Genomic DNA, 144,179 nt, shown 5'->3' on the forward strand with positions numbered 1-144,179 from the left:
TGTGTGTAATAATAGTGAGCTGCAGAGTGGAAAGGGAAACAGTTTTCTCCCCTCTCTATGGTGCTGTTAAAGGGTCTCACAGCAACATCCTTAAATGCTACTTATGCTAAAAAAAAGAAAAAGAAAAAAAAAGAAAGAAAAGATGCAGAACCGCTTTCTTCAATCCCTTAGTTCATGTTGCTAAATCCAACCCACACGAGATTTTCTCTCTCTAAGATAAATTGTCTTTAGGCCTCAGCTCTCCTTTTATTGCAATTTGCTTCCATTGACTTCTTTATAATATATAGGTGCTTATACATGCTTGAAATTCAATAATTGACACTCTCCCAATTATGTCTCTAAAAAGTTTATCAATATCTGTAGAAATAAAATAAAATAGAACAAGTGTAAGTAGAAAGAAAGTTACTGGTCTCTGCCCATAGCTGTATTAGAAACTTAGTTTTGGCCAAGCTAGGATGCCCTATTACATTCTCAAAACCAACCAAACAAGTAAACAAACAAACAAACAAAACCCTAAAAGATTTTTTTGCTCGGTGACTTAAAACATATACAGGAAAACTACTAAAACTAAAATTCTAGAAATTTGGATTCTGGGCTTATCTTTGTTACTAGTTTTCTGTGCAATCTCATGCCATGAACATATTTCTTTTTTAAAAATCCTCACCCAAGGATATTTTTTCATTGATTTTTTTGTTTTTCCATTTTTCCATTTTTTGTTCAGGTAGAGTGGGAGGGAGAGAGAGAAACATTGATGTGAAAGGGACACATTGAGTGGCTGCCTCTCGCACGACCCAACCAGGTCAGAGACAAACTGCAACTGAGGTACGTGTCCTTAGTGGGAACTGAACCCGTGTCTCTCTGTACTGCAGACCAACGCTCTAACCACTGAGCTAAAACAGCCAGGGCTTTTCATTGATTTTTAAATAGAGTGGAGAAGAAAGAAAGAAATGGGGGGAGAGACTTCCGGTCAAGATGGCATCCTCCCACAACCACATCAAAGTTACAACTAAATTACAGAACAACCATCATTCAAAACCGCCTGAATCAAGCTGAATGGAAGTCCTACAACTACGGAATTAAAGCAGCAGCCACATCCAGACCGGTAGGAGGGGCAGAGGCACATCGGGCTGGTCCCACACCCACGTGTGGCAGATAAAAATCAGGAGGATACCTCGGCTAAGAAGGTCCTTCCTGAGGACTGAGGGGTCCCCGTCCCACACCAGGTGCCCTGCTGAGGGTTCCAGTGCCAGGAAGAGAAGTCTCCATAACTTCTGGCTGGAAAAACCAGCGGGAACTGAGGCTCAGGGAGGCTGGAGCAGCTGGAGCCCCAGGCAGCTCCCTAAAGGGCCCGCGCACGGACTTATCGGACTCTCTCCCTCTAAGCTTGGAGGGGAGACAGCTCGAGGGGCACCAGAGACACACAGGGAAGAACTGAGCTGTTTGGCATTGGAGCGAGGGCTGGAGAGGGGGCTTTCTCTTGGACAAACGTGCTGTAAGAGGCCTTTGTTCCTTTGGTGAGCCCTTCCCTGGGGCGGCAGACAGTCGCCATATCTGGGACTCCAGCAACCTGGCTCACACTGGTAGCCCCGCCCTGGTGACTCCCTGAGGCCCCACCCTGCTGCACCCAACTTTCAAGCCCACCCAAGCTGTTGCCACTTGCTTAACCATAGGATCAGCCTGTCTTGGATCCTGCTTCAAATTTTTCCTAAATTCTTTCAAACGAGCAGCATCGGGTCTCAGCGAGCCCCATACCTCTCATTAAGTAATACACTGAAACAAACACAGGGAGGCAGCCAAAATGAGGAGACAAAGAACCAGGTCCCAAATGAAAGAACAGAACAAAACCCCAATAAAAGAACTAAGCGAATTGGAGATAAGCAACCTAACAGATACTGAGTTCAAAATACTGCTTATAAGGATGCTCAATGAACTTATTGAGGACCTCAGTGAACTTAGTCAGGGCCTCAAGAGCATAAAAAAGGATCAGTCAGAAATCATGGATACACAGTTAGAATTGAAGGAGGCATTAACTGAAATAAAGAATAATTTACACAGTTTCAATAATAGAGTATGTAAGTCCAAGGAGCAAGCCATCGATTTGGAATATAAGGAAGCAAAAAATGCCCAATCAGAACAGCAAAAAAAAGAATCCAAAAAAAATGAGGATAGTGTAAGGAGCCTCTGGGACAACTTCAAGCGTACCAACATTCGCATCTTAGGGGTGCCAGAAGGAGAAGAGCGAGAACAAGAAATCGAAAACCTGTTTGAAACAATAATGGCAGAAAACTTTCCTAACTTGGTGAAGGAAGCAGACATACAAGTCCAGGAAGCACAGAGAGTCCCAAACAAGATGAACCCCAAGAGGGCCACACCAAGACACATCATCATCAAAATGCAAAAGGTTCAAGACAAAGAGAGAATCTTAAAAGCAGCAAGAGAAAGGCAGCTAGTTACCTACAAGGGAGATCCCATTAGGCTGTCAGCTGATTTCTCAAAAGAAACTTTGCAGGCCAGAAGGGAGTGGCAAGAAATATTCAGAGTGATGAAAAGCAAGAATCTACAACCAAGATTACTCTATCCTGCAAAGCTGTCATTTAAATGGATGGCCATATAAAGAGTTTCCCAGACAAGAAAAAGTTAAAGGAGTTCATCACCACCAAACCATTATTATATGAAATGATGAAGGGTCTTTTTGAAGAAAAAGATAAAATATATGAACAAACAAAATGGCAATGAATACATATCTATCGACAATGGAATCTACAAACAAAATGAACAGGTAGAACAGAAACATTCTCATAGATACAGAGAACATTTTGTTGGTTGCCAGTTGGGAGGGGGGTTGGGAGAATGGATGAAAAAGGTGAAGAGATTAAGAAGTACAAATTCATTGCTAGACTGACAAATCTCAAAGGGAAAGGGGATGGGTGGTGGGAAGAAATAAACCAAAGAACTTATATGCATAACCAATGGACACAGACAATAGTGCGGGAAAAGGTGGGAAGGGGTTGGGAGTGGGGAGGAGGGGGTCAATGGGGGGAAAAATGTGGAACATCTGTAATACATTTTACATCCAACAATAAAGATTTTTTAAAAAAGAAAAGAAATGGGGGGGAGAGAGAGAGCAAAATATCAACATAAGGGAGACACATCGATTGGTTGCCTCCTGAACAACCCTGACCAGGGCTGCAGATCAAACTTGCAACCGAGGTACCTGCCCTTGACCAAGAATCCAACCCAAGATCCTTCAATCTACAGGTCAACACTCTAACTGCTGAGCCAAACTGGCCAGGGCTTAGTGCATTATATTAAATATACTTTCATGAGGTGGTTTTGCATATCAAATGGGATGGTAGATGTGAATGTGCTTTAAAAATATTAAATGTACTGCCTGGCCATTGTAGCTCACTGGTTGAGCATCCACCCATGCACCAAGAGGTCACCGGTTCAATTCCTGGTCAAGGCACATGCCCAGGTTGTGGGCCCAATCCCCAGTGCAGGGCATACAGGAGGTGGCCAATTGATGTTCTCTCTCATCGATATCTCTCTCCCTCTCTCTTTCTCTCTCAAATCAATAAAGAAAAATTATTTTTAAAAAATAAAGAAAATAAAAGCTATGTGAGATCAATTATTTTAGAGGTTTGCCATAAAACTTTAGAGCTGGAAGGGACTATGGAGGTTACCTAGCTCAAATCCCTCACTTTTTTTTCAGATAAGGAAATTGAATCCCAAAGAAGGGTAGGTTATCGAGACTGTGGATGGTGTAAAAGGTCAGGAACCCAAGATCCTGATCCACACATAGTACTCATCTTACCACATCATGGAAGAGTCTTCTCAAGGATGTTACATCTTTCTTTTCAGAGATTATTCAACATGAACATTTGTCCACCAGGTTTATTCACACGACCTCCAAATAAGCTCTGTGATATTAATCCGCACCATTCCCTATTTCCAGAGCTTTTATGTACCAGTGCTCATAGACCCCAGTTTTTAGGAGACCAACAAAATTGCATTTATTGAGTTGTTTTTCTGTGCTAGGCACTGTTCAAGGCACTGAAAATATAGCATGTAACAAGATAGACACATCACTTCCTTAATAGAGCTTATATTCTACTAAAATGCTTGGCATAAAAGCCATGTATTTGTTAAAAGGAAAGTAACCTGTTCTCTCAAACTTACAGGACACACAGTTATTGCTCTCCTTGGCAGTGCATTTCTTTAGTTGGAAGGCTCTGTTGGAACATTTCTTGTCCATATTGGACCAATGTTCAAGTGTCAGTCTTCTTTGAGGTGGTTTCCAAGTTCTTAGGCCATGTAAGAATATATCTATGGAAGCCCACATGCAATATGAGAACCACCTTGTGTCTCATATATCTGCCTTGTTCTCAATGACAAATGTATTCTGCTAATACCCTGGGTTGCTTTTATTCCCTAAACACAGAGCGGCTCTTGGTTGAGCAGGAAGGAGCAAAGAGCCAGCTTTTAACATCTGTGTCTAGCCACTGTATTTTCCCTCCACATTTTGGAGCAGAAGGAATTCATTCAGCTATTCTATCCTCCTGAATTCTTTTCTTTCTTCTTCTTCTTCTTTTTGTTTTGTTAATCCTCACCTGAGGATATTTTTTCCAGTAATTGTTAAAGAGAATAGAAAGGAGGTAAGAAGGGAAGGGGAAAGAGAGAGAGAGAGAATCATCAATTGATTGTCTCCGAACATGCCCCAACCAGGCAGGGAATCGAACCTGCAACCCAGGTATGAGCTCTTGACCGGAAATCAAACCCATGACCTTTTGGTCCATGGGCCAGCGCTCTGACCACTGGGCAACACCAGCGAGGGCAATCCTCCCGAATTATTTTCCTTTATGCCAGCTGACAATGAACTGCTGTGCATATTCTTCTAGTTGAAGTGTGAGACGAAGGTATGCAAAGCTCTGAAAAATGAAGCCAGGATCCAGGAGCCAATGGACCATAGACAGAGCCCAGATGAACAACCAAAAGCTAGGCTGTTGACAACATATAGTTGAAATGTAGCCTGGTGGGGATGATACCAAGGAAAAGGTCAGAAATTAGAAGGTGGTCAGCCTCTTTATGGTAGTGTCATTTCTAATTACCTTTATTGAGGTATACTTTACATACAATAAAATAAACCCATTTTATGTGAGTTCAATGTGTTTTGAAATCTGTGTATACTTGTGTATCTGCCACCACACCATTATCATAGAGTTTTGGATTGTATGCCTGTTTTCCTACCACATAATCTTTTTTTTTTATCCTCACTCGAGGATACTTTTGCATTTATCCTCAGATAGAGGGGGAGTGAGAGAGGGAGGAAGAGAGAGAGAGAAACATTGACGTGAGAGAGACACATTGAGTGGCTGCCACCCATTCGACCCCAACCCGGGCTGGGGACAAACTGCAATCGAGGTACGTGCCCTTGGCAGAACCGAACCTGGGACTCTCTGGTCCGCAGGCCGATACTCTAACTGCTGAGCCAAACCAGCCAGGGCCCACCACGTAATCTTTTCAGCTATTTCCTTTTGCATGTCCTAGGATAGCCAAACTCTGGGATTTGTCTTTGCTCCACCAGAAAGAATCAGTGAAATATGAATAGCAACAAGACCTTAAGGTAAACTCCTGTCCCTGAAACTAATTGCCACAGATGCTAATAGGATCTGCAAAGGACTTGGAGGACATCGATGCAGCAAGGATCACAGAGGTTCTGCTGCCTGGTCATATGGGGAGTATAGAGGGAACAGTCAGTTCATAGATCCAGACACTTGCCTGTCCACATACAAAAACTTTTAACAACTCGCGGAATTGTCTTTCCTTTACCCCTCATAATCCCAGAAGAGTGGACAGGAAGAGGGTAGTGGAGGTGTGAGAGTCAAGACTAGAAGGTGTTGGTTGAAGTAATGATAGACAATGTCTGTAATTCCCAGGATTCACCCCAACCCTTGGCACGTAGTGCATGTTTAATATCACAAGCCCTGATAATAAGATAATACTGTGAGGCTTTGGCTTGCTTGGCATTGCCATGTAATTCACATGCACATAGGAGAGTAGCTAACCTGTCTTTGCAAGTCCAGGTATAATATTAATCAACTTCCTGTGTCTGGTTCTTCATAGACAAGTTCTGACATACATAATCAAAAGAGCCTTTAAAAGTTTTCCAATATAAGAGCCAAACAGCTAATGTTTTTGCATTAACTACAAAAAAAAATCAAAGAGAAAACATTATCCATCGAAAATTTGGAAATTATGAGTTGCCAGTGACTTAGTGCACATGGAAAGAAAACCAGGCGAGGATGAGTGAATGTTAAGCAACGTACGGAGCTTCTTTTCTTTTTGCTTTAATTTTTCTCTCACAGTTTTTCATTGTAAATGATTACTTTAAAATCCCTGAATAAGAAAAAAGACACAACTTGCAGTGAAAATTAACAGCTAGAGGAAAATACCTTTTAAATACCAGGTTCACTGGCATTTTTAGTGTTCTGATAGTGTTTTTGTTTGTTTGTTTGTTTGTTTTATCCTCACCCGAGGACATTTTTCCATTCTTTGTTCAGGTAGAGAGAGGACGAGAGAGAGAGAGAGAAACATCGATGTGAAAGGGACACATCGAGTGGCTGCCACCAGCACGACCAACCAGGGCCGGGGACAAACTGCAACCGAGGTACATGCCCTTAGCGGGAACTGAACCCGGGTCTCTCTGGACCGCAGGTCAGCGCTCTAACCGCTGAGCCAAACCGGCCAGGGCTGTTTTTCATTGATTCTAGAGAGAGGGGAAAAGAGAGAAACATTGATGTGAGACAGAAACACTGATCAGTTGTCTCCTGTATGTGCCCTGACCAGGGATTGAACCCGAAACCTGGTTATGAGTCCTGACCAGGAATCAAACCCACGACCCTTCAGTTCACTGGAGGATGCACCAGCCAAGTGAGTCACGCAGGCCAGAGCACAAGGCAGATTCTTTTTTTTCCCCTCACCCAAGGACATTTTCGCATTTATCTTCAGATAGAGCAGGAGGGAGAAAGGGAGGAAGAGAGAGAGAGAAACATCGACTCGAGAGAGACACATCAAGTGATTACCACCCACACAACCCCAGCCAGGGCTGGGGACAAACTGCAACTGACGTACGCGCCCTTAGTGGGAACCAAACCCGGGACTCTCCAGTCCACGGGCCGACACTCTAACTGCTGAGCCAAACTGGCCAGGGCAAGGCAGATTCTTAATAAACATCTTTCTTTGGTTCATTAATATACCAACTTACATGTATGTGAAAAAACAGATGTTGAAATCCCATAAATGTTTGGAACAGGAGGTAATATTACCATTAATTTTCAAAGATAAGAGAGTTCCCATATTTTCCCTGTCTCCCCCGCAATTTCCCCTATTATTGACATCTTGTATTGGTTTGGTACATTTGTTATAAATGATGAATCAATATTCATACATTATTATTAAATAAAGTCCATGGTTTAATTAGGGTTCATACTTTGTGTTGAAGAGTTCTGTGGGTTTTGCCCAATACATTATGTCATGTATCCACCATTCGAGTACCAGACAGAATAATTTCACTGCCTTAAAAATCCCCTGTGCTTCACCTATGCATTTCTCCCCTCCTCCCCGTAATCTTTGGCAACTACTGATCTTTTTACTGTCTCCATAGTTTTTCCTTTTCTAGAATGTCATACAATTAGAATCATACAATATGAAGCCTTTTAAAATTGGCCTTTTTTTCTTAGCAATATGCATTTAAGATCTTTCTTAAATATGTATTTAATGTCTTTTGGTGGCTTGATGGCTCATTTCTTTTTATAATATTCCATTGTCTAAATAATATTCCATTGTCGGTACCACAGTTTATCAACTTACCTATTGGTAAATCTTGCTCGCTTTCAATTCTTGGCAATTATGAATAAAGTTGCCATAAACATTCATGTGCAAGTTTTAGTGCAAACCTAAGTTTTCAACTCATCTGGTAAATACCTAGAAACCTGATTGCTGGATTGTATGGTAGACCATGTTTGGCTCTGTAATAAACTGACAAGCTGTCTTCCAGAGTAGCTGTACCATTTTGCACTCCTACCAACACTAAAGGAATGTTCCTATTGCTCCACATACTTGTCAGCATTTGGTGTTATAAATTTTAGCCATTTTAAATGTGTAGTCGTATTTCATTCTTATTTAAATTTGCAATTCCCTGATAACGTAATATGTTGAGAATATTTTTATATGCTTATTTGCCATCTGTGTATCTTCTTAGGTAAGTTGTCTGTTCAGATCTTTTGCCTACTTTTTATTTGACTTTTTTAATCCTCGCCTGAGGTATTTTTCTATTTATCTTCGGGTAGAGAGAAAGGGAGAAACAGGAAGAGAGAGAGAAACATCGACTTGAGAGGGACACATAGACTGGTTGCCTCCCACACAACCCCAACCAGGGCCGGGGATGAACTGCAACTGAGGTAAGTGCCCTTGGCTACATTCGAACTCAGGACTCACTGATCCGTGAGCCGATGCTCTACCACTGAGCCAAACTGGCCAGGGCTTTTTTGCCTCCTTTTTAATTGGGCCTTCTATTTTCTTATTGTTGAGTGCTTTATATATTTTGGACACAAGTTCTCTGTTAGATATGTGTTTACAAATATTTCTTTCCCAGTATGTGGTTTGTTTTTTTTAAATTTTCCAAGTAGTGTCTTTTGCAGAGTAGAAGATTTTAACTTAATGGAATCAAATTTAGCTGTCTTTTCGTTCATGGCTCATACTTTTGGTGTTAAAGCCAAGGTCACATAGGTTTTCTCCTATGTTATCATCAAGAAATTTTATAGTTTTGCATTTACATTTAGGTCTAGGACCTATTGTGAGTTAATTTTTTGAAAAGTGTGATAAGGTCAAAGTCTAGGTTCATTTTTTAATGTGAATATGCAGTTATTTCAGCATTTGTTGAAATGACTATTCTCCATTAAACTGTCTTTGCTCCTTTGTCAAAGATCATTTGGCTATTTTTATGTGGGTTTATTTCTAAGCTCTCTATTCTGTTCCATTGTTCTATTTGTCTTGTCTTTTCTTTTTTTCCCCTCATCCCAGACACATTCATTGATTTTTTAGAGAGAGGAAGAGAGAAAGAGAGTGCACTCGTGAGAAACATGGATGTGACAGAGAAACATCAGTCAGTTGTTTCCCTTACATGCCCCGACCTAGGGTGGAACCCGGAACCTAGGTGTGTGCCCCGACCGGGAATCAAACTCGTAACCTTTTGGTGTATGGGACAACACTCCAACCAACTGAGCCATCTCACCAGAGCTATTTGTCTATTCTTTTGCCTGTACCACACCAGCTTGATTACTTTAGCTCTATGGTAAATCTTGAAGTTAGGTAGTATCAGTAATCCTACTTCGTTCTTCTTCAATACTATGATAGCTATTCTGATCTTTTGCCTTTGCATATAAACTTTAGGATCAGTTTATCGATAAGTTGGTGGGGATTTGGATTACATTGAATCTATAGATCAACTGAGGAGCAGGATGACATCTCTAATAATACTAAGTTTTCCTATCCCTGTACATAAACTCTCTCCCCTTTTATTTAGATTTTCTTTGATTTCTTTTATGAGAGCTTTATAGTTTCCCTCCTATAGGTCTTATACACAGTAAGTTAGATTTATAGTATTTATTTTCTTTCTCTTTTTTTGGTGCTAATGTAAATGATGTTGTGTTCCGTCCCCCAGCTTTATTGAGATATAATTGATATGTAACATTGTATAAGCTTAAGGTGTACAATGTGATGATTTGATACACATATATAATGCAAAATGTTTACTACAATAATGTTAGTTAACACTTTCTTTATCTCACATAATTACCATTTTGTTGTTCTTGTTATGGTGAGAACATTAAACATTAAAGATCTACTCTCATAGCAACTTTCAAGTATACAATATGGTATTGTTAACTATAGTCAATGGCTGTGTTTTTAATTTAAATTCCAATTGCTCATTTCTGTATATAGGAAATCAATCAACTTTTGTATATTAAAGTTATGTCCTACAATCTTGCTATAATTGCTTATTCATTCCAGGAGTTTTCCGGTTTGTTTTGTTTTGTCAATCCTTTGGAATTCTGTCGCCCTTGTCCTTTGTTTCTTGTCTTCTACTGTTTTTCTGCCTTCTGTGGTTTAAAAAGAAGCATTGCATATGATTCATTCTGTATGATTACATTTTCTCTTCTCTCTTAGCATGTCAATTTTACCTTAAAACATTTTTAGTGGTTATCCTAGAGTTTGCAATATACATTTATGACCAATTAAAGTCTACTTTCAAATAACATTATACCGCTTCACCAGTAATGCAAATACCTTTTAAGAGAATTTCCCCAATTCCTCCCTCCTGTCCCTTTTTAACATTGCTGTCATTCATTTCATTTATTCATATGATATAATCATTGAATATATTTTACTATTATTTTTGTGAACAAACTGTTATTTGCTAGATCAACTAAGAATAAGAGAAACTTAAAATTTTTTACCTTCATTTATTCTTTCTATAGCACTCTTCTTTTTATTGTATAGATTCAAGAGTCTAACCTATAATATTTTTCTTCTCTCTGAAAGACTTCTTTTAACATTTCTTGCAAAACAACAAACTCCAATTTTATTTCTCCTTCACTTTTTTGAAAAATAAATTTGCTCTATGCAGAATTGCATTGTAGAAATAAATCATAATTGATTTTTTTAAAAGAATAATTTTTTTGCTGGATACAGAAATCTAGGTTGGAGTCTTATTTTTTTCTTTCAACATTGTAAATATTTTACTCCACTCTCTTCTTGCTTGCATGGTCCCTGAAGAAAAATCCAGTGTAATTCTTATCCTTCTTCCCATATAAATAAGGTATTTTCATCATCGCTCTTCTGAACCCACCCCATCCAGCTTCTTTTACGATTTTATTTTTGTCTTTTATTTTGGCAGTTTGAATATATGTCTTTTTTTTTTTTTTGTATTTATCCTGCTTGGTGTTCTCTGAGCTTCCTAGATATGTGGTTTGGTGTTTGTCATTAATTTTGGAAAAGTGTCAGCCACTATTTCTTTAAATAGTTCTTATGTTTCTCTCTGTCTCTAACTTTTCTGGTATTCCCATTACAGTTATAATTATCCTACAGTTCTTGGGTATTCGGTTGCATCTTTTTAATTAATTTATTTTTATTTTTAAAAAAAATATTGATTTGAGAGAGAGAGAAAGGGAGAAGGAGAGAAAGATAGAAATATCGATGAGAGAGAACATTAATTGGCCACCTCCTGCACACCCCCCACTGGTGATTGGGCCTACAACCTGGGTATGTGCCCTGACAGGGAATCAAACCAACGACTTCCTGGTACATGGGTCAACGCTCAACCACCGAGCCACACCACCCGGGATAATTAATATTTTTCTTTGCACTTTAGTTCTAGAAGTTGATATTGATGTAGCTTCAGGACCATTCTTTCTTTCCTTAACTATGTTCAGTCTCCTGATGAGCCCATCAAAAGCATTCTTCAGCCTGGCTGGAGTGGCTCAGTGTATTGAGCACTTCCCATGGACTGAGAGGTCCTGGTTCAATTCCTGGTCAGGGCACATGCCTGGGTTGCACTCGATCCCCAGTAGGGGGCATGCAGGAGGCAGCTGATCGATATCAATGTTTCTATCTCTCTCTCCCTTACTCTCTCTCTCTAAAAAAATCAATAAAATAGATTTTTAAAAAAGCATTCTTTATTTCTGTCACATTGATTTTAATGTTTAGCATTTTCTTTTAGTTATTCCTTAGTTTTCATATGTCTGCTCATATTACCCATCTGTTTTTAAATGTTCACTTTTTCCATTAGAGCCTTTAGCATATTAATCATTATTTTAAATTCCCGGTCTGATAATTCCAAAACCTTTGCCATATCTGAGTCTGATTCTGATGTTTGGTTTATCTCTTCACACTGTGTGTGTGTTTTGTTTTTTTGTTCTTAGCATTTCTTGTAATTGTTTTTTGTTCAAAGGCAAACATATTGTATTAGGTGATAGGAGCTTACTTAGGTAGATAGGCCTTTACTATAAAGTTTTATGTATATCTGGATAGGAGTTAGGTTGTGTTTTTGTTTGCTGTAGCCATGGTGTCTGAAGCTAAAATTTACTCTAGTGTTCTTGTTTTTGTTTCTCTTGTTGTCTTTGGATGTCCCTAGTGACTTTAAATAGGGTCTGAGGCTTGCAGTTCTTTTAGCTAGAATCCCGTTATTACACAAAAACCCTACTGTTGTGGTGTTATGGTAAGGTGTGGGAGGAGGGAAAGCATTCTATAGTCCTATGATTAGGTCTCAGTCTTTCAGTGAGCCCTACTTGAGTATTTCCCTCCTCCAATGTTGGAGGCTAGAGAGGGCTGGAATTGAATATTTTTCTTCCCTAATGCTGGTTAGGCTCTGATAAAATAGTTTCCCTTGAGGGCAGATCTTATCAAGAAGAACAGATAGCTATGGGAGTATTTCAAAAGGGTTAGTTTTCCCGGTCCCCTGAAAAGCAAGAGGAGGTTTTTCTCAGGTCTTCACAGTGAGAATCTGTTAGGGTTCCTGGAGGTAAAACCTGTGGGGCCCCTCTAAGGCTGAGCCCCCTTGGAGTTTTTAACTTAAGCTGGTCCACACAGAGCCTCCAGCAATTCCTCAATTACAGTGTAAAGTGTTCCTACTAATACTGGCTACAACTGTGACATCAGCTTCAGCTGCTGACTTTCCCTCCCTAGTAAATTGTGATCCTCCGGTAAACTGTGGATTCTCCATATCCCTGTCTGCAGTTTTTCAGGCCAGCAGTTTTCCCTGTCACCTGAATATTCTCTGATGGATCTAAGAAAAGTTGATTTTCAGTTAGTTCAGCTTTTTTCTTATTTTGAGGATGGGAGCTTCCAAACTCTTTACACGTTGGATCAAAAAACAAAAATCCCTTGGGAAAGCGCGTGTCAAATTTCCTGTCTATTCTTATTCTCCATAAACTCAAAGATACATATTTATTTTGTTTTGATCCTTTAAAAAGACGACTTAATGTCTGTTATCTTCTAAGCACTTTCCTTCCAAATGATAAACATTGTGTTGTTCTTGTACTGGAATGGGGCAAAGGGAGGGGAGTGAAAAGTAAGGGTAATAGTGAGCTAAGAATCTCTTATTGACCACTAGGTTTTCTTACATAGTTTGATACAACCTAAATTATCTGAATCTGAAGTGTTTCATTCTTTAAAAGGTCGAGTGTGCCCTGGCCGGTTTGGCTCAGCGGTTAGAGCGTCCGCCTGCGGTCCAGAGAGACCCGGGTTCGGTTCCCGCTAAGGGCATGTACCTCGGTTCCAGTTTGTCCCCGGCCCTGGTTGGTCGTGCGGGTGGCAGCCACTCGATGTGTCCCTTTCACATCGATGTTTCCCTCTCTCTCTCTTCCTCTCTCTCCCTCCCACTCTGTCTGTACAAAAAATGGAAAAATGTCCTCGGATGAGTATAAAAAAAAAAAAAAAAAAAAAAAAAAAAGGTCGAGTGTTCTATATCATGTAGTAATAATCCAAATTTCAAACTTAACTTGCCTTCTCCTGAATCACTGTCCAACTTCCTACTAAATATGGGTTAAGGGTCAATTGAGTCATCTGCCAGTAATCTTTCAGTCAACTTAGAAAGTTCTGCAACTTATTTGGAATAAACTCTGAACACTTACAAAGATTAGAAAGTGATTTAATAAGGCTGTTCATGAACTTTTATTTACATTATAATGACCTTAGTGCATTTATTAATAGTTGATTTAAAGAGGATTTACAATTTTTCCCACAGAAAATGTTGCCTTTTAGAATTTATTTTTTTGAACAGGATTGATTAAATTTGGGAACACTATTTGGCTCCTTTGTAATTATGTAAAAACAAGTTGGTTGAGTCAAGCCAGTGTGGCTCAGTGGTTGAGTGTCGACCCATGCACTAAGAGGTCGCTGGTTCGATTCCTGGTCAGGACACATACCCAGGTTGTGGGCCTGATCCCTGGTAGGGAACATGCAGGAGGCGGCCAATCGATGTTCTCTTTCATTGATGTTTCTATCTCTCTCTCCCTCTCACTTCCTCTTTTTGAAAGATCAATAAAGGAAAAAAATTAATAAATAATAAAAAAAAATGCTCTGGCCGGTTTGGCTCAGCAATTGGAGCGTTGGCCTGCAGACCAGAGAGTCCTGGGTTTGGTTCCCGCTAGGGGCACATACCAAAAAAAAAAAAAGTTGGTTGAATATTACTGCTTTTCATGTTCATATATATATATATGTATATATACACATAAAAACATACATGTGTATACCTATATACTTAACTACCATATTTTATACATTTTTTAAAAGGAAAAATTGGCCCTGGCCGGTTTGGCTCAGCGGTTAGAGTGTCCACCTGCGGTCCGGAGAGACCTGGGTTCGGTTCCCGCTAAGGGCATGTACCTCGGTTGCAGTTTGTCCCCAGCCCTGGTTGGTCGTGTGGGTAGCAGCCACTCGATGTGTCCCTTTCACATCGATGTTTCCCTCTCTCTCTCTCTTCCTCTCTCTCCCTCCCACTCTGTCTGTACAAAAAATGGAAAAATGTCCTCGGGTGAGGATAAAAAAAAAGGAAAAATTGAATTCTGAGGCAAAATTAATGAATGTTCAAAAATATCTTCTGCTGATTGGACTATTCTGGTTTAAACTTTTGAAATGCTTAAAAAAAATTTTAATGACAGATTTGCTATTACATAATGCTCAGTTTTTACTTGTTTTTGTTAATGTACCAAATATTATATACTTTAGCTATACTCAGTGGCCAGAGAGAATTGGCTTACGAGAATAATAAGAAAGAAAATGAGCCTTAGCTGGTTTGGCTCAGCGGTTGGAGTGTCGGCCTGTGGACCAAAGAGTCTCAGGTTCAATTCCAGTCAAAAGCATGTACCTCAGGCTGTGGTTCGATCCCCAGCCTTGGTTGGGGTTGTGTGGGAGGCAACCAATTGATGTGTCCCTCTCACATTGATGTTTCTCTATCTCTTTCTCTCTCTCCCTCCCACTATCTGTAAATAAATGGAAAAATATCCTCAGATGAGGATTTTTTAAAAAAGAAAATGATTAAATATCTCTGCCACCATGCTTATATATGAAGGTAGGAATACTATGGGCAGTTCCAAAGTTGAAAATAGAGAATATATGTGGATTTATATTACCATAATTGGAATTATTGATAGTTAAAACTGGCTGAACTCGGGCAGAAGTTCAATTACTGCTAGCAGAGGCACAAATTTGGAGTAATAGCAATGATAATAATAATAAAAACAAGACCACCACCAATACTAATGGCTAACATTTATTGACTGCTTACTATGTTCCAGGTATTGTTCTAAGTGCTTTACATGTATTATCTCATTTAATCATCCCATAATTCTGTAGCACAGACACAAATGAGAAAACTGAGGCATAGAGAGATACGTGTCAGAGACTGTATTCAAGCTCACTCTTGACTGGGACACCAGAGTTCTTAATACCAAATTTTCAGAATGCTAAAAGGTTTGTAGCTTACAGTTGTTCTTTCTACAATTAAAACAGAAAAATGACTAGTTATTTTCGGTCCTTTTCTCTTTTCAGCATTTCCCACAATACTTTTCAAAAAGATGTATCACTCAGTGCAGTAGACCTGGAAAAAAAAAGAAAAAAGGATATTAAGATCAATATTTAACCATTATCCTTATGGGTCTATTGACCAGTTAAAAAGAGGTGCTATGTGAATCGGCTATTGTTTTACCAGAACTTAATGCTTTGTTATATAGGCCATTATTACACACCAATATAATTGAAACCCATTACAGATATTCACATTCATGGATAACCCAAAGCTAGTCTGTAACAATATTACTAATAAGGCAACGGTGAGAAGTAAAATAACCTAGTGTTAAGTGGAGATACACACACAATACTTCTTTTTTCCTTTAAAAGACTGACAGGCTTGAAATGTGTGCTTCCAAAGCCAAAAAGTGATTAAGTCTTATCCAGTAACTTGCAAAGTCATGTTAGAAAACAGGTCATACTGGCCTTCAGCGTATCCAGTTCACTCCGGTTCAGAGGTTCCCTGCTAAGTAAGGATTTGGTGGGGGTATGGAGAATCTTCCTCTTTCCAGTCCACACAATGAACTCAATTTCAGGTGGTAAGTCCCAAACTAGGGGTCGTCTCCCCCGCCCCCCCCCTTAAAATCCATCTAAGATTATTTTTTGGCTTGTTTGAAAGCAACAAGTAAAATAAAAGTTTACCTAAAGCCATTTCTCCTCCTCTGTCCCTGAAATTCAGATTTATGTTCTTCAGTTAAACCACTTATACCTATTTGTAACTGCTTAAGATAATTTAAGATTTTCCTACTACCTTAACTACTTCCTTTGAGAGGTTTACAGCAAAAGGAATTTGTTTTATATTTTTGCTTGCCATTTACTCAGTAATCAAACTTCATCACAAAAGTTTAGTGGACAAAGAAAGTACCCTGGTGTTCTCTGGCAAAAACTGTGGTCGGTGACATGGCCCGTGGTCAGGTAATCTGGCAAGAAAGACTCCACTGTAACACATCTGAGCAAAGAGACCAAAGGGTTTGCTGCCACAACTCGAAAATTCTGCTGTTTTGAACGGGGATTCAGTCGAGCTGGCGGCAAACCTGCACAGCACAGCCGCTGAGAAAGAGGGCGGGAGACTTGCTGTACCGAGAGCAGGAAATGTGATGCAGACTTGGGACCCACAAGCTGAAATCCCTTCTCAGCAGCGCCCCCCAAAGTCAGCCACTGCTTTCCCTAGGAGAAGGCTTGGGGTCCCCACACCAAGCTGGCCGCACCCCAGATCCTTTCTCTTGACTCCGCAGCAGCACACAGACGAGCACGTGAGCGCGGCAGCGCGTCCCAGCTGTGCCTCAGCTGACCGACTCTTGATTGGCTGGAACAGACGTGGGCTGGGGTGGGGTCTGGCCGCCTGCGTCGCTCGCCATTGGCTCTCAGGGAACCCACCTCCCCCTCAGGTGAGGCGGGTTTGCGGGAGCGCGAGCCGGGCTCCGCGGGCGGGCGCGCCCCCGACACTCTCCTTCCCGCCCCCCGCGCGCCCCCGCGCGCGTCTCCGCCCTTGCCCGCCCCCTGCCGCTGCATCAGCTCCACAGTGCACAGAGCCGCCTCGTCTGAGGGGACGCGAGGATCGCCCTCGTCGCCGCCTGAGCCAGTGGTCCGGCCCGGCCTTGACAAGCCGCCGCAGGGGAGGCTCTCCTGAGCCCGCCGTGGAGTCCTGCGATTGCCGCCTGCTCATCCCGCCTCTGATCTCCCGAGGGGTTTCGCACCTCTGGACGTGCCTCTCCTCTCCCCGCGTGTGGAGGGAGCGAGCTTAGGCCGGAGCGAGCCTGGGGGGCGCTGGCCGTGAAGGCATCGCGGGGGCCGATTCGCCATGGAGGGCGCCGGCGGCGCGAACGACAAGAAAAAGTAAGCCCGGGCTCGGCCCGCCGCGTTCTCCGCCGACGCCCGCCCGCCCGCCGGCCGTCGGGCTCGCGGCCGCCTCGGCGTTCCGGGGGCGCCTTTTTGTTTCTGCCTCTTCTCCCCTCCCCTCTCTCCCAGCCTCGCGGGCCGGGCTCCCCCTCTGTCCACGTCGCCATCTTGGCGTGGGGGGCGGGAGACGCATCGAAAGTGCTTTCTGGGGCTGGGGGCTGGGCCAGCTCGCCCTCCTTCCCGGCCGCCGGGGCCTCGCCCCGCCGTCCGTGCCGCCTTGCCCCGGGCCCCGCTCGGTGGGCTTGCGCTGGCCGGAGAGCCCGGGAGAGGAGCGAGCCGCAGCTCGGTGGCCGCGGGAGTCCCGGAGCTTCCGCTCCTTCCCCCCGTCCTCTCCGCTTCCACGGAAGACTCGGCCCCGGAGCGCACCCTGCTCGCGGGTCCTGGCCCCCCAGGGGGCTCGGTGTCCAGCCGCGGCGGCTGTCTGCCTTTGTGCCCTGAGCGAGGGGCCGCGATGGCCTGGAGGTGCTAACTTTTTCAGTTTGCACGTGCAGGTTTGGTTTGGCTTTAATCGCCTTGAAAAAGTTGCCTGGACTGAGAGTCGTAGTGATGGGGATTAAAGAAATAACAGCATTTCCGAGAGAACCTCAGACTTGGTCACTTATGTTTCTTCCACCTGTCAAGGGAGCCCAGACGTTACGAATGAATGTGTGCCTAATTAATTCTTGGAAGGATGGGAGTGAAAACGTAGCGGCTGTCTCTGTTTAGGCAAACGATTTTAATGAGATTGAAAAAACTGTGTGATCAGAGCAAATGAAATGGCATCACTAACATTTTTAGAACTGTCCTGTTTTCCTGAAATTAAAGTATCTTAAAGGAAAACCTTCCAAATATATCCGAAGTAAATAATCATTCTGTTAGAACTTAATGCAAGTTTTAAAAATGTCTTGAAGTTTGAGTCTAGGTGGTATAGTACAGGATTAAGAATTGTTAGCTGAACTGGCGGAATTAAGAGTGACACCCCTTCCCCGCGCGCGCGCGCGCGCGCGCACACACAGTTTGATCCACTTTATTTTAGCCTTTGAGAAAATCGTTTTAAGGAATTGAAGATTTATAGTAAGAGTTATGGTTAGTAGATTGTCTTTACTGTTAAGTCCTTCCACTCTTCAAGGAGAGATTAATTTCCCTAATCAGTATCAGCAGAAGATAAACTTGTTTATGTTCATGCTGTGTTGTAGGTCCTTTTTTGGTCCTTATTCAGTAAAAAGATAAATTATCAGTTTGTGTACACCAGAGAAAGCACGTATAAAATTCAAAAAGTGACTAAACAGGTCTAGACTTAATTCCAAGAGTTGCCAGGAATAAATTGCAATTAATTTTGCAGAAGTGATTACAGTGTTTTTGATGAAATGATGTGCCTGCTATATTGTAAACCTAAGGCAGATTACCTATGTGTAATGCCAATTTTCTGTCCGTTTTATATGCTGAATCATACTTAATACTGTGCATCAAGTTATGCACCAATCACTTCCTTTTCATAGGCAATATTATACTTATTTCTCCTTTGCAATTCATCAGTTGAGAATATTATAAGCAGCTTTTCAGTTTTTCCCTTTTCTAACTAATAATTTTTAAACTTCTGAAACGATAACTGAGAGATTGAGGGGCAGGGATTTTCTCCTTACAATTTTTCCATTTTAAATGAGTCTCCAGTATCTGGGTGAGGGAGACAAATTTGTGTTTTTAAAAGAATGTCTAGGAAACTCATAGCTGAAGGATTGAAAGAAATCAGAACAGAGGATGGGTATGGTTACAATAGATTTAACATAAGGCCTTTAATGTTGATTCCTTAGGGGTAGAAGCTGGCTTTATTTAATAGCACATTGATACAGATTTTTAGATTTCAAAGGAATGTCAAAAGGTTCGTCGTTCAGTTTCAGGTTTCCAACCAGACTCCTTTAAAGTTTTCCAAAAGAGTTAGTGGATCATTAAAGTAAAATCTCTGAGAATGAACATTCCTTAACTCCCTCTTTAACTTAGGTTATTAAAAATCAAGAAGCTCTCTACTTTATTAATAACTTATTTCTTGTTACAATTTTACTTTGATTTTCCGCTTGTTTGAAGACATGTCTAGTGGTTAAGAACATAGGATCTTGAGCCAAACACCTCTGAGTTAGAGTCCAGCCTTTTCACTTTGTTAGCTCTGTGAGCTTGGACAAATTACTGAATGCGTCTTAGCCTATGTCCTCCTTTTGAAATGATGACAATAATTGAAGCCAAATTAGAAGTTATTGTGAAGATTAAATGAGATAATGCGCAGTGCCTGGTTGTTGGGGAGTCTTGATGACACTAAGTACTTGAAAATTTTCCACACACTTAAAAATTCTTTTTGCAAGTCCTTCCAAATATTTGTTTTAGTTCCTATTCTCATCACCTCATACATCTTTTCTATGCCTTCTAAAAATGAAAAGACAAACATTAGATCCAGAGCTTTAAAAGGGGGCCCAACTGGTGTGGCTTAGTGGATTGAGCAGAATCCCATGGACTGAGAGGTCTGGATTCAGGCACATGCTGGGTTGCGGGCTCCATCCCCAGTGGGGGCCGATCATTGTTTCTCTCTCACTCACATCGATGTTTCTCTCTCTCTCTCTCTCTCTCTTTCTCCCTTCCTCTCTCTAAAAAAAAAAATTAGAAAGGGGAGGGGTGTTCTTTCTGGTTAAAACTGTACGTTCCTAAGTTATGTTGGCATCTAGCATCCAGTATTTTTTTTTTGAGCATCTGATCTACTGTCTATTCTAGGCCCCCTTCTTTACAATTTCTTACACATTGTTTCCTCCCAGTAAGTTACTTTGAATTTACTCTGGACTTCAGAGACTAGGTCATAAACACATTCTAGTCATATAGATCTTTTCAGCAAGGTGTGCAAGGCACTGCAGTCTTAGAAATGGCAGTAACTTAAAACATTTTAGTTTTGATGCTACAGTTTAGACAAATTTTTAAATATTAATCTTTGCTAAACATGAGTTAATAAAGTATTTCCAATAAAGCATATAAACCTCTGTGGTAGAACTGTCCTTTGCTTATGAATTTCTGCAGAGTTAAGACCATTGGCTTCCATCTCAAGGCAAAGCTTCAAGCATGTATTGTTAGTCTGATTTTTGTGGCTTGATTTGTATGAAATTTATATTAGTGCACTTTTCCACATGTGTGTGTTGTTTTAGACTGATGAAGTGTGGTTAGTTCATTGCTATGTTCCACAGTAAAGCATTTTGTGCAGTTTGGAGAATGCCTAATCTTCCCATCTTTCTACATGTTGACTTCATTGTCTTTGTATCTCTGTTGGTGTTTAGGCTTAAGGTTAAGATTTTTGTGGTTACATTTTATTGTATGTTAAGAGGAGTGCTAGGAAACATAGGGGGATTACTCTCTTGACTGACTTTTTTTTTTTTTTTTTTAAGAGTTTGTAAGAATTTGTTGTTGGTGAAATTTAAAACTTATGCATAGATGTTAAGAAGTTGGGTTAGATTAGTGTGCTTCTTCATAGATGTGTCTTAAAATGTAATTTTTTAAAAATTTAGGTACGTATTTAAAAAGGTTAAAATCTTATCTAAGCCCGGCCAGTGTGGCTTAGTGGTTGAGCACATCAACCCATGCACCAAGAGGTCTCTGCTTTGATTCCTGGTCAGGGCACATGCCCAGATAGATTGTGGGCCAAATCCCCAGCAGGGGGCATGCAGGAAGCAGCCAACTGATGTTCTCTCTCATCGATGTTTCTATCTCTCTCTCCCTCTCCCTTCCTCTTTCTCTGAAATCAAAAAAAGGAAAAAAATTAAAATAAATAAATTCATATCTAAGATTGTTAACATGTCTATTTCTGAACTAGAAAAAAAATGTAAATGTGTTGTTGGATTCATTTTCTATTAAGAAGTAGAGATCTTGCCCTGGCCGGTTTGGCTCAGCGGTTAGAGCGTCGGCCTGCGGTCCCAAGAGACCCAGGTTCGGTTCCCGCTAAGGGCATGTACCTCGGTTGCAGTTTGTCCCCGGCCCTGGTTGGTTGTGCGGGTGGCAACCACTTGATGTGTGTGTCCCTTTCACATCGATGTTTCTCTCTCTCTCTCTGTTCCTCTCTCTCCCTCCCACTCTACCTGAACAAAAAAAGTGGAAAAATGTCCTCGGGTGAGGATAAAAAAAAAAAAGAAAGAAGTAGAGATCTTAATTCATAAAAAGAACATTCTATTTTTTGTTTCTTTTTTATATAATGTTGGAACTAATTATCCAATTGATGGATTTTACCCAGCCTTCTTCTACTTGTATATGTGTTGTGTATGCTTTCTGCTTAACCTAGAGGGTTAGAAAAACAATTTGAAACTAAGATAAGCCAATCTTGTTCAGTATTTTTGGTAAAGTGTGATGAGAAGTTTTAAGTTGACTATAGGTCATGGAATTTTAAAAATAATTGTATCTGCCTACATCTCCTAGAGCATGAAGAATGAACTCTTTTTTTTTTTTTTGTAAGTGCATTGGGTTTTATATAAAAATTTGTGTTTTCTGCACTAAAAATAAACCCATATCTATTTGCTAGACATGACCTTTTTAGAAAAATATAATATGTAATACCCAAATTTATGTAACATGTAAAACCTAAATTTAATTGTGGTTAAAAAAAACATGAAATTTTCCCTTTCAATCATTTCTTAGTGTACAGTTCAGTAGTGTTAAGTATATTCACAATGAAGTGTAACCAATCTCTAGAACTTTTTCATCTTGTAAAACGAATTCTATAACCATGAAAGACCTACGCTCAATTTCCCCCTCCTCTTTGTCCCTGACAACCATCATTCACTCTCTCTCTTATGAATTTGACTACTAAATATACTACCTATAAGTGAAATTTTACAGTTTTTGTGTTTTCTGACTGGTTTATTTCACTTAGCATAATGTCCTCAAGATTAATCTATGTTGTAGCAAGTGTGAGAATTTCCTTCCTTATTAAGACCGAATACAGTTGTATACCACATTTTGTTTATGCATTCATCTTTCCATAAATACTTAAGTTGCTTCCACCTGTTGGCTGTTGTGAATAGTGCTGCTGTGAACATGAGTTTATAAACACATCTCTTCAGGATCTTGATTTTAATTGTTTTGGATATATCCCCAACAGTGGGATTGCTGGATTATATGGTAACTGTAGTTTTAATTTTTAATTTTATTTTTATTTATTTTTTTTGGTGGGCAAGAACATTTTATTGAAGCGTTTGGGGAGAGGTTCACTGGTCCATGTGGCATGGGCCAGGGAAGTAGTGCTGCTACTTTCTCCCAGGGAAGATTTATAGGGATGTTAGAGACCTGGTGGGGTGATTAGGTGTGGCATCAGGTGACTGGCTAGCTGCTGGGGAGATTCGGGTGTGGCATATGTTGATTGGCTGGGAAGGGTAGTGGGACATGACCAGGAGTGTTGCCTCAGCCGCATCCAGGCAAGGCAGAGCGTCTTGAATTAGGTTTCAATTTTTCCTCTGGCCATCCATTTCCGGGTCGTGTGACTCCCCAGAGCCCGCCAGCCTTACATTCTGACGTTTTGTGTTAGATAGGGGTTCCGCTTTCTCTCTGGCTGCTTCCTGCTGTAGGGGCATTGTGGGTGGGGGAGGTCGGTGGCCAGCGGCTCAGTTGGGAGTCGCATGTAGGGGTGAAGCAACATCTGGTTCACAGCGACTGGAGAAACCTCGCGGATGCGGTTCTGCAAAAATCACACGGTGTGCCGAACTGGGTGGAAGGTTGGTGGTCCTTGGTTTTCCTTGGGAGGGAGGGAGAGGAGCGGCCCAGGCAGGATCAAGTTCCTCCCGGGTTTGGGCATCAAATGTAAAGTATCTCGTTGAGGAAGAAAGAAACAGTCGCAAAAGTGGGCAAGAACATTTTATTGGAGCGTTCCCTGGTGAGGTTCACTGGTCCACATGGTGAGGGCCAGGAAAGTCCCCTGTAGTTTTAATTTTTAAAAAAATTTATTGTTTAAAGTATCATAGATGTCCCCCTTCCCCCCCCTTTGACCTCCTCCTTCCTGCTCGTCCTCCTTTTCCCCCCCTTTGACCTCCTCCTTCCTGCTCCTGCCCCACCCTCCTGCATTCTCCATACTATTGTCTGTGTCCATTGGTTATGCCTATATGCATATAAGTTCTTTGGTTTATCTCTTCCCAGCCCTCCTCCTCCCTTCCCTCTGGGATTCATCAGTATAACAATCAATTTATACTTCTTAATCCCTTCACCTTTTTCACCCATTCTCCTAACCACACTCCCATCTGGCAACCAACAAAAAGTTCTCTGTATCTATGAGTCTGTTTCTGTTCTGCTTGTTCATTTTGTTTGTGGATTCAGTCATTAATAGCTATGTATTTATTGCCATTTTATTGTTCATATTTTCTTCTTCAAGAAGACCCTTCAATATTTCATATAATACTGGTTTGGTGGTGATGAACTCCTTTAGCTTTTTCTTTTCCTTTTTTTTTTTTTTTAAATCCTCACCTGTGGACACTTTCCTGCGTTTATTTTCAGATAGAGCGGGAGGGAGAGAGGGAGGAAGAGAGAGAAACATTGATGTGAGAGAGACACATCGAGTGGCTGCCACCCATGTGACCCAACTGGGCCAGGGACAAACTGCAACTGGGGTACGCACCCTTAGTGGGAACCGAACCCAGGCCTCTCTTGTCTGAGAAGCTCTCTTATATGTCCATTAATTCTTTGCAGAACAGAGTAATCTTGGTTGTAGGTCCTTGCTTTTTATCACTTTGAGTATTTCTTGCCACTCCCTTCTGGCCTGCAAAGTTTCTTTTGAGAAGTCAGGTGACAGTCTTATGGGAGCTCCCTTGTAGGTAACTAACTGCTTTTCTCTTGTTGCTTTTAAGATTCTCTTTGCCTTTAACCTTTTGCATTATAATTATGATGTGCTTAGGTGTGGGCCTCTTTGGGTCCATCTTGTTTGGGACACTGTGTGGTTCCTGGACTTGTATGTCTGTAACCTTCACCAAGTTAGGGAAGTTTTCTGTTATTTTTTTATTTTTATTTTTTTATTTTTTGGTACGTGCCCCTAGCAGGAACCGAACCTGGGACTCTCTGGTCCACAGGCTGATGCTCCAACCACTGAGCCAGACCGGCCAGGGCTGTTATTTTTTTTAAATAAGTTTTCAATTTATTGTTATCTCTCTTTTCCTTGTGGCATCCCCATGATGTGAATGTTGGTATGCTTATTCTTTTTTTCTTTTTGCTGTTCTGATTGGGTGTTTTTTGCTTCCTTATATTGCAATTGATGGTTTTCTTCTCAGCTTCACCTACTCTGCTATTGACTCCTTGTAAATTATTTTTTATTTTAGTTAGTGCATCCTTCATTTCTGACTGGTCTTTTATTATGCTCTTGAGGTCCAAGTTCTTGAGCATCCTTATAACAGGGTTTTGAATTCTGTATCTATCTCCATTTTGTTTAGTTCTTTTCCTGTAGTTTTGTTCTTTCATTTGGGACATGTTTCTTTGTCTCCTCATTTTGGCTGCCTCCCTGTGTTTGTTTCTATGTATTAGGTAGAGCTGCTATGTCTCTAGGCTTGGTAAGGTGGCCTGTTGTAGTCAGTTTCTTCCACAGCCTTTTTGATCACCCCAGCTGGACACTAGAGGTGCACCGCCCCCCCCCCCCCCCATGTGGACTGTACAACCTTCAGTTGTAATTGAGTCTTGATTGCTGTTGGCATGTCAGTGGGAGGGATTTTCTCAGGCTAATCAGTTGCAAGGGCTGGTTGTGACCTCTGATTGCTGACCTCTGACCACCTTGGAGGATCAGCTGTGCAGGGCCCCACCATACAGAGCAAGACTTACTTCCACAGGGCTCTGGTACCCACTGAGCCCACCCCTTGAGTGTGTGTGTCACTTTTGGAGGTTGAGTGGTGGTGCTTCAATGTGGTCTGAAGCTGTCTACTTGGAGGCACAGGCCAGGGTCAGCCACTGCTTGTGATCTATCCAGGGCCACCAAGCATAAGCTATAAAGCTATCTGCAGGTGGCTGCTTGTGCTGAGTGTGAAGGTGCCCAGGCAAGGCCAGTCTGTGAACCAAGACTAGCTGCTGTTAGTGTCAGATCCGGGGCCTCTTAGTGAGAAGTAGAAGCTCACTGAGGCCAGATGCTGCTTGTTAGAGAGATTTTAGGAGAATCTGAAGCATGAGCCCAGACAGCCATTCCTATGGTAAAGCCTCAGGGAAAAGCTTGGGTGGGGCAGGGCCTCAAATAGTGTGAGCCAGGTTAATGGAGTGCCATATATGGCGACCATCTGCCTGCCCTGTGGGGGAAGGGCTCTCCAAAGGAACAACAGCCTCCACCAGTGTGTCTGCCTGGGAGAAAGCTGCCTCTCTAGCTCTCACCCCATGCCAAACAACTCAGTTCTTCCCAGTGTGTCTGGTGCCTTGCAAGGAGCCTGAAGGGAGGGAGTGAGTCTGAGTTAAGTCTGTGCATGGGCTCTTTAAAAGGAACTGCCAGGGACTCAGCCACTGCCTCCCTCAGCCTCAATTTTTGCTGGTTTTTACAGCCAGAAGTTATGGGGACTTCTCTTCCTGGCACTGGAACCCAGACCTGGGGTGCCTGGTGTGGGATTAGGACCCCTTGCTCCTCGGGGAGGACCTGTACTGCCAAGGTTCCCTCCTGGTTTTTATCCACCACACATGGGTGTGGGACCAACCCTTCCTTGCTCCGCTCCTCCTACCAGTCTCAACGTGGCTGCTTCTTTAATTTCCTAGTTGTAGGACTTCCATTCAGCTCAATTTCAGGCAGTCTGAATGATGGCTGTTCTGTAGTTTAGTTGTAATTTTGATGTGGTTGTGGGGGAGGAGGTGAGTACCATATTTACCTATGCCGCCATCTTGATCGGAAGTTTCTGTAGTTTTACTTTTTGAAGGAACTGCCATACTGAGTGGCTACAGCATTTTACTTTTCCATCAACAGTGCACAATGGTTCCTATTTGCCCATTCCCTTCTCATTGCTTATCATTATTTTCTGAGGTGTTTTATTTTTTTAATTGTAGTCATCCTAATAGATGTGTTGAAGTGATTGTTTTTAAAGGTTTGTTAACTAACCTAAAGTTAACAGAGAACAGTTGCCAGTGGGAACTTTATCAGAAGAAAAGTTAAGCACCCCTAAAGTAAGAATTAAGTTTTCCTAGTGACTTAGAAAGATTTGGTTTGCCAGTACTTTTTCAGAAAAATACTGTGTAAAGTGTTCTATATCTGTTGCCAGTCAAGTCCTATTTAACCTAATAGCTTTGTTTTAAAAGATTTATATAATAATTGAAATTTCTTATTTTTATGACACCTGTCCCCTGTATGTTACCTTTTAGTTCAGGTGATCTCAACTGTCATTTATGAGTGTGTCTTCATTTTATTTTATTTTATTTTATTTTATTTTTAAAATTTCACTGGTTATAATTATTAAACGTGAAGATTATTTCAAAGTATGATTTTAGCCCTGGCCGATTTGGCTCAGCAGTTAGAGCGTTGGCTGGCAGACCAGAGAGTCCCAGGTTCGGTTTCCGCTAAGGGCACATACCTCTGTTGCAGTTTGTCCCCGGTCCCCGTTGGGGTCGTGTGGGTGGCAACCACTCCATATGTCTCTCTCACATCGATGTTTCTCTCTCTGCTCCTCCCTGCCTCCCTCCCACTCTATCTAAAGATAAATGCAAAAATGTCCTCAGGTGAGGATAAAAAAAAACAAAGTATGGTTCTAAAAATTTATTGTTTTATAAATGTGAAAAAAATCTGGTGATGGAACATACTGCAGTTCTTCACCCAATTCTTTCTTTTTTTTTCTTTATTGATTTCTAGAGAGAGAGGAAGGGAAAGGGAGAGATAGAAACATTGATTGGCCACCTCCTGCATGCCCCCCACTGGGGATTGGGCCCACAACCTAGGCATGTGCTCTGACCCGGAATTGAACCTGTGACCTCTTGATGCATGGGTCGATGCTTAACCAATGACCCACACTGGCCGTGCTCACCGAATTATTTTCAAATGACCCACACTGGCCGTGCTTACCGAATTATTTTCAAAGTCATAATATATTTAAGCAAATTTGAAGTGTTAATGTTGCAATTTTCACCCATTGGTGACAGTTCCCCCTGTGCTTCTCCCCTTTTCCTATTTGTGAGAATTTGTTTTTTTAACTGAAAAATTTTATGGTAAAAATAAACAGAAAAGTTTAAAGGTAGAAAAGTTTTAAGTTTTTAAGAATTAGGATTTATATGTATCTGTTCTTACAGGCTTTTTCTCATAAATTCAAATGTTAAGTACATTTCTTTAAAGTGACCCCTTCCCCCTTTTAATTATAAAATTAAAACCTGTTTCAGTAAGCAAGATCACAAATAAACTGAATTTGAAGCTTGTGATATAAAGTGAATACTGCCCTGGCCAATTTGGCTCAGCGGTAGAGCATCGGCCTGAGGATCAGTGAATCTCGAGTTCGATTATGGGCAAGGGCACATACCTTGGTTCCTGTTCATCCCCAGCCCTGGTTGAGGTCATGCGGGAGGCAATGAGTCTATGTGTCCCTCTCACGTTGATGTTTCTCTCTGTCTCCCTCCCACTCTCTCTGAAGATAAATAAAAAAAATATCCTCGGGTGAGGATTAAAAATAAATAAAAATGAATACTAGCACACAGTGAGCTCCTAATTCAGGTAGTATTTGAACAAACAAATGCAGCAATGAAAGAATAATGGAATGAACAAAGAGTAAGGTTTTAATATTTTTAAAAGGTTTTTGGAAAGTCATTGTCCTTCCTTCTATGTCCGACTTTTCATAGGAATTTTTCTTATGTTTGGGAAACCCTTATGCTACTTTAGAACTTTCTTGAATCTTGAACTTTAATTTTTTGTAGTTTAAAAATATTTATAGTATTTGTTAGAGCCAGGCTAGTAAACACTTTGTTAATATATTCAGCTGTGTAACATGTACTTGGCCTTGAAATGAACTCAGTGCCCTACTTTACGGTATGTTAAAGGTTAGTGCCTGCCAGTCTATCCAGAACACTGAGTAAAAAAAGAAGTTTGCTAAAAGAGGCCTATGACTATGACTGCAGAAAGTCAGCTAGGTAAATGCATGGAAAGTATTTTTACCCTTAATTTTATCTTTAGCAAACATTTCTTAAGTCTACTGTAAACTTTCAGAAAGCTTGGTCCACTTTATACTCTAGTAGTATATGAGAATGCCATTTTCTTGTAGTTGGTCATTGTTAAATTTTGTTTTTAATTTGAAACACTGGCAGTTTGAGCCCTGGCCAGTTTAGCTCAGTGGTTGGAGCGTCTGCCTGCGGACCAGAGAATCCCAGGTTCGGTTCCTGCTAGGGGCATGTACAAAATGAAAAAAGAAACAATGGCAGTTTGATAGGTATACTGGTACTCTTTTTATTTCAAGTAATGAAGCACCCTGGCCAGTTTGGCTTAGTGGTTAGAGAATCAGCCCAGGCACCGAGGGGTCTCAGTTTGACTCCTGGCCCTGGTTGGTGTTTCTCCCTCTCTTCTCCCTCTCTTCTCCCTCCCTTCTCCCTCCCTTCTTCTCGCTCCTTCCTTCTCTGAGGATCAGTGGGAAAATATCCTCTGATGAGGATTAACAACAAAAGTGATGAAGCACAACTTAAACTAGTTTAAGTGGGGAAGTAAGGATGTTATTGACTAGCTTTGGTTTAAGGGATAATTAGATCCAAAGTCTCAAGTGCTGTCCTCAGAGTATTATCCCTCACTTTCTCTTGAATATTACTTGGTTTATATGCCTTTGCTCTATTTGCATGTTGGCCTCATTCTGCCACTAACAGGCTCTCTATATGATAGGAAAGATGGCCACCAGCATTTCTGTGCCTGTATCCGTAGTTTGTGATGATAAAAACCAAAAGAAACTTTCTCTCACTTCTAGTATCCATATATCAGTTTTCTGGATGAATGCCAGTTTGCCCTGCTTGGCTGTTTATTTTTTTACCATGCCAGTGGGGTTCCCTGATTACATGAGTCAAATGTCTTGTAGATTATTTGATTGTCTTGATGTAGATTAATTATCTTCATACACAGTACTCTTGATCATTGCTGGTATTGTAATAAATGGGCTATAGGTTTTTGTTGCAAATCACTAGAATTTGTCTTCTACAGTTTTCTATCAAGCATAGTCATTCTGCAAATGTTCTTGCTGTGTGTTTTGGGAAGCTTAGATTCTCTTCTGCCATGGATGACTAAGGGTTTCATTTCATTTCCTTAACAGGTAGTAATGACCAGTGGCTAAAAGTTTAGGCTCTAGAGATTGGCTGCTTAGATTGCCATTTACTAACTGATCTTGCACAAGATGCTTTACCTCTTTCTACATCTCACTTTCTTCATTTATAAATTAGGATAAGAATAATTCCCTTGGGTCTGGCTGGTATGGGTCAGTGGTTGAACAGCTGACCCATGCACCAAGAGGTCACCAGTTTGATTCCTAGCCATGCCACATATCCAGGTGGTGGGCCCAGTCCTCAGTGTGGGGCATGCAGGAGGAAACCATAGATGTTCTCTCTCATCAATGTTTCTGTCTCTCTCTCCCTCTCCCTCCCTCTGTCTCTAAAATCAATAGAAAAAATATATTTAAAAAAAAAAGTAGTTGCCTTGGGGTTGGGAATGGGGAGGAAGATGTCAATGGGGGGAAAGGAGGGACATCTAACAAAAATAAATTAATAAAAAAAAATAATTGCCTTATTATAGGATTGTTGTGAAAATAAGAGATATTAACCCATGTGGAACACTCAGAACATTTCTTGCCACAAAGTAAAGGCTTACTGAATTAGGAATTGTTATTATATTCATGTTATTAGAATAGTTATTAAGTTGTTTTCGGAGGAGTTTCACTCCCTTGAAGTCTCAAGATATTGCGCAGAATCATTCGAACCTTCTTTGATTCATTCTGACAAAGGTTAATGTAGTTCTTTGGTCCAAACTATCAGTGAACGTACAATAGTGGTAGAATAGTTAGTGCTGCTTTTCCTCTATTTTGGTACTTTTCCTTATGAATATCTGGTCTTTACAAATTAAATGAAGTTTTTTGTTGTTGTTTTGTACATACATGTAATTCTAAAATCATTTTCCATATTGATAATAGTAAAGGAAGAAATATATTCTCAAGGGTGTTTATTTGACTGTCAAAGGATGGGATATTAAGAAAGCCTATTCTTCCATGCTCTTTTGGTACCAATTTATTAAATGCCTTTTATTAAGCCTGTGGCAGAAAAGATTTGGAAATTGCCTGTCTCTGCAGAGAACACAGTTAAAATGTTTAAATGGGTTATATGTCAAAACAGTAGTCAGAGCATTCACTGTGAATGGAGGAAGGGGTATTTCTTGGATAATATGAATAATTTGATTTATTTCAATTGTTCAAAAAATTATTTCTCAACCCTTGACCACTACTCTAGCACCTAACCACTCTAACTTATAATGGATTATTGTGCATTCATTTATTCAAGAGATATTGTGCATCTGATTTGGCAGGCAAAGCATTGAATTGCTGATGGCATAGGCCACAGTTGAATATTCAGTTTATTTTTTTTTTAGTGCATTGTGGTTTCAAGTTAGAGGGTCTTGCAAAATATTGACTTTAGGATTTAAGTTTTGTTACTTTAATAACAAAATAATTCTATTTTAAACCATCACAGGAACATCTTCTATAGTTGTGTTCACTAATTTGGCCAGTCTGCTGTAAGAATTTTCCTAGACACACAAACACCCTTACAGGACAGTCTATTTTTGTCAACTTTAAATGTTAGAAAGTTCTTTATTCCACTACTTCTCGACTCTGACTAACGTTTAGATCTCTTTCAGAGCATAGTAATCTCTCTAATCTTTTTTGAGATGTGCCCGGTGACCTCAATCTGAGTATACCACAAAAAATGCCACCCTGCCCATTTAGTACCAACGTGATTATAAATAAATGCAACATTAAACCCAGAAGGCTTGTAGCAAGAATATAGACCTATATAGAGATCATTTAGATGACCCAGAATATGCCTTTTCTTTTTACATGGCCAACAGAATGGTAACAGTTTTTAAATTCTTATAAAGTTTACGTTCAACACTGATTTAACTCTTAAGCAAAACCCTGCCATGTTGTAATTCCCACTTACTCATCGCTGGAATTGCGTAAATCATCAAATCTATCTTCCATACGACATCCCTTTAAAATATCTGAAGGTAGTTATCATGTCTCTTCCTTTTATTCCTAAGTAAAAACATCCCAAAATTGTCTTAAATCTTTACATTTAAAAGTTATATATTGAACATCTGATTTGTGGAAAGGCATGGGCTGTGTTAAATACAGGAACTTCAGTCTCACGTGGAATCTGAGACCTACCACTTACTGATAGTGTTACTTATCCCCTTTTTATAGACAAGGAAACAGGATCAAAGGGTTTTTGGGAAAATTTATTTGGTGGCTTTGGCTAGGATAGATTAGTATAGGTAGAGAACCAAGACATTTGCCTTAGGAGAGCTTCTCCTTTGTCAGTTGTTTCCAGAATCTTAATCATGGTCAGAGTTTTAAACTAAATAGGAAAATTTTTCAGGGTATGATTTCTCTGTGTATACCTTTATTCAGATATATATATATATATATATATATATAGATAGATTTTTTTGTTATATAAGTACTTTATTATAACTTATGTGTCTTCTATTATATTTAAATAAGGACTCATTTTTCTCAATACACATAACAAACATGCACAAATTTTAGTGTCACTGACCTCTTAAGTTCCAGTCTCACTTCTGTTGCTATCAGAAAGCCCAGTAGTCTGTGGTTTAAGAATCCCTCCAGGTGATTGTGATGCAAACTAAATGTTGAGAACTTCCATCTTAGAGGAAAAGTTTCGCATACACATTTTTTTATTTTATTTATCTAGTACTTGACATAGTAAGGGATCCGAGATTTTTTTGAGAGGCTCAATACCAATTCTGAACCAGGAGAGAGTTGATTGAAATCACTATTTAGGAATAATCTAAAAAACAAATGCATATTTTTTAATAAACAGAACATAAATACACATTAATGTAAATAGTTGGAAATCTATTAGCTAATTAATCAGTTTAATTAATATATAAATAGAACATTTACCTATTAATGCTACCTCAGATGTGACAGATTTCATTTTCAGAATGTACCCTCTAATTTAAAACAGTGATTCTTTTTCCCTATTTATTTTATTATAACATTAAAATATCAAGGATTTAAACTAAGCATTTTTGTGAGATTATTGGAAGGTAAACAGTCCATCTTTTCTCTAATTGTGGGTATATAAAAGATATTTCCATACTGGTAAGATAATGATCACCTCAAGCAAGAAATTTAAGTTGCTTTCAACAATAAAATAAGTGTAGCCCTGCTTGTGTGGCTCAATGGATTGAGCATCATCCCATGGACTTAGAGGTCCTGGTTCTATTCCTGGTCAGGACACATGCCTGGTGTTTGGGCTTGATCCCCAGTAGGGGGCGTGCAGGAGGTAGCTGATTGATGTTTTTCTCTCCTCCTTTCCTGTATCTGAAAAATCAATAAACACATTTAAAAATTAAAATGTCTGTGTGTGTGTGTGTATTCTGGAAAATCTATTTCACCTACATTTTGGAATTTCAAGTTAGGAAATGCCAAATTTTCAAAACCTGAAAATTAGATTAGAATGAAAAATTGAAAATATTAAATAATATTGCTTACTCAGTCTTTACTTTCTACTTCCTGAATCATAAGTTTAAAAGTTAGGTGACCACTTCTTTCTGATTTTTCTGACAATTGCAGGTACACTAATAGTGTCAGTTTCTTAAAACACTAAACCTGTATTTCTGTCATCTTGAAACTGGCTATTAATATTTTGTAAACTTTGCACAGATAAAACCAGAAAGATACAACATGTTAGCATGTATAAAGTGTGTGTGTATGTGTGTTTCTACATGTGGACTCATGCTCAAATTTTATTGTATAACATGCTCTTTGCACATAGTACTATACTGGAACATTTCCCATAAGCACAGATTAATTTTTGTAGAATTTGCCTTGTCTCCTAAAATGTTATGTTACTTGATTTTATGGAAAGATAATCAGTTAAGGATTGACCCTGGTAACTGCTATTAAATAAAGACAAAAAACATAAAGATATATTTGTCCTAGAATGTACCCTCCATGAGGGTAGGAACTTGGTCTATTTTGTTCATTGAACTATAACAGTGTCTGGCTCATAGGAGATAATCAAGAAATATTTGTTGACTAAAGGAACATTCTCTAACATGAGTATACCAAAATTTTTGTTTTAAGTTTATTGATAATGACTAGAACTCAGAAGACATTTTCCTGGAGAAAATAATTATGAATAATAGATAGCTGTCCTGAAAATGTAATTTATATTTAATTTGAAATGTCAGATTTTTGCTGTTGTTTTTTGTGTTTTTTTTTTTTTTAATTAAGTACAAATTGCTTAGAATTAAAATCTGAAGTATTCTGGTTTTGCATCATTTATCAGATAGAAAGTATAACAATCTTAATACTCCTAATAATAAATATAAAATACTTGTCTAAGAGTAACCCAGCTTGGGAAAGCTACTAGGATTAGAAATCAACTTAAAACTTTCATGTCTGAATGAAAATTCCAACACTTTTCTTGATAAAGACTATAGAAAACAAAATGAGTCAACACTTGTGTTTCCAGCTGGGCTAGGAAGACATTTAAAAAAGTGATAAAGGTGTTGATTGTAAATTGGTTAACAACATTAACTACAACTGATGTATTTTCTTGACCACATTAACTTTGGACAAAACAGTAAAAGACATTGTAGATCATAATGATGAGGGAAATGCTCTTAAACCTCGAACCTCTTTTCAGCAAATTGGTAATCCTGTGTTCTCAGCTCTCTCCCTGTGCCTCTAAATCTCTTCTCTGGCCAGATCCCATACTCTCCTTGGTGAAGGTATTGGTGCTGTTCACTTTACACTGCTTGGTGGATCTTTCTTTTCTTTTTGTTAATCCTTACCCAATGGTATTTTTCCATTGATTTTTAGATACAGTGGGAGGGAGGGAGGGAGGGAGGGAGAGAGAGAGAGAGAGAGAGAGAGAGAGAGAGAGAGAGAGAGAGAGAGAGAGAGATTGATGTGAGAGACACATCAGTTGGCTGCAACCCAGGTACGTGCCCTTGACTGGAAATTGAATCCTAGACCCTTCACTTCAGTGGCTGAAGCTCTAACCGCTGAGCCAAACCGGCCAGGGCTAGATTTTTCTTTTCACTTACATCTGTTTACCTGTATTTGTAAGTGCTTATCCAGATAATCACAGTAAATCCAAATAGTATGCCTTGTTCATAGTTCTGACATTGTTATGTTGTTAATTATGACTGTAATTTATAGGCTTACAGGAGCACTGATGAAGCACAGATTCAGAGATCCCAAAAAGAATGTTCAAAGGACAGTCAACCTTCCATGGGTTGAAGCCAAGGTCAAATAGCAGATTTGTGCCAATACTAAAGCCAAGTATAACTTATGCACATCCCTACTAAGAAGACAAGGATAAATGAGTCAGTTTCCTGACTTCAGGAAGCTTTAGGATTGTAGAGGAAGATAAAAGATCAAAATAACCAAAGTGCTCAGATCTAGGGGAGAGGAGTAGGTTTACAAGACAGAACAGAGACAAAATGATGCTAGAGTTAAAACTTGAAAGTTTCGCCTTGGCCAGTTTGGCTCAGCAGTTAGAGCATCGGCCCACAGATCTAAGAGTCGTGGGTTTGGGTCCAGTCAAGGGCATGTACCTCAGTTGCGGTTTGGTCTCTGGCCCTGGTCAGGGTGGTACAGGAGGCAACTGGTCAATGTGTATCTGTCTCTCTCACGTCAATGGTTCTCTCCCCCTCTCTCACTTTATCTTAAGATAAACAGAAAAAATATCTTCTGGTGAGGATGAAAAAGAAAACAAAAACTTGAAAGTTTCTTACATAAATTTACCAGGTTACATATTCAAAAGAGTACTCCAGGCAGAGAAGAGTGGGCTGAGTGAGCCCTAATCTGGATTTTAAAAAACTCCAAAGGTGCAGGTGCATATGATACACAGTGGGATTTGGGAACCACTGACTGAATTCATCCTTCTGGCTCACTCAGTGGTTCCCAAATCCCACTGTGTATCATATGCACCTGCACCTTTGGAGTTTTTTAAAATCCAGATTAGAGGACCCTGCTTCAGATATACTGTTGATCAGTGTCCCTAAGTGATTTTCATGCAACAAACCTGCATTTGTGGACATAGCTATTTCAGTACTTAAGTGGGAGGCTGTTTAAGCATCATCAGGGCTGTTCTGCTTATCAATATATTCCTAGTACCTAGCACAGGTCATGGTTTTTGATAGATGCTTAGTAAACATTTACCGAATAAATATTTCTTGAATGGAGGAGGTTATTCTGAGGTTCAGGAAGGCCACTTCCCATCTCTTGTTTTCTCTCTAGAGTTATGATCATTAAATGAGCTAATGCATGAAAGCACTTAACACAGTGCCTGGCACATAGTAAGTGCTCAATAGATGTTAGAAGGAGAGAATTCTCTTCAACTTTTCTCTAATGATACTTTGTATGATTGGCAGTTGGCTTATGCCTAACAAGATCTCTTGAAATAAGTACGCAGATTGCTTTTAGTTGGGGATCCAGATATTGAGCAAACACAACACCAACACTAGTCAGCTAAGATGTTCAAATAGTTTCTCTGTACAAATTAAAAAATAAAGTATAGTGGGAGTATATGAGGTAGACCAACCTCTGATTCTGTCCCCTTTGTGGTTGGCAGTACTCGTTAAAGTTTGCCTTGCTTTGAAGAACTAGTAGGCAGTGAAGCAGAGAGCATTGCCATTGTAGATGCCTTTGATTTAGGATTTTGGATTACTAGCAGGCTCCAGGAAAGAGCCTGGCCATGAGTTCCTCCAAATAGCTTGGGGTCAAGTCCTAAATTTAAAGCCAACCCCTATACCTTTTTAATGTCTTTGGAGATATGAAAAACACATTTTGAACTTTATAATAATGACTTATGAATACTTATCTTGGTAATTAGAATAAGTTTCTGAAAGGCAGCATAGACTTGTTAATAGCATGGTTTCAGAGCCAGATAGATTGCTTGGATCTGAATATAGACTCTACCATTTCTGCCCCCCCCCCCCAAATAAGAGTCATTTATTAGCCGGCCGACGTCTAATTCTGAACACCCCTGTGACAGTCTTCAGAATCAGCCGGCTCTGCCATTAACTCTGTAATCTTGGGTAAGCTGTTTAACCAGGTTCCTATTTATAACATGGTTATGATAATAAAGGTTAGCTAAGTTAATAGTTGAAAAATGTTTAGGATACCACTGTGTACATACTATACACCATGTAGAAATGTTTGAATTTAAAGCTGCAGGCTAAAATGCCAACTAAGGAACATGAAAATTTCCTTTGGCCTGAAACTTGAAGTAGTGCAGTCAGTTAAAGCAATAAGGTAATTTTCACTTCTCAGCTTGGCAAAAATTAAAAAGATATAGAGGATCCATAATATATATTACTGCAGAGTACATGGGGACATGAATACACACATTTATGGATTGGCAGAGACAAAAATGGGTATAGATATTTTTGGAAAGGAATTGTTAAATGCCACATCCTTTAGATCATGGAACTTCACTTCACAATGTCTGTCCTGTAGAAGTACTGGTGCAAGAAGTGCAGAACACAATGTACAGCTTCATGGACCAGAAAGAGTTTTAAAATCACCAAGTAAAGGAATTCAGATTTTTAAAAATTTATATATTAACTTTATTAGAAATAACTGATAAACTGTTAACATTTTGAATGATGGTTATCTAACTTCACTTCTTAAGGTCATATATTTACAATCAGGAACACTTAACAGGCTTTTCTTATACAATTAGTAGGCAACACAGATAGATGACTTAAAATATCTGCGATTATTTTGTTAATCTAAAGAAGAATAGGCATTCTCTGTCAAATGGCTATTGCTTATTCATGAACTCTGTACACAATAAGTTTAATAAGACAGTGTCTTCCTAAATTGTCTTCCTAAATACATTTCCTATACAAAGTAATCTTAAGATATAATTACTAGTTTCTTATCCAGTACTATGTGTTAAATAATACAATTATAAGTGTGTGACTGCCATGAAGATTGTGCTATTTTTCTATTTCTAGGACAGTCATGGAATTGAGTAAGCAAACTAAAAGACAAAATCTTTACTGTACTCTTAACTGATTTCCAGTATGTCGAGCAGTCTGTGAATTAGCACCTTATACAGATACTTAAGTACCAGAAACTTACTTGATCTGTACTTAATGATCTATACAACATAGATGGAATTGACAATTTTGAGTAATACAGAGAGTTTTTTGCATGCTGAAAAATCTGCCAGTTTCCATCTGGTCTGCAAACCTTTTACTGTGCAATCTAAATTAGTAAGTAAATAACTAGTACAGGATTCATCTCTTCATTCACCACATGGTCTAACAGAAATAATTCTTGGTCAGTACAGTAATTCTTTGGGGTATAACCTGATAAAAAGAGCCTTCCTGTGAGTAGACAAGAAGCTGGGCAGTGCAGGTGCTGAGACTCATAAGAACTTTGGAAGCTTTAAGCTTAGAAATGTTTTAAGGACTCCCATAGTCACACGATGAATATCAGATAAATTTCTTCATTAAATTTTATTACAGGTTTCTTAATTGCTTTATGTCTAGATTGATTATGTAATATTGGACATACTGATTTTCATCACCTTCATCTAATTTAGTGTCAACTCTTGAAGTATCATATTACTTGTTTCATTGAGGCTTGTTTTTCTTTCAAAACTCTGGCACATGTTCAAATTCTTATTCTTACAGTCTTCACTAGTTTAAATATGTTGTCCTTTAAATGTTTTATCTGATCTCACGTTTCTAATTAATTTATCTCAGAAATTTAGTTTGCCATGTCTTGGACAATCAATCTTCAAAGTTCTAGACAATATAAGTATTAAGTATTTCCAAAGGTATGGAGATAATCCATCACCATGGTTAGCTTGATCAGATACAGGTAATAAAAGGATTTACATTTTTCACAAAGTTTTATTCGAGTAGTAATTTGTTGGTAGCTTGGATTTGGTTGAGTAATTAAGAGAAAGGGATACTAAGTCTGAAAGTTGCTGATAAAATTCTCATCATCTAGCCCTGGCCAGTTTTGCTCAGTGGTTAGAGCATCAGCCCATGGACCAGAGTCCTGGATTCGGTTCCTGCTAAGGGCACGTACCTCCATTACAGTTTGTCCTAGGCCCTGGTTAGGGTCATGTGGGTGGCAACCAGTAGATATGTCTCTCTCACATCGATGTCGTCGCCCCCCCCCCCCCCCGCTCTATTTAAAAAAAAAGAAAAAAAATTCTCATCATCTAGACCAGTGGTTTTCAACCTTCCTAATGCTGCGACCCTTTAATACAGTTCCTCGGGTTGTGGTGACGCCCAACCATAAAGTTATTTTCACTGCTACTTCATAACTGTAATTTTGCTACTGTTATGTTTTAGGTGACCCCTGTGAAAGGGTTGTTCAACTCCCAAAGGGGTCGCGACCCATAGGTTGAGAACCGCTGATCTAGACTAATTGTGGCATTCAGATATGAACTAATATTCGTGTTTATCATGAGATCATTGATTAAGCCCTCTTTTGATGGTTCTTGAACCAGATAGGAATCTTTCCCACTGCCATTGCTGCCTCACACCTGCCAATTCAAGAGAGGAAAGACGTGAGGGAATCAGTATCCCAGATGCTCCGGGACACACTGGATCTACCTCCATCCCACCCCCCCACCCCCAGGAACTCTAGTATATGTTTAAAATAGATTTTTAATACTTTTAATAGACTTTCAATGGTTTAAAATGTAAAAGTCAAGTAAGCATATGAACTTGAGTAAATGCTAAAAACTATATTATCACTATTGTCACAGTATAACTGTTAGGTATTCATTTGTTACAAAGCATAACAGGAGCATGTGCTGAGAACCCTGCCTGTTTCTTGAGAATGTTGCTTTTATGATTGAGCCTTGCAGCTCTGCAGATCATTTGGAGGGAGGAGAGAGTTGAGGTGAAGACAGTTATGTACTTTGTTCATAGGACATAAGGAGGATTAAGTGAAATGTGACTGGCAAAGTCCTTAGCATACTACTAAGTGCAGAGTAAATGGTAATGACTATTTTCAATATTTAATAAATAATTGACAATAGGATTAAGTTGAGGGTCATAGAATAGCTGAGTGAGATGGAAGCAGCATTCTCCATTAAGAAGATAAAACATTGTGGAAAAACAAAGACTTTGGAGTAAAACAAAACACTTGGGTTCAAATCCTATCTGCTACATAATGGCTATTTTTAACCAACTACATCCCCATTTCATCATCTGTAAAATAGGGATAATATTTAACCTATTGGCACAAAGTAGGTAGATAGCTATAAAGGAAGAAGCTAAGGTCAGAACTCGGTTTAGCCTTGTTGCTAAGCAGTTAAGCAAAAAAAGTCAACTCTGCTTGGTCTAATTTATGAAAATCTTTTTGGCTGTCTTTATTCTTGGAAGAATTCCTCAAAGATACATTATTGACACCTTTATTAACCTTTGTTAACTCATTCCTTTAAATTCTTAGTATTAAACATCTTTGTTTTTCTTCTATGATCCCACATTTATTTAGTGCCTGTTGTGCTAGTGATAGATAAGAGGTTGTTAAGGGAGTAAGCAATCTGAAAACAGTAGCTTATTATAGCTGCTAGTATAAATTCCTGTAACTTATAGTCATTATTGCTCACTTGGTGAAGTGGAGGGTGGGAGAGTATTGGAGTCAAAAGAAACTAGTCAAAAATATATTTGGAGCTATTACTGTTCTGCTTGCTTAAAAACACCTATTTTCAAGTTACTATGCACAGATTTTATTTTTCTAGACTTAATTATGATTGCTCTCTATATTGAGACTTTTTGAATGGCTATGAAGGTGCAGCTTTCATATACAGGATATTTTTCAGATTTGGGCTAAAACAAAAACATCCTCTTCAATTTGACATGCCAGGGAGGAAACACCTATTTCAGACAGGTTTAAAGTTTCAGCTTGGACTTCTTGAGAATTCTTATGTCTGCCAGTAATCCAAAAATTTCCATAGCTTTCTAATACTTTCAGGCAGTAGACAAATCTCTATATAATTTAATTATGTAGTATCTTCTAATCTTTTTATGATAAGCAGAATGTAAAATTAGATTTATTTAAGCAAAGGCATACTAACATATACATTTTCTGTCTGTTTTCTTCCTCTCCCATTCTTTTTTGTTATACAGGATAAGTTCTGAACGCCGAAAAGAAAAGTCTAGAGATGCAGCCAGATCTCGGCGAAGTAAAGAGTCTGAAGTTTTTTATGAGCTTGCTCATCAGTTGCCACTTCCCCATAACGTGAGTTCACATCTTGATAAGGCTTCTGTCATGAGGCTTACCATCAGCTATTTGCGTGTGAGGAAACTTCTGGATGCTGGTGAGTTGTTTTACAAGGGCATAATAGGCCTAAAAATTATAGAAATTAAAAGTAATTAGAAATTATATTTACAGGATGACCATACTCTCAATTCTTTCTTAATATGATTGCCTTTTTATTATGTGCTTTTAAAGTTTCAGGCCTTTTGCTCCTCTTTATTGTGTGTGTTTTGTTTTGTTTTTTAATCCTCACCCGAGGATATGTTTACTGATTTGAGAGAGAGAGAAAGAAACATCTATGTGAGAGAGAAACATCAGTCAGTTGCCTCCTGCACATTCCCGGACCAGGGATTGAACCCAGAACCCAGGCATATGTCCTGACCAGGAATCGAACCCAAAACCTTTGGGCGTATAGGACAACACTCCAACCAACTGAGCCACCTGGCCAGGGCCCTACCTACCTATCTTTTAATAATAACATGACTCTTTTTCTTTTCATTGGTTTGCCTTGCCTCGCTATATTACTTTAAATAATTGTTCAAAGCAGCTGGCAAATCTAATTTTAGTCTCCCTGTTCTTTGGTCTTGACTGTTCTATGTTAAAAAGAGAGTGATGGCGGTGGGGGTGGGGGAGTTAATATGCAGAAAAAAATATATGCTGTGTATATTAAATAAATGGGGAAAACAATTAAAAATCTAAATATCATTCAAGTATAACTTTCAAACTAAATCTTTTCCTCTTTTTGGGTCTCTTTAGGTGATTTGGATATTGAAGATGAAATGAAGGCACAAATGAACTGCTTTTATTTGAAAGCCCTGGATGGTTTTGTTATGGTTCTCACAGACGATGGTGACATGATTTACATTTCTGATAATGTGAACAAGTACATGGGATTAACTCAGGTAAAATACCCATATATTAAGAGTTCCTTTTTATGTTTTTATGATTTTATGATGTAGATCTAATTTTTTAAAATGTGTTTACAGTTTGAACTAACTGGACACAGTGTGTTTGATTTTACTCATCCGTGTGACCATGAGGAAATGAGAGAAATGCTTACGCACAGAAATGGTAAGAAGAACAGTCTGTTGTTTGATTTAATGTGACGTGATTTTACCTGATCAGATTCTGTTACTAATTTTTTAATTTTGTACTAATCTAAGGCTGAACATCATTTCATGTTTAATAAAATTTTACTGTTCTTTGTTAAGTCCATTCAGTTTTTAAGAACTTTCATTAAAATGTGTAAAAACAAATTTAAAGACCACCTAATTCCATACATATATAGATATAAGAATAGATAAAATAAAATGGAAAAATAAAAATCAGGACCAAGGAAGTTACAAATTAAAATACAACTTTAAGACAAGGAGAAATCATAATATAAATGGCAGATAATAAGATTTTAGACAGTTAACTAAAGTTGAGGTGCTGGTTTGGATTCGATTCAGGCTTTCTAAGGGCCCAAGAAAAAGAAAAGAGAAGGTTCACCAGATTTTAAAGGACATGCTTATTTGACCTCTCATGATGTTTGCAATGACTTGAGGGTATGTAGTTTGATTATAGATATTACATTATGACTGCCCCCACATTAACAACAACAAAAAAGACCTGTTCAGACTCTACCTCTTAGGAATGGATTATTTAATCAAATGTTCCAAGATTTTAGGAAGGGACACCCCCCCTTCACAATTTAAAACATGAATTGTTGCCCTGGCCGGTTTGGCTCAGCGGTTAGAGCGTCGGCCTGCGGTCCGGAGAGACCCGGGTTCGGTTCCCGCTAAGGGCACGTACCTTGGTTGCAGTTTGTCCCCAGCCCTGTTTGGGTCGTGTGGGTGGCAACCACTCGATGTGTCGCTTTCACGTCGATGTTTCTCTCTCTCTCTCCCCCTCTCACTCTATCTGAACAAAATATCGAAAAATGTCCTCGGGTGAGGATAAAAAAAAAAAAAAAAAACATGAATTGTTTATTTCTGGAATTTTCCATTTAATATTTTTGGTCCCAAGGTTAACTGTGGATAACTGAAACCACAGAAAGCAAACCGCCAGATAGGGAGGTGACTACTATACTCAGAGAATCCTCTGTCACTGCCCTACTACTTATTCTACAGCCTATCAGGAATTGTCACTTAAAAACTTAAAGTCTTTTCATCCTTGTGCCCTCTTTAATTGAGTATCCTGATCATAATTTGTAAATTTTCTCAGTATGTCTTTATTTTTTCTTTTTTTTTTATCCTCACCTGAGGACAGTTTTGCATTTATCTTCAGATAGAGCGGGAGGGAGAGAAGGAGGAAGAGAGAGAGGGGAACATTGATGTGAGAGACATACATCGACTGGTTGCCACCCACACGTCCCCAACCAGGGCAGGGGACAAACTGCAACCGAGGTTTGTGCCCTTAGCAGGAACCGAACCCATGACTAATCTGGTCCACGGGCCAGTGCTCTAACCACTGAGCAAAACTGGCCAGGGCTCAGTATATCTTTCATGACTGAAAGATATATTTGTCATTGTGTTCTGTAGTTGGTCTTTGCAGCTCTCTAATTTAAGTGTATATTTGTTTGCTTCTGTATTAAAAATTATAATACTTTTTGGATAGTTTATGGTTTCTTTTTCATCTCTCATTTATAATAATAGTTGAGCTCTATTGAGAGATTACACTGTGCCAGGAAAATGTTCTCTGAATTTATGTGCTTTAACTCCTTCATTCCCCACAACAACCCTGTGAAGTTACTGTTATTATTTCCATTTTACTGAGGAAATGGGCACAGTTACTGGATTAAATGCGGGTGGGCTGGCTCCAGAGTCCACAGTCATTAGCGCTTTAGAGCTCTTATCATGTTCACAGTCTCTCACTATATCCTACTGCCATTTTTTTTTTTTTACCCTCACCCGAGGACACTTTTAAATTTTTTGTTCAGATAGAGCGGGAGGGAGAGAGAGGAAGAGAGAGAGAGAGAAACATCGATGTGAAGGGACACATCGAGTGGCTGCCACCCGCACGACCAACCAGGGCCGGGGACAAACTGCAACCGAGGTACGTGCCCTTAGCGGGAACCGAACCCGGGTCTCTCTGTACCGCAGGCCGACGCTCCAACCGCTGAGCCAAACCGGCCAGGGCCCTACTGCCATTTTTACATTGTCAACAGGAACCATCTCCCTTTTTCTGTTGTTGTTGTTGTTGGTTAATCCTCACTGGAGCCCTGGCCAGTTTTTCTCAGTGGTTAGAGTGTCGGCCCTCAGACCAATGAGTTGCAGGTTTGATTCCGGTCAAGGGCACATACCTCAGTTGTGATTCGACCCTGGCCCTGGTTGGGGTCGTACAGGAGGCAGCCACTCAATGTGTCCCTTTCACATCGATGTTTCTCTCTCTCTCTCTCTCTCTCTCTCTCTCTCTCTCTCTCTCCCCCGTCCCCCTCCCCACCCCCACCCACCCCTCACACTCTCTCTGAACAAAATGGAAAAATGTCCTTGGGTGAGGATAAAAATAAAATCCTCACTGGAAGCTATTTTTTCCATAGATTTTTTTTTTTAGAGTGGAAGGGAGAGAGGGAGGGAGGGAATGAGGGAGACAGAGAGAGAAACATCAATGTGAGAGAGACACATCGATTGGTTGCCTCCTGCACGTGCCCTTCACTGGGAATCGAACCCATGACCCTTTGGTGTGTGGGCGACTCTTGAACCATTGAGCCACACTGGCCAGGGCAGCCATCTCCTGTTTTTAAATTTTGTACAGTGTGTTTTTTTGTGAACTTGGAAAGCAAATGCATACTTTTTAGAATTCTGTATAAAGGAGGAGCAAATACATTCTGAGCAAGGACCTAAGTGGGTTGTCAATGAGTTTAATATATGAATTCAAGTGGTTAGACTTGAGAATTTGTACTGGCTGCTCAGTGCTTCCATTAGACTAGACTACTGTAAGTGGGAAAATATCAGGAAATCTTGTTTTGATTTGGTAGTGATGTTAATATGTTAGTCTAAATCAGATATAGTCTGCTTAAAGCACATGACATTTTTTGAAATCAGTCCTAATGCAGCTAATGAATTTTTCATGTTTTATTGAGAAACAAAAATGGAGATTTTCACTTTTAGGAAAGGGGCTACTACAGTGCATCACATTTTAATGATACGTTAAGAACCAATGGTGTATTTACACGACATAGGGTGGAGAGAGAAACATCGATTTGTTGTTTCATTTTTGCATTCATTGGTTGATTCTTGTATGTGCCCTGACTGGGGATTGAACCCACAACCTTGGTGTATTGGGACAGTACTCTAATCAATTGAGCTACCTGGCCAGGGCCAGCCCTGTTATTCTTTCATTTAAATGGTAAAAAGATTATTTAAATTTAATACATTATTATAAAATATGATTTATTTCTAGTATTTCATTAGGAAAATACTAGAACTTTTCCATGACCTTGGTATTAAAACTTATCTTTATGTCCCAGTTCAATGGTTTTGGGTTTCCAAAGGTCAGTCCAGTTCAAGCTTAGATTATGAAGGACTGAAAATACCCCAAAGAGTCTACATGTGGATCACTTGCCACCACCATCACTACCAACCCCCCCCACACACACACACACACACACACACGTGTGCGCCTTATACCATCACCAAGACCAGTATGGTTGTGTGGCATTTTTTTAAAATCAACTCTCAAATACTTCTAAGAAGGACCAATTCAGTCTTTTAGGTAAACCCAAATTCTTTGTATCACCACCAATACTGCCCTAACATGCCTAGTTCCATTATTATAAGTCTGACTATAACTCCTTTTCTTCAAGAGTCTAGCATTTCTAGCTAATCAGGCCTAAATTTGAATTTAAGTTATTTCTTTTCTACTTGACACTTTTTTTTTCAATATACTAGTCTTAAAAATCTTCAGATCTTAAAATGTCTCTGCTGCCTTATTTCCATCGATTTTTAAGTTTCTAGGTTCTACCTCTTCATTTATCTTTTGTTATCCTTTTTCTGCTACTGTTCAGCCCTTCATTATCATCATGTATTCTACTTCACCCAGGAATCCTGTATTTTGTGGCTCCATGTTGCATATTTAAGTCTGAACAACTCATTGTAGCCCACCATACTTATAGCTCTAACCTTCTCTTCTAACTTTGTCTCATTACTCTTCTGCATGTATTTTATATTTTAGCCAAACTGAACTGTCTAATCCTGGCCCCCAAATGTGCTATTTTTCCCACCTATGTGCTTTTTTCCCCCTTCCTTCTGCTTGGAATACCCTTCTAACTCATCTATACTTATTGAAATTCTAATGTTTCTTTTTCTAAGAACTACCTTATTTCCCCTGGACTAGAAGTTATCTTCTAAACTCTATACGTCTTCAAAGTGTTCTTGTAAGTCTCGGGCGCTTAGACTCTGCATTGTATTGTTGTCATAGCCTTCCCTGCATCTACTAAACGTTTAACTTCTTCAGGACAGGCAGTGTTATCTTATTCATCTTTGTATTGCCTGCAATACCTAGTCCAATTCCTGAATAATGAATACTGAATCAGACTGATCAATGAAGATCAGAAATCAAGTTGCTGTTTGCTTGGTCACCTGAGTGTTGTAGTCTCATTTTTTTAGTTATATGAGGTTTGGAATATGAGTAAATAGATCTGAATTGATTTAATTCCAACTTTGCTTTGAAAAGTCATTTACGCCCTGGCCGGTTTGGCTCAGCAGTTAGAGCGTCAGCCTGCAGTCCAGAGAGACCCAGGTTCTGTTCCCGCTAAGGGCACATACCTTGGTTGCAGTTTGTTCTTGGCCCTGGTTGGGTCATGCGGGTGGCAACCACTCAATGTGTCCCTTTCACATCAATATCTATCTCTCTCTCTCTCTCTCTCTCTCTCTCTCTCTCTCCCTCTCCCTCCTGCTCTATCTGAACAAAAAATGTCCTCAGGTGAGGATGAAAAAACAAGAAAAGTCATTTACTTTTTTTCCCCCCCTAGTAACAAAATAAAAATATTACCTACCTGCTTTATAGGAAAATTTAAGGAAAAATCAGATATATAAAAATGTTTATTTGTTACTAAAGAAATTTTCTATTTTAAAAGTTCTATAAATAATGGAATGTGTATTATAAATTGAACTAACATATTTAGTAAAAGTTTGGAAGAGTTTGCAGAAGTTTCTTTTTGGGGGGTATGCTTATACACTGATAGCACAGTTAACTTCATACCAAATGTATATTTCTTTGCAATTTGACCTACTTGATTGGCTTTCATGTGAATGATTAATTGTTACTCAATTATGGATTCTCCTACCAACTCAGGGAATCACTGCTGTTATAAACCTGATACTGGTTGCTGAATGTGTCAATGTGAGCAAAGCTAGTGTGAATCTCTTTGTTTTTGCTGGGATGTTTAATTGAACAGCTCCTAGGAGCTGGGTACTGTACTGGTCTTACTGTAACAAATTTGCACATTTAACTAAATTTTTAAACTTTATTTCATGCTTTCCTTAGGCCTTGTGAAAAAGGGTAAAGAGCAAAATACACAGCGAAGCTTTTTTCTCAGAATGAAGTGTACCCTAACTAGCCGGGGAAGAACTATGAACATCAAGTCTGCAACATGGAAGGTAAGTAAAAATGATTTGTGAGTGGTGATATACTTGATTTATAGATAACTTCATACATCTTAACATTGCTAGTATTAAGGTAGCTTTAGAACTGTGAAGGAAAACTTAGAGTGTACTGATCTAACTTAATCAGTTGGCTTTGCCAATCATCCAGTTTGAATTTTGATAGAACTTAATTTTTTATTTATTGTTGTATCTTTTTTTGCTCAATGTTAAACAGTCTTTAAAGCAAGAAATAACCATCAAATAGCTACAATGACCAGATGAATGAAAAATCAGCCCAGGTGTGTATGAAGGAGGTTTTTTAAAAGAGTAATTTAGCCCTGGCCAGTTGCACAGTGGTTAGAGTGTTGACCTGCTGACCGAAGGGCCTTGGGTTTGATATCTGGTCAAGGGCACATACTTGGGTTGCAGGTTTGATCCCTGGCCCCTAGTCAGTTCATTTGGGAGGCAACCAGTCAATATGTCTCTCTCGCATCAATGACTCACTCTCTCTCTCTCTCTCTCCCCCCCCCCCTTCTGCTCTATCTAAAAAAAATCAATGAAAAAACCTCGGTTGAAGATTAAAAAAAAAAAAAGTAACCTATGGTGCCTGCGAAGTAGGTCATGGGTGTTGTAGGGAAAACATTGATTTTTCAGAAATATAGTTAATCTACTAATGGCAGTAGATTTTATCAAAGCTTACTTGCCATATCAGACTCAACTACTTATCTCTGCATTTTGGTTTTGTTCTAGCATTGCATATTTTTTTTAAACTGCTTTTTCTTCATGCACAGGTACTTCACTGCACAGGACATATTCATGTGTACGATACCAACAGTAACCAGTCTCAGTGTGGGTATAAGAAACCACCTATGACGTGCTTGGTGCTGATTTGTGAACCCATTCCTCATCCATCAAATATTGAAATTCCATTAGATAGCAAGACTTTTCTCAGTCGTCACAGTCTGGATATGAAATTTTCTTATTGTGATGAAAGGTTAGTGAAATATAAAATATGTAACTTGAAATTTTTAATTAGTCCAAAATTTTTTAAAAACTATTTGTATATAGTAAAGACTTCTTCTAAGCTGAATATCATGATACATCCTAGAACTCAGTTATATTATATTAATTTTGTAGATTAGGCACACTGAATACTCTACCAGGTGCTTTTCAAAAATTATTAAGATGAGGTCTTTTCCTTTAGGGACTCATTTGTTTTTCAGATACATACAATACATAATTTAAAGAAGGATGGATTACTTTAGATATGGATTACTTTAGTTTATGGACTAGAGAGAAAAATCTTTGGTCCTCTCCTCACCCTGTGTTTTTTCCTTTCCCTTGGTTTCTATTGCCATTTCCAAATTTATATTCCTATCTGTATTTAATTGCCAGTTTAATATTTTTTAATGGGTATTCTTCTGTATTGTAAACTAAATCTTCCAACTGAACTGCACCACTACTGCCCCAAATAATAACTTCAGAAACTGGCTTTCCTCCTATAATGCTTATCATGGTTAAACATACCACTATAGACACATGACTCCAGAAAAAATTTGGAAGTCATGCTTAACTTTTCTTTACAGTCATTATCTACACTTAATTGGTCTCTAAATCATATAGATGTACTATCTATTTTTATCTCTTGATCCATTCCCTCCTTCCCACCCTTGTTCTTCTGCCATTGAATTCTTCAGCTCGTTATTACCTTTGGCTTGAACTGTGGCCATGGTCTCTTAAGCTATCTCCCTACTAACAGACTTGTGCCTTATACTCTCTCATTCAGGTTTCTTTTTTTTTTTTTTTTTAATTGTGTTAATCCTCATCCAAGGATATTTTTTTCATTGATTTCTAGGGAGTGGAAGAGAGGGGGAAAGAGAGAAACATCAAATGGTTTGCCTCCCACATCAAAAGAAGATAAACATTTGTGAAAGCTGAAAGAATTAAAGTAGCATGCCAGGCAAGGATATTTACGATCTGGTCCCTGCCTACTTCTTCAGATTAATCAGTAGGAGCAGGAGACCCCTTCTGAGGTGTCTCTAACCAGAGCGCTGCACATGCTGACTTGTTGACTTAGTGCCCTGCACATACTTTACCATTCTGCGGTGAGGCTTTCTACAACTCCTAACTCATACCTACCTTCCAGGGGCCACCTCCTGCATCCGTTCCTTTGTGGCGTTTGCCATATTCCTTAAAATTAAACTCTTTATAACTCTGTCATAGCATTTATTCTACTGTTGTGATTATTTGCCTGCCGTTCCCCCCCCCCCCTTTTTTTTGCACTATAAGGCTGTATAACACAGTGGCTAGAGGCATAGATTCTGTAGTCAGACTACTAAGTCCTGACTTTGCTGCCTTTTTTTGGAATGATCTTAGACTCAGTTCTACTCTTTGAATATCAGTTTATTTTCATCTTTGGTGACACCTACTTTATTTGGGTCATCTTGAAGGTTGTATGAGAAAATCAATCGTAAGCACTTAGTCATAACATAGATAAGAATGCCCCACTTCATAGGACAAGGAAATGTCAGAGTGCTGGCTTTGGAGCCACATCATCCTAGATTCTGCCCTGCTCTGCACCTCTGGTACTAACAGTATGGCCTTGGTCTTAGAACTTAACTGTTCCAAATCTCATGTTCCTTATCTAAAATAAGGTTCATATTTCAAAAGGCTGTTGCCAGGATCATAAGAGTTTGTTGAGTGCCTAGTACATGTAGTGAATGCTTCACCTCTGATGTCAGCTTTAAGAAAAATGAAGATAGAAAAGCTAAGAAGGGCATGTTCTGCCTTCTGGGAGAGGACTGTGTCTCCCCCCCGTCCTTTCCCCATAGGCATGTATCCTAAACTAAGGGACCCCAGGAGACTTAACAACCAGGGAAGCAGTGGGCAGTGCAGTTCATCCCAGGCAAACCCCTGAACCTGTCCCCATGGCCCTTTTTCTCTGACTCCTTAGTGAGCCACACCAGCCAGCCTAGGATCATTTCCCAACCTTGTCCCTCTCCTGTTATCCTAGGCCCTTCCTTGTTTCACTGTCCCTAGCTTTTTTTTTTTTTATCCTTACCCGAGTATATTTTTTCATTTATCTTCAGATAGAGAGGGCGGGAGAGGGAGAGAAAGAAACATCAGTGTGAGAGAGACACATCGATTGGTTACCTCCTGCAGGACTCTGACCAGGGCTGTGGACGAACCACACAACCCAGGTATGTGCCCTTGACCAGAATCGAACCCACGACTCATTGGTCCATAGGCTTAGGCTCTAACCACTGAGCAAAACCAGCCAGGGCTCACTGTTCCTAGCTTTAATAAATACTCTCTAAAATTTAAAAAGAAAAAAGAAAAGAAAAGCTAATAAGTATTTTATGGCATTGACTTCCAGTGGCCATGTGAATGTGTGATAGAACAGAAATGCCCATTCTTTTTTTGAGGAATTATTTTTATTTTTTGAACTTAAAGTATAGGGGCAGGCTGAGGAGAAAGGAAAGTGGTGGAGCTAGAAAGAGAAAGGTTATATCAGAAAATTGGCAAAATGATCATTACAGAGGAGTAAAGACAGCTAGCATGGAGATCAGTGAAGTAAGCCTTTAAGTTTGACCAGTTAGTTTTCTGGTTAGAGCTCTTTCTAGGAATCTTTTTACATCTATAACTCCTAAGAACAAAGATACAGAACAAATTTTGCCAAATTTTAAGAAAATCTAACATATCAAACTTACAACATCTAAAATATTCCATCAACAGCTATTATTTACTATACTAATTTCTACTTAAAATCAATCATTCAACACATTTATTTGAGCACCTACTATGTGCACGGCACTGTAACTGGCACTAAAGTAGAAATGAAGATTAACAGTTCCTGCCCTCAAGACCCTTGTAGTGAATGAATGGTACACTGCATAGTTGTTTTAAATCACAGCTTTCCTAGTCCATTAAAAATACTTTTTGATCAAATTTTCTGGATCACTCTTCCTCTTTTTGGTACAGAATATAAAGTATGTAATTCTCTAAAGTTAAATGAATTTTTCACCCTTCTTCCTTCAATAGGAATAAAATTGACCTCCTGGGAAAATATGTGCTATTTATATTTTGACATCTTGCATCCCTTAGTGGTAGCTGTACCTCAACTCAGATTGAGAAGCACTGATTAACATCTAATTAAATCAGAGCTTAACATGATATGCAAGATCCTCATTAATCTGATTCTCCTGACTACTTTTCTGGCCTCATCTCTTTCTGCTTGCCCCCACTAACCACATTAGTCTTTGTTGCCCGTACAATGTCAAGCATTTTCTCACCTCTGTCTTTGCTTGTGGTGTACCTTCTTCCAGAATTGGTTTTGCTCTCTTCTATATGCAACTCATAAATCTCCTATAGAAAGCTGTCCTTTATCCCACCATTCCTTCTAATGGGTGTGGTGCCTCTGATTTCTGCAGCAAGTTCTTATCACTGTACTTACCACATTATTTCCTAAGTAATGTGGTAAGTATACCAGAAGATCATCCACGTGTTGAGTTTTTCCTCTCCATTTCACACCCAGAACAGTGCCAGGCATACGTGGGCATATAAAGGTTAATGATAAAAATCAATTCCATAGGAATATTATTTAAACATATACCCACATACGACCAATTAAAATTATTTTTAAAGCATAATTTAAAGAAAGAAGGCTGGGTTGTTTTGTGTTTTTTTAAAACAATAGTTTCGCCCTGGCCGGTTTGGCTCAGCGGTTAGAGTGTCCACCTGCGGTCCGGAGAGACCCGGGTTCGGTTCCCGCTAAGGGCATGTACCTCGGTTGCAGTTTGTCCCCGGCCCTGGTTGGTCGTGCGGGTGGCAGCCACTCGATGTGTCCCTTTCACATCGATGTTTCCCTCTCTCTCTCTTCCTCTCTCTCCCTCTCACTCTGTCTGTACAAAAAATGGAAAAATGTCCTCGGGTGAGGATAAAAAAAAAAAAAAAAATTAAAAAAAACCAATAGTTTCCTTTGAAATGCTGCCACCTAGTGTAAATGTGGTTTAGGGGGATCCCTTTATAAAGAATTTTGGATTTGACTTGATTTGGTTTAATTTTTGTTTTTTGTTGCAAATCAACTTTCTGTTTATCTATTTATTTATTTTGGAATAAACTATGGCAGATCTTTCCTTAAAGCGTGACAGCACAACAGTGTTATTTGTATACATTTCTTAGGAGAAGGATATCTTCCCTTTATGCTTTCTGTAATTGATGGGGGTGTGATTTTTTTTTTAACGCAGTAATAATTGTTACATAACTTTTGCTTGCACCTCAGAAAGCCCTTTGAAATCTATAGTTTGAGAAATCAAAAGCTTAACTCATGTTTTGCTTTCAGAAAAGAACATTTCTCTTCTAAGATAGTGCTAAGAAAACAGCCTTCTCTTTCCCATGAAAAGGGTTCCATTTCAGACTGTGGTTACAGAGAATAGTAAGATTTAGTCTCTGTCCTAAAGGAACTGCCAGAAAATCAGAAGGAGTAACTGGATTAATTTCTAGTGCATTCTCAATTTGATATCATTGTTTTCATTGAAAATAATTCCTGTAATTTGATGTGATTAATTTGAAAAATGAAGTATAAGAGCATCTTCCAAAATCAACATAATAGGTATTCCTTTATTCCCATTTAGTGTGGATACTCTTTGGTTAATGATATGAAAATTTTATAGTGGATATTGATCCTACAAAGTGAAGCTTTGCCTAGGAACTTGTTATATAAAGAATATGGTTTTGTGTACACACACACACACACACACACACACACACACACAAAGGAATCTGGTTTTATGATAATGTTACAGATATAATCTGGCTATATTTTAAATTAAATGTCAGTGACTACTTTTATAACATTTATCATTTAATTTAGCAGTACTTCATATCTACTTATTCATACCCTGTCTTGTTACCAAAAGTGTGGACTCTGAAATGTGATAAAAAATAGGTAACAAGTTTGAATAAAGGGGATTTTAAAGGGTCAGATAACACGATAAATCCAGAGGACTTAGAGAAACGGTTGGTGCCATATTTAGTAACTGTAGAGTTACTAAAGGTGAGATGTAAAATTATATTCAGCAAAGAAAATGTTCTTTATTTTTGAAAATTCTTCATAAAAAACTTGTTCATAAGATTAATGTATATTCATTACTCTAAAGAAGCAAAGTTTTTCATTATTAGTTGCTCTTTTTTCTTATTACATTTCTTTACTTAACAGAATTACTGAATTGATGGGATATGAACCAGAAGAACTTTTGGGCCGCTCAATTTATGAATATTATCATGCTTTGGACTCGGATCATCTGACTAAAACCCATCATGATAGTAAGTACAGTGGAGGATCTCATAGAACTGAAAGGTATTGTGTTTGACTCTTGCAGTCTCGTTGCTTTTTGGTCATACATCTAACTTTTTGGTTAATATTAACCAGTCTTTCTAGCCTAAATATCTTAAACTCTTCATAAGGGATCTTGACCATTAAATCTATGTTTTATATTTGTACAAGCAATACCCATTAAAGCAGAATCACTTGATATCTAAAATGTCCCTGGTATTTTAAATACAAAGATTGAAAAAATACAGCATAGGATATTATAGCATCATTTTCAGAATTCATACTTAAGTATTCAGAACAGATGTTTGAATTGGAAGCATTCAGAAAATAATTGTTCAATGAAGTGAGTTGTTTAGTGAAGTGAAAGTGATCAACAGCATGCCTAGTGATAACAAGTACCCTGGACATAAGATAGGTTTCTCAGTTTTGCTCAATGTTATTTAAAGATCCCATGGTAAATAAAACTTTGGAATTTCTCACTTGCCTGTTGAATCTGTACCTAAAGGGAACTTCCCAATGTGACTGGGGATGCCTGAATGTCACTGAGTTAGGGTGACTAGCCCTGAACTACAGAATGGGCACCAATACTCATGATAATATCATCTTTACTATTTCTATAGTACTTTCTCCCAAGTCAGTAATTAGATTGCCTAAAGTGCCAAAGACTTAAGCATGATATCAGTTGAGATTCAAATATGCTAGCACAGCTCTTTGAAGCATCTTTGGTTATCGGAAACTACAGCAGGAATTTAAGAAAAAGATAGCAGGCCCTGGCTGGTTTGGCTTAGCGGTTGGAGCGTCGGCCTGCGGACCAGAGAATCCTGGGTTCGGTTCCCGCTAGGGGCACGTACCAAAAAAGAAAAAAAGAAAAGAAAATGATAGCACTACTTCTTTCTTGAATGTTCTCTGTGGAATCAAGATTGTTCATTCTCTAGTCTTTTTTTTTTTTTGGTGGTGCGTGCCCCTAGCAGGAACCGAGCCCAGGACTCTCTGGTCCGCAGGCCGACGCTCAACCGCTGCGCCAAACTGGTCAGGGCTCATTCTCTAGTCTTTCTGATGCTTTTCAACAGTAAGTCAGTAAAGGAATTTTAGTCACTGTTGTCCCTCATTCCTGGCTTTCATTTTATTTAAAGTGAAAATTGGCAAGACAGGAGTTTATTTTGGGAGTTAGAAGAATGAATTTGGGTACATTTTCAGCTGTGCTGGGGCTTTTTCTCTCACTTTCAATTTAAACAATTACAACTGATTCCATGAATATAAATATCTCTCATTTTCTAAAACAATCAACATTTATCATCCATTCATTTGCTTGACAATTCAGTTATTTTCTCTGCATGAGTCTTTCTCCATTTTACTCCTAGTGTTTACTAAAGGACAAGTCACCACAGGACAGTACAGGATGCTTGCCAAAAGAGGTGGATATGTCTGGGTTGAAACTCAAGCAACTGTCATATATAACACTAAGAACTCTCAACCACAATGCATTGTCTGTGTAAATTTTGTTGTGAGGTAAGTTTGGAAAATAAATATTTTGGGGGAACAAGTAATAACCCTTTTTGGATACTCTGTTCTTTTAAAGGAAGAAGAGATTATAAACATTAACTGAATTTTATTTTATTTTCTCATTTCTATCTAATTATGGTTTTCAGTACTGTAATCTGTTTCCAGGCCAGCTGTTCTACAGTGATTCCACTAACTACTACCAGCAACTGTCTGTCCCCAGTCTTTTCACTCCTGTTTGCTTTTTTGTTTGTTTGTTTGTTTTTTTAATCCTCGCCTGAGCACACTTTTTGCATTCATAAGAGCGAGAGGTACATGCCCTTAGCGGGAACCGAACCTGGGTCTCTCCAGACCACAGGCTGATGCTCCAGCTGCTAAGCCAAACCGGCCAGGGCTCACTCCTTTTTTTAAAAGACCTTGAAAAAAATCTATGGATTAGTTTATTCTAGTCAACAGTTGTCAGCATGTATTACCTCACAGCAACTATGTTATTTTTGTAGAAACAGTACTGGCCTTGGGATAGTTAAGTTTGTATTATAATTCTGTCATTTCTCCATAACCTTGGGGAGGTCTCATTTCTCAATTTCATCCATATTGGAGAGATGATGATACTTAACTCAAAAGGTTATAATGAAAATTAAATGAATTTCCTTGTGAGATTACTATAAAAGGCTATATAATGTGATACATGGTTCTTGAGTATTCTTGAATTCTTCCCTTAGCTCATGGGTTTGAGAATATTATGGGTATCATAAACTAATCTTTCATTTGATCAATTTCTGTAGGCGAATACGCACTTCTAGTCCATCTCACATCTTACCACCAGGCTGATTTTTCTTGCATGGATACCTGCTCATCTCATTCTCTTTAGAATTGTTTTAAAGATCCCTGTGTCACTTCATGATAAAGCCTCACCTACTTGCAGAGTATCATTTCTTGTCATTATCTTCTATACTCCCACACTTTCATAAATGTAGCCCTTTTTCTAAAGTCTGTGTGACTGCCCAGCCAGTGTGGCTCAGTGGATTGAGTTTCGTCCCATGGACTGAGAAGGTCCTGGTTCAGTTCCCGGTCAGGGCACATGCCCAGGTTGTGGGCTCGATCCCTAGTGGGGGGCATGCAGGAGGCAACCAGTTGATGTTTCTCTCTCACATCGATGTTTCTATCCCTCTCTCCCTTTCTCTCTCTCTAAAAAAAATCAAAAAACATATTTGAAAATCTATGGCCACCTCTTCTAGGAAGACTTTGACTTTTTTTTTTTTCCTGTCAATTCTGACACCATCCATTAATGTTTTAATATTAGTGTCAAAGAGTTCTTTGCTGACTTTCCCATTTTATAATAATCAGTTACTTGCAGTGCCCTTTACCCTTCACCCCAATCTACCTAACAAATACTACTTGAGTCCAAGTTTCCGCTTGTAGGTCCCTCTCTGAAGCTAGCCTTTTCCATTTCAGCAGTTATCACTTTGTATTTTAATTGTCTACACATTTACTTAAACACTGGGCTATAAACTTAAGGGGAAGGATTAGATATTTTAATTTTTGTATCTGTTTATTTCACATAGTAAACACTTGTTGATTAAAAGAGCAAAACAATTTATGTTTAAGCCAAATGAATATGGAGCTGTTAATAATCCCTTTCAATTTTATCCCTGCAGGTGATATCACCATATCATTTTCCTACCACCTACAAAAATATAGCACTCCTCTTAGAAAGACCTCGGTCATTTACCTATATACCTTTATGTTCTGGGACCATGCTTAGTGCCAAAGAGTTTTTTCTGGCCCAATTTCATTATATGTGAATTAGCACAAAAATTGGGAAGGTCTAATTTATGTCTTTCATGTACTTGACTGTTACATCTCTTTGTCACCACCACTCTTCCCAAAGGGATAGCTGAAGTTTCTTAATTGAAATTAGTCAAATCTTTGAATTATCTTATACTGTGAATTTTAATAGGTTTTCACTTAATATTGGTATTTCAAACCTGGAATAAAAGAGAGATTAGGTCAAAGCATCTTAAAATGTTCCTTTTCATACAGTTGAATTTTTTTTTTTTTTTTTTAGGGGGTAAGGTCTTTTCAGAGTCCCTTTCCCCTTTTGTGTCAAGTGCTCATTCAAGAATTACCGATCTCTTTTTTGACAGTGGTATTATTCAGCACGACTTGATCTTCTCCCTTCAACAAACAGAATGTGTCCTCAAACCAGTTGAATCTTCAGATATGAAAATGACTCAGCTATTCACCAAAGTTGAATCAGAAGATACAAGTAGCCTCTTTGATAAACTTAAGAAGGAACCTGATGCTTTAACTTTGCTGGCCCCAGCTGCTGGAGACACAATCATATCTTTAGATTTTGGCACCAATGGTGGGTCTTTGGTTATTTTGTTAATTGCCTACACTGTGTCTGCTGATGCAAGCCCATTTTAACTGAACTTGAGGCTGACATTTTTTGTTGGTAATCATTTGGACATCATGGTTTTGTTTGTTTGTTTTATGGTTTTGTTAATCCTCACCCAGGGATATTTTTACCATTGATTTTTTTTTTTTAAATTAGAGGGGTAGGGGGAGAGAAAAATCAACATTGCCCCAACTGGGGCCGGAAATCGAACCCTTGACCTTTCAGTGTGCAGGCGGCTGCTCTAACTACTGAGCACACTGGCCAGGGCTGGGCATTGTGGTCTTCTATATTTTGTTTTTCATAGTCTTCTTGAAATTATTTGCTTAAATATTTTGCCTCTGTAATTTCTCAGCATTCCTGCTTTTGTCACATTGTTGGATATTGTGCTTCAGAGTATCCTTAAGGTATTTCTTCTTCCCACTTTAATTTTTCTCAGCTACTCTGCTATTTCTGTGTCCTACTGTCATATTTTCTCCTCAATTTAGTAAAGTTATATTGTAATAGGTATAGTTGCATTAAAGGATAAATAAGCAGTCATGCCAATATCAAACATTAAGAATGCAAACTATAGCCCTGGCTGCTGTGGCTCAGTTGGTTAGGCATCATCCTGTGACCAAAAGGTCACCTGTTGGGTTTTTTTTTTTGGTTTTGGGTTTTTTTGGGTTTTTTTTCATTCCTCACCTGAGGATATTTTTCAATTTATCATCAGACAGAGTGAGAGGGAGGAAGAGGAGAGAGACAAAGATAGAACCACATCGACTGGTTGCCTCCCACACAACCCAACCAGGGCCAGGGACAAACCGCAACTGAGGTACCTGCCCTTGACTGGAATCGAACCCATGACTCGTCGGTCTGCGGGCTAACACTAACCGCAGAGCCAGGCCAGCCAGGGCTTTTTTTTTTTTTTGTAACATTTTGTTGTTTGAGCGAACTTGACAAACCTTTAGTAAAAGGGGACAAATTTCTGTATATGTTAAATTCTAGATATTCTTTAAATTGACTAATTTTTTCCCAACAGACACAGAAACTGATGACCAGCAACTTGAGGAAGTTCCCTTATATAATGATGTAATGCTCCCCTCATCTAATGAAAAATTAGAGAATATAAATTTGGCAATGTCTCCATTACCTGCCTCTGAAACTCCAGAGCCGCTTCGAAGTAGTGCCGACCCTGCACTCAATCAAGAAGTTGCATTAAAATTAGAACCAAATCCAGAGACGCTGGAACTTTCTTTTACCATGCCCCAGATTCAAGATCAGCCAGCTAGTCCTTCTGATGGAAGCACTAGACAAAGTTCACCTGAGGTAGGTGTCATGATACAGTAAGGAAAGGATATTTAAGATTTTAATGTTCGGGAAAGGGTGTATTTGTAGACTTGATTCAAACTTTAATTTTGCTTACATGTTACGGTTTTGTTTGTGTGCATTTTAGCACTTTCAAATTACTACAGTAATTGTTAAGCACTTAACTTGGATCTCAGTGCATGTTTTAGTCAAAGACAGAAACACAGGAAGGAACTGGCTTAACAAAAATCAAAAGAAAAACTTATGTTGCTCCTGTATATATTTATATCAAGACAAAAAAAAGTCTTGAATTTACACACCTACAGAGAAGACACTATGTGCCTATGATAGCTCTAAGCCCATACATGCTACCCTTTGAGTTGGAGAATTGTCTAGTGGCAAAGACTCAAAAAGAGAAGGGATGCTAAGCTCTGCCCAGTTTAGCCCAGTCTCCATGACTATTTTGAAATTCTGGATAAGTATAACATGAAAATACCAAATCTTACACAGAGTAAATATTAATAGCTGTTTTTATGTGAGTTCTGTCTTGATATTAGTTTTCCTATAAACACAGTAAAAATCCTCTTTAAGGGCTAGGCTAGGCTAAGATTAAAGGTATTACATAGGGCTCCATGTCTAAATCTAAAGATCTTTAATTTCAGAGTTTCCTGCATCTAAAAAATATGCTCAAGAGTTGGGTAACTGAGATCTGAATATGATGACTTGATAAATGAGGCACAAATAAGCCTTTATAGGTGGTAAATAATTTTATATTAAATATTTATGGATCCAAACGGGCAAGCTAAAAGTAGGAGATTTGACATTTTGTAGCCCTCTAGAGAAGACATCCTATACTCTGGTGGTTCAGTTTGCCTACCTAACACAAAATGTTTTTTATTCATTTTTTTTTTATACTTAGCAAAAGTTTATACTTAGAATACATAGCAGTAATTTTTTGGTTAGAATTCTTGCTCAGAACTTTGTTGTTTGTTTTTTTTTTAATTTTTTTTTATCCTCACCCGAGGACATTTCCACATTTTGTTCAGATAGAGTGGGAGGTAGAGAGAGAGAGAAACATCGATGTGAAAGGGACACATCGAGTGATTGCCACCCGCACGACCCAACCAGGGCCGGGGACAAACTGCAACCGAGGTACATGCCCTTAGCGGGAACCGAACCCGGGTCTCTCTGGACTGCAGGCCGACGCTCTAACCGCTGAGCCAAACCGCCCAGGGCAGAACTTTGTTTTTTTAAATATGTTTTTATTGATTCTAGAGTGAGAGAAAGGAAGAGACAGAGAAACATCGATCAGTTGCCTTATGCATGCACCCTGACCAGGAATCAAATAGGCAACTTTTCAGTGCACGGGATGACACTCAACCAACTGAGCCACAATAGCCAGGGTCTCTTGCTTAGAACTTCTAAAAGAATAGTACATTCATTAAGGTGAATACAACTAAAAGAACTTAAGTCTCCACACTTATCCCCCTGAGTTACTTGTAAGGTTTTTAGGTAGATCACCACAGGAATGTGCCCTCTCAGTACACATGTAGATTCCAGTGAGTATACATCTAGTTGTTTGCCATTTGGGTACCATGTGGGAGTTGAATTATAAATGAGTTTCATTCTTTAGGATAAACAGATAAATGCATCCTTTAATCTTAATTTTATTAATGATGTTATATTACATTTAGTCAGAAATGTGTATACAGTAGTTCCCCCTTGTCCATGGGGGGGGGGGCACATTCCAAGATCCCCAGTGGATGCCTGAAACTGGATAGTAATAAACCCTAATCAACTTCCTCAGCTCTGCTGGAAATGGGGCAGCAGCTTCTTCATTGGTAGATGCAGGCTCTTCAGTAATTGTTATATTTTTCTTTCTTTTTTTTTATCCTCACCTGAGGACATTTTTCCACTTTTTCAGATAGGGAGGGAGGGAGGGAGAGAGAGAGAAAGAAACATCAACGTGAAGGGGACACATCGAGTGACTGCCACCCGCACAACCCAACCAGGGCTGGGGACAAACTGCAACTGAGGTACGTGCCCTTAGCAGAAACTGAGCCTAGGTCTCTCTGGACCGCAGGCCGGCGCTCTAACCACTGAGCAAAACTGGCCAGGGCTAATTGTTATTTGTTATTTTTCATTCCTTACAGTAAATGGCTTAGTGTCACTCATGTCAGGTGATCCCTTGCTGCAGTCTTCATATGGGCTCAGTGCTTTCTGGCACACACATTGCCGTTGGCTGGAACATGTTTTCTGTTCGTGCCTTCCACCCACATATTAATGCCTTTCCCATCTTAACTAAGTGCTTACCATCACTGTGACTAACTGTTGAGTTTAAGATGCAAAACTAGCACTAATTTCTTTCCCTTCACAATTTCATGGGCATGAGATTTATTCTTACTGTGTATCTTAGCAACCTTGGCATACGAGTTTTTTTTTTTCTTATTAAGTCTAGAACTTTCACATTTTCATTTAAAGGAAGTATTTGACAGCTTCTCTTTGGCATATCTGAATCGCAAGCATCACTACTCTTGCACTTTAGGCCATTATTAAGTTAAAAAGAGTTACTTTGAGCATAAGCACTGCAATACTTTGATAATTGATCTGATAACCAAGGCAGCTACTAAGTGACTAATAGGTGGGTAGTATATACAGTATGGATGAGTATACTGGACAAGGATGATTCATGTCCGTGGCAGGATGTGGGACAGTGCGAGATTTCATCCCACTACTCAGAACCGTGTGAAATGTAAAACTTACCAATTGCTTAGTTCTGGAATTTCCTTTTTAATAGTTTCAGACCTCGGTTGACCGTGGGTAACTGAAACTGCAGAACATGAAACCCCAGATACGGGGGAACTACTGTAATGGCAAAATTAGTTAAAAGTGTAAGCTCAAAATTTAACTTCTCACTATTTAGATAAAATTTGATACTACAGATGGACTTTGTTGTGTGTTCTCTGAGATCTGGTTTGAGAATTCTAACAACTAGCAAAACACACAGGCTTCTTCTGGGAAAGTAAACACGTTTAATTCCTTTTACAGCCTACCAGTCCCAGTGAATATTGTTTTGATGTGGATAGTGATATGGTCAATGAATTCAAGTTGGAATTGGTTGAGAAACTTTTTGCTGAAGACACAGAAGCAAAGAATCCATTTTCCACTCAAGTATATAAATTCATTTATTATTTTTTATATTTAACTTTTGTAAGATGTGGCCATTGTAAAAATACACATTTGTTGTTTTATAGGACACGGATTTAGACTTGGAGATGTTAGCTCCTTATATCCCAATGGATGATGACTTCCAGTTACGTTCCTTCGATCAGTTGTCACCATTGGAAAGCAGTTCTACAAGCCCTCAAAGTGCGAGCACAATTATAGTAGTCCAGCCAACTCAAATGCAAGAACCAGCTATTACTGCCACCACTGATGATTTAAAAACGCTCACAAAAGATGGTATGGAAGACATTAAAATATTGATTGCATCTCCATCTCCTACCCACGTACCTAAAGAAACTACTAGTACCACAACATCACCATATAGTGATACTCAGAGTCGGGCAGCCTCACCAAACAGAGCAGGAAAAGGAGTTATAGAACAAACAGAAAAATCTCATCCAAGAAGCCCTAACGTGTTATCTATCACTTTGAGTCAAAGGTATTTATTTATATGTAACATTAAAGTTATAGTTCTATTTTTTAGAAAATGTGTGTGATGGTAAATTATTTCTAAACATAGCAATCTTCCTTATGTGTGTGTTTTAAGGAACATGAACTTGATATACAAATTCTGAACTTAAAACAAGCACTCCAGGAACTGTTCTAAATTAGCTTATGTATTTATTTTCTCTAAAATAATCATATCACCTATCTGAATGTAGGAGGGTCTTCTAGTACCTCTAAAAATAAAATCTAGCCAATAGTTCTGTAAATGTACAAAAACGGGCCCAGTTTCTTATGGTTGTTTAAATCGGGCTAGTTAATTATCCTCACTACTTCCATTTCATTGAGCTCTTGTTAAACTAATCCGAACAAAAGCCCTTCCAACATAAGGGTATTTCCAATTCCACATTGAGCCTGATGGTCGTTAGTGCTCAGTATTCAATATGGATATTTACAAGACTTCTTTTTAAATTGTATGTATAGTTATGTTACAATTGCTTTTATTTTTTATTACATATTTATAGAACATCATATATTATAGGTTAAATAGGGTTTTAAGAGCTGCAGTAGGAATCTAAACCTGATTTTATGTCACTGCTTCTGTGGAGCAAATTTGAGCAAATAATTGGATACCAACCAGATTTTAAATTATAATTTCTGTATATAATTTGCAATGGGATTAACATTTTATTTTATTTATTCTTATTTCATAACTTCTTTATTAGGCACAAGGTAAAAATATATATTCATGGAGTCCAAAACCTATAGTGCTGATGTGGAATTCTGGACCCCAAGTGTCCCCAGAACTGGGCTTAGGACTTTCCAGGAGGATTTAACATTTTAAATTTGCGGCTATAGTCAGAGGAAATAACTTTTAGCTGGTCAGTGGTGGGGGCAATGTGTGGAGGAGGGAAATGATTCATTTTCTACTGTCCCTAGACTGATCCAGATATCAGTAGCAGCAGGAAAAAGCACTGCCATAGCCAGAGTTCATGGCTTATTTCTCTGGCCTTTCATCACTACTTTGACCTAGAATGCTGGGAGAGGCCTTTTCCTAGAGCTAAGAAAAGATCTTGGAGCTTTAGATGAACAAAGAAGCATTTTACATTACTTGATAAATTAATGTCACCAACTTAACTAGACTCTTAGGGGCAATGACAGTGTCTTGGACATTTTAATGGTATTAATACTAATCTCAGTATCTAATGTGTAGTAGTTGCTCAATAAATGGTTATTGGATGGGCAGGTGAATGTATATAGTAATATAAATAATGATAACGATGACCTGTAATTTACAGTTTAGTCATAGCCTCAGGAGACTATGGGATATCCATTTTTCTGAACAACTATATTTGTCAAACCAAAGTCTTAATATCTGATCATATTAGCAATTTTTTTTTACATTAGTGTCACTACAGTATACACTAAATACTTTTAAGAGATGAATTTTAAGAACTATATGGAGACTTTTCACTACTGTTTTTATAGGTAATTATTTGCAGAGTCAAAGTGCCGTACTAAACCAGGCAACTTATAGCTTTATAGCAAAGATTAAAATAACCATTAGAAATACTACTACTACCCTGGCCAGTGTAGCTCAGTTGGTTGGAGCATTGTTCCATACACTGAAAAGTGGCAATTGATACACTGAGTCATATTTCATGAAGATAATATAGTTATATAAGGATTTTAAAACCTGCCCGTCTGTATATTGGAAGTTTTACAAAAGTAGGAAGGTAGTTAAGAGTAATATATTACCTATCCATATGCATTCTCAGCTATGTGGAACAGAGCAAGGAGGCATTTATGATTATGTATTGATGAGAGAGTTCTTGAAAAGACAAAGTAGCTATGATGTAATTGGTGTATTTGACCCAAAAAAACAGTTATTCACTATTTAATATTTTAGATACAGGTTTGATAACAGGATCAATACTGAAGGCAAAATGGCTTTAGGAAGATCACTGAGAGGGTACATGGGTATCAAGTACTTTCATATTTGCAACTAATTAGCAATGGGACTTCAAGATAGTTACCTAACAGGTTTCAGGTTTCTCGTTTATAAAATAGATATTATATATGTGTGTTACTGTCTTTGGGATTGGAGTGAAATAAAAATGAACAAATGAACATGAAATGTTTTATGAACTGAAAATGCTATATAAATGTGAAAGTAATCTTTTATCACAGTAGTCCTAAGAATATCTGAATTATATTAGGTGGAATGAAAAGCCAGTATTTAAGTTTTTGACTTACAAAAATAACAATCTAGTTCTGTTCATTTCTGTTTTATTAGGGAAATGCAGATTTTAGGATATTTTGTTTTAAAAATTGAGATTTGGCTTTTGAAGTGATAAACTTTAGTCCTGGTCAGTTTGTCTCAGTGGTTTTAGAGCATCAGCCCAAGGACCGAAGGGTCTCCGGTTTGATTCCCTGATAAGGGCGCATCATCCTGGGTTGCAGGTTCAACCTCTGGCCCTGGTCAGCGTCATATGGGAGGCAGCCAATTGATGTGTTTCTTTCTCGTTAATGCCCCCCCCCCCTTCCACTCTAGCTAAAAGAAATGAGTAGAAAAATATCCTCAGGTGAGGATTAACAATAATAAAAAAGGTGATAAACTACAGGAAAAGTTCTCATATGTAACAATATTCCTTAATTGGAAAGCAGATGTATATTTTGTTGAAAAAAGCTAGAATACTTCTTTAAAATAATAAGACAACCATATTTTTATTTTATTTTTTTTCCAGAACAACTGTTCCTGAGGAAGAACTAAATCCAAAGATATTAGCTTTGCAGAATGCTCAAAGAAAACGAAAAATAGAACATGATGGTTCACTTTTTCAAGCAGTAGGAATTGTAAGTGTGAGAATATGTGTTTGCTTTTGTAGTCCAGCTAATGTGCTCTTTATAAGTTATATATTTAAGCAATTCCTTTTTTCTTCCAAATACTAATGTTGTATTTTTAGAATTTCTACATTGATTTTTTTCACTTTGTACACACTTTCTTAAAAACAAAGACTTAATAAATACATCATCTGTGTAAAAATTTCAGATAATACAGAGTATTTTGAGTAAAAAGTGACGTTGCTCTCCCCTTCCCTTATTCCACCCAACATCACCACCAGTCTTGTTCTCTTCCCTTTGTTACTTTCTCCTTCTTACTCACAAAACACAATTATGTTAAGGCCACGTTTATATAACCCATACTGATACTCTCATTAAATGGAAAGAATTTACAGATGTTAGCAATAATGTGTGGCAAATAAATGTCTTTATCATAGTAGTGGTAAGAGAAAGAAAAACAATTTGGGTCAGTATTTGATTTAAGAAACCTGCTTATTCCATGTTATCAAAAGTTCTTTATTTAAAAAAAAAAACTAAACATAGTAAAATTGAAATAATTTTACTCTTTTTAGGGAACATTATTACAGCAGCCAGATGATCATGCAACTACTACATCACTTTCTTGGAAACGTGTTAAAGGATGCAGATCTAGTGAGCAGAATGGAATGGAGCAAAAGACTATTATTTTAATACCTTCTGGTTAGTTTATTGTTTTGCCCTGAATATCAAAAGGAGAATTATATGATTTTTTACAAATATGTTTTTATTGATTTTTCTAGAGAGAAAGGGAGAGACAGATAGAAACATTGATGTGAGAGAAAAACCTCTATCGGCTGCCTCCTACAGGCCTCCCACTGGGGATCTAGCCCACAACTCAGCCATGTGCCCTGACTGGGAATCAACCAGGACCTCTCAGTCCATGGACGACTCAGTCCACTGAGCCACACCAGCTGTGGGCTATGTGACTTTTTATTTAGGAGCTTTGCTCCAAGTGAGAGTGGCTTTCATTCCTTAGCAAGATTAAAAAGTAAAGTAGCATTTTAGCCACTGTCTGTAACACAGAAATAGCTATTTCAAGATGGAACTTTAAATTTTTTAGTAATTGTCTTTGGTATGTCTATGTACTACTAATATTAAATAGATGCTGAACCTTGATACTTTTATGCTATTTTCTAAATTGATTTATCACTCCTTTGTGCCTTCATTGTATTTTGTAAACATTTCTGACATAGCACCATTAACACTTGATTGCACTTACTTGTTTACATAGCTGTGGTTTTGCACCATAGACTAAAAGCCCTTCCAGAAAGAGCTTATTTTCCCAATACCTAGCATACAGTAGTGTTTAATAATCATTGACTAAGATGAATGAATACTTAGGTATCTCTTTGTTTTCCAGATTTAGCTTGTAGACTGCTGGGGCAATCAATGGATGAAAGTGGATTACCACAGCTGACCAGTTACGATTGTGAAGTTAATGCTCCTGTACAAGGCAGCAGAAACCTACTGCAGGGTGAAGAATTACTCAGAGCATTGGATCAAGTTAACTGAGCTTTTTCATAATCTCATTCCTTTTTTTGGACACTGGTGACTCATTACCTAAAGCAGTCTATTTATATTTTCTATATCTATCTAATTTTAGAAGCCTGGCTACAATACTGCACACACTCTGTTAGTTCAGTTTTGATCCCCTTTTTACTTAATTCACGTTAATACCAGATCACAGACAACACATTTTCACAGTTCTTTGGTATTTAACCATTGCATCGCAGTAGCATCATTTTTTAAATGCACCTTTTTATTTATTTATTTTGGGCTAGGGAGTTTGTCCCTTATCGGATTATTTTTAATAAGATGCCAATATAATCTTTTTAAGAAGGCAGTAACCTTTCATCATGATCAGTTTGAAAAAAAGTTTTTCTCATTTTTTTTCACATTTTGCATAGACAGTAATGATTTGCCAGCAGTACATGGTAGCCACAATTGCACAATATATTTTCTTAAAAAATACCAGCAGTTACTCATGCAATATATTCTGCATTTATAAAACTAGTTTTTAAGAAGAACTTTTTTTTGGCCTATGAAATTGTTAAACCTGGAACATGACATTGTTAATCATATAATGATTCTTAAATGCTTGTATGGTTTATTATTAAATGGGTAAAGCCATTTACATGATATAGAAAGATGCATATATCTGGAAGGTATGTGGCATTTATTTGGATAAAATTCTCAATTCAGAGAAATGAACTTAATGTTTCTATAGTCACTTTGCCAGCTCACAAGAAAACAATACCCTAGCTGTAGTTGTAAAATTTATGCTAATATTGTGTAATTGATATTAAACCCAGATGTTCTGCCCACCCTGTTGGTATAAATACATTTTGAGCAAATTGTGAACAAAAATCATGCTTTGTTAGCAGAATTGCCTAGTATGTTAATTTGCTCAAATTTTTATGTTTGGTTTTATGCACTTTGTCGCGATTAACATCCTTCTGTTTTCATATAGATTTCAATAATTGAGTGATTTTAGAAGTATTATTTTAGAAATATATAGTTGCCACAGTAAATAATATCTTGTTTTTCTATGTGCATTGTACAAATTTTTCATTCCTTTTGCTCTTTGTGGTTGGATCTAACACTAACTGTATTGTATTGTTTTGTTACTTCAAATAAACATCTGTGGACCATGCCCCCTCTTGATCAGCTTATATGTTCATGTTTATTTCAGTACCTCAAACTCCTAAAATTGTTTGCCAGCAATTGAAGTATTTTATGAAAATTTATTGGCATCCCATTGGTTGTTTTTCCATTTTGCTATCACCTGAATGTATATTGTGTCACTAAATGTCATTTTAAATAATAACAAACCATAATGTTCCACTGTAAAGAGTATTCTTTTAGAAGAGAAAGTTGCTTTTAAGTTTATGAACCTATTAAAGTAAAACAGTTTTAATATGAATGGGATGAATGAAACAAATCCTGAACATTATACTCACATAATGTTAGAGGGCTAGAAGATCCTCTGTAGATTTCTACCCCTGGCGGGGTAGCTTAGAATGTTGTGCCCATACACCAAGATTGAGGGTTGAATCCCTGGTCAGGGCACATATAAGAATCAATCAATGAATACATAAATAAGTGGAACAACAAACCAGCTTCTCTCTGTCCCTTCCTCTCTCTCAAATCAATACATTAAAAATTATTTTTAAATAATAAAGGTCTCTAAATTTACTCCCATTCAAAGATGAAAATTTTGGATCTCAAATAATAAACAGGTTGTCTAAGCCCTAAAAGTAATAAATGCCAGACTAGAAATTTAAACTCTAATATGAAACAAAATTTTGTTTTGTTGTAATGATGCTGTGTATATAAATTTTAAAAATAGCTTTATTTGTTTTCTCCCGTGTATTTTTGTGAAAAAGATAAAAAAGAAACAAAAATCACTGAATCCCCCTGTACCTAGAGGTAACTGCAAATTATTTTTATGGACAAATTATATAGGTTGTGCTAGATCTTAGGTACTATAGCCTGAGCTTACAGGAACAAAATACCCTGAATAAAATAAACAGCCATGGATCTTGGGGCTGTTTTTATCTTAAAATGAAGAAAATGTGATTCCAGTTACATGAAAATTTGGAAACAAAAGTTTGTAATACTAGAAAACAATACAAGACTCTGGGGCATGCTTCACTATAAATACTGTGATTCAACGTTCTTGTGTATTTAACTAATTACAGATAGTACTAGAGGTGGTATTTTAGAATAAACTAATTTAATATTCCTAGGTCAAAATATCAAAAATCCTGCTTATTCTGACTAGCAAATTACCTTGAGTTGAAAACTAGAAGTTTATGTACAGTTGTCATATTAGTAAGTGGTCAGATTATGAAATGACCAGGAAAGCTGAGAAAATGACTTATGAGAGCAATGATTTAGAAGAGAGATCCACTTTAAAGGACAGTAGAGCTGGAAGAAGTACCCACCTCTGGGTCATTCAAAAAGCAAACCCCCTGGAGTGCTTGAAGCTGAAATAGCAGAACCTGCTCTTCCTTCCAGCATTGTGCTCTCTCTCTGACACTGTCACAGACTTTTTAAAAGTATTGTCTTTATCCAGATGGAAGTATAACCCTACCCTAACACCTAGAATTCTATAATAGCTCTTCCCTTAATAATCCTGTCCCCTCCCTATGCATGTCTACTTCCCCGTTGCTGCTACTATGAGTGAATGACCATTGTATTATTTTCACACTTGAAGAGTATGGTAAAGGAGTTTAGTGTATTTTGCTCATTTGTTCTAAGCCTCACGATTAACCTGGGAACTGGAACTAGGTCGCCAAACAGCCTAGCACAGCTGGGTGAAGTGACACAAAAATTAGGAATTAAAATGAATCTAACATCTCAAATATTATATGCTAGACTTTGTGCTAAGCATTTTGCATGTTGTCACACAATCTTAAAAAATAACCCTATGAATTAGTACTTGTATCTTGTTTTATAGATAAGAAAATAGTCTTGGAGAGATGGCCCGAGTTCAGAGGATTTGAGCAGGCCATCAGTAACTCCATAACCACTTGGCAGTTCTATCCAGTCCAGCAAACCATACCCTTTTCCCCATTAACTGTTTAAATAGAAAACAGGAGAAGCAGTGGGGGTGTAGGGAACTGAGTGAGGGTTGTGTGTCTCTTGAGTAGTAATAAAATAATAAAGGACTTTGAAGGGATGTCCAACGAGGAATGACAAGACATAAATGGAAATAAAAGTGGTGTTTGAAGTGCTATTCAGCTGGGTTTTAGTTTGAACTACAGATTCAGGTGTTTGGTTTTGGAGACATCAGGTAAATGAAATAATATATGAAAAGAACAATAATAAACTAAAGGACTATAGGAATATATGGTATGATTCTTCCATACCATATTGTGCGGTTTGATTTCGTAGCACAAGACATGCTTCTTTTCTATTTGTTTAACCTCACAATTATTGCAGTTCTTTTATGTTTGTTTCATTGCAAATTTTGATTCCCCCCTATAACTTCTAAAACACAGAAAAGATTAACTTAAAGTTACTGGCTTTGGCAGAATCTAAAAAATTCTAAAAGTTCAAATTTCCATTGTAGCAACATCAAAAACAAGTTGCAAAAAATATGGAATCCTTTTTTTTTAAACAATTGAGCTGGTTAAATAAAACCTTTGCAAAGATACTGCTAGCTGGAACCAACAAAATGTAAAGAGCCTGTCCAGTGTGGCTCAGTGTTTGAACGTCGACCCATGCACCAAGAGGTCGCAGGTTCGATTCCTGGTCAGGGCACACGCCCAGGTTGTGGGCCAAATCCCCAGTGGGGGGCATGCTGGAGGCGGCCAATCGATGTTCTCTCTCATGTTCTTGTGGATGTTTCTATCTCCCCCTCTCCCTTCCTCTCTCAGATCAATAAAGAAAAAAATTTTTAAATAAAAGTGTAAAGAAAACATTTTAAACAAAAGTGTAAAGAAAACATTTTAAACATTTTTTTTAATTCGGGTGTGTTTTTAAGTTTGCCACTTACCACTTAGCTCATATTTCATCCCTTTAAATAGCGCCGAACCTGTTGTCCCTAGATCATTTTACAGAGAATTAGTTCAACCTATAGAATTGATACGAAATAATCCACTTATATAAGATAAAAGCTACACCTCACCACAAATTTGAATGCCTTCAGTAGCTTTGTTGTGTTCACACCCCTCAGAGGTTTGGACATAATTTTTATTCTTACCTGTGGTGGACGATTTTACCCAAGACGCTGCTCAGACACCCGATCTCCTTGTATTACTTTATTTCCTTTATTCCATTGTGTTGGCTCCATTCCGGGACGGAGAGGAAACGCAGGTGCCTGAGAGCGCCAGTGATCAGAGCCTCAGCGGGAAAAATACCAAGGATACAGAAGGGACCTGGCATCCCTTTAGTCCCTGGTGCCGCAAGTTCTACAGAAGGATGCGAAACTGGAGCCGCGGGCAGAAACTTACCCCTGCCCCGCCCACCTCACTGCAGGCCACGCCCCGGTACGTGCTGGGCCGCAGAACCGCAGCCCGGCCCCGCCCACAGCCCCGCTTCCCTGGGGCGTGAGGCCGGCGCGAGTCCTGGGCGTCTGCTCCCGGCTCCGGTCTACGTGTGAGCGCGCATGTTGGGAGGCCGGCCCCTCCCGGCCTTTGCACGGCCGGCGGGGCAGAGGAGGTCAGAACTGCCCTTTGTCTTCGGTGACTTGTTCAGTTCTGGTGCTTAGCCCTTCCCCCCAAACTTTCTATTTAGATTGGGGGCGTCGAGGCGGAATGAAACGTGTGTCGTTGCAGAACCGTCTCCGGAATTCCCAGTCCGCTGCTTTGGGGTGTGAAGCTTGCTTTGTAGAAGAGAAAAACACCTGAGGTCCTAACGTTGGACCTTGGTTACCGCTGTAACAAGGTTTTATTTAAATGTCATCTACTAGTTTGATCAAAAATAGAGGTTTGTTTGTTTAAATATATTCTCCTTAAGGCACTCAAAGACAGTTTATTTTAAATAAAGCAGAGGTGTCCCAGATTAGGCAAATGGAAACGTGAGCTGCCCCAGGTGTTTTTGGAATTCGTTGTGTGCCTGCACCTTATTGAGCTCAGCTACTGAGAGTTCTTCGGGAAAAGATAACCATGATGGACAAAAGGGAGCTGAGTTTACTGAATACAGAAAAGCTTGGGGCTCTAAATTTAATCTGCTGTAATTAGTATGTTAGGATTGCACAGTTCCTTGTAAAGTACGAAGGTTAGAATAAAGAACCTCGCCCCTGCAGAGCCACAGCTGACTACAATTTACATTTTATAGTAAATTACTTTCTTCAGGAGACTTCGCTGTTTATATTTCAAACAGAATTTTCTGGAAAGTAATAGTCTTTTTTTTTTTTTAAGCGATCAAGGTGCTTTAAATACATATTTACTAATAAAAACGGATCGGTAGGCTCAATCATGGTTTGTGTTTAATTAGAAAGGTGCTACAACTCTTGGTTTTATGGATGCTTAATCATTATGAACTGGTGACTCTCCCCAGAGAACAGACTGGGATGTGTGGTGGGGGAGGTGTGTACAGTGTTTATCACAAAGGGGAATGGGATGCATTTTAAAACATTGAGAAAACATCATATATAGCCTGGCAAGTAAACTAGACTCTGAAGTCGAGTCTATTTTTTAGAGATTTTTGAAATAGTAAAACATTAAGAAACACTATTTTATGTAGAGATCCTTTCCAAATATTTCTGGATAATATTTGGTCCTTGAAACAGATTTCAATGTTTCTACACACAACTGCAACGACAAACGCTTTAACAGGAGCACTGAGCAGCTGTGGGGTGAGCCAGTATAAACTGTTGGCCTCGCTGCCCTGTCAGCTGGTAGAATATTTAAAGCAAAAACCTAACCAAACTGAACTACTGACCTGCAAATTAGAGGGGATCCAGCTTGTCAAATTTGCCTCTTTCTGGGCAAATTCAACTGCAAGTACTTGCTACCCCTGAGGACCTCCATGTCACTTCACCTTCAGGTTTCTTACTTTACTGCTCACTTTTTTTACCTTCTCTGATCATTTATGTACGTCTTATCTCCCTACTAAACTCAGCTCCTTCGGAGCATGTTTCCCATCTGATCGATCGTTGATTATTACTAACGCCATCTCCTCTGTTTGCACAAGGATAGCTCACACATGATTAAGGTGGGAGAGGAATTCATGTTTCATGGGGGACCTGAGAAGAATTGTGATCCAAGTTGAAGAATGGGGAAAACAGTTCAATACTTTTGTGGAAAAAAGAGTTTATTGAGCCACATTCGCGCCAGAAAAAGGACCATGTCCTAGGACGTACAGTCGAAACCACCAGCAGCAGGGCCAGATGGAGGAGACAGCGTGTTGCCATCCTGGAGCTGATGGTACTCTTCTGTACAGTGAGTCTGGGGGAAAGGAGGTAAGTTGTTTGGAAAGAATTTACATTGATTGTAGGTAAGGGGGGCAGGGGTGGGTGAGAAAAGGTGAAGCAGGGCAGTTCCTGGATAGGTGTCTAGTCCATTAGGAAGACATTTACCACTGCTTGATTAGTTGTGGGCAAGAGTCCCAAGAAAAGTTCACGCATAAAGCAGGATGTAGTGGTGTCTGGTTGGGTCGAACTTGCAACAAACATTCAGGAATGTGAATAGTGTTTTTTCTTAGTTTTGGCCCACGGATGTTCACTGAGTGCTTCAGTTGTCCCTTTCCCACTCTCCAGCCCACTGTGGTTTAATTTACAACTGTCTAGCTTTTCCAATGAAATTCATTCAGTCATTGAACAACTACTGAGGGTTGAGTGAGTCCAAGATGTTTGCTCTGTTCTGAATGTTTGTGTTCCCTCCAATTTATATGTTGAAACCTAAGCTCCAAGATGATGAGTATTAGGTGGGGGCCTTTGGGAGGTGATTAGGTCATGAGGATGGAGCCCTCGTGAATGGGATTCATACCCTTACAAACGAGGCCCCGGAAAGTTCCACCGCCCCTTTGGCCATGTGAAGATACAGTGAGAAGCCAGCAATCTGTAATCTGGAAGAGGGCTCTCATTACATGCTAACACTCTGATCTTGGACTTCCAGCTTCCAGAACTCTGAGGAATAAACTTTTATTGTTTATAAGCTACCCGGTTTATGGCAATTAGTGCTATTTTGTTACAGCAGCTTGAACAGACTACAACAACGTTATTCTAAGACATAACATGTGATATAAATATTCTAGAATATGACCAATGAGAGCCTGGTTAATTCCCACTCTGTGAGGCACTCACACATTCATTGTGCAAATAATTGAAGTCTACAAATAACTTTTAAAATATTTTTAATTGAATTTTAGAGAGAGAGGAAAGGAGAGGGAGAGAGAGAGAGAGAGGGGAAGAAATATCGATGTGAGAATAAAACATTGATCAGCTGCCTCCTGCACACCCCCTACCGGGGATCAGGCCTGCAGCCCGAAAACCAAAACCCAAGCATGTGCCCTGACCAGAATCAAACTGGCAACCTTTCAGTGCACAGGACAATGCCCAACCAACTGAGCCGCAACAGCCAGGGCTACAAAGAATTTTTATTGGCCATTTAAGATGTTCTGAAGTCACCATTGCCCCTCCTTTTCTGATCGTCTCTACCTTGATCATCTATGTCCAGGCCACACTGCTCCCCTTAGGCACCTCACATTTGGCCTCTAAATGACTAGCTCCTCACATGTCCTCCAAATGGCCCCCCCTCCTGCATCGTTAATGGCGCCACCCAGTCTCCAAAACCAGACCTCTAGCAGTCGCTTGTAATACCTTTATCCATCACATCGAGTCTGACTCAGTTCTTTTCTTTCCTTAATGTTTTATTATGGAAACTTTTGAACATATGCAAATGTAAAGAAAATAGTGTACTGATGCCAACGCATCTGCAGTTCGGTTCCCTGGGGAGAGGCTCTGAGCTGAAGGCCGCAGGTGATTTAGTAGCGAGTGCCTAGTGCCTTAGGGAACAGCACACGTGAAAGGGAAAAGCAGAAGCGGCCCTGCAGCCGCCACATGGGGCGCCTCTGGACTCGGGGAGCCCTTGAGGGTTGTCCCAAGTTACAGGGAGGGCGGGGCCTTTACACCCCCACACTGATCATTCCCTGGCTGTGGGCTGCTTCCCAAGAAGGACATGACCTAAAGTAAGATAGTTTGCTCCAGCGGAGAGAATCCCTAAAGAGGACTGAGCTGAGGACCATCTTCTGTGAGTGAGCCTTTCGTTCCGAGACATCTGGATATCTGAGCACAGCATCAGCCACAGTCAGTAGCAGCTTCAGCCATCATCCACGTGGCTTTTTTCATCTACACCTTTGCACACTCTTTCCCTCCCCATCATTATTTTTACAATCTTTTCAGACATCATATAATTTAATTTGTAAATAATTCAGTATGTATCTCTAAAGGTTACGTTTTTTTTGACATAACCATAATACTATTATTACATCTAAAAATTTAACAACAGTGCTTTAGTAGCATCAAATCAGTGATTCAAAGTTCTGTCCATGGAAGAAACATCAAACCTGTAGAGAGTTTTTATGAGTTTATTTGAGCCAAACATAAAGTCAGGAAGCAAAGTCTCAACGAATTGAGAAAATGCTCCAGAGAATGGCAATTTTGCAGCTTATTTTATAAATTAGAATCAAAGGAGGAGCTGTAAGGAGGATGAAATCCATTAGTGGTATACTAAGGGGACCAGAGAAAGCAAGCTGGGAAGTCTCTGGGATTGGATAAAGAGTAAAACAGAAAGTCACACACTTCTTTTACATTGGCGGGTACAGGGTAGCTAACAATGAACATTTACAGCTGCTTCTGTCCTAAGCCCTTCCTTGTTTCGCTGTCACCAGCTTTAATAAATGTACTCTCATAGTCACCTGGATAGTTTGTGAAATCTCTCCTGCATGAAGTCAAGAAGCCACATACTACTGGCCTGCCTGAGGCAGACCTGCTCCGGGCCAGTCCCCTTTCTGGTAACACCACGTGATTGCTTTCAGTCTCTGAGTCTGTAAGGTCACCATGCAGGCCTCTGAGCTTGTCAGGTTTAGTATGTGGTCTCTTTCAACTACAGTTCTTTTGTTTTTTATTTGTTTTTAATCCTCACCCAAGGATATTTTTCCATTGATTTTCAGATAAAGTGGGAGGGAGAGAGAAAGAGGGGGAGGGGAACACATCAATGTGAGAGGGAGACATCGATTGGTTGCCTCCTGCACAACCCCAACCAGGACTGGGGATCAAAGTGCAACTGAGGTACATGCCCTTGCCTGGAATTGAACGTGCGACCCTTCAGTCTGTGGGCTGACACTCTAACCGCTGAGGCAAACCAGCCAGGGTTTGTTTTTGGTCTCTAGATGTTCTTTAAACATCCCCTTCTCTACATGTCCACTGGCACTGCCTCATCAGTTCTTGCCCGAGTTTTCTCTACCTCCTCCCTTACCCGTCCCATCCCTACCACATTGTCCTGTTGCCAAAATGACCTTTCTAAAACAAAATTGTCATTATGTTTTTTCCATACTTAACAATTCCCTCAGTGGAATAGTATAATGAATGTTCTTAGAAAACGAAATTTAATCGAGTAAGTTGAAAGATCTAATTGGCTGTATTAAGTGATTTATGAATTGGGCAACACCTGATGTAGCCACTAGAGGATTCTCCGAGCGGTTGTACAAGATGGAAGGTTTTTATCGGGACAAAGAGGGTGGGACTGAGGAGTTAAGAGTGGATTATTTGAGGCAAGGACACCATCCATTAGGGGAAGGCAGGGCCTCTTAGCAGGCAGGTTACCTCACCAGAGTGGATCAGACAATTCCAAAGTGATCGGTTTAAAAGTCCACTCCGGGGAGAGAGGCTGAATCTGCAATTAGGTGAGGTAGTAAATCTAGGTTTGGCATCATGGGCTTTTAGCGCAGATGATGCCATTTGGGGCCTGTGGTTTTTTTTTTTTTTTTAACAATGTAAATCAGTGACTGTCCTTGGGGAGTGCCAAAGGCCTTTCATTTCCTACAGAACTCATTTCTGTATCTTTGTAATATTTTATAAGGAATATGATTACTTTTGTTAATAAAACATTTTTTAAAATTAGGAGCTATTGATTGTTTTTAGATGAGAGTTTAAATGCTTTTCATATTTGATGCTGAGTCCAAAACTGTGAAGGGCCTGAGATTTCTGTATTTATGCACACTGACAGAAACACCAGACCTCCGGAATGAGAACAGACCATCTCGTGCTCACAGAGCATATTAATGCTGGCCCCCTGCCCCAGTTCCCCAGAGGCTGCACAGTGAGGGCCAGATATTCACCTGTAGGTGCAGCAGGGTTTGTACTGTAGGAGATGAAACCCCAAATTATGAGATTTGGAGCTTTTGTTTAGGAGCTGGCACACCTATCCATCCTCCCCAGGGAACATTGCTAGGAAATGTAAACAAATCTGCTCTGGGGAGGGGGGAGGGAAGGTCTTCATCTTTCCTTCATCACCCTGCAATGGCTGCAGGGAAGAGAAGTCTCTAAATGGCTTCTGTGTTCTATCTTTAGGACTTATATTCAGGCAGGTCCATGGCTTACCAGAGAAACAGCCAGGGAAAGGCAATGAGAGAGCCCTCTTGGGATCAGAACAAACCTCAAGACTGGACTCAAAGACCATTTCTGTAAAGGATCGTGTTACCGGGACCCCAACCTTTTTCTTGAATTCGTCTGTCTGGTGCACTGGCCCAAAGAAATGCACAGAGTTTGCAGTATAGAAAGAAAGGACAGTTTAATACTGAATTGGCCAATATGAAGGCAAGGAATTTACGCTCTGAAGACCTGACTCTCCAGTGGTTTGTAGGTGACAGATTATATGGGGGGAATTGACAGGCATCATGGGTTAGGGGGAGTTGAGGTTGTGCTGGGAGCTGATTGGTCAGAGGTGAGGTAACAGTAATAAATTAGTTCTTCAGGTGTTGAGGTTTGTTCCCATGTCCCTCCGTCTGTCGCATGGGAAAATAGCCAGGGGAGTTTTTCCATTTTGGGGCACAAAAACATAAGTTAGGTCATGATGTTATCTTTAGCATGCTAGAGGGCCCGACCTTGTGGCCATTATTCAGGTCCAAGCCACAGTCTTCTGCAGCCTCTGTGAGATATATATATATATAGTTTTGAGAACTAGAATTTAAAACAATTTAATCAAAGTGCCCTTGGTTTCCATCCTAAATGTAATTGAATTAGACTAAAGCAATTCATGCCCCTGAATATTGTGAAAGCAATAGAGCAATCTGCTAGCAATTAGTGGAGCCTAGTAGCTAGGTGTGATACCAATAGAGGCAGACAGCTTAACCGAGAGATCAGGAAAGAGGTAGCCAAAGGGAGCCCTGCTGAAAGCACTGGCATCCAGGAGACTGTGGTGTAGCCAGGGCTGTGCTTTCTGAGAGCTACTGAATAGGCAGCACACTCTGGGGGAAATGGACGTCACTAAAATAGTCCAGCACGTCATTAAACAAATAAACAAAGAGCAACAAGCCCCAATAGAAAGGGGGGACATCAACATTCAAAATTGTACAATAAATTATTTAAAGTGTCCAGTTGTTTTTTTTTTTTAATTCTCACCCAAGGACATTTTTCCATTTTTATTCAGATAGAGTGGGAGGGAGAGAGAGGAAGAGAGAGAGAGAGAGAAACATTGATGTGAAAGGGACACATTGAGTGGCTGCCACCCGCACAACCCCAACCAGGGCCGGGGACAAACTGCAACCAAGGTACGTGCCCTTAGTGGGAACCAAACCCGGGTCTCTGTGGACCGCAGGCTAACAACGCTCCAACCGCTGAGCCAAACCGGCCAGGGCTAAAGTGTCCAGTTTTTAACAAAAAATATTATGAGCCATGGAAAGAAACAGGAGTTTTAGTCCATACACAGGAAAAACACAGACAACAGAAATGACATATCAGACAGTCCAGATGGCAGATGGCAGACTTAATAGAAAAATACTTAAAGCAGCTATTAAAAATCTGTCCGAAGCACCAAAGGAAACCATTCTTAAAGACGTAAAGAACTGTAGGATGACAATGGCTGATCAAATACAGAATATAAACATAGAAATTAATAAATAGCCAGAAGAATTCTAGAATTGAAAAGTAAAGTGAAATGAGAAAGTCAGTATGTTGCGGGGAGAGGGGGTGTGTGGAGGTGGAAGAGGGTATAGGGGCTATAAATGGTGATGGAAAATAAAATTGAATAAAGAAAACAAAATAAGAAAGATATTAATTACATTATAATAAAGTAATTTAAGAAATGTATAAAAAATGTCACTAAACTTTTCACTGAGCATCTACTATGAACACTTTTGGGTGCTGGTAGTATAGTAGGAAATAGACACATACCTATGTTCCTATATTTATATTTCACATAGTATAAGAGGTCTTAGTGAGGGAATTGAAGTAACAGGAGGAAAAGAAACAAAGGAATAAGGGTTATAAAGAAAAAAAGCAAACTATCATTATTCATAGCTGCTAATATCATCTCTATAAAATGTATACAAATCTATAGAGAAACTATGATCGTTAATAAGAATTTAGGAAGGGCATTGGATCTTAGATCAACATATACAATTCAATTACATTTTAATACATTGTAATCAGCTAGAAAATATAAGGATGTGACAGATACCAAATAGAATAGCTACAGAAAAACAAAGTATATAGGAATAAGTCCAACAAAAGACATGTAAAAAGTTCATGGAGAAAAATTCCAAAAATTTTACTGAAGATGCTAAAGATGACTTAAACGTATGGATAGGAAGACTCAGTATAATAAAGATGCTATTCCATCTCAAATTGACTCATTGATTGAATGTAATCAATCAAAATCCAAGTGATACTATTAGAGACATTTGACAAGTTGATTTTAAAATTTCTATGAAAAAGCAAAAGTCCAAGAATAGTCAAGATACTCTTGAAGAAAAAGAAGATAAGAGGACTTTCTTTCCTAGATAAGATTTTCTTTTTAAAACAGCCATGGTAATTAGAGTACAGCACTAGTGTAGTAAAATCTAAATTAATCTTTGGAAGTAGATGTCCGTAACCCCAGATCAGACTGAAGCTGGAGTGGGTACTGGAGGTCTTTTCCCGTGCCAGACTTAACCATTTCACTTTTGGATCGTGGGGAGGTTAGGGGATTCCAGGAGAGGGGCCTGGGTGGCCCAAGTGATGGTTTGAGGGTAGTAAGGAAACTTAGGTAAGTACCTATTTACTAACAGTTTTGGAAATATTAAAAAAAAATTTTTTTTCTTTATTGATTTTTAGAGAGAGCTGAAGGGAGAGAGAGAGAGAGAGAGAGAGAAACATTGATGAGAGAAAACATCAATTAGCTACCTCCTGCATGCCCCCCACTGGGGATTTGGCCCACAACCTGGGCATGTGCCCTAACTGAGAATCGAACTGGTGACCTCTTGGTGCACGGGTCAATGTTCAACCATTGAGCCACAGCAGTTGAGCAGAAATATTTTGGTATTTTAACAACAGGTACAAGTCATACAGTTGTGTACTGGCTTCAATTAGTCCTGCATACTTGATGTGACAGAAGTGATCACTGGGGTAAGGATGGATTATGCAATCACAGATGCTGGGGAATTATACATATAGAAAATACACATACATACATATATATGGTTTACACATGCAAAAAAGTGAAATTGGATCCTTAACTCATACCATTCATATAAGTCAATTTTAGATGGATACAGTGGATTAAAAGTGAAAGGTAGTACTTTAAGACTCTTGGAATAAAATTGTGGTAGTGATGTTAGCAGTTCAACAAAGATTGTGTACCTTTTTCATAGATTAGAGTTGTTGGGATCAGGTTCCCCAGATAGGGACTACATTTCCCAGGATTCTTTGCCTTTAAATGGGGCCACATGAATGGGTTTTGGACAATGGAATGTGGACTGACATAGTGTACACCATCTCAAACCATCTGTGGTAATATACCATTTCTTCCCAATTTATCATGGATCAGTACTTTTTTTTTTTTTCAGATTTCTTTTTTTATTTTTATTTTTTAAAATTAATTTATTTACTTTTGTTACAGATGTTTCTCCTTTCCCCCCCACTGATTCGGACCTGGATCAGTACTTTTGTAAACAAAAATAAAAATAACCAAAAAATTAAAATAAAACAATTCACACCAAATACAAGCTCATTTTTTTTATTATTAGACTCAACAAACATAAAATCACTTTGTCAAGTTGCTATTAAAAATTTACAAACACTTATTCTCAATTTCTATACTACTGGGTGATGGAGAGGTAATAAACAGTTTGCAGACCAGCAGAAGTCAGTGGATCACCCTTTGGGTGTATGTCATTTCCTGACATGGCCCAAAAAAATCTCTCACCCAGTCTTTCACATTCTCTTTCCTCCCATGTCTACAGGCGAAATGTCTATAATTTGGCTGTCCTGGAAAGCCAATGGCTGAAGATTGTAAGTCTTCACTTGCCTGAATCCCCAGGTGACTTCTTGGAGCAGAACCCTTCCCACCCCATTTTGCCACTAATTGAACCTGAGGTGAAAGAAAAATAAAATTAATTTGTGTTAAGCCACTGAGCAGTCAAAGTTTATTAGTTATACTATTGGTATTAGCTTAACGAATAATGTAATATAGGAAAAATATTTTTGGCCCTAATATACTGAAGTCCTTATCAGAAAGAATTTTAAAACTGACCACACTAAAAATAAGATTTTCTGTACATCAAAAATCACCATAAACATAGTAACTAAAAACAAGTCACAAACGGGGAAAAGACATTTATAATACATAAAACAAACATCAATTTAGTTTTCAGAGTATATAAGGTGATTTTACAAATCAACATGAAAAAGCCGAACAACCCAATTGAAAAATGAACAAAATATATAAGCAAGTGTTTCACAGTAGAGGAAATATGAATAAAAATTAGAACTTGAGAAGATATACAACCATATTAATAACAGAGAAATGCAAATTAAGACCACCATTAGGTACCAAGGGTCTGAAATGATAGAGCTGAATTGGAAACTCTCATTCACTGACAATGAAAGCAAGTCAGTTCAACCACTCTAGAAAAACAATTTAACATTATCTTTCACTGATAGGTATATACAATCTAGACTGCTGTTACATGGTAGTAGAATTACCATGTTTAGCAAACAAAAATGAAGGGTAAGGTTAAACTGTATTTAAGATAAATAATATTTTTAATTCAAATTTTATTGGGCCTCATATGCTTTATCTGGAATCCTCTAAATAAGTGGAGGTATGTACAAAAGTGTTTATAGCATTGTTTATAATAGCAAAATCTGGAAACCACCTACATTTGCCTTCAGGAAATAATGGATATTCACACAATGGAGTGAGTATTAGGCAGCAGTGAAAATGAATGAACTACAGCCATGAGTAATAACATGAATGAATCTTAGAAACATTACTAAATTTAAAAAGCAACTCAGCCCTGGCTGGTTTGGCTCAGCGGTTAAAGCGTTGGCCTGTGGTCCAGAGAGACCTGGGTTCGGTTCCCGCTAGGGTCCTGTACCTCGGTTGCAGTTTGTCCCCGGCCCTGATTGGGTCATGTGGTGGCAGCCAATCGATGTGTCCCTTTCACATCGATATTTCTCTCTCTCTCTCTCTCTCTTCCTCTCTCTCTCTCCCACTCTATCTGAACAAAAAATGTCCTCAGGTGAGGATAAAAATAAATAAATAAAAAGCAACTCAAAAAATGTACATCACAATACCATTTTCATACAACTCAAAACCATTCACAACTGAACAATATGCTGTACACATGTGATAAAGTATATACAAGTTTATGTGGAACAAATTAAAGTAGTTGTGCCCTGGCCAGTTTGGCTCAGCGGTTGGAGCATTGGCCTTCGAACCAGAGAGTCCTGGGTTTGGTTCCGGATAGGGGCTCAAACAAATAAAATAAAATAAAAACAAGAATAATAAAGTAGTTGGTAGTGGTAGAGGCAGGGGCATGCATAGTTTAAAGGAGGTATTCACAGATTAATGTGCAGTGTTGGTAATGTTCTGGTTCACACACAGGAAGAATGCACACATATGTTCATTTTTCTGCTGTGCTTTTTATCTCACACATAACGTGTTATTCTGTATACATAAAATATTACGTAACATTAAAAAAACAGATGATCAGGAAAGTTGAGTTGAACCTCCATCTACAGACAGAAATCCTCATGCTTTTCTATTATCCTAGGATACCTATCCTAAAACATAAAAACAATATGCCCTGCAATCAGAGAAATAGTTAAAAGAACAGAATACAACTCCTTATCTTGTTCCAGGGGTAAGCTAAGAGACGGCGTGTACACAGAAAGCTAGTGTAGCCAAATAATCAGTAAGTAATATATTATAGTGTAGGGGTGGGCGGGTGGGGGCAGATGTTTACAAAACGGCTTCTCAAGAGTGATTGTTGCAGAGATTGCTAGGGCTACAAGGAGAGAGCCACACAGTAAGCTCCCTATTATGTGGGTCCACACTGTCAGTCAGTCAGTCCAGTCCATTTTCTAGTAAACCCTCTTTAGATCCTCTTTCCAAGGTGGGTTGAGGCTCCGACTGTTCTCCCCTAGCTATAAAGGTTGACTTTTGTCACTCTGCCAATTTAGAGAGAGAAAGTAAGGGTAAAGCTCATTTTCATAAGCTAGCCTAACTAGTGTTGACCTAAATTCCTTCTTGGCCTCCTAGGACACCGCTGATCTAAACCTCTTCAAGAAATTGATAGGATTGATCTCAGTCCTGGGATTAACGGAGAGCGGAGCGCTATGCGCAGGTCCGGCTGGAGGTGGAGCTAAAGGGGCCGGATAAAACGTAAAGGAGCGCGTGCGCGTCACGTCGTAGGAGGCGGGGCTTCCGGGCTGGGTTTCCTCGGCGACGGCTGGGGGCCGCACCGCTTGAGGTGTGCGCAAGCTTTGCAAGCATGGCGACCCCGCCAGGCCTGCAGGCCGACTGCGAGGCGCTGCTCAGCCGCTTCCAGGAGATGGACAGCGTGCGCTTCGAGGACTTCACGGAGCTCTGGAGGAACATGAAGTTCGGGGCCATCTTCTGGTGGGTGTTTCTCGTCCGCTACCCACCTCTCTCCCCGCGTCTGCTCAGAGCGGCGTAGGAAGTTGCATACTTTCTCCCCCACCCTATCCCCGCCCCCCATCGCCCTCCTGTGTCGGGCTTAGAAAAATGGCAGTCTCTGAAGGCTACCTCCATCTCTCCTGGGCCCTTTTCTGTGTTCAGGCTACGCGCTTTCCCTGGGCGATTTCTTAGGCTTCAGTAGCATCCTTTTGCGGCCCCTTCCCGAATCTGTATTTCTGCCTGGCCGCTCTTCTCAACTCTCCTCTTCCTGTCCACTGCCCCAGCCTGACCTAGGTCACCATCGTTTGCCCTTCTCCAGCCTTGTTCTAGAACCTCATGTTTCAAAACAAAAGAAACACCTAAGCAAAAACAACACGATTGAATTCATTTTATCTGTAACCAGAGTTGTCTTTCTAAAGTGCAAATTTGAGCTTGTTACTTGTCAAGTAGTCTTCTTGGCCTTTGGGATACAACTCAAATCCCTAGCTTGGTTGGCTAGCTCCTCTGTGATTGGCCTCTGCCCTTCTCTGCAGCTTCGCCCACCAATCCCCTCCTTGCGCTCACCGTCTTGCTCCCGCCCTCTGCAGGCGTTTCCATCGTCTGTGGTCCTGCCCAGGCGTTTGCTCAGCCTGGAGCTTTCCCCCAACTCCCTTTGCCTGGCCACTTTGTTCTTCACTCAGGTTTAAGTCCAAATGATAATTCCTCAGAGAAGTCTTCCCTTGCCCTTCTAGACTAAATAAGGGTACTAATCTTTTTTCCCCATAGCATTCAGCTTATTTTATCACTTGACCTAACCACATTTTATTTAAGTGTGTAGTTCAAAAAACGGTATTACTGTTTGAGAGCACAGATTATGGAGCCCAAGTGTCTGAATTTGAATCAGAGTCCACATACTGTGACTTTTGGTAAATTACTTGCCTGAGCTTTTTTTTTTTTTTTTTCAGTCGTGGCAGAGGGGTCAGGCCCAGTTTAATACACAGAACAAGTTAATTCACAGCAGAGGCAGGCAATAAAGGAGACTCGTTTACAGGGGGGCATGCCTGGATTGGGGGGGAACCCCCAAACCCACAACCTCACCCACTTTCAGTCTCAATTTCCCTTTTTTTAAACCAGAACAATAAATACACACAACCACGAGAAACAACCATTGCCCCTCGCTACCCCCAGTATGGTTTGCGAGGAGGGTGGGGGCAGCCCAGCCTGGCGGGATGGGGGGGATCAGGGCTGGGGGAGGAGGAAAAACTAGTCCTTTGCAGAGTCTGTGCTTCTCATGCCAGCAGGCGCTGGGCAGGGGCCCACCTGCCCCACCACAATGCCTGTGGCTGTGGCAGGCGGGGTGGGGCTCTCAGGGAGGGGGCGGGAACAGAGTTGAAAACCATGGTTCACATCATGCAGTATCCACGGTGGGCACCAAGAGGTGGGCTGGGCACCAAGAAGGGATGAGGGTGGACACCACACCCACCTGCCCTGGGCAAGAGAGGGGAATGGTGCCCACTTGGGGGTGGGGAGGTGGGGCAGTTGCCGCTCCAAAGCTGGGGGGAGGGGCCGCCAGGCAGGAAGCTGGCAGACTGGTGCCCTGTGGACTTGGCTGAGCTGCTTTATTTGTAGAAGAGGGACAATGGTAATACCTCATATTGTAGTTCTGGGGACTAAATGAGCTAATTAATGTATGTTAAGTGCACTCCAAATGCTCAGTAAATGTTCATTATTTCTATTATTTAAAATTTTCCCTCCATTAGACAGAGCTCTGTGAGGACAGTGACCCGAAGAATCTGGTGTCCGTTAGTATAATATATAAAATATTGAAAAGAGTAAATCATTGAATGAGTTCTTGTGATTAAAACTTTAGTTTGCTAATAAAATGTAAAAGTTCTCTTTTTTCTCTCTGTTGATGTAAACTAATTACCTGCATTGTACATTGCAGGTGATGGAGGATGGAGAGCTGTTTGTTGTACAATTAATGATAGGAGAGAAACTATTTTCTTTAATGGCTACTAAATGTAATGCATTTATAGCTTAATGTATTTAATACATAGGACAGCTCTGAAAAGCAGGTATAATGGATGTTTATAGATAGGAAAATGAGGCTGAAGGAAGTTAAGTAATTTCTTCCTGATCACACAGCTAGTAGGTGGTAGAACAGATGTTGAAATCTGTTTTCCTGTTTCCAAAACCCATGATCTTTCACTGTAACCCTCTTGGGAAAAGTGGTGGTAGAGACCACTTGAGGAGTGGGGATTTTCTTTAGAAGTACCTTTGGCTGCCTATATTTACAGTAGGTATTTTGCATTCTTTTATTGTATTATTTTGAAGAACCCAGGCTTTGGGAGTATCAGGGAGTCTGCTTTCCTATCCCGATCTTTCTTTACTTTGGTGAGCTTTGCCCTGAAGAATTGGAAGGACGGGGTGGATTACATTGTATTGTGGTCTCTAACTTATGTAGGTGTCCCAAGGACAAATGAGGTTTAGTATGAATCCCCGAGAGTATTAGGGATACTATTATATATTAAAATTTATGTAGCTTATGTATTTTATTCTATAACATAACCATGGTTGTCTTAATGTATTAAATGTTTTAAATTCTTAACCAGGAATAATTTGCGACCCCTCCCCTTTTGCTACCCAATTCAGTAGGTCAAGTTGATGCTTTATGAAGAGTCATCATGTTTACCTAGAGTATGCCTGTGCCTCAGTGGAAGAAACACAACCTTGGATTAGGTCTTTGTGCTTGAATCAGGGAGGGGTCAGATGTGGAACACCTATCCAGTTTCTAGCAGCTGCTAGAATGTACGTCTTCTAGTTTTTGTTCATTACTTCATTACTTAAAGTTATAACATGTTTTCTCTTTGTTTTCTAGTGGTAAAATGAGAAATTTAGAAAAGAACACATTTACAAAAGAAGCTTTAGCTTTGGCTTGGCGATATTTTTTACCTCCATACACCTTCCAGATCAGAGTTGGTGCGTTGTATCTGCTGTATGGATTATATAACACCCAACTGTGTCAACCAAAACAAAAGGTAATACTTGATGAGTTGTTTTCCACCAGCAGAAACAAAATGGGTACCATATTTTTACAACAAACTGATTTATATAGAAATGCCAGTGTTTCAAAATATAAAACATTTGTGAAAGAAGATTTACATATAGTAACAACTTTTTTAATTCTCATGTTTGCAGATTAGAGTTGCCCTGAAGGACTGGGATGAAGTTTTGAAATTTCAACAAGATTTGATAAATGCACAACATTTTGATGCAGCCTATATTTTTAGAAAGCTACGACTAGACAAAGCATTTCACTTTACAGCAATGCCCAAATTGGTATGTTACCAAAAATACATTGTTTCTTCAAAATGAGAAATTATACTTTATTGTCCACAAAGTACCTCAGTCTCCATAATGTGGAAAAAATATTATATAGTTTCCAGTACTTGTAGAAAGTCTTCTTAAAATAGGAGAAAATGCTTTCTGATTATTTTTTGTTACAATCAAAATTCAGTCTCTGCTTTTAAATGCAGTGTGTTTCTGAATGCCACCTGTTAGACAGATAAAGCAGATTGTTAGAAAGGACATTAAATTCAGTTTCTGCATTTGTTCATTTCTTTATTCAGACATCAGAGAGGGTACTACTGAAAGAGGACCAAGGAATTTTAATGTCAGTTGGTGAAAAGTTGAAAACTTCCACTAATAAAATATAACATTTCTTTGAGCTTATGACAATTGAGAAACTAGATTAGAAGAGCACTAGGTTCTAGTTCTGGTTTTGCCATCAGCTGGCAAATATGGAACTTTTCTGAATCTCATCTGAATTTGTAGGCATGCATGTGGCATCTTAAAGATTATTTCAAAATTCTAATAGTCTTTAAAAAATGGATTATTTAATATATTCTTAGTGCTGTTTTTGTTTCATCCATGTTTACTGATAGACAGTTCTTGTTGCTGTCTTACTTATTTCCAAACTTAACAAATATACTTTAAAAGACATTCATTATCATATAGCTGTCATATAGAATGAAGAAAAAAATGCCGCGAGCTGAAGTTACGGAAGAATTTAAGGACCCAAATGATCGTGTAATGAAACTTATCACTTCTGATGTATTAGAGGTAAATTTGCTTTTATTCTCTTGAAATTAAAAAAATTGTTTTGTTGTTAACTATATATTGAGGTTACACCTTCATCTACTGCATACTGAAACTTTTTAAATGATTTTAACCAATCATAGAATGAATATTATTTTCTCTAAAGTATCAGAAATAATATACCCTAAATATATCAAAATTTATGGAATAAATCTTGGAACACAGTAAGAAACAGATGTAAAAGACTGGAGTTGGATGCAGGATATTTAGATTTAGATACTGAAACCACCATTTGTATTTGACTTTTTAGGTCATAAAACAAGAATTGGAAGTGACTGTTTTTATTCATTTATTTTTAACAATATGTGTTTATTTCCTAAGTTCCTTTTTTACAATGCTTATTTAAAAACCCAATGTTGAAGACTAGGAAGATTTAAGAGATCAGACTTGGGGTGATGCACAAAGGCCTATTCTTTTTGGGTGAGTGGAGAGGAGGGTTAGAAGGGCCAGGTCATGAGGTACCTATTTCTTTTTTTTTTTTTCCATTTTTTGTTCAGATAGAGTGGGAGGGAGAGAGAGGACAGAGAGAGAGAGAGAGAGAGAGAGAGAAACGTCGATGCGAAAGAGACACATCGAGTGGCTGCCACCCGCACGACCAACCAGGGCCAGGGACAAACTGCAACCGAGGTACATGCCCTTAGCGGGAACCGAACCCGGGTCTCTCTAGACCGCAGGCCGACGCTCTAACCGCTGAGCCAAACCGGCCAGGGCGAGGTGCCTATTTCTAGAAGCTTCTGTGAAGTCATCCTGACTTTATCTCAGATTTTTGACTCGCCACAGATCTGCTTTGAGAACCTTTTCTCTCAACATCTCTGTTGATTCTGTTTGTCCTGTTCTTGTATAACCGTTGACCCATCCTCATTGATAATCCTTCACTTTAATGCTTTTCTACTTTTCATCTACTGCTTGCAAATGCTTTGATGTCTCCATGTCTCTCATTTGTTTCTGCCTCTCATTTGTTCTAGTTTTGTGGTTAAGGCGGCATAATAAAATGAAGAGGATAGGATATTGAATCAAAACATCTGATTTTTAATTCTAGCTTTGCTACTTAAATATGATCTTCAACTAAGTATTTTATTTCTAAGTCTGTTTTTTAATTTATACAGTTATAATAATGGCCATTATTTGTTGATTTTCAACATGTGCCAAGAACTGTGTTACATGTTTTATGGATGTTAGCTCACTAATCATCATAGTAACCTTGCAGAGGAGGTGGCATTTTCCTGATTTTAAAAACAAGGAAACTGAGGCTCAGGGAAGTTAAGTAATTTGCAGAAAGTGAGGTGCAGATACTGGATTTGAATGTCCAAGTCTGTAAGGTTCCAAAGTAGAGGCACTTTATTTCTTAACACTTTAATTTTATATAAAGCTTTCCATTGTATAGAACACTCTCACTAGTATAAGCTTACTTAATATTTTTACATTGGGTTAGGTGACATTACTTAATTTTGTACAAATGTGGAACATGATTCTCAGATTGAGGGATTTGCTCAAGGTCACAATCTAGCAAGTGATAGAACTCATGCCCAAACCAGGTCCAATTAGTGGTCTTTTCCCTGTATTGTATTCCATGTAGCAAAATAATGGGAGTGTAGCAGATTGTAAACTGTACAAGTTAGGGGCTCCCCAGTGCTGGACACTGTTCCCTTTTAAAGATTGTGCATGTAGGAGTACTCATCACTGCCGAGCAGTTTCTGATTCCTTGAGCAGATGTCTGTTATTCCATCAAAATCTAGAAAATCTAGAAATGAATTGAGTAGCCCAACTTCGGGATGACTCAAATGTTGTAGTGGCCATCTATGAAGGGAGTGTCAATAGTTCCTTGCTGACCTTCAAGCCAAGTCCCAGTACTGGTTTTATTTGATTTCTTAAGTCTGCCTGCAATGTGCTGTCTTTCTCCTTACCCCATAGATCTGCCCATTTGGGGAGGAAGGTCTAATTAATAAACAGTGCCTCAAATGGTGCCATAAATCCCCTGTATTTCTTTCAGTCCTAAATTTTAACACTGAAGTAATGATGAAGCTTATCGATACTGGCACATATGCTTTGAGACTTTTGAAAGTCAGCGAATCTCTGTGGAGGATTAAGTGAGTCATTATATAGGAACTTTAGTTGAGCATAGAGAATTGTGTGAATATCCTTGATAGGACAATATAAAGTAAAAGTGTGATTTTAGTTATCAGTAGTCATGTTTAATGATATGTTATATTATAAATAAGTGTTGTTATATCCAGGAATGCAATCCTTTAGTAATCAATTAGTCTTTCCCCATACAGTATATATTACTTATTTGTTGGGTTGAATTAGATGATTCCATACCTCTGGAAAGCAGCCACTTTATTAATAAAATTGTACTATTGTCCAACCGGTGTGGCTCAGTGGTTGAGCATCGACCCATGCACGAGGAGGTCACTGGTTTGATTCTTGGTCAGGACACATGCTCAGGTTATGGGCCTGATCCCCAATGGGGGGCATGCAAGAGGCGGCCAGTCGATGTTTTCTCTCATCGATATTTCTCTCTCTCCCCCTCTCACTTCCTCTCTCTGTAAAATCAATAAAGGAAAAAAAAAGTTGTACTATTTTGTTTACATAATTATATGATTTTAAGTTTACTATAGCATGTTATTCTCATCAACACAGTCACTTTGGAATGTCATTTTATTTTGTGTTGGTTTTGCCTCTAAGTTTTTTCTATAAAAGTGAAATAAAAGACTTATTTTTTTTTTACTTTTAGGAAATGCTGAATGTTCATGATCATTATCAGAACATGAAACAAGTAATTTCAGCTGATAAGTCCAATCCAGACAAAACCCTCAGCTTGGTAAAAGATGATTTTTTTGATAATATTAAGAACATTGTTTTGGAGCATCAGCAGTGGCACAAAGACAGGAAGGTATGTGCCTGAGTGTGTGATATCTTGCCTTTGCGTTTGCACTGTGCACGCAAGGCTGGGCACGGCGAAATGTTGAGAGGCTACGTTGCCGTGGAGCTAAGATTTAGAGGAGTTTACTTTTCTTTGCTACTTATTAGCTATATGATGTCATTTAACCTTACAAACAATTCTCTTTATATTACATAGAAAACCAAATAATTATAATTAATAACAATGATATAATATATAATTAAATAATATATAATTGCATATATAATTATAGAGGAATGAGTCATCTTGGTATACCACAGATTTATTGTAATCTTTATAATTTAGCATTCTCTGGAGGTTGCATTCTGGCCGCCTTTGGGTGTTTTGCTTGGCACAGCACTGATCCTAACATTATTTTAAAAATTAATTACTAACGTAAATATTTGTAGACCGCATGTAAAATTCCAGATACCCAGCTTCTCTTAAAAGTCAGAGGTTTGGGCCTGGCTGGTGTGGCTTAGTGGATTGAGTGTCGTCCCATGGACTGAGAGATCCCAGTTTGATTCCCAGTCAGGGCGCATACCTAGGTTGTGGGCTCCATCCCCAGTAGGGGGCATGCAGGAGGTGGCCGATGGATGTTTCTATCTTTCTCTCCCTTCCTCTCTCTCTGAAAAATCAATAAAAACATTAAAAAAAAGTCAAAGAGTTGGCAGTGCTGTTCCCCCTTTGCTGCACGGCAGCAGATAGCTAGACCCAAGTGGTGGCTGCTCCCATTGTGCTCTGCCAGTCTCAGATTATCCATTTACAAATCTCATCAACACACATCAGATTAATTTTCTGACCCAAATATTGAGGCTACAGCTATCCAGATTCCACATTGACCTTGTCAGCTGGAGAAACTTTTACTCTGGAAGTCCAAAGGCCAGCCTTGCTAACTCTACCTTTGAAACAACTCTACTACTCCATCTTATTTTAGTGAATACTCCTAAAAAAAAAGTAAAACTAAGCAATTTCTGATTACTTACTGTGTTTGTGATAATGTGTTACTGTTTTTTCAAATGCTAGATAGGTATTATTATCTTACATACTGTGTTTCAGAAAGATTTATTGCCTTTTTTTGGCTTTCCATTGTATAAAAGAAGCTGGCTCAAATTAATTTTGGAAAAAATATACAAGGAAAGTGATGAGGAGATTATGTCTTGGGAAGCTGGCTGTACTTTGCTTCCTCTACCCATATTTATTTTAATGAAGTAGTACATTTAGAATGTTTGAACAGTATTCTCTTAATAAACTATTTTTTTTCCTTTATTGATTTTAGAAAGAGAGAGAAACATCGATGAGAGTTAGAACATTGATTGGCCGCCTCTTGCATGCCCCCCACTGGGGATTTGTCCCACAACCTGGGCATGTTCCCTGACTGGGAATCGAACCAGCGACCTCTTGGTGAATGGGTCAACACTCATCTGTTGAGTCACACCAGCCGGGTTCTAACCAGGATCTTAATGTCAGATGGTGAACCATATTGCAATAACGTGAAATGATCTTTTAGTTTTTCAGTAATTAAGTAAATGATTTTCATCATTCTGAAGTTGATTTGCAATTAATGTTTAGATCATTTGAATTGTTAATATGTATATATAAATATTTTGCTTTTTCAGAATCTGTCCTTAAAATCAAAAGGTAAAGATGGAGAAGAAAAGATGGAAGAAAAGTCACAAAAATCGGAGGTCAGAAAAATTCCTGTGATTGCTTATGGGGCAGTAGTTTAATTAGCTTTCTTTTTTTTTTTTTTAATGTGTGGTTGTGATTCTGTATACTAAGTATTATGATCCTTGGTCAGTATTATAATAAATGTCTTAGAAAATTCTGAAACATGGGTTCATGGGTTCTGTGAAGAACTAGTCTGTTTATTACTGGAAACCCTGGGTAGGACCACTTCAGGTGTAGATAGGCAGTGAGGATGTTGACAGTTTTCAGCAGGGGACGGGAAGGATGATGCTGGAGTGCCCTGGGTTCTTACAGGGGCGGAGTAGGGATTTTGTAATACTTCTTTTCTCAGTTCCTGTCAGCCTTTCAGTTGGTGTGGAGCTCAAGTTACTCAGTATTGCTTCCTGCCTTTAGAGTTTTCATCCATCTTAGTGGATGAGACACACAGCCATCTTTGGGCATAGGCTGATGAGGTGGGACTGGCTTCATCACAAAGGCTTTTGTTCATATTAACCTCCTTAAATCCTGATTGGAAACAATCAGTAGCTCTGGGGATGGTATCATGGCATGTGCCGTGACAATGTGGTGTGTTACTCAGTATGCATGCAATAAGTGTTACTTTCTTGTACGCTGCCTCTGGTCTAAAATCTTATTTCTTCAGGTATTCATAATTTCACTTAATGTTTCCATGTGTAACTTTTCCCCCTTCCTGTGTGTTTTTACTTCCAGAGATGTGAAAGGGCAGAATCATTAGCAAAACTGAAATTAAAGGCCTTTTCAGCTGTTGTTCAGGTAAGTTACTTCTTTATAGTAAGGTAATTTAGAAATTGACTTGATGATTTTTTAATTCCATTTTTGTTTTTTATCTAAGTCAGTGGTTCTCAACCTGTGGGTTGCAACCCCTTTGGGGGTTGAATGACCCTTTCACAGAGGTCACCTAAGACATAACAGTAGCAAAATTACAGTTATGAAGTAGCAGTGAAAATAATTTTATGGTTGGGGGTCACCACAACATGAGGAACTGTATTGAAGTGTCGCGGCATTAGGAAGGTTGAGAACCACTGAATTCTAAGTAATAAATGTATATTGTTTAAAAAGTCTAATAATACTATACAGCTTGCATAACCCAACAGTCTCCTGTTCTACCACTTCTCACCCCTCCCCTCTATTCCTAATCTCAAGAGGCCACTGTCTTCAACTTTTTCTCTTTTTTATAAATTTATTTAATTTTTAAAACGTTTTCTCTCTTGCCTGGCCTGTGTGGCTCAGTGGATTGAGCATTGGTACATGCCTGGATTGTAGGCTGGATCCAGTATGGGGCGTGCAGGAGGCAGCTGATCGATGTTTCTTTTTCTATCATAGATGTTTCTAAGTCTCTCTCTCTCCCTCCCTTTCCCTTTCTATCTAAAACTTCATTAAAAAAAAGAAAAATAAGCCCTGGCCAGTTTGGCTCAGTGGTTAGAGCGCTGGCCTGCAGTCCAGAGAGACCTGGGTTCGGTTCCCACTAAGGGCGTGTACCTCGGTTACAGTTTGTCCCTCACCCGGTTGGGTTGTGTGGGAGGCAGCCACTCGATGTGTCCCTTTCACGTCGATGTTTCTCTCTCTCTTCCTTGCTCTCCTTTCCACTCTACCTGAACAAAATGGAAAAGTGTCCTCTGGTGAGGATGAAAAATAAATAAGTAAATAAATAAATAAATAATAAATAAAAAGAAAAATAAAAACATTTAAAACTTTTTCTCCCTTAATTCCTTCTGGTATTTACCTGGAATTTTGATGGTATTGTTCTTTATTGTCTTCCAGCTTTTGTTTTTCTGTTCATGGAAAGTTTTAGGATTTTCTCTATCCCTGGAGTTCTGAAAGTTTATGATAATGTAACTTGATATTGGTCTTTCCCCATCATTATCCTTTGCTCTCCTGGTGGGCATCCTTTGATCTGATAGCCTTCTGTTCAGAGGGGTTTTTTTGTATTGTTCTTTGATAGAGTTCTTTGTTGCATTTTTGCTCCTTTTCTTTTCTTGAACTTTTATCTTGTTTTTCTTTTCTGTTTTTAATCCCTTTCAGGGAGATTTCTTAAACTTTGTTTTCTGAACATTACATTGAATTATTTTATTTCTGCTGACATTTTTTTCATTACTGATATTTTTTTCTTTAAATCTTTTTCTACTTAAAAATATTCTTTATCTTTTTTTTGTGGCTGCATTATCTTCTCTCTTTGTGGATGTTAATTACAGTTTTTTGTTTTTTTTTTATCCTCACCCAAGGACATTTTTCCACTTTTTGTTCAGATAGAGCGGGAGGGAGAGAGAGAGAGAGAGAGAAATATCGATGTGAAGGGACACATCGAGTGGCTGCCACCCGCACGACCAACCAGGGCCGGGGACAAACTGCAACCGAGGTACATGCCCTTAGCGGGAACCGAACCCGGGTCTCTCTATACTGCAGGACGATGCTCCAACCGCTGAGCCAAACCGGCCAGGGCTAATTACAGTTTTTTTGAAGCTTCCTCCTTTTCTCTTGGATTTCCTATTTTGCTGGCTTTTTCAAATGTTTGAAGATCATATTTAAGAGTGGTCATGTAGAGATACAGCTTTTTAATTTTGAATGTTTTTTCTCTTCGATCTAGTCATTTTTACCAGGTAGCAATCTTCCATTCCCTCTCTAGGGGAGGAACATGGTAAATAAGCCCAGCTGTCAATGTTTGGGAAACCTACGGAGAGAATCAGCTGGGAGGCTTCTCATTCCTTTTGCAGGTTTCACTTACCCTCCCTTTTTTCAGTAAGAAGCTCTGTCTCCTTCCTCAGCTATACCGGTTTTCTTCTCTGGTGTTTAGACTCTCCTAAGAGCAAACCTCCTGTTTTCTGCAGGAGGAAGCCAGTCGTTTAGGTTTGAGGCTGAGAAATGGGACTCTATTCCCTATGTATATTTTCAACATACCTACCCATTTTTTGGTCCCATTTCTCATGACTCCAGTTCCTGATCCACTTGGATCAGCTTGGTTTATAGTCACTTCTTCAATATAGGCAGTTGAGTTTTAGCTTTCTTCATTCTCTTGTCAGTTATCACTCACTTGCCCACTCCCAACATCTTGTTGTTTTTTAGATGCTTTGTTTCTTATTATTTTTGTTCTGTGAATTTGTTCATTTTTGTTCCTTTACTTTCATTTTTGTGGGTTGCAGGAGGGAACACTGACAAATTTATGATTAATTTCATTAAAAAAATTTTTTTTCCTTTATTGATTTTAGAGAGAGAGGAAGTGAGAGGGAGAGATAGAAATCGATGAGAGAGAACATCGATTGGCCGCCTCCTGCACGTCCCCCACTGGGGATTGGGCCCACAACCTGGGCATGTGTCCTGACCGGGAATTGAACCAGAGACCTCTTGGTGCATGGGTCGATGCTCACCACTGAGCCACACCAGCCAGACTGATTAATTTCATTTTTTTCCTGAACCTAAGAATGTAAACTGTGGGAAATTACTATCATTCTCTGGTTGTGGAAATAAAAAGAATAAGTAAAAAAATGAAAAATGGTTTTAGATCAGTTAAGTGTTATATATTTGCTATACCACAGTAAATTGAGTGCAAAATATTATTGAATGAAAGCACTAACAACAATAAATTAATTCCGAATTCTTTTTTTTTTTTATTCCTCACCCAAGGATAGTTTTCTATTTATCATCAGATAGAGTGGGAGGGAGGGAGAGAGAGAAACAGAGGGAAACATTGATGTGATAGAGCCACACCAACCAGTTGCCTCCCAGACGAACTGCAGCCGAGGTACGTGCCTTGACCAGAATTGAACCCGCGACTCATTGGTACGCAGGCCGACACTCTAACCACGGAACAAAACCTCCCAAGTCTCCAAATACTTATAAACCAGAACTGTTTCCATATTATATAGTGGTCACCAAATGTTTTAAGATGTTATGAAATAATTTTTAAAATCATTAAATAATAAAATTATAATCCTCATAAATTGTTTTAAGTGCGTATGATTGCATACTTGTGGTTCTTCTTTATTGAGGTTCAATTTTAACATACCATGCATGGTAGCTTTTAAACAATTGTTAATACCTACCTCCTCTGTATATAGGACATTAACTGAAAATTCCCATTAGTCAGGACTCTGTGTAAGCATCGACTGATGTAACTAAAAGGTCCTTGGGCTGTCTGCCTCTCCATTTCTCACTTTTTGTGTTGCTTTCATGTCTTCAGTTGCTGTTCATGACAGCTGTACCCTTGCATGTTCCCAGCTTGAGGTTCAAAGGAAAGGGAGAACTTTATTTCCTAATAGTTTAACAGAATTCTAAAATTGAGTTGCATCAGTCCTGATACAGATCATATGCCCACCTCTGAACAAATCCCAGTGACCACTGAGTTGTGAAATTCATTGGACTAGATCAGGGCTGCACGGCCAGACCTGGAGCCAGTCATAAAGTAGTTCCACTGGAAACACATGGTGGTAACTAAGGAAAGTACAATATTAGAAGAGAGGGAGGAGAAGTTGTTCGGCAGTAAAACACAGCCCTCGTCCCTGATGCCTCCCTTTCTCAACCTTGCAGCTACGAGCACTTTAACCCAGTTTGAGAGCTGGTGAAGACAGCCACAGGAACTTTTCCTGTGGTAGAGATAAAAGAGTATGCACATGTGACAAGCATTAAGCAAGCCAGTATAATGGTAAAGTACTTATGACAAATATTTTTGTAAATCTTTCCTCATTTTTTTTTTTTAATCCTCACCCGAGGACATTTTTTTATTTTTTATTCAGATAGAGCGGGAGGGAGAGAGAGGAAGAGAGAGAGAGAGAGAGAGAAACATCGATGTGAAAGGGACACATCGAATGGCTGCCACCCGCACGGCCCAACCAGGGCTGGGGACAAATGGCAACCGAGGTACATGCCCTTAGCGGGAACCGAACCCAGGTCTCTGGACCGCAGGCCAATGCTCCAACCGCTGAGCCAAACCAGCCAGGGCTCCTCATTTTGATTGTGTATTTTGTCTTTATCTATCAGTTGGATTCATTTTGCAATTCATTGTGGTTAATTGGATTTCTAACTCTTAAGGCTTCCAAGTCAAGAAGGCATCGTCAACTCAGGCTTGACTCGTCTGACTCTGATTCTGGGTCTGGTCAAGGACAAAGCAAAGCAACCAGGAGAAAAAGAAACAAAGAAACAGTGAAATCAGTAGGAAAGAAGAAATCTTCCAGAAAAAGAGGTAACTTTTTAAAGTCCTTTTGAGACTCAGTAAAGGAAAATGGGACTTATTTACAATCGCTCCTCACTGATTTTTTGTTTTAAAGACGATTAGATACTTGTTTGACTGAGAACCTTGTGAGATTTAATATTAAAAATAAATGAGTTATCTTAGATTCTTAGAATCTTACTGCTGAAAGGGACTCTAGGAGTCATCAAATTCATCATTTTATATATGATGAAATTTAGGTCCATTTGTATTAATAATATAACTTGTTCAAAGTGATATAGCTAGATAATTATAGAATCAGTCTAGAATTTTCCAGATCATACTTTATTAGTAATTTTTGTGTGTGAAACAAATGCGTAGAATAAGGTATGATAAGTAGTTACATCCTGTAAACCATATTTTTCTCTAGCTATACAAATTAAACTATATCTGCTTTCCTTTTGATATAGCATAACTATAACATTACCTTTGGTATTTGGTTCTTAAAGAAATGACTATTTTAATAGTTTAGTTTTATTTATTTATTTTTTTTATCCTCACCTGAGGATATTTTTCCATTTTTTTGTACAGATAGAGTGGGATGGAGAGAGAGGAAGGAAGAGAGAGAGAGAGAGAGAAACATCGACGTGAAGGGACACATCGAGTGGCTGCCACCCGCACGACCAACCAGGGCCGGGGACAAACTGCAACCGAAGTACATGCCCTTAGTGGGAACCGAACCCGGGTCTCTCCGGACCGCAGGCCGACGCTCTAACCGCTGAGCCAAACTGGCTAGGGCAATAGTTTAGTTTTAAAACATTATATAGGTAACATGTATATTCACCATACATAAAGTTGGAGTCTGATTAGCAGGCTCAGGGAAGAAAAAGGAGCGTTAGAAACATTAGTAAATATTTAATGCCTAATATAAAACACACTCCTGGCTACTACTGGGAGTAGCATTGTAGGTAGGTGGGAGAAAACTGAAAACAGGAACACTAAGTGAAAGGCTGTATTGGAATAATGAGTATCTGGCCAGGTGGTAGTAAGAGTTAGGCAAGCAGATTAGCTGATATGACATGTATATCTATAGGTAATCAAAGATAGAGGCAAATGCAGAGGGATTAGACAGGAATGCATAATACCTAAGCAGCTTGGGGATTGTTGGTGCCTTTATCAAAATAAGAATCATAGGATGAAGATTTCATGTCCTGGGGGGTGGGAAATATACACCAATCTACCTTTTCAAGCTCAATTCCTATAATAGCTGTCTAGCACAAGTAGGTGCTCAGTATATTGATTGGATTTACTAAGTTTGTTTTACTTAAATTTTGGCTATACCTATTCACCATACCTAGAATATAACATGCACATTTCTGGAAGGACATCAGTAATAGTAATTATGTAACCTTATTATCTGCCCAACTTTTTTCACATGTCTAAGGTCACCTAGCTAGTAGAGCTGAGACTTGAATGGCAGTCTGTCTAAATCCAAGACTGAATCTTTAACTATACTTGCTGTCTCTCAGGTAATTGAAATGTGGATCTGGAGCTCAAATTAGACATACAGACATACACTTAAGTAAGTTGTATTCGAGCTGCATGTCTTGTAATTATTAGTTTTGAGATTGACAATAGTCTATTACTTAAAATGGCATCCCACACGATTAGCTTTGAGCATAGTAAAACTGACATCCTCTGGGGAATTAGTTTTGTGGATGACTGAGGTTAATTATTTAAATGTCAAAATTTACTTTTTGAAGTTTATTCTGGTTGATATCTTTCTAAAACATTACATTTTTAATCCGCTTCTTGTTTTCTATAATGTGCATTTATAGTTTTTACAATTAGAAAAATACTATTTTTTTTTATGCTCTCCTGTTTTCTAAAACATGTGTCCTGAACAGCATTTAATTTTGTCTATGACTCAGGGTTATTATCATGAGCATAATATTTTATTGGGTTTTATAATAAAATAATCCTATCAAGAAATACCTTAAGAGTGTGGGACAGTGTACCTTTAAACTGATGGCTTCATGCTGCAGTTTATGTCAGCTCTGCGTCTTATTTTATAAGTATAGTTTTTGTCACATTTGTTGTGGTGAGTGTATCTTTCTGTTCCCAGTGTGCAGGTTTGTAGCTTTTTTGCTCTTTAGCTGCTTCTTAACTGTAATGGTTAAGAGACTGTTTGCCTTTTTTTTTTTCAGTGTTCTGTAAAATAAATGTAATTAGGTTCTGGATAAAGGCCTGAGGAACATACCTGTGACTGAAGTTCATGAACTGTATTTAATATTTGAGATAAAATATCCTATAGATTTGTATGCTTACTTCTTGATTCCTGCCTGCATGATGTTGTGTGTGTGTGTGTGTGTGTAGCATTGTGTTTTTAAGAGCTTTTAGAGAACATTACTTTTTCTTTTTTAAACATTCATTTAATATAAAAGTGCTAGATCTCTAAAATGCAGTTAATCATCATGTGACTAGATGAAGGTTTGTTTCTCAGCTGTCAGTTTGAACTCAGAAATCCTCACCTTGCCCTGGCCTGTCTGGCTCAGCAGTTAGAGTGTTGGCCTGCAGTCCAGAAAGAGAGAAATCCTTACCTTGACACTGTTGGATAGATTCTGTTAGGTTGTAAATGTGGATTTTAAAAAATCAGTAATAATTGACATGGAGTCCAGCCAGTGTGGCTGTTGGTTGTGTTGTCCCATGTACCAAGAGGTCGCTGATTGGATGTCTGGTTGGGGCACATCTGGGTTTCTGGCTTGAGCCCCAGTAGGGTGTGTGCAGGAGGCAACAGATCAGTGTTTCTCTCTCATCGATGTTTCTGTCTCTCTCCTCTAAAAACAAAAAAATCAATAAAAACATTTAAGAAAAATTAAAATAATTGATACTGATAGACATACCTAAAAGATTGTGGAGAACAATGTTAGTAATTTTTAGGTAAATCACACTAATTATAATCTTGGGAACAACTGAAAAATTTTATAGGTTCAAAGGGTAAAAAAAAATACATAATTAGAGGAGAGATTTTCTAAAGATTATCATTTAAAAAATGTAAAAATTGTAGTAATTAATATGTAGAACTTGCAAGGAAGGGTAAAATTTTATTTTAATGACTCAGTGGGAAATTAGTATTAAGTTTGAATTGTGTTCAGAATGGAAGCTAATTGTTGCTACCGTTTACCTAACTCCATCACAGAACACTTTTTCTTCCATAAAATCTGCGCTCTGTTAAGATCCAAGTATACTTGTGTTCAGAGCAGACAGCTTAAACTAATTTTCATTTAATTTCTTGCCTCCTGTGCTGACAGGTACTTATTAACTTATATGCTATATGAAATACTGTATTATAAAATAGTTAATCCATATGTAATTATTTAACAAATATTTATTGAGGTCCTACTATATGCCAGGCACTTTTCTAAGTACTGGAATACATCAGTTTAAACCAGAATCTGGTCTTATGAAGCTTACATCCTAGTGGGAAGAGGCAGACTATAAAGAAACAAATTAATATACAGTATATCAGGCAGGAAAAGTGTGGTGGAGAAGAAGAAGGCAGCATAAGGAATAGAGTGATTGTGTGTGTGGGTTGCTATTGGGACATGCACATTATGTGCTAAATGAGACTTGATATGACAATGGAATCTGATACATTTGAACAGGGTATTTTTTCAGGCAACCAAAGATTGATATAGAAAACCTCCAATTTTAGAAAATGGAAAGTCAATGGCAAATTATGACTAGAGAAATATATCTTGTAGAGCATATGTGGTGATAAAAGGAAGTGTGTCTTCATTCAAAAACAAGGCTGTTAACTTTAAAATTACATTTGTGATTAATGAATAAAATCGAATAACTTGTGATTATTTCCTGATATCAGCAGATATACCTTGCTTTGTGTGGGAAAAAGATGGAATAGGATATCTGTGTCTGGCTAATTTGTTTCTTCCTGTTTCCTCCCTTTTCTTTAATGGAAGAAGTAGAGACTATTTTCAAAGCCTAGATTCAAATATATTAATACTTAAAAAAAGATACATATTTTAAAACACATATTTCTGTTTACCATTACAATTTTAGCTTTTAGTTCAAACACCTAATTTTTGTTATGATGATGACATTATTTGTATAAAATATTTTTCTCAAAGAAACATTCTTTGTTTTCATATAAAATCATTTTCCTTCTGTTTCTAGATGACATAAAGAACGTACATAAGGAAGATACATGTTTGCGTCTCAGTATGCCTGTGATTGCAGAAGAGGACGGGGAGGACGGAAGTCAGAGGGAAACAGGTACAGGTGAAGTTTTGTCAGACTGCTAAGGAAAAGCCATCTCGTAGAGCATTAGGTTTAGAGCCCTTGAGGAGCATGGTGGTTGGCTCAGTATGTTTTTATCTTTGGCATGTTGGAGAATTTTAGTAGTATTCATACTATTAATTAAGATACTGAAGAGTTGGAACTGGTAAAATTTGTCAATGATAATGAGTGTAATATGTATTAAGAATAATGCCTGCCCTGGCCGGATTGGCTCAGCGGTTAGAGAGTCAGCCTGCGGTCCAGAAAGACCCGGGTTCGGTTCCCGCTAAGGGCACATACCTCGATTGCAGTTTGTCCGTGGCCCTGGTTGGGTCGTGCGGGTGGCAACCACTTAATGTGTCCCCTTCACATTGATGTTTCTCTCTCACTCTCTCTCTCCCCCTCCCTCCCACTCTATCTGAACAAAAAATGGAAAAAAATGTCCCCAGGTGAGGATAAAAAAAAAAAAAGAATAATGCCTAGCCTGGCCAGTGTGGCTCACTGGTTGAGCGTCAACCCATGCACCAAGTGGTCACCAGTTTGATTTCCAGTCAGGACACATGCCCAGGTTGTGGGCCTGATTCCCAGTTGGGGGTGTGCAGGTGGTGGACATTTGATGTTCTTATCGATATTTCCATCTCTCCCTCTCCCTTCCTCTCTCTCTAAAATCAATAAAGAAAAAAATTGTTTAAAAGAAAAGAATAATGCCTAGCCCTGGCTGGTGTGGCTCAGTTGGAGCATTGTCCTGTACACTGAAAGGTCATGGGTTCGATTCCCGGTCAGGGCACATACCTAGGTTGCGAGTTCAGTGCTCAGTTGGAGTGTGTGTACAAGAGGCAGCCAGTCGATGTTTCTTACCCTCCCCCCCCCCCGCCTCTCTTCCCCTTATCCTCTCCCTTCCTCTCTCTGGTAGAAAAAAAAAACCTAATGACTTTTTAAAAAATTTTGGTCTCTGTATTCGTTCAGAAGACATTTATTGGCTGCCTCTTATATTTCAAGCACTTAGCTTGGCACAGGGATATAAAGATAATTTGCTACAAGAATTTAAGGACCATTTTACTTTAATCACAGTGATTATAGATGTGAGCACAGTGACTGGCTCATAGACTGGCCTGAGTAAATATTTGCTGAATGAATCATATCAGTCTGTGCCCCCAAGGACCTTATAGTTTAGTGTGGGAGGAAAATAAGCCAGTACTTATGGTAAAGAGAAGCAGGGTGCTGTAGAAGCATTTGGAAGACAAAGAATAGACAATTAAATAGGAGTATTTGTTCCTTCAGAAATCCGAGTGCTTCTGTGGTTTGTTTATGTCAGCATAAAGTATTTCTTTATAATCTTGTGGTGGTTTCAGACCATAGCTTCTCTCCAGTCTTGTTTGCTGGCTTTTAGTGTGTGTAAACTATTAATCACACACACACCTTTATGGGTAGCTGGCAAGTCCTATTTCAAAATCTATCAGCTTGTTATTTTAAAAAATTTGGTTTTCATTTATCATTATTACATATGCACATACTTTAACAATTCAAATAATATTCATTATCCAGTCTTCTAACTCTGACTCCCATTTGTTACTCTCCAGAGATAACCACTTTTTAAAAATATATATTTATTTTTTTTATTGATTTGAGAGAGAGGAAGGGAGAGGAGAGGGAGAGAGAGATAGAAACATAGATGAGAGAGAACATTGACTGGCTGCCTCCTGCATGCCCCCCAATGGGGATTGGGCCCACAACCTGGGCATGTGCCCTGACCAGGAATTGAACCAGCGACCTCTTGGTGTGTGGGTTGGCGCTCAACCACTGAGCCACAGTGGCTGGGCCAGAGACAGCCACTTTTAACCCTTTACTAATTATTGTGTTTCTTACCTCTTTGTCTGTAAATAACATGTTTATATTGCCATTTCTTCATATTACAATTCTATGGATTATCTATTGACTTCCTGCTGAGGAAGGTGAGGATTTAATTCTCTTATATTTTTCGCCTCTCACCCCAGACACATGTATGCTTCTCAGCCCACACTCTCCTAGTATAATTATTTTAGTTGTATTGGTGTTCAGCATTTACAAAACATTAATTGCAGTAGGTCCATTAATATACTATGATTCGTCCTTTATCTGCACACTTATTATTTTCCCTAGAGAGTTAATAACTGTTTTTGCCTTATTTTATTTTTTCTATGTGCTTATCACTGATTTAACCCCCAGAGTTTGCCTCGATTATATAAATCTCTTGGTATATTCAGACACATTAGGCACTTCATCAGTTTCATCTTTTTTTTTTATCCTCACCGGAGGACATTTTTGCATTTATCTTAAGATAGAGTGGGAGGGAGAGAAGGAGGAAGAGAGAGAAACATTGATGTGAGAGAGACACATTGAGTGGTTGCCACCCACATGACCCCAGCTGGGGCCAGGGACAAACTGCAACCGAGGTACGAGCCGTTAGTGGGAACTGAACCCAGGACTCTCTGGTCCGCAGGTCGACACCCCATCTACTGAGCGAAACCAGCCAGGGCATCAGCTTCATCTTTAAAATAAAGAGGTCTCTTCCAGACCTGTGGCCTGCTTTAGTCTGGCCAGCTTGTTCACGAGGCCTGCTGCACCTTCCTGGCTGCCCCTCTTCTAGCAGTTGCTTTTCCTTTTCTTCATTTTTCAGTGTCTTTTCTTACTTTTTTTCCTCTTTCCCCTTTTGTTTTTCATTGGTGGGAATATTTTTTTTATTTGTTTTTAATGACCAATAACTATTACGTTTATAGCTATTTCTAGATAGACACCTATTTGTATGTTGTTTCTGGTGTCTGCTGTGGTAGCCAAAAAGATGTATGGTACTAATGTCGTGGGTTACATTTTCAGGTTTAGTTGAAGTTATTGAAGTCTTAGCACTGGCCTGGATACCTTTCAGATTGGCACGCTGGGTCCATGCTAATTATAGGGAGAGCAGACCCATATGAAACAGCTTCAGAGTAGCTTATTATTAAGCAGGACTTAGGATGACTAGAATCTACATTAGTAAGTTTTCAACTGCAATATCATTTTGAGGAAAAAATCATGCGTACATGAGGTTTAAGATTTCTTGTTGGAACTTTGCTGTGACAACACTCTTATTTAATACCAATTAAGCATCTGTATACTTTAAATGTATATTATTAATTATTTTTTTTTAGACCTGACAGATTCTTAATTTTATGTCTTTAGAGGTCACTGCACCTAAGAGGAAAAGAAAACTCAGAACAAAGAGCCTGGTGTAGAGTTTGTCATTTTGAGCTTTCTGACAGAAGAAAAGATTTATATTTTTGTGTATTGAACAGGAAGACTGCCATTATTGAACACAATTCTTCTGGGAAACTTTGTTTCTTTGAAATGGTAATACTTTAACATAGTTCTAAAATAAAAATATACTTGGAGTAAGAATTTACTCAAATTTATTTTTAATATTTTCTTATATGAAATCTGCATAAGTGGAGAGAACAGTTTGATTTAGAATGTAATAGAAGTAGTCCTGTTACTTGCAGATTTTTAATATTTCCTACAACTTTTGTGATATTATACTATGTTAGTACAGTTTTGGTAATATTTAAAATATTTTTTCTTGAAATATTAATGTTTATTGCATGTAAATGGGTAATTATTTTGTATGTACAATCTGGTAATGGATTTATGACGTATATTAACTATTTTATATATTCTATGGTTAAGTGCACTAAAGTTTTTGCCTTATTTGCTCTATTTTTTAATCCTCACCTGAGGACATTTTTTTTTTTTTTTGTATTTATCTTCAGATAGAGCGGGAGGAAGAGAGGGAGAGAGAAACATCGACGTGAGAGAGACACATTGACTGGTTGCCACCCACAGGACCCCAACTGGGACCAGAGATGAACCGCAACCAAGGTACGTGCCCTTAGTGGGAACCGAACTGGGGACTCTCTGCTCCGTGGGCTGATGCTCCAACCGCTGAGCCAAACCGGCCAGGGCTTACTTTATTTTTTAATATATGAAACTTACATGATCAGTATGTTATATGATTGATAACTTAAGAAGCTCAGTTTCTACTTCTATAATCAATTAAATATTTTTTGGTGCTTGTTTTAAAGCTCCCTTTGGCCTAGCATTTATATATATATACATTCTGTATGTATATGTAAAGATATATGTATGCATCTGTCTATATATATAAAATAAAATGATTAGTAAATACATTAAGTACATTTAAATGCTGATTATTTCTGATAAACCCTTTAAGAGTGGTAATGTAAATTTTAAAATGTCTATAGTACAAAATAGTTGGTACTCAGAAAAAAATTCTTTCGCTTCCTGAATGTGCCTCCCTGTGAATTTCTCATTTGAGACATTTAAATGGAGACTGTTTGAGCCATGTGTTTACATGCTCCCAGTAGTAGACCCTCTCCACGTCATGTGGGCTCAGCCTGTCTCTCAGTCGATTCTACTCCACGCTGTTTTCCCAGCATTGTATAATCAGGAATTCTGCCAGTGTCCCATGAGTGACAATGTGTGATATCTATAATCTTTAAAAAAAAAATACTAGCACTAGCCCAAGTAAAATGTTTATTTATTAGAATCTATGTCATCACACTAGTTACTAAACAAAATTGTTTCCCATGATTGACTTTGATGTTTCTGGTGATAAATGGGGTGGTTTTTATAATGTGGACACTGGCCAGAGCTTCAGGGATTTAAATATTCTACGGTTGGAATATTCGGAGGTATGGATCCATTACTGGCCACTTGTATACCAGGTTATTTGCCTGAACTTGTCAATCATTAAAGTTTAAAAACATTGTATAGCAGCCGGCTGTGTGGCTCAGTGAATTGAGCATTGTCCCGTGGACTGAGAGGTCCTGGTTCGATTTCTAGTCAGGGCACATGCCCAGGTTGTTGGCTTGATCCCTGGTAGGGGGCGTGCAGGAGGCAGCTGATTGATGTTTCTCACATGGATGTTTCTATCTCCCTCTCTAAAAAAATCAATGAAACATATTTTAAAAAATAAAAACATTTTATAGCTAACACTGAGTAGCCCTCTTTTTTTTTCATAACAGTGCTTATAAAATACAGTGTATTATTTCACATGTACAATGAGGAAACTATCTCAGGATGCCTTGCCCCCATTCACACAGTAAGTGGTGCATCTGGGGGTACAAAAACAAACTGGCCGATAATTGTCATTTTATACAAGCCAACAGAAACAGAAATCCAGAGGAATACTTTTCACTGCAAGCACTAAGCCATTTCAAAATTGCTTAAACAATGAAGTTTATTTTGAAACCAGCTGAGTCTCAGTGCAGGGTGGCTCTGGGTTAAATACCGGAGTACATCAGTTTCACCATGGCTTCCATACCCAGGTTTGGGTCCTGGGGAAAGCTTTTTATCAGTGTAGGGAACTGTTCACCAGCCAAGTTCCCAGACACTAGCCAGAGGCCAACTTTGCAAGCAAGCCTTGCTAAGGGCAGCAGTCTCAAGGCCTGCTGTGGTCTCTCTTCTGCACAGGTGGGTTCATTTGATTTTTCACTATTTCAAACAATGCTGGGTGTGTGTATGTTGGCTCCCTTATGTTTATTTCTGTTGGATAAATCTTCACGTGAATTTGCCCATCAAATAATGTGTGTTGTGTATGTATACACACACATATAGTTTTGATAATCGTGGCCAAATTGAACTAAAAAGACTGCCAATTTACATTCCTAGTAACAGTGTAGCAAGGTACTCTCCACACTGCCAATACACTGGTTATCTTAGTAATTGTCAGCTGGATACAGCTTGAACCTTAACAGGACATGTAGAAAGGTCCGTAAAAGTAACAGAATTGTTTGTACTAAGCAGATGTGAGTTACATCTGACAGTGTAGTGCTTTAGCGAGTTTTTCATGAATATGTTATGAAGATACGGTTCAGTCACTTGATAGCTGTGCTTTACATGTGAAATTGAAACTTAATGAATAATTAAAATAGAAAAGGTTTGTGTTTAACAGTGGGTTTTCAGAATTAAAATGTGTTTAAATACTAGTTTCCTATTAAATTATGCTGTTTGTCCTGGCCAGTTTGGCTCAGCAGTTAGAGCGTTGTCCCATGAACCAGAGTCTCAGGTTTGATTCCAGTCAAGGGCACGTACCTCAGTTGCAGTTTATGGCCCTGGTTGGGGTCGTGCAGAAGGCAACCAGTCGATGTGTCCCTCTCACATCGATGTTTCTCTCTCTCCCTCTCTCTCCCCCTCCTACTCTCTCTGAAGATATTTGAGAAAAATATCTCAAATATCTAAGATATTTGAGAAAAAAAATTATGTTGTTTGCCTTTTCATTCTAATTATAATAAAGGAACTGCACCAAGTCATAAATACATGATTTTAATATTAAATATTTACTAAATGTTTTGTAAGGGAAGAGGCATTATGGCATTTTTCATAAACAAGCTGCATTTTAAAATCATACCACTTTACTTTCAGAAATCTTATATGAAAGTATTGTTCAAAGTAAAGAATTGGAATTATAGTGGTTTTAATGTCATATGCCAGGTTGACTTGGAGGATCTAAAAAGCAAACCATGAATAAAAGAATTGGGACCATGAAGAAAATGGATCTTGTATGGATGCTTATTGGGGGAATATTTTTTACTTTGAAAATATTGTAATTCATTCCTTCAGAAGGAAACTACCCTGAAAATGTGTAGTTCTGTATGAGAAATCCTAGTGTGTTGTCCTTGTTTTCTTTCCTGGTATTGCTATGGGTTTCTGTGGTTGTAAGTACACCTAAACTCCCATCTGGGTTTCTAATCTCCATGCTTCAGAGGTTTCCTGAGTGGCTATGTTCAGTGTGGGAAACACTCCCAATCTCTTTGACGCCCAATTAAAGTGCTCCTTCCCTGAAACAAACACAGTGGTACCCCCTGCAAGGTATTCTCTACTGCCAAAGGAGAGAGAATGAACCAATGTTTAGGCAAAGACTTGGTCCTCCACAGGGATTTCTAGACCAGTGATAGAATAGGGAAACGCACTGAAATTTGTTTACTTAAATGGTTTGAATACTTGTGATTTCCTCACCTGGAAACTAGAAAGTCAAACATTTGTATCAGTTCTGCCACTGACTGACTCACTGTGTGTCCTTAAAACATTTTGTTTTTTTTAAATCCTGTTCTCAACTGTAAATTCAAGATAATACAGAACTATATTACCGACTTGTCAACAATATTGAGAACTGCATACTGCTTTGAAAATGCAAAGATATGAAGGCTAAATTTCAAAATAATTACCAGTGGAAAGTGTAAGCTTTTAAAATCTACTTGGATGCCAAGGAAACCAAAGTGAGTATTAGTGCTTCATGCGATTTTTGAGGTGATTTTCTTAAGTCATAATAATTGAAAGCTTATGTGTTTACAAAATTCCTCATATTGATATGAGACAAAGCTTTTACAGCTCAATTGACAATTTAAGGAGTGCCTGGTTTTCTTTTTTCAAGTTGAATTAGGTGCAATATATATCCTCTTCCTAATAGCCTATTTTGGTTATGACAAAAAGATTCATACATATATAGAGATAAAATGTCTTTAACTGACGTTATCTTTGAAAAGGAACTTTATGGGCTGAAAATTACTTCTGCTTTGATATAAAGAGCCTAGGAAAATATGCAGTTATTAATGCCTTCCCAATTCACCCTTGATTCTTGAATTCAGTTGCAGTTTGAAGAATGCTTGCTTTTGAAATGGCATTGAGAGGACTCGGTGGGTACTTAACTATTCACATTTTCATTTATCTTTAAACAAGTATGTAGTAATTTTCATAGCATATTAAAAAAATTCCTTATATTCGAATAAATGCCAGTGCCTCAGGCTTTATGGCCCCTTATTTTTCATGGTATTTTTTATGCCTGAATCATTTGGTTTAATGTGCTGTATTCTGCAGGTCTGGTTTTATTTTTTTAAATATAAGTTTGGACAGACTCCTTGAGGTTGCAAGGAACAAAGGCACATTATCTTAAATGCTGGAGGACAGTCCTGGCCAGTGTGGCTCAGGTGGTTGAGCACTGTCTCGTACACAGAAAGGTCATGGGTTTGATCCCCGGTCAGGGCACATACCCAGATTGTGGGTTTGATCCCCGGTTGGGGTGTGTGCAGGAAGCAACTGATCGATGTTTTACTCTCACGTTGATGTTTCCCTCTTCCTTCTCTAAAATCAATAATAAGAAAAAAAGAATATAGAGGACAGTAAGGCCATCATCTCATGAGGCACAGCTTTCTGGAAAGCTGAAAAAAATAGGTCTTTGTCATGTAGTACACCCAGCAGCTCGGCTGGCCGGGTTGTGGCCTCCTCTTGAAATGGATGTCCGTTGTTATGTGGTCACAATATCACACTCTTTTTTTTTTTAATCTTTATTGTTGAATGTATTACAGATGTTCCTCATTTTTCCCCCATTGACCCCTCCCTCCCCACTCTCGCCCCCCTCCTGCCTTTCCCCACACTGTTGTCTGTGTCCATTGGTTATGCATATAACTTCTTTGGTTTATTTCTTCCCACCCCCCATCCCCTTTCCCTTTGAGGTTTGTCAGACTAGCAATGAATTTGTACTTCTTAATCCCTTCACCTTTTTCATCCATTCCCCCCAACCCCCCTCCCATCTGGCAACCAACAAAATGTTCTCTGTATCTATGAGAATGTTTCTGTTCTGCCTGTTCATTTTGTTTGTAGATTCCATTGTCGATAGATATGTATTAATTGCCATTTTGTTTGTTCATATATTTTATCTTTTTCTTCAAAAAGACCCTTCAACATTTCATATAATAACGGTTTGGTGGTGATGAACTCCTTTAACTTTTTCTTGTCTGGGAAAGTTTTTATATGTCCATCGATTCTAAATGACAGCTTTGCAGGATAGAGTAATTTTGGTTGTAGGTTCTTGGTTTTCATCACTCTGAATATTTCTTGCCACTCCCTTCTGGCCTGCAAAGTTTCTTTTGAGAAATCAGCTGACAACGTAATGGGAACTCCCTTGTAGGTAACTAGCTGCATTTCTCTTGCTGCTTTTAAGATTCTCTCTTTGTCTTGAACCTTTTGCATTTTGATGATGATGTGTCTTGGTGTGGGCCTGTTGGGGTTCATCTTGTTTGGGACTCTCTGTGCTTCCTGGACTTGTATATCTGCTTCCTTCACCACGTTAGGAAAGTTTTCTGCCATTATTGTTTCAAACAGGTTTTCGATTTCTTGTTCTCTCTCTTCTCCTTCTGGCACCCCCAAGATGCGAATGTTGGCATGCTTGAAGTTGTCCCAGAGGCTCCTTACACTATCGTCATTTTTTTTGGATTCTTTTTTGCTGTTCTGATTGGGCGTTTTTTGCTTCCTTATATTCCAAATGGTTTGCTTCTTGGATTTACATACTCTACTATTGTAGCTGTGTAAATTATTCTTTATTTCAGTTAATGCCTCCTTCATTTCGGACTGTGCATCCATTATTTCTGACTGGTCCTTTTTTATGCTCTTGAGGCCCTAAGTTCACTGAGGTTCTCACTAAGTTCATTGAGCATCCTTATAAGCAGTATTTTGAACTCAGCATCTGTTAGGTTGCTTATCTCCATTTCACTTAGTTCTTTTCCTGGGGTTTTGTTCTGTTCTTTCATTTGGGACCTGTTTCTTTGTCTCCTCATTTTGGCTGCCTCCCTGTGTTTGTTTCTGTGTATTACTTAATGAGAGGTATGGGGCTATCTGAGACCAGATGCTGCTTGTTCTAAAGAATTTAGGAAAACCTGAAGCAGGATCCAAGACAGGCCAATCCTATGGTTAAGTAACTGGCAACAGCTTGGGTGGGCCTGAAAGTTGGGTGGGGCTGGGTCTCAGGGAATCACCAGGGCGGGGCAACCAGTGTGAGCCAGGTTGCTGGAGTCCCAGATATGGCAGCTGTCTGCCGCCCCAGGGAAGGGCTCACCAAAGGAACAAAGGCCTCTGACAGCACGTTTGTCCTGGAGAAAGACCCCTCTCCAGCCCTCGCTCCAGTGCCAAACAGCTCAGTTCTTCCCTGTGTGTCTCTGGTGCCCCTCGAGCTGCCTCCCCTCCAAGCTTAGAGGGAGAGAGTCTGATAAGTCCGTGTGCGGGCCCTTTAAGAGGAGCTGCCTGGGGCTCCAGCCTCCTCAGCCTCCCTGAGCCTCAGTTCCCGCTGGTTTTTCCAGCCAGAAGTGATGGGGACTTCTCTTCCTGGCACTGGAACCCTGAGCAGGGCACCTGGTGTGGGACGGGGACCCCTCAGTCCTCAGGGAGGACCTTCCCAGCCAAGGTGTCCTCCTGATTTTTATCCGCCACACGTGGGTGTGGGACCAGCCCGACCGCCTCCGCCCCTCCTTCCAGTCTGGATGTGGCTGCTGCTTTAATTCTGTAGTTGAAGGACTTCCATTCAGCTTGATTTCAGGTGGTTTTGAATGATGGTTGTTCTGTAGTTTAGTTGTAACTTTGATGTGGTTATGGTAGGACACGATACCGTGTTTACCTACCCGCCGTCTTGACAGGAAGTCACAATATCACACTCTTATTCATGTGTTTTTCAGAGTCTCTGCACATGTCCTTGCTACTTGTGTCTCTGAAAGAGGTCTGACTGATTCTACCAGTTATAATCCAAAAGAAAGCCCTCTGATTGGGCACAGATTACTGGATCATTCTGGTCTCTCCTATGTCCACCCAGAGGGTGGCTGTCCTTAACGAAGGAATAGATTCCTGGTACGGTCCATTGTGGCCGGAATAGCAGGCTCACAAGTCACAGGGCACAGAAAATAATGTGGAAGGACCCAACCTTGGCAACTTAGAAGAGGTAGTGAGCAGGACAGGCCTTTGGAATCTCACGGATTTCTTGATCCAATCAGAATTCAATTAAAATGATAATGATGCTATACATTATTGTCAGTATTGCAACTTTGTGAAGGAATCAAGTAATGGCAAACGTGTTCATTGGACAAACAGTAGCATTGCATAGTGGTTAAGAGAAATTGCTCGGGGGCCTGACTGCCTGGGTTGGCTCTGGGCTTCTCTTGTGAAAAGTTGGGGATGTATATCCTTCACTTCATGTAATTCTATTTAAATCCTATTTTCTCTCTCATGATAGTGTTATATGGTTTACTTCTAAATGCTATAAACTTCATCATACATTTTTCTTGCTTTAAACAAAGAAAAATATTTACCCACATATGAAGCTTTTCCAGTGCTCTTCTTTCCTTCTTGCAAATCTGTGCTTGCATTTTGGAATAATTTCCCTCCAGTCTGAAGAATTTCTTTGAATATTAATTTCTTGTAGCTCAGCTCTGTTGGAGACAAATTCTATGAGCTTTTGTTTGTCTGAAAATGTCTTTATTTCACCTGCATGTTTGAAAGATATTTTGCTGGATTTAGAATTCTAGGTTGACAGCTTTTTTTTCTTTCATCACTTTAAACATTGTTCCATTGTCTTCAGCCTTCATTGTTTCTAATGAGAAAGTTTGATTCTCACTGTTGTTCCCTTATATATGATATGTCCCTTTGTTTCTGGCTGCTTTTTTAAAAAGTTGTTTTTTTCTTCATTTTTGGTTTTCATCAGTTTGGTATGTGTCTGTTGTGGTTTATTTTCTCAGGCTATCCTTTGTGTTTTTCTGTAGTGGTCTCATTCTTTTCTTTTTAGGACCCCGATTACATGTGTGTTGACTGCTTGATATTGTTCCACAGGTCATTGTGACTTTTCCCCCTGATAAATTTTCTCTGTTCTTCTGGATGATTCCTTTCAGCTGGTTTTCAAGCTCATAAACCCTTTCTTCTCATGTATTCAACCTGCTGTTAGTCTCATCCAGTAACTTTTAAAATTTAGATGTAGGATTTTTCAATTTTCAGGTGTCCCCATTGTTCTTTTTTATGGTTTTCATATCACTGCTGAAATTCTCCATTTCTTTACCCATTACTGCAGATTGTCTAATATACTTATCTAGTTATTCTGAAGTCTTTGCTAGTTCCAACATTGAGGTCATCAGTGTATGTGTTTCTGTTGTGTGTTTTTTTCCCCTATAGACTATGGGTGACATTTTTCTGTTGTTTTTTTTTTCCCCTGTTGGACTCTATTATCTCTCTCTGAAGCACGTTGAGTATTGTTCTGAAAGATGGTTAAATTACTGACAGAGCATCTTGAACTTGTAGAGGTTTGATTGTAGGCTTTGTTAGCTGCATCTGTTTTGGTTTTGTCCTTAGTTTTATGACAAATACCTTGGTCCTGGTATGTGGCCCTTATTTTTAAGGGTGTGGCCCTTCTTAAGTTTTAATGGAAAGCTTAAAGTGTTAGCCCACCTGGTGTGGCTCAGCGGTTGGGAGTCCACCCATGCACCACAGATTGCTGGTTCGATTCCCGGGAAGGGCACATGCCTGGGTTGTGGGCTTGATCCCCAGTGGGGGGCGTGCAGGAGGTAGTCGATTGATGTGTCATTCTCACATCGATGTTTTTCTCTCTCCCTCTCCCTTTCTCTCTCTAAAAACCAATAAAAACATACTAAAAAAAAAAAGAAAGATAGCTTACAGTGTTTGCCACATTGCTCTATCCTGGCAGGACTTGAAATTTAAACTCAGGAGACCCCCAAGTGGACAGCTTCTGAAACATCTGCTCAGTACTGACTGCCCTGCAGCAATTTTTTTGGCCTGGACTCAATGGAGTTCTTGTCCACTTGCAGCCTAAGATCTGAGGGGATTTTACACTCACATTTTGGGGTTGGCCTTTGTGTAACTGCTGCTTTCAGGGATTTCCCATCGTGATTTCCAACCACCTCGACCACCCAGACTCCATTCTTTTAAAAAAGTTTTTTTTATATCTTTATTGACTTTAGAGAGAGAGGAAGTGAGACAGAGAGAGAGAGATAGAAACATCGATGAGAGAGAACATCGATCGGCCGCCTCCTGCATTCCCCCCCACTGGGGATTAGGCCCACACCTGGGCATGTGTCCTGGCCAGGAATCGAACTGGCGACCTCTTGGTGCATGGGTCGATGCTCAACCACTGAGCCACACCTGCCGAACTCAGACTCCATTCTTGACCCTTCAGTTGAGTAAGACTCAGGCTCTCTGCTTGAGTTTCACCTGTTCCATGGGCAGGGCTGTAAGCTCAGGGTGAAGTTGTATAAGTATGGATCTCTCCTTCTGTCAAGGGTTGCAACCCTCCTTTTTTTGCTGCAGAAAGGAACGAGACCATCACCTCCTATTTATCCAGAAGTTATTGAACCTTCACTGGGTTATTGAACCTTCACTGGGTTTGTGCCCTGAGTGTCTCCTAGGTTACCAACATCCCACTTAGTATTCTTTGGGAGTTTATTAAGTCATTTAAGTCACCCAAGTGCTATATGGTCATAATTTAGTGTCATAATACCTAATGGCTTGACAGAAGTTGGGAAAGCTTTATTGGTTTATTATTATAATCCGTGCCATGTCTGAAAGCTCTGAAGTATTTGACTTCAGAAGCTTAGGATAGTACAGAGACTGAATGAAAAGCAAAGGCAAGTTTTACACAGAACGATATAAAACTCCTCTTGTTAGATAAAAAGCTTAGTAGCTTGCCAGCTACATGCACAAATCATAGTTAAAATAAGTTTTCTATTTTCACCTACTCTAACAAAGAGACAAAGCAATGGCCATTTCAACCAAAAATAGTCTCCACGGTGACGCAGAACCACTCAGTGTGTGGCTTCAGCCCTGCACCCTTCCCTGCCCTCATTTCTTGTTATAGCCGGAGTGTTGATAAAGTCAACAGGATGTGGTCATAGGCCAAGGGTCAGAGATCCTATATGGTAACTTCCATGCAGTGTGTGTCAGATATTTGTCCTGTCTTATACTGGAAATGAACTCAAGCGATGTGGATGGTGACATCTGAATCACAATTATGGCAAATAATATATCAGAAGAGCCTTGCAATAATCATAAATTACCTTAGCTAAAACATTTTATTTTATAATAATTTTTTGTTTAAAAAAGTTTTCTTTTCAATTACAGCTGACATGCCCTATTATATTAGTTCCATGTGTGCAACATAGTGACTAGACAGTTGCGTAGCATATGACGTGACCGCCCAGCAAGTCTGGTACCCATCTGACACCGCGCACAGTTACTACAATATTATTGACTATATTTCCTATACTATATTTTATATCCCCCTGACTACAAACTGGCAATTCGGGAAGGGCATGGGGGTTGGTTCCCATCTAGTGACTCTCCATTTGTACCTCAGCTAAAACATTTTATCAGCAGTTGCTCAATCCCGTCCTTTCTCTTGTGTACACAGCCCCCAAAGCTCACGCTCCCCTGGACCAGCTGAGCCTGTCCTCCCACTTGCCATCCATCCTCAGGGTCCACAGGCCCTGGGCCCCTTCGTATCCCCCCAGTCCCTCCTCATTCCTGCTGTGGCTTCACTTATCCCCCCAACCTTCCCCACCCCCAGCCCTGCTGCTGGCTGTGGTGAGGACACAGGGATGTAGCTCCCTCCCCATTTTAGCTTTGCCTCAAGTCCCATCTCCTTTCCTTGCCTGCATTCCTCAGCAGTGGTGGAGGAAGCTCCCACAGAGCCACCTTGCTGCCGTGCTCCCGGGGTCTGATTCCAGGGGGACCCTACTGTGGCTGCCATCCTTGAATTCCTTCCCACCCTCCAATTGGTGGCAGCTGAAAACCCTTCCCACTGTCCCGAGTCCTCAACCACATCTCTGCTTCCTTCCTTCTTGGCAACTAAGCATGCGTCCTACCTTATAGAGAAGCGGGGGACCGCACAGCATGCCTGAGCCCCCTCAACCTCCCTCTTCCAACCACAAATGCTTTTGTGCTATTACTTTCTTTGTCTCCACTTAAGCTTCTGAGACTGAAACGGGTCTTTCTCTCTAAGGCGAAGGTCTGTCTATGCTGGGGATGCCAGCCACTCTCTCCCGACACCAAGTCTCTCTCTATACTTCAGATCCTTCCCTCCAGTGGCTCCTTCTCCTCTTGGAACTACAGGCATCCTAGTTTGATACTGACTTGTGTATTTTTTGTTTCTGTTATGTAATTTCATTCCCCCTGTGGGTCTCCCTGTCTCTATCTACACCCTGGCATCTAAGAGAATCATAGGAGCCAAAACCTTGGCTTTTGAATTTTAAAAGCCAAGGTCCAGGTAAAAGATACAAAGATTTGCAAGAGTGCAGAGTCTTTTGAGACTCGGTTTTGCAGCCCCCTTGGAGATAGATTTCTGGGCCATGGAGAGAGGAAGGGCAACGAGGTGAGCACTGAGCAATGAGGCCAGTCTACTGGGTGAGAGAACATAAAGGCAGACACTGACGGTGAGCCCAGCAGCCCTTCCCTACCTCCTGCTTCCTTGCTGGCAGAACCCAGTTCATGTCATAAAAACTGAAAAGAACAGACACTGGCTTTCCCAGCCTCCAGTGCAGCTAGAATTAGTGGAGGAGGCTTCTGAGGGCTTTCACAGAGATTGTCTTCATTAATAAAAAGAGATAAGACGGTATATCCTCCCTGTGACTTTAGGACGGTCATCATGTGAGATGAGGTTTTGTGCCGCAGCAATTGCAGTGTGCAGTGCCACTGTGATCGTGAGGGGGACCTGCTGACAAATCGCAGATGGCAGAGTAGGAAGATGGAAAGGAGCTGAGTTTTCACGGACGCTGCTGAGATGCTAAACCAACCACGGGACCACCCACTTTTGTGTTCCTCGTTACATGAGAAAATACACAGTTCTTACTGCGTAGGCCACCCTCGTGTGGTTACATGTAGTTGAAAACTTCCCATTCCCACTCCCTCCACTCCCTTTCTTGGATAAAGGTCCCATTGCCAAGGACTGGGGGTGGGGTGGGAATAGGTTGGAGAAATTGAGACCTAAGGGAACCTTGGTCTCACAATCATATTAAACATCTTTTTTGTTGGCACGGTACCCAGCTCCTCTCAGCCACCATGGGAAGCGAATGGTAAGAAAGGAATGGTTGTGTGGCCTGTTAGAAAAGGCCTGAGACGTCACAGATTTCCCGAGAATGACACGGGCAAAAGCCACATTCCCCATGGGAAATTCAAGGGGAAGAAGTCAGACTTGGAGAGCCTTTGGGTGTGGGTGAGAGGCCAGAGCCGTGGGCGCCGTGCAGACGGATACCTGGAGGCCGTCCGCCACTGAGGACGTGCAATGAGCTCAGACGTCCAGGCAGAGGAGGGGCAATGAGCTCAGACGTCCAGGCAGAGGAGGGACAATGAGCTCAGACGTCCAGGCAGAGGAGGGGCAATGGGCTCAGGCGTCCAGGCAGAGGAGGGGCAATGGGCTCAGGCGTCCAGGCAGAGGAGGGGCAATGGGCTCAGACGTCCAGGCAGAGGAGGGGCAATGGGCTCAGGCGTCCAGGCAGAGGAGGGGCAATGGGCTCAGACGTCCAGGCAGAGGAGGGGCAATGAGCTCAGACGTCCAGGCAGAGGAGGGACAATGGGCTCAGACGTCCAGGCAGAGGAGGGGCAATGGGCTCAGGCGTCCAGGCAGAGGAGGTTCATTGCAGGCTGGACACAGTGCACAGGGCCAGGTACCTTTCGCAGCCCTGACGCTATCCAACACTTTCCTCTAAAATGGGACACAACCCAAGACCAAGCAGGGAGGGAAAACTCTGAATTGCCTGAGGAAAACCTGAATGGATGGAGTTTACCTTGAACTGACTAAAATCGAACCTCCTAACAGCAGGTGGGAGGGGGACTTGGGCCAGAAAGTTAATTTCGTTATAGAAAAGTGAAGGTTTTTCCTTTTATGTACTTGAATATGTGGACAGAAATATCTTTCCTGCTGAACAATCCTCTATCTTAAAAAAACAACAACAAACATACGACAACAGAAAAAACCCTGTCTTACCTCAATCCTGCTCTCCCCTGAAGCTCTCCAGCCCCTTCCATTCCCTTCCCTGCCAGCCTTTGCCTCTTTGAAATTTACTTACTCCTCAGTCTCTTCTCATCTGACATCTGGCTCCAGGTGAATAAAACTGCTATCTAATGGGTCAGCCACTCCGAGTACATTTATCGAACTTATACTTGGACTTACCACTTTTCCTCTTTCTGAGAAAAGCAGGTTCGATGAATGAATAAAGAGCCTCACAGATGTTCTACTGACTCTTCATGTAAGTCCAATCTCAACTCACCATCTTACCCCTCAAACCAGCTTAACTTCCTGATTTCTGAACTTCGAATAGATTCAAAGCTCAGGGCTCATTTTTAGCCCCCCCCCCCCCCCCCGGCCCCTTTCCCATCTAACTCATTTCAAATCTTTTGGCTTCAGGACCTACCACAGAGTGGTTGTGGAAGACAAATGGGCCAGAGCTCTGTGGTTGTTAGCTGGGGGCTGCTTCAGAATCACCTGTGCTGACCACAAAAAGATGAAAACAAAAAGAAACAACAGCACACCCTTAGGTCCCACTCCAGATGTACTGACTGGACGTGGAGCCCACGCAGAATATCCACGCCCCCCTCTTCTTTGCTCTGTGACCTCATCAGAAAGGATGCCTGTGTGTTCCCTGGTTGTTTCCTGTGTCTGCTCAGCCAAATGGGAGCTGCTTCTGATGGTGCCTGCCTCTTCTCAGTGTCTAGCCCGGGGCTGGGATCACACACTGATTGGGTTGAATGTGCACCCCAAGTGCATCCAATATTGTATCTGTAAGAAGTAAATACCCTGCCATATGCTTTAGGACATCCGTTTGAGCCATTTGATTCTTTACATATGGACCTGGGGTTCTCATGTACCACTCCCCCTGACATACGGAGAGTCAGCCCATTAGAAAGCAGTTTCTGGACCTCAGGAAGATATATTCAACTTTCACAGACGCTTCAGGGCAGCCTCCTGAAACACAAATGGCCTGTAAGGCACACAACGGTCTGGCTCACTCATTCAGGCTGATCCGAGGACTCCAGCGATCACTCCTAGTCAGCTGGAAGGACTGTGGTTTGGCACCTGCTCATAGGCCAATTAGCTGCTCATCCGGTTGGCATCCAATCAGTTAGTTGGCCACTCATTTATTCATGCAAACCTCCAGTCGCATAGTCACCCACCCAGCAGATACTTACTGAGAGCCTACTATGTGCCAGACGCTATCCTCTCTGGAGACAAAACAGATGGTAACACGAGGGGCACAGGACCCTTGGAACCTACCGGGATGGTGTGTTGGGCGGGTTTCCCGAAGGTTCCCACGCGCTGGAGGATTCATGTCCAGCACCTGGCTCGCTCTCAACTCTATTTCACGTTTTGCTCCTTACAGCAGGGCTTGAGCACTGAGGCCTGCGCCCCAAGCCACAGGTAGGATCTCAAGGCAGGGATGAGGTGGAAACTAGCGATAATGGGAAAGGGGGCCTGGAGAGGTGGCCCTGGCGTGGCCAGGAGCGTGTTTTCAAGTTGCTGCATTTAGTGTCTTGGGGGAGGGAAAGGGAGGGGAGGGGAGGTCAGGGGGCGGATGCTGCGAGGCGTCGTTAGGGTGGGTCAGCTGCCCGGCGCCCGCAGCTCAGCCGGCTGTGCCCGCGGGGCTGGCTCTCTGGGCGCCGGCGGGCGGCCGTGGGGAGGCGGCGGCGGGGCGCGGGGCGGCGCGGCGGGGGCGCGCGGCGGGAGGGGCTGTGCGCGGCGCGGCCCCCGAGCGCGCGGGGCCTGGCAAGGAGCGCGCGCCTGGCGGGGCCAACGCAGGGTCCCCCCGCCGCCGGCAGCCGCCCCGCAGCCCCTAGCCGACCATGGCGACGGACAGTAAGTGCGCTCGCGCCGTGGAGGCCCCGGGTGGGAGGCCGCGGGGCCCAGGGGTGGGAAGTTCTCCTCTTCGCGACGCCTGTCTTTATGCGGGGCTCGCGGGACGAGCGGCCAGGGTCTCCGTCGCCCCCGGACGGGCCCCTGCTCCTCTGCCCATCGCCCACCGCGACAGGCAGGACTCGAGAGGCGCAGGTGGTCCTGGCAGCCCACTCGGGAGGCATGTGGCAGAGGGCGCGCGCCGCGCCGAGATGGAGGGGACGCTGTTATGCGGTGGGGCAGAGGGGCCTGTCATCGCAGCCCTTTGGGGCCAGTGCCCTCAGGCCCAGAGCCAGCCTTTGGGGAGCCCTGCCACAAGGCGCCACTAGCTCTTGGCGCTGAGTTCAAGGTTCACCTCGAGATCTGGGTTGGATTTACGGACTTGCCTTTGGGGATAAGGGTACCTGGACTGCTGGGCTGCCCGGTGGCCCCACTCAGGCCGTGTTCCTAGAGGGCAGCGGAGGGCCGCCACAGACAGGGCCGGTCACTGTGGACAGTGAATGTGATTATCGGGTGGGCATGTCTGGTTAAAACTACCGGATGGAAATGTTGGAAGGCGCCGGGTTGGCCTGCTTTGGGCTCCTTGGCACCACTGCTTTATTGGCTCAGTGCTTTTTGGAAATGGAGTCAAGTCTATGGAAAGCCGATTAAGTTAGATGTATGGGAAGCTAGTTATTATTATATTATGCACATATTATATGTTTTAGTGGAGCCTCAAAGGGCGATCAGAGTAAAACCGCCAGTCACACCTGCTGCATACCTAGCATGAAGAAGGTGCTGTGGTCAGAGCCCATAGTACACCTGGCACATACTGGAGACTCACTGAATGAATGAATGGTGTACTGGTTCGAGATAACCTTTGGTAGGAATTTTTGAGAAGTGAGAAGGGAGTCAACATTTCTGCAATAATTTATTATTTTTATTTTCAACCATTTATTATCCCAGCCAAAAACACAGCTTTGATATAGTGCAGAGAGCATGGGGTTTTGTAGCCAAACAGACCTGTATTTTAAACCTCTGAAATTCACTAGATGTGGGACCATGGAAGGTGTTCTTTGGCTCTTTATCTCTGAAGTCAGGACAAAGCTGTCACATCTCTTGCACAGTCATGGGCACACAGTGGCCTTTACTAAAGGGCAGTTGCCCTCCCTCCCCTGTTTGCCCTTATTTTATATGTGTGAAGATACCAACATGTTCTCCTTTTTTTCTTTTTTTTTTTAATCCTCACCCAAAGACATTTTTGCATTTATCTTCAGATAGAGAGGGTGGAAGAGAGAGAGAGAGAAACATCGATGTGAGAGAGACACACTGATCCGTTGCCAACCACACAACCTTAACCGGGGCCAGGGACAAACTGCACCTGGGATACATGCTCGGATCGGGAACTGAACCTGGGTCTCTCTGGTCTGTGGGCCAGCGCTCTAACCGCTGAGCCAAACCAGCCAGGGCTCTCCTCCTTGTTTAAATTTAATAAATGTAGATCATGTTTATAATAAAATCAGCTAAACTGGACAAAGGCTCTCCTTTTCTCTGCTCATTTATAAAAAGTGTAGTCTGGCTTAATTTTTTTTGGGGGGGTCTAGGAAAAGAAATAATGCATTTAAACTTTATTAACAAAGTAAGACAGCAAAGAGGAAGATAATTAGATTTGGCCTATTACTGTATTTCTTAAGAAAAATAAAGGCAAAGGGGTTTGAAGTCTCTATAGGCTTAATGCAGTGGGACAGTGTAATATTACTCATTTTCTTAAAATTTGGGTAAAGATATACATTTAGTTTCCTAGAAAAAATTTATCCATGCTCTGTAGCAATTTATTTAGATAATTGTTTCTTCCACTTCCTTACCTGGTAGATTCAACTGTACTGAAGAATCAAACTTCATTCCATTGGTTTTGCTTGTTTATGGAAGAAATGATGATGGTATTCAAGCAGCTTGGCTCTTGAGTTGATTTTTAGGCTCAGTCTTAATTATGCTCATTCTCAGCTGGGATGGAACTGGAACTCTGAAAGGTTTCCAGAGTGGGGAGAATAATTAATTCATTTTTGTTCTTATTCAGAAGTAATGAGAGAGACTTACTTTGTGTTCCTACTATGGAAATGAGGAGAAGGGACATAATCTCAGCCAGTGTCTTGAAAACTTCTCTACGGATCTTAGCCATGTCTGCTCCTGAAAGTCCCACAGTCCTTAGCATAGAGGTGGCCCGGAAACTGCAGTGCCCAGGCTCCTCCCCCACATGGAGTTCTTCGGTTAGCTCTAGTCCTCAGACTGGCTGCATATTAGAATTACTCCAAGAGCTTAAAAATCATGCTGGCTTTAGTTATTTTTTAAATCATTATTATTTTTAAAACTTCACCCAAGGATATATTTCCACTGATTTGAGAGAGAGAGAGGAAGGTAGAGGGATGGAGGGAGAGAAAGAGAGAGAAAGAAACATCGATTTGTTGTTCCACTTATTTATGCATTCATTGGTTGATTCTTGTATGTGTCCTGACTGGGGATCGAACCCATAACTTTGGAGTATCAGGTCAATGCTTTAACCAACTGAGCTACCTGGCCAGGGCTACTTTTTTTTTTTTTTAATGTAGTAAGTCTCAGACTTTAATGTGTCCTAATCGCCTGGAAGGTTTTGTTAAAAACAGATTGCAGGCCCCACCCTGAGTCTCTGATTCAGTAAGTCTGGGTTCAAGCCTGAGAATTTTCACTTCTAACAGAGTTCCAGGTATTAGTGAAGCTACTGTGCTCCCTGTCCTTCTTACCTTTGTCATGAGAGAATGACAGGTGACAGGCAGGCAGGATCACAGTCCTGTCCTGTCACCATGCACTGGGTACATGGCCTCATTATGATACATCAGACCTGGGCACAGTATTGCCTTGGGCTGTAGCTGACAGCTTTCTCCATTCTTCTCCCCAAGAAATTTCCCTTGGGGGAAAAATTGGTTCTAAAACCAGACAAAATCTGAATTCTCTACTCCAGTCATCTCTGGAAGGAATCCAGAAAAATCTCTTTATGAATGTGGTATGTAAATGTATATAAATACAAAGATATTTTAAAAATATTTGCCTGGGAACTTGTAATGTTCACAGGGAAGAATGTAACCGATAGAAAGAAAATGTTCTTGTGTCCAAACGGTGTGCTGTCTGAGGGCAAATTCCAGAGGAGGAAGGGGGATTCTGAGCGCCTCAACTTCCTTCTCAGTGACTTATCAATGGGAATTTTGAAATCCTCAAACTAAATTCCCCTTGAACTATTCACGTTTTTATTTGGATATCCCAGGCTTATAAGATCTCTAAAAGTTTGAAAGAATTGGGAGGAATTAGAAGAGAAGAATATAAGAGACGAATAGGAAAAAGCCCTGTTTGCATGAGCAGCTGGTTTGTTCTATCAAGTGGTGGTACCTAGGTATTTGAACTGTGCTCCAAGACTTCTTCCGTGGCAGGTATTCCAGATAATTTTGTGTTTCCAGATCATAGTGAAGTGTTTTTTTCTCTTTTTCTTTCATTTATGTAATTTTTTTGCCTTATTAATACTTCTCCTTATGAGTCTTTATTGTTGAAAGCCCTGTAGTCTCTTGATAAGATTAATTTCTCAGGAACAGCAGGCAAGTTTGGGCAATGTTGGAAATATGTAACTATATTATGCTCTGGAAATAGCGTGCATTTCCTGGGTGTGTGGGTTTTGGGGCTATTGCTGATGAACAATTGATGTCATAAGGGAAACATCTTGTCCCCATCTGATTGCTCCTGGTTTACAGGTTGATCTGATGTCATTTTGCCTGGTCCATCCACAAGCTGATTGTTACGAACCCACAGGTAACCTCTATCCGTGGTCATTCCCCGCCTTCCATTTACCGGTCAGCAACCTGCAGTTCCCTTCCTCCCCGTCCCACCGACCTCCTCAGCCATTTCCACTGCATGCTCATTGCTGACGGACAGGGCAGAGAGAGCAGGAGAGGGAAAAATCGCACTTAGGCGCCAAGCAGGTAAAGGTTATGAACATCTGCCAGTTGAGATGTTTGAGATTTAGGATTTAAAAGACAATTGCTTGATTTTGATTGAAAATGGACTCGCATTCTCGAGTGAAATTATTTTCAATCCTAATTATTAAAAAGCGTACAAATGATGCCACCTAAAGAATACAGAATTAGAAAATTACTACTTTGCAACCTTCCCAGTAATCATTGATCCAAATAAGAATCATCCATGGGTGCTCAACCATTATGTGAAAACTTGAAGACGATCCTTGGAGAAGTTTCCAAGATGATCTATTAATTGCAAAGGGGAGAAGGGTACTTTTACAGTGGCGAGCCCTGGGGTGCACTACCTTAGCCAAGCAAGGTTGTCATCACCAGTAAAGGGCCAGCTGGTATACTGTGCTTCCTGCTATGACGCACCCAGGAGGACACAATGCCACTTATGCCAAAAATGTATAACCTGGTTCCAATTAGGAGGAAATATCAGACAAACCCAGACTGAGAGACACTGCACAGAAGTCAGTGTCATGAACGATGACAGAGGCATTGTTCCAGAGGGAAGGACTAAAGAGACACAGGTCCTAAAATGGGGGAAGTGCTACAAACAGCAATACTATGATAAATGATGACATTTGAGTATGGATTGGATATTGGATAATAGCCTTATATCAAGGTGAAATTCCCTAAATGTGATATTTTATTTTATTTTTTATTTATTGATTTAGAGAGGAAGGGGGAGAAAGAGATAGAAACATCGATGAGAGAGAACATTGAATGGCCGCCTCCTGCATGCCCCCCACTGGGGATTTGGCCCACAACCTGGGCCTGTGTCCTGACCGGGAATCGAATTGGTGACCTCTTGGTGCATGGGTTGACGCTCAGCCACTGGAGCCACACCGGCCAGGCTAAATGTGATGTTTTTATTGCATTTTGAAGGGGAATATCTTTCTTTTCAGGGGAAACTGAAGAATTTAGGGGTAAGAAGACCTGCTGTCTGCAACAAATCTCAAATGGTTTAGGGAAAAATGTATGTATCTATGTGCACATTTATATGTGTATTATAACAAGAAGAAAGAAGTAAAGAAAATGTGGCGAATTTTAACATTTGGTGACTCTAGGAGTTCTTTGTATCATTCTTGTAACTCCTGTGTAAAATTGGGGAAAAAAAAGACAATACTTTGATGCCGATCTGTAATTCTAGGCATTGTGATCTAATACTGTTGAGTTTACTTTTGGGAAGAGATAATGTTTGAAGACTCCTAATTCTGGTTCGAGATGATAACATTGACAAAACTGTTTATTGCAGGAAATTTCATGTACATACAAAAGAAGAGAGACAAGTATAACAAACACCAGGTACTCAGGAAACCCAGGTTTGACAATGAACAGCATTGTTGCCAACCTTATAGCATCTTTCTGCCACTTAAAAAAAATCCTCACTTGAGGATATGTTTATTGTTCTTAGAGAGAAAGGGAGGGTGGGGTGGGGTGGAGAGAGAGAGAGAGAGAGAGAGAGAGAGATGGAGAGAGAGAGAGAGAGAGAGAGAGAGAGAGAGGAACATGGATGTGAGAGAGAAATTTCATTTGATTGCCAGAGGCGAGAGAGAGAGAGAGAGAGAGAGAGATGGAGAGAGAGAGAGAGAGAGAGAGAGAGAGAGAGAGGAACATGGATGTGAGAGAGAAATTTCATTTGATTGCCTCTGGCACGTGCCTAGACAGAGAATCAAACCTGCAACCTTTTGGTGTATGGGATGATGCTCCAACTAACTAAACCACTTGGCCAGGACTCCCACTTTTTTGGAAGGAGGTATTCTGAAAGCAAATGCAAAACATCATGTTATTGTAATCATCTCTTTTTCCTTTGTTTTCTTTTTTCTCTTCTTGCTGTTAGTGTTATAGAATAGCAGCCCGAGTTCTGAGAATTGAGTTGAGTTCTCATATGGGTTGTGCACTTGCAATGTGCGAAGCTGACTAAGCTGGGTAATCATAGACGGTGCAGAGAGGCTGCTTGTTCTTGTGTTGTTTTCCCAGCTCCTCCTCCTGTTTATAAACCAGGGATTAAATTCGTGAAGAAACCTAAATGTGAGTATGGAGACAGTAATCTGGACTTATTTACTTATTAGATGTTATCCTAATCAAACATTTTGAAAGTCAGTCAGAATGATTAATTGCATCCTATTTGAGTAGAATTCCATGTTTTCATTTCAGGATGGCATCTTTGACTGGGTGAGCCCCGGGAAGCCTTTTCTTACCGAGCTGACTTTCTGTTTTGTAATAGAATCGGACCAGATCTCCTGGGAGGAATCGGCCTCCTCTTGGGTAGGGTAGATTTGGATGACATGTTCTTTTAGAACGCTAGGTTGTCATTTAGTAATTAGCTGCTGTTATGTAGCATTATGGACTGATCAAAAGATGCCCATTGTGCCATTTAACAATGATTATCTGTATGTTAATGTGATGGCAAAGCTCATTACAGCTCTTCTAATCAATTAAGGAAGTATTGTTAATTGATACTTATTGTAAATAAAATTCTTATGTGCAGCGTCATCCTTCTGTTAAGGGATTATCACATCTGATTTAGGCAGTTTACGTTCATGGGTAGATTCCATCCCTTTACAGTAGATTTTCTTATTGCCAGCGTACAATGTTCTTGAGAGCTCTAATTTTAGGAAAGCAATAAATCATATTTTATAGTTTGATTTTTTTTTTTTTTTTTTTGCATTTATCTTCAGACAGAGCAGGAGGGAGAGAGGTAGGAAGAGGGAGAGAGAAATATCAATGTGAGATAGACACATCGACTGGCTGCCACCCACTCGACCCCAACCGGGGGCGGGGACAAACTGCAACTGAGGTACATGGCCCTAGAGGGAACTGAACCCGGGACTCTCTGGTCCGTGGGCCAATGCTCTAGTCGCTGAGCCAAACTGGCCAGGGCTATAGTTTGATTTTTAATGGAGCAAAGGTTAAGAGACATAAAAAGAATTTTCGACCCTATGTAAAAATTCCCCTGGCTTGTATACTAGTATATTTACATACCACTTTAAACATAACCTATTACCAACCACAGTTAGGTTTTCAGTGGACCTGTCTCAATAGAAATTTCAAAAGATTGATGAGCTCCGTGTGGGATGATGGGAGAAAGCACAGGCGTAGTCTCAGAGGTGCCTGAGTTCTGAACTCTGGCCCTGCCACTCACTGGCTGGATAACCTCGGATACATTGTTTTACTTCCCAGAGGCTTTGGCTTATTCCACTCTGAGTTGCAAGAATTGGTTGAGGTGGTATACACAGTAGACATTAAATCAGTGTTTGTCTCCTCACCCCTATGAGACCCTTCCCACAGTGTGTGCCTCATATTACAAGAACAACCTGACTTTCAGAAATGGGGCCCCCAGTCATTGATTTCATTTTTTCTCTGTGAAATATATAAAATTAGGGCCAAATGACCTGTTCAGCAATATAAGACTCTAAGGAAGAGAATCTAGACAAAATCACCCAAAGATGCAGAACTCAAATTTTATTTTATTATTTTTTTTTAAAAGAATAGTTTATTGATTTTAGAGAGAGAGGAAGGGAGAAGAGAGAAACATCCATGTGAGAGTGAAACACTGATCGGCTGCCTCTTGCACGCCCCTGTTGGGGATGGAGCCCACAACCCAGGCATGTGCCCTGACTGAGAGTCAAACGAGCGACCTTTCTGTGCATGGGACGATGTCCAACCAACGAGCCACATCGGCCAGGGCCAAACTTGGATTTTAAATAGAAGTGGTCATCATGATGTGTTCTTTCCCAGTGCTTGTTGTTTTGCACAAGAGTGTTGCAGGACGTACAGTGAGCGTGCAAACTTGTGGGTATGTGCACACATACAGCTTCTCATAACCCAGAGGTTTTAGTGGTGGGCTCCTAGAGGGGCTACCACACTCCCTGTTCCACTGAAGACCCGGGCGGTTCTGGGGCCCCGTGTGGACTGGTGAGGCTGTAGCACTCTGTAGATGTTGCTTCAGGGGCCTCCCCAGAGTTTGATACCCTCCCAGCTCTGAAGTCTTATAAAAACCTGTCTAATGATATTAATAAACCTGAGGAAATTGCTGGTTATCCCATTATTGAGCTATAAAGAGGCTCAGTCTTCTAGCATGTCCATACATAATGACCTCATCCACCTGGTGTCCAATAGTCCTGACCTTGGCCATCCAGGTTCAGAGAGTAGCTGTCTCGCAGCCCTGCCCTGGGAGGCCCTCCCACGGCCCATCTGACAGTCCCCGTTCCTCTTGCTTCCCGGCTCATGCTCTGACTCTCCTACCTGCCGGGCTCCGTCTCCCTTCTGCTCTGACTCTCCCACCTGCCGGGCTCCGTCTCCCTTCTGCTCTGACTCTCCCACCTGCCAGGCTCCGTCTCCCTTCTGCTCTGACTCTCCCACCTGCCGGGCTCCGTCTCCCTTCTGCTCTGACTCTCCCACCTGCCGGGCTCCGTCTCCCTTCTGCTCTGACTCTCCCACCTGCCGGGCTCCGTCTCCCTTCTGCTCTGACTCTCCTACCTGCCGGGCTCCGTCTCCCTTCTGCTCTGACTCTCCTACCTGCCGGGCTCCGTCTCCCTTCTGCTCTGACTCGCCTACCTGCCGGGCTCCGTCTCCCTTCTGCTCTGACTCTCCCACCTGCCGGGCTCCGTCTCCCTTCTGCTCTGACTCGCCTACCTGCCAGGCTCCGGCTCCCTTCTGCTCTGACTCTCCTACCTGCCGGGCTCCGTCTCCCTTCTGCTCTGACTCGCCTACCTGCCAGGCTCCGGCTCCCTTCTGCTCTGACTCTCCCACCTGCCGGGCTCCGTCTCCCTTCTGTTTCACGATTCCTTTGAATCTTGCCTGAGCCGCACCGGCTCTGTCAACCTCAGTTTTGCGGAGTCACCAGCAGCTGGGCCGCCGTGACCCAGCCCCCCTCTGCCTTTCCAAAGGGAGAAGGGAGAAGACAGCCCCTCAGCCCTTACCATCCTGTCCTCAGGCTTTTAGAGGCACATCGTACGGTGTGTTTTCTAAACGGTCCATTAGCTTAAAATCGATTGTTAGCCCCCTTGGGAGTGCGCCCCATCGGCTGCGGCTCCGGGCACTTGAACTGCGCTTCCGCCGTCGGTCGGCTCAGAGCCCTGGAGACGCTTCTGGAAGTGACATCGCCCAAGGAGAACCCCAAGTTCAGTTCCAACTTGTACTAGGTGGTGATGGTGGGACTGGGAAAACCAGCTTCGTGAAGCGGCATCTGACGGGGAGCCTGAGAAGTAGGAGCCGCCCTGGGTGTCAGGTGCCCGGCCCGTCGTGCTCCACGCCAGCAGGGGCCTGTCCAGTGCCCTGCGCGACCCCGGGCCCGGAGAGGCTCGGCCGGCCGAGGCGGCCACATCTCAGCCCGATGCGCCGGGGAACGCCTGCTGGAACTTCCAGCGTGACTTCCAGGAAGGTGCCTCACCGGCAGGGAGGCCCGGCGAGTGTGTGAGAACGTCCCCACCGTGCTGTGTGGTGACAGAGCGGACACTAAGGACAGGAAAGGGAAGGCGAAGTCAGTGGTCTTCACCGGAAGGAGAATCTTCTACGACATTGCTGCCAAAGCAACTACGACTTTGAGAAGCCCTTCCTCTGGCTTGCGGGGAGACGATCAACGGGGGGACCCTCACTTGGGGTCTGTCGCCAGGCCCGCTCTCGCCCCCCAGAGGTGGTCATGGACCCAGCTCTGGCAGCGCAGTGTGAGCGTGACCCAGAGGTCGCCCGGACCACCGCTCCCCGGGGGACGGCCTGTGAGGAGGGGAGGCGGGAGCCCAGGTCAAAGTCCAGTTTCACAGGCAGCTGTCCAGTGATGTCAGTGTGCCCTTGGCCACTTTATTATAGAACCTCTGCTTGGTCTCTGGGGTGCTGAAGGAGATGCATGGGCTTCGGAGCGAATGTGACAGTTAAAAATACCTTCCTTTTTGGACCTACATGTTCAGCTGTCTGGGAACGCAGTGGTTTCTTCGAGTTCAGCTGTAAGAAGGCCGCAGTCGCATCACAACACCCAGTGGTGGTACCTTGCTGGCTCCTGTCATTCCCATGCCTTTCATTTAGAATCAGAATAAAGGTGTATTTCAAATACCTAAAAAAAAAATCAGTTGTTAGAGTTAGTGGTGATAATTGCAGTCATAATCATAGTTATATGTGTTATTTTTCTTTTTTCCTCTATTAACTTTACAGAGAGAGGAAGTAAGAGGGAGAGAGAGAAACATTGATGAGAAAGAACACCTACTAGCTGCCTGCTGCATGCCCCCCACTGGGGATCGGGCCCACAACCTGGGCATGTGCCCTGACGGAATCGAACCAGCAACCTCTTGGTGCATGGGCCCAATGGTCTACCACTGAGCCACACTGCAGGACTATATGTGTTATTGTTCTTTGTGCTCCACTTGTATTTATTATCTATTGCTGAATAACAAATTACCACAAGCCCAGAGGCTTGTAACAACATGCAGTCACTCACAGCTCTGGAAGTCAGGGGTCTGCAAGGCTGTAACTCAGCTGTCAGCCAGGTCTGGGTTCCCATCTGAAGACCTGAGGCTTGACGGGGGAAGAATCCACCTCCTAACGCCCGTGCAATTGGCAGGATTCAGAGTCTTGCAATCTGATGGATGGAGGAACCCCATTTTTTGCTGGCTGTTGGCTGGAGGGCACCCTCAGTCCTTCATATGTGAACCTCTCCAGTATGGTCACTTAGTTCATCAAAGCTAGCAAGGGGCAGAGTCTCCTAGCAAGATGGGTATAAAAATCTTATGTGATGGAATCATGGAAGTGATATCTCATCACCTTTGCCATATTCTGTTAGTTAGAAGCAGGTTATAGATTCTGCCTAAAGTAAAAAGGAAGGAATTAAATAAAAACATCAGTACTAGGAAGTGGAGACTGGAGATCATCTTAGAGTCTGTCTGCCAGACTCCCCATGAAACTCAGCATCTGTTCCTTCAACTAGATTCGTGTTTGGAATACCACATGCCTCTTTAAAACTTCAGAAAACACTGGAAGCAGAGAGCCTGAAATGACAGTTGCCTTGCTCAGCAAAGAAACAGTCTGATATTCACCAAAGCTGCATTGCTGGGACCAGAAAGTCATGGAGCTCAGCATCTGCTTGAATGACCCCTCCCTGTGATTCTGATGCTGCCAAGTTTAGGATCCACTGGGTTAGAAGCAGCTGATCCTTGTGTAACTCAGAGGTCAGCCCAAGTTCTATACTCCTACCTCCTCCTTCATATAAATCATATAAATCACATTCCTGGAACTTGATTTATCATTGTTTCTTCCACCTCTCTATTCCTGCTTTTTAAAAAATTAATATATATATATATATATATATATATAATCCTCACATGAGGATATTTTTCCATTTATCTTCAGATAGAGTGGGAGGCAGGGGAGAGAGAGAGAGAGAGATGAGAGAGACACATTGACTGACTGCCCCCTGCATGACCTGACCAGGGCTGGAGACGAACAGCAACTGAGGTATGAGCCCTTGACCAGAATCAAACCCTTGGCTCTTTGGTCTGTGGGCCAATGCTCTAACTGCTGAGTCAAACTGGCCAGGGCACTTGATTTTTAGAGAGTGGAAGGGAGAGAGGAACAGGGAGAGAAATATCAACGCAAGAGCGAAACATCAACCGGCTGCCTCCTGCACTATCCTCCTACCAGGGGTCAAGCCCAAAACATGGGCATGTGCCCTGACGGAGAATCTGGCCAGCAACCTTTCAGTGCCCAGGGCGATGCTCAACCAACTGAGCCACACCAGCCAGGGCTGTTCCTGCTTCTAAGTCTCTCTGGATCTCTGCACTTTCGTTGTGATGATTGCTTTTGGGTCTACATTGCACTGACCCAGATGAGGAACTGAATCCGTTTTTCATAACTTACTCAAACACATAGAATCCATTCACTTGAAAGACATTTGACTATGTAGAAGACCAATGGATAGTTTGTGGTGACTGAAGAAGTATGTTTTAGTAACACAAACAGCTTAAAATGGAATGTTAGGTACGCCCATCCTAAAATCCACGAGCCATTCCTTGCCACCCTCTCCTTATTTGCCTGTCTTCCTCCCACTGATTAGCTTTTCCTCTAAAGAGTGATTTAGCAATTCACTTCTTTCCTTGTTTCTGTAATAATCAGGGTTTTTATTGCAGACAATAGAACCCACTCGACTACTTTAAGGAAAAGGGGATTTAACTATAGTGTATCCTGCAGGCGACAGGATGATGTGGAGGTCGCCAGGGAAAAAGCTTGTTAGCCACTCAGTTGTAGGTAATATAGATCTCCATTTATTTATGTCTGTCGTTTCTTTCCTTAGGATTTTCTACATTTCTCTGAATAAATTTTCTCGTAGCCTCGAATTCATGGCACTGTTCTGTGAGTTCCCCGGTCTCCCCTGCAGTTTGTGCGCCAACCCACACGGACAGGAGCGAGGGGTGGTGTGAAGACCTCGGGCCACGTGTGATGGAAAGGATACCCTCTCATTACTGAGGCAGTTGAGCCTATGACATGTTTGACATGGAGCTGATCTTCTCTTTCTTCCTCTTTGGTGGCCCCAGAGACAGAAGGGGTTTCACATTAGCCCTCTGTTCAGTGGTAACTTTGTGCCAGGGAGCAGGCCCAATCACAGGTTTCGGAGAGTGGGTGGCTGACCCCTGAGCCGTGAGCTGACTATTTGAAAGGTACTCAGTAAGGCTTTAGGAGGGCCTGTCTCTATAAACCGGAAATATGAGAATAAATCCCTCAGCAGAGAAGTCCTCTAGAAACAGGCTTTCTAACTATTCTGTTAACTGTCTCCCGGATTCTGTAACAAACCCTGGGTTCCAGACGGTTGAGGATATGCTTCTGGTGTACAGACTCACTCTGCCACCTTGTGGCCGTGCTTGAGAACTGTACTTCCTCCAATGTCAGCTTTCTTACAACCCGATAGACTGCAAAGCTGGAAGAGGTCACCCTGGATTGTTTTGGCCTGTGACTTTGTCAACCAATATGATTTGAAGAGATATATCGCAGCACATACTACAGGAAGACTTTATAATAATTTTAAACAGATATATTTGTGCAAGAAATTTCATTGCCTGTGTAATAGTATCTTGGCATTTAGATAAAGGTGTGTTCAAAGAAAGAATAGAATGTGTCCCAAAGCTGTTTCCAGGATGCTCTGAGGGATCCTGTAATTTTCCTGAGGATTTGAAAGAGCATTGTGTAGTTGGCACTATTAATTTTATTTAATATATTTATTTTTAAATCCTCACGTGAGGATATTTTTCCATTTATTTTTAGACCGTGGGAGAGAGAGAGAGAAAAAAGCATCTGTGTGAGATAGACACATTGATTGGTTGTCTCCTGGACGACCCTGTCCAGGGCCAGGGATTGAACCGTAACCAAAGTACATGCCCCCAACTGGAATCGAACCCGCAGGCTGATGCTCTAACCTGAGCCAAACCGGCCAGGGCTGTACTACTGATTTTAGATCACAATGTTATTTTAGGTCACATTCCCGTATTTTTCTAGATTGCACTGAATAAGGTGACCAGCCGGAGGGAAAGTTGATCTCAATCATTACTGAGTTACCTGTGCCCACTCCATGGGATCACATGAGAATCCCAGGCTAAGGCAGTGCCACGGATTTGGGGTGGGACTCTGTCTGATATGCTGCAGCTGAAGACTAGCAGCATCTATGCCAAGTCAGGTGACCCCCACCCACAGTGGTTCACACCACAGATCACTCTGGGACACAGTATATAGTGTCCATCCTTGATAGGCTTCCTGAACCCCCCCCCCCCCCAAATCCAGCCACAGTGGGAATGGGGCCTGGGTTTTTGACAGAATGCAATCCCTCAAATTCATTCCTTTCCTGGTCTTAGGGAGATCCATGTTCTCTCCCTTATGAGAACGGCCCTCTTCTGTGTGGATGGAAATTTTTGTGGGTACCTTGCAACTTCCATTTATGACCTTGCAATACACAAAAGCCATTGACAATCTTGTGTGAGTCTGGCCAAGGCAGGCAGAGCTCCAGTCATGCAGTTGTCTCCCTCCTTGAGAGGGAGAAGGAAAAGTGCTGATAACAGCAATGGCAGCAGGAAGAAAGGGCACGTTACTGTCACCCTGTTCCATTATGTTCGGTGTTGGCAACAGGCCTAAGCCCCTGCAGGGCAAAATCATCTCTTAACTTGCGTCAGCTCTACCTGTGGAATTGATGTTTGTCTATCAAGTTTGTACCACAGGGTAAGTATTGTACTGGCTTCTCGCACTATGCAGATGACCTCACAGTCACAGTCACAGACACGTAATGTAAACGGGGTACTAAGTGCTAGGAGAGGGGAATGTCCAGAGTTGTATGGGAGAACTGTTAATAACTCCACTTGGTGGGGGAGGAAGGGTTACCCACAGCAGATGACACTTGAGCTGGGCCTGGAGATATGAGAGCGCATTCGCAAGGTGGGGAAGAAGTGAGCCACAGCACACTCCAGGCAGGGGGAGCTGCACTGGCATGAGTCTCCACACTGCTGGGTTGACGGCAGATGCCTCATGGCTCAGCATGATGCCTGTGTAGGAATTATTTTCGGGAGTCAGTGAGTGCAGGAGAGCTGGGTTGGAGCCTTGTCCCAGAGGACCTCATTTACTAAGAAAATTTTAATTTGTCTTTTAGGCCAGCAAGTTGCAATGTGTTTGCTGCTGCATTAGACTCCCAGGGGCTTACTTAGGGAGATGTGCTGGTCTCTCAGGGCTGACTGTACCTGTGCCTATTTCTCTCCTGCTCAGAAATTGTAATTAATGTGGAGGGAGTGTTGTGGGACAGGCATGGGAGAGGGGAGGGGAGACAAGGAGAGGAGGGAGAAGTGAGTTAGCAGTTGGTGGACCAGGCCAAGAAAGATGTTCAGGGGCTGACTTCAGGCAATGTGAGGAACACATGGATCTAAGAGACGTTTGGAGCAAGAATCTAGGACTTTGCAGATCTTAGATTCGATATGTGGGTGAAGGAGAAAGGGAAGATTATATGGTTTCCATAGACAGCTGGCTGGATGAAAATCTCATTGTTTGAAACAAGGTAAGAGCAAAAGCACATTTGGAGGTCAAGACAAGAGGTGTTTGGGGCACATTAAGATGCATGTGGGAGACAGGCCATTGGAAATAGGAGTTTAGAGCTTGGGAGAGAATTGGTGGTTTTGGGAGACATCAGTGAGTAGGCTTTAGGGGAACCACACAAGTGAATGAGATCTCTGGTGAGGGCGAGCAGAGGAAGAAAGAGGTACATCTTCAGGGGCACACATGTTTTGAGTAGGTGGATGACTAGAGCATCACAAATGAGACTCGGAAGACTGGCCCGAGAGGAGGGAGCCCTGGGAGCGTGTGGTCACAGAAGGCAGAGGCAACGATTCTCCTGTCTCGCAGCCTGGAGAGCAAACGGGAGCAGTGAGCGCAGGTCTGTGACGGGGGAGCTGGTGACTTGTCGTCAGTGTTGGCTGAGTGATGCCAGGGAGCGGAAGCGGCCGGATCAGGGTACGTCAGGTATGAAGGGAGAGGAGGCAGTGGCGTAGTGAACACAGGCTGTTCTGGGGAGAGGCGTGTAGGAGGCGAGGCGATGAGAGGCAGCGTGGCATCCCGGTAGGCTTAGCAGGGAAGGTCTGTATTTACAGGTTTGCAGGGAAAAGCCAGTGGAGGGGGAACGACGGAAGATGTGGAAAACAAGAGATGATGACCAGAACAGTCACCCACGTGAGAGGAAGGCAGTGGGATTAGGGTAGCCCTGTGGTCTTCTGTCATTTGGAACACGTTTCGGGGACTAGGGACCAAAATGACTTGAGAATCTACTGAACTGGTATAGAAATCTGCTGGCATCTCCCTGGGCTGAATAATGGTCACCATAGGATGAAACCACCTAGGTTCCCAGGCTTGTCTAGAGAGGGCAGTTTGGCCTCCCAGAACCATCTGGGATCCTTCTGCAGGGGCCATATGTAATTCAAGTTAGAGACACACACACAGAGGATTCACTCTTAGCAATCGCTGTGTTGGGACATACTTACCGCTATGGTCCTGTCTTTTGTTTCATGTTGCAGGGAATGCTTGGCAGCTGCCCAGCGGATCCGGTCTGGCTATCGGGAGAAGGATGCCTTCACCCTGTGTCATTGCTTTCGTACCCAAAGCATGTAGTCAGACGCCATGGGGAATTACGAGATGAGCAGTTTTTATTTAAAAGTCTTTTGGAATATCCAAGCCTGCTTAATTTGAAATTCTTTAAATTTAACTGATGATCTTAAAATTTTTTTTTTTCTAGCTCGGGTCGGTTTGGCTCAGCCGTTAGAGTGTTGGCCTGAGGACAGAAGGGTCACAGGTTTGATTCCCAGTCCAGGGCACATGCCTGGGTTTTGGGTTTGATCCCTGGCCCCGGTCAGGGTCATGCAGGAGGCAACCAATTGATGTGTCTCTTGCACATTGATGTTTCTCTCTCTCTCCCTCCCACACTTCTTCTCTATCTGAAAATCAATGGAAACATATCCTCAGGTGAGGATTAACAAAACAAAACAAAACAAAACAAAACAAAACAAAACAAAACAAAACAACAAGGTTGTGGGTGCCTAAGGGAGGCAACCCATTGATGTTGATGTTTCTCTCTCCCTCCCCCTCTCTAAAAATCAATGAAATCATATCCTTGAGTGAGGATTAAAAAAAATAAATAAATAAAAAACATTTTTATTATATCTACCCGTAAACTGTAAACACTTGAAGAAAGACATTCTCCCACGGTTGTGCCTTCATTGTTCTCTAGTCAGAGGCAACAATCTCTTGTTCTGGTTTGAATGAGAAGTGCCCCCGCCATTCCCTTCTGCTGCCTTTGGTAACAGTGACTCTGAATGTTCTTCTAGTTTTTCCTGAGGTCAACATTGTCTTCTTTTCAGCTTCCTGACAGGGTTAAGGGGCTGAAGTGGCTGTTACAAAATTGACAGTGACTCTGAAGGATTATTTAAAAATGCGAGGCGTCTATTGTATCTGAAAGAAAATCAATGACGCCCTGGCCCATTTGGCTCAGCAGTTAGAACGTCAGCCTGCAGACCAGAGAGTCCTAGGTTCGGTCCTGCTAAGGGCATGTACCTCAGCTGCAGTTTGTCCCCAGTCCCAGTTGGGGTCCTGTGGGTGGCAACTAGTTTCCCTCTCACATCGATGTTTCTCTCTCTCTTTCTCCCTCCCGCTCTGTCTCTATCTGAAGATAAATGCAAAAAAAAAAAAAAAGAAAAAATGACCTCGTGTGAGGATAAAAAAAAAAAGTTAATGAGGATCTTTTTCTGAGTCAAGTTGATACCGTGAACACAGAGTTATGTTGCCTGTTGAATTACAGTACTGATGATTTAAAGTGTGGAGTTGGACTTTGTGTTGTTCTTGACTTGCCCCAACCAAAACCAGCTGTACAGTTAAAGAACTGAAATAACCTTGGGCCCCAGAGTCGCTGGGCCTTCCGAGGCTGGGTGTCTTGTCTCTGCTGTGACGTTCAGGGCCAGGTGTCTGTGAAGCCGACATTCTGCAAATGGGGAAACTCAAGCACAGGAAACAATGAGTCCTGTCGGAGTTGACCTGCGTTTTGTAAACACTGTTGCATATTCTTTCTTTTTCTTTCCTCTTGCCCAGCCCTGACATACATAGCAAACACCTCCCCACCCCCACCTCGCTTGTGTGGAAAGTTCGGGATCTTCCTTTGTTTGTTTCACAGCCGTAATAATTCTAGCACTTGCTTCTTAAGTGAAGGTCAGGTTTCTTGGATTTTTTTCTCGTTACTCCAGCTTTTATAGGAAATGGAGGAGGCAGGGTCATATGAACTCTGAATGTTGTTTGAATAAATATTCTCCTTCTGAAAGGACCCAGATATGTTTATTGATCATTAGCTTTTTAAGTCTAAAAAGCTTTTCTCTTTTTTTTGCCCTGGCCAGTTTGGCTCAGCGGTTAGAGCGTCGGCCTGCGGTCCGGAGAGACCGGGGTTCGGTTCCCGCTAAGGGCACGTACTGCGGTTGCAGTTTGTCCCCGGCCCTGGTTGGTCGTGCGGGTGGCAGCCACTCGATGTGTCCCTTTCACATCGATGTTTCTCTCTCTCTCTCTCTTCCTCTCTCTCCCTTCCACTCTATCTGTACAAAAAAATGGAAAAATATCCTCGGGTGAGGATTAAAAAAAAAAAAAAAGCTTTTCTCTTTTTATAACACACTAACTACAAATCAGAAACAAAGTCCTTCCAGTCACGAGGCAGACGCAGTATGTTTACCCCGCCAGACGACTCGGTGCTCTCTGAATCCAAGTTCATTTCCTAAGGAGAGTTAAAGGAACAAGCTTATCTTGTGCCTATTGGTGGTTTAATAAATGATAATTTTGCAGGGGACTACAGATATGTATGTGTATATAGTAGGGTGATTATTAAGCTATTAAAAACTATTATGTGAAATAGTTTACCATTCAGGTAGAGAAGTAATCATGCTGTTATTTATTTATTAGTTATAATATCCAGGCAAGGTTTTTCTACTTCTTAGTGTTTCTGGGGCAGAATCCAACAGATTTCATGAAAGGGGATCCAGTCCTTTGGCAACAAAACCTGGATGATTTGATTAAGTCTAAAACAGACACAGCTGAAAAAAATAAAAAGGAGTCTCCCAACTAACATATCGAATTAACACATGAATGTTATATCTTCCCACTCACATGTTATACCTACGGTCCTCAAAGGAATATGAAGGTGGAGCCCACAATGTTCCCAGGGTGGCTGGAGAATGTTGGGGGCCAGTATACCTGGTGCAGGTGGGTGAAGGGAGGGTGCAGGGGTAAGGAAGTGAGTTTAGGAGAAGGAGGGCAGGGTGGTGTAGCCCCGAGAGCTCGTGTGAAGACCTTGGATTTTACTTCAAGTGAGCATCGAAGCTGTGAAGGATTTTGATCACAGAAGTAATATGATCGGCATACATTTTAACAGTATTGCTCTGGCTGCTTGTTTGAGAATTGACTAAAGGTGAATGAGGGGTGACACCAGTTCGGTAGAATGTATGTCAAAGATGATGGTAACTTGATTCATGGAAAGCAGTGTAAGTCCAGTTGGATTTTAGAAATAGACACACACACACACACACACACACTCTCCAATATGATTTATAGACTATTTTGAGGATCGAGCTGATGGGATTCACTGACAGATTGAATATGAGGTATGAGACAAAGACAGATACTAAGGATCATTCTGAGGATTTGGACCTGAGCACCAGGAAGGAAGGAGTGGCCATGAATTTAGAGAGAAGACAGTGGACAAAAGCTGAGGGTTGGCCAGGAGATTAGGAATCTAGTTTTGGAAATACCAAGTCTGAGGTGTCTATTACATATTCTTTAAAAAAATTTTTTTTCCTTTATTGATTTTAGAGAGAAAAGAAGGAAGCGGGAGAGAGAGAGAAATGTTGATGAGAGAGAACATTGATTGGTCGCTTCCTGCATGCCCCTCACTGGGGATCGGGGCCCACAACCTGGGCATGTGCCCTGACTGGGAATCCAACCGGGACCTCTTGGTGCATGGGTCAACGCTCAACCACTGAGCCACACAGGCTGGACCTATTAAATATTCTGATAGAGATATTTAATAGGTGGTTGGATGTCTGAGTTTGGAATTCAGGGGAAGGACCTGGTCTCAATACAGAAATTTGAGAACCATCAGCAGTTGGGTGATATTTAAAGTCATGCTACTAGCTCATGTCCCCAAAGGAGTAAGCATAGGTATGGAAAAGGAGTTTCGTTATAACGTTGATTAGATGATGTAGGAACTTAACTCGTTTATGTCAGTTAGTCTATGGTAAAGTTAGTTTCATTATATGTCATTTTGTCACAGTTCCAAAAACCTATTAACGACATTAAGTGAGGACATACTATCAATTTATGATAGCTGTTTAACCTCTTTGTCTAATAATTCTATGATCTCTGTCCCTACTAAGTCTGTTCCTATTTATTGCTCTCTCCCCTGGTTATGTTGTTTTGCTTGTCTGGTAATTTTTTAAGTTTTTTTTTTTCATACTATTACTTAATTTATTTTATTTTTTTCCTCCAATTTTTGTTAACTTATTTTTGTTACAGATGTTTCTCCTTCTGCCCCCCCCAGACCCCCTCCTCCCTATACTACCCCCTGACCCCCCTAGCATTGTTGTCTATGTCCATTGGTTATCCATACATGCATATAAATTTTTTGGTTCACCTCATCCATTGCCCTTCCCACCCCCTCCTCTGAGGTTTGTTAGTCTGAACCATACTCTTTTTTATGTCTCTGGGTCTGTTTTGTTAATCAGCCCACCTTGTTCATTATATTGCACAAATAAGTGAGATCATGTGGTATTTGTCTTTATCTGATTGGCTTATTTTGCTTAGCATTATACTCTCCAGGTTGCTCCCTGTCGTCTCAAAGGATAAGAAATCTTTCTTTCCTACAGCTGCATAGTATTCCATTGTATATATGTACCACTGCTTTTTTATCCACTTGTCTATTGATGGACACTTGGGCTGTTTCCAGATCTTAGCAATTGTGAATAGTGTGGCTATGAACATAGGGGTACATATGTTCTTTCTGATCGGTGTTTTAGGCTTCTTAGGGTATATTCCTAGAAGTGGAATCACTGGGTCAAATGGCCGATCAATTTTTCATTTTTTGAGGAAACACCATACTGTTTTCCATTGTGGCTGCACTAGCCTGCAGTCCCACCAGCAGTGTACTAGAGTCCCCCTTTTCCCACACCCTCACCAGCACTTGTTGTTTGATGATCTGTTGATGGCAGCCATTCTGGTAGGTGTGAGGTGATACCTCATTGTTGTTTTAATTTGCATCTCTCTGATGATTAGTGACATTGAGCATTTCTTTATATGTCTCTTGGCCATTTGTACGTCCTGTTTGTAGAGGTGTCTATTTAGTTCCTCTGCCCATTTTTTAATTGGGTTCTTTGTCTTCCTTTTGTTGAGTTGTATGAGTACTCTATATATTTTGGAAATTAACCGCTTATCTGATGTATCATTGGTGATTATGCTCTCCCATACAGGGGGTTCCCTTTCCATTTTGATGGTTGTATCTTTTGCTGTGCAGAAGCTTTTGAGTTTGATGTAGTCCCATGTGTTCATTTTCTCCTTTGTTTCTGTTGCCTTAGGTGATGTATCAGTGAAAATTCTGCTGCGTATGATGTCTGAAATTTTGTTGCCTACATTTTCATCTAGGATTTTTATGGATTCATGAGTCACATTTAAGTCTTTTATTGATTTTGAATTTATTCTTGTAACTGGTGTAAGTTGATGGTCTAGTTTCATTTTTTTTTTTTTTTTGCATGTAGCTGTCCAAATTTCCCAACACCATTTATTAAAGAGGCTGTCTTTACTCCATTGTATGCTCTTGCCACCTTTGTCAAATATTAATTGAGCATAATGTTTTGGGTCAATTTCTGGATTCTCTGTTCTATTCCATTGATCTATATGCCTGTTCTTGTGCCAGTACCAAGCTGTTTTGATTACAGTAGCTTTATAGTATAACCTGATATTCGGTATTGTGATCCCTCGTACTTTGTCCTTCTTTTCCAAGCTTGCTGTGGCTATTCAGGGTATTTTTTGGTTCCATATGAAGTTTTGAAGTATTTGTTCTAGTTCTGTGAAATATATCGTTGGTATTTTGATGGGGATTGCATTGAATGTATAGATCGCTTTGGGTGGTATGAATATTTTAATGATGTTAATTCTTTCAATCTGTGAACAAAGTATGTGCTTCCACTTTTTTATATATTCCTCTATTTCTTTATTCAATGACCTGTAGTTTTCTGCAGAGGTCCTTTATTGGTTAAGTTTATTCAAGATATCTTAATTTTTTGTTGCGATGGTATATGGGATTGTTTTTTTAGTTTCTCTTTCTGTGAGGTCATCATTGTTGGATATGAATGCCGTTGATTTCTTGATGTTAATTTTGTATCCTGCCACTTTGCCAAATTTATTTATTAAGTCTAGTAGATTTTTGATGGAGTCTTTAGGGTTTTCTATGTATTATATCATGCCACCTATGAATAATGACAGTTTTACTTCCTCCTTTCCCATTTGGATCCCTTTTATTTTTTCTTCATTGTCTGATTGCTGTAGCTAAGACTTCCAGTACTATGTTAAATAATAGTGGCAAAATTGGGCATTCTTCTTGTTCCTGTTCTTAAAGGAAGTGCTTTTAGTTTTTGCCCATTGAGTATGATGTTGGCTGTAGGTCTTTCATATATGTCCTTTTTCATGTTGAGATATGACCCCTCTATTCCTACATTGCTGAGCATTTTTATCAGAAATGGGTGCTGGATTTTGTCAAATGCTTTTCAACATCTATTGATATGATCATGGGGTTTTTATCTTTTATTTTGTTTGTGTGGTGTATCACATTTATGGATTTGCGAATATTGTACCAGCCTTGCATCCCTGGGATGAATCCCACTTGGTCATGGGGAATAATTTTTTTGATGTATTGCTGGATCTGATTTGCTAGTATTTTGTTAAAGATTTTGGCATCTATGTTCATTAAAAATATTGGCCTGTAGTTTTCTTTCATTGTACTGTCTTTTACTGGTTTTGGAATTAGAGTTATGCTGGCCTCATAAAACGAGTTTGGAAGCCTTCCTTTTTCATGAATTTTTTGGAATAGTTTTGGAGAATGGTTCTTCTTTGAATGTTCAGTAAAACTCCCCCATGAAGCCGTCCGGGCCTGGGCTTTTGTTTCCTGGGAGAGTCTTGATTACATCTTCAATTTCCTTAGTTGTTATTGGTCTGTTCAAGTTTTCTATCTCTTCCTGGCTCAGTTTTGGGAGACTATGTGTTTCTAGAAATTTGTCCATTTCTCTTAGATTGTCCAATTTGTTGCTGTATAATTGTTCATAGTATTTGTTAATGATCCTTTGTATTTCTGTGGTGTCAGTTGTTATTTCTCCTCTTTCATTTTTGATTTTGTGTGTTTGGGTTCTCTCTCTTTGTTTCTTGGTGAGTTTAGCTAAGGGTCCATCAATCTTGCTTATCTTTTAGAAAAAGCAGCTCTTTGTTTCATTGATCCTTTGAATTGTTTTTTTTTTTTTTTTTTTGGTCTCTATGTTGTTTATTTCTGCTCTGATCTTTACTA

The 144,179-nt window shown here is 40.4% G+C and overlaps 2 protein-coding genes across 2 annotated transcripts; both read left to right on the forward strand.

Moving 5' to 3' along the window:
* Positions 1–17,127: 17,127 nt before the first annotated feature.
* Positions 17,128–68,243, forward strand: HIF1A (hypoxia inducible factor 1 subunit alpha). Its single transcript, XM_036258509.1, has 15 exons — positions 17,128–17,463; positions 40,823–41,013; positions 41,709–41,854; positions 41,939–42,023; positions 47,421–47,533; positions 48,310–48,512; positions 53,736–53,842; positions 55,214–55,361; positions 57,500–57,720; positions 58,772–59,058; positions 62,086–62,208; positions 62,292–62,701; positions 65,454–65,562; positions 66,123–66,249; positions 66,950–68,243. The coding sequence occupies exons 1-15, from the start codon at positions 17,429–17,431 to the stop codon at positions 67,099–67,101; spliced, it is 2,457 nt and encodes an 818-aa protein (XP_036114402.1). The 5' UTR covers positions 17,128–17,428; the 3' UTR covers positions 67,102–68,243.
* A 15,746-nt stretch (positions 68,244–83,989) lies between these two features.
* Positions 83,990–106,169, forward strand: SNAPC1 (small nuclear RNA activating complex polypeptide 1). The gene is made up of 11 exons (XM_036275508.1): positions 83,990–84,143; positions 87,019–87,178; positions 87,339–87,479; positions 88,158–88,262; positions 91,033–91,191; positions 92,820–92,888; positions 93,598–93,660; positions 97,930–98,080; positions 102,242–102,340; positions 105,539–105,706; positions 106,123–106,169. The coding sequence occupies exons 1-10, from the start codon at positions 84,016–84,018 to the stop codon at positions 105,589–105,591; spliced, it is 1,128 nt and encodes a 375-aa protein (XP_036131401.1). The 5' UTR covers positions 83,990–84,015; the 3' UTR covers positions 105,592–105,706; positions 106,123–106,169.
* Positions 106,170–144,179: the final 38,010 nt, after the last annotated feature.

Source organism: Molossus molossus, unplaced genomic scaffold (assembly GCF_014108415.1).
Source record: "Molossus molossus isolate mMolMol1 unplaced genomic scaffold, mMolMol1.p scaffold_m16_p_1, whole genome shotgun sequence".
NCBI classification, from domain to species: domain Eukaryota; kingdom Metazoa; phylum Chordata; class Mammalia; order Chiroptera; family Molossidae; genus Molossus; species Molossus molossus.

What these genes read in the sequence shown, in the direction of transcription:
- SNAPC1 (XM_036275508.1), top strand. Translation starts at nt 84,016, where the DNA reads ATGGCGACCCCGCCAGGCCTGCAGGCCGACTGCGAGGCGCTGCTCAGC. An exon ending in AGTGGCACAAAGACAGGAAG is followed by an intron (nt 91,192 to 92,819) that starts GTATGTGCCTGA and finishes TTGCTTTTTCAG; the next exon opens with AATCTGTCCTTAAAATCAAA. An exon ending in AAAAGTCACAAAAATCGGAG is followed by an intron (nt 92,889 to 93,597) that starts GTCAGAAAAATT and finishes TTTTACTTCCAG; the next exon opens with AGATGTGAAAGGGCAGAATC.
- HIF1A (XM_036258509.1), top strand. Translation starts at nt 17,429, where the DNA reads ATGGAGGGCGCCGGCGGCGCGAACGACAAGAAAAA. An exon ending in GAGGAAACTTCTGGATGCTG is followed by an intron (nt 41,014 to 41,708) that starts GTGAGTTGTTTT and finishes GGGTCTCTTTAG; the next exon opens with GTGATTTGGATATTGAAGAT. An exon ending in TTTAGATTTTGGCACCAATG is followed by an intron (nt 57,721 to 58,771) that starts GTGGGTCTTTGG and finishes TTTTCCCAACAG; the next exon opens with ACACAGAAACTGATGACCAG.